This window comes from Malus domestica, chromosome 02 (assembly GCF_042453785.1).
Source record: "Malus domestica chromosome 02, GDT2T_hap1".
In the NCBI taxonomy this organism is placed as follows: Eukaryota; Viridiplantae; Streptophyta; class Magnoliopsida; order Rosales; family Rosaceae; genus Malus; species Malus domestica.
In genome coordinates, this window is record NC_091662.1 from 26,126,634 (window position 1) to 26,263,716 (window position 137,083).

The following is a 137,083-nucleotide window of genomic DNA, read 5'->3' on the forward strand; positions in this document are numbered from 1 at the left end:
CATGATAGTTGAACAGGTACGTGTGATGTCACATATCGATCCTCAATGTATCGCAAGATTAGAGTGTGACAACTTTTAGTGGTATCAGAGCTTAGGTATTAGATTTTAAACAAAAATTATTTCAATAATCCCTTTTGAAGATAACCTTCCTTGAGCCAGTTATACTACAATAATCTTATTCTCTTGCAAGTATTTTATGTGATTTAACCATAGTTTTGCAGGTAATAAAAATCCTATCAAACATATTATCTGCGCAAAATTCAATTAGCAATTACTTTGCAAATCCTTTCCATGCCAATAATAGCCATTATTTGAACTTACTGTAGATTTCTGTACATAAAGCATGAATATGAACAATGTACATTTCTATGATCACACTAATGGTACGTAAATTGAATATATTATAGAAATGCTTATATTTCACCAATAATCACAAACGAAGACACACACATGAATGATAATACAAATCAAACAATATGTGTCAACCGGATGGGTATAAAGTGAAAGGGAAGGAGAATTTGTTTTGCAAGTTGAAGATATCACTTTATGATTTGAAGTAATCTCCAAGACAATGGTTTTTTAGGTTTGATAAATTTATGAGGGGCCAAAACTATTCTAGAAGTCAATATGATCACTCTGTGTGCTTCAAGAAGTTGCAAGATGGGTCTTTCATTTATTTGTTGATATATGTTGATGATATGTTATTGCCTCAAAGAATGTCGAAGAGATTGAGAAATTGAAGAAGCAAATGAAGAATGAGTTCGAGATGAAGGATCTTGGTGAAGAGAAGATCATTGGCATGGAGATCACTAGAGATAGAGAAAAAAGTTTAATGTGCTTTAATCAAAAGCAATACCTTGAGAAGTTGATCCGAAAATTTGGAGTTCATGATTCAACCAAACCAATTAGTACCCTTTTGACTCCTTATTTTAAATTGAGTTCTCTACAATGTCCTAAAATTGATAAAGAGAAGCTGCAAATGAAAAGTATACCATATGCAAATTTGGTTGGTAGTTTGATGTACGTAATGGTATGCTCTAGACCGGTTGTTGCTTCTGCAGTTGGTATTGTGAGTCGATATATTCAATCCTGGTAAAGAGCATTGACATGCAGCTAAGTGGATATTGAGGTATCTCTATAGTACTTGAGATATTGGTTTATGTTTTGAGTGGGATGACTTTGGTATTGGTAACTTTGCAGTTGGTTATGTTGATTCCAATTATGCAAGTGACTTGGATAAAAGAAAGTATACTACAGGTTATGTGTTTACTATGGCTAAATGGCCAGTTTGTTGGAGTCCATTTTGCATGCATTTGTTGCCTTGTCTTCTTCAGAGGTTGAATATATGGCAGTTGTTGAAGCTATAAAAGAGGTCATTTGGATGCATGGACTTATCATAGATTTGGGGGTTGATTAGAAGCAGGTGGAGGTGCATTATGATAGTCAGAGTGCCATTTATTTGGCAAAGTATCATATTCACCATGCGAGGACAAAGCACATAGATTTGTGTTATCACTTTGTGCGTGAAGTTGTTGATGAAGGGGAGATCATTCTCCAGAAGATTCTAACTAAAGACAATCTCACTAATATGTTGACTAAGGTTGTTGGTGTAGCCAAGTTTTTTCATTGCTTGAACTTGACTCACATTTTGCCTATATAAAGAAGGTGTTGAGAAGTAGGAGTTTTGGAGCATTTTGGCTCGACATGAGTTATTCTCTTGCTACTTTTGGGAGTGGTTTTATGTTGGTTTGACTCGTCATGGAGCTTTTGGAATTTGACCAGGGTGCAAGAATAGTGATTATTAAGGGCGGTGGATTAGGGGCGGATATAAGAATTTGTCCCTATTAATATTTATTAGGAGCATAAATATAGACTCTATTAATTGTAATAAAGGCGAAACAATAGCTACCGCTATTAATGTTACTACTTTTAAGGGCGAAAAGACCACATCTACAAAATTTAGTTATTAGTAACTTATTCAGTTTTTTTTTTTAATTTAATTGTTTACATTAGAAGCATTTATCTTCTTATATTTATTTATTTATTTTAATTATTAATCAAAATAAATAATACAGTTAGCAAAACCCTAATTCTAGGATAACCAACATGCACATTACCCATATTTCTCTCTTGATCTTCTTTACGGCACATGACACACCCCGACCCAGAAAGTCCACTTGGACTCTAAATTGAATTGTGCTGGCCGACACCAAGAGGGTGATGAAGCCATAAAGTATAGTGATGTGGGAAAAATGTGAATAAATTTAAATCTAAAAGTTTCTAAATACGAGAGTGTGCTGTGAGCGGAAATGAACTCATTTCACACATGATGTTAGAGCATAAGTAAAGTACAGTAGAGTGGATTGAGAATCATAACATTAAAGGTAATCTCCAATACCAAAATTTGCTCCGAATCCTCATCGATAAGAAAGCTCAGCTAAAAAAACCTGGAAGGTGAAAATAAAGCAAGGGTGAGTGGCCTTGGAAATAAAATTTTAATAAAAACATTCTAAATTGTTATAACCCTTCGCTGTAACACTTGTATAGTTTAAAAAATCATACCACGTATCAATGTAAAATCAAAAGTATATCAACAGTAAATCCATAAATATACCATGACACAACATCTCATGAGCAATATAACTAATCATGTGCTCAATAAATCAATGCTAGCACATAAGTCGAAGTCACCTAAAGTGACCTGTACGACTCATCCATATCTCATCAATCAATGCTAGCACATAAGTCGGAGTCACCTATAGTGACCTGAACGACTCATCCATATCTCATCAATCAATGCTAGCTCATAAGTCGGAGTCACCTATAGTGGCCTGTAAGACTCATCCACATCTCATCAATCAATGCTAGCACATAAGTCGGAGTCACTTATAGTGACCTATACGACTCATCTATATCTCATCAATCAATGCTAGCACATAAGTTGGAGTCCCCTATAATGACATGTACGACTCATCCATATCGCATCAATCAATGCTAGCAAATAAGTCGAAGTCACCTATAGTAACCTGTACGACTCATCCGTATCTCATCAATCAATGCTAGCACATAAGTCGGAATCACCTATAGTGACCTTTACGACTCATCCATATCTCATCAATCAATAGTACTGTATTAGCCGGAGTCACCTAACATGACCTGTACAGCGTACTGTGTCAGCCGGAGTCACCTGACGTGACCTGTACGGCTGACCCTCATCCATCAATAGTACCATGTCAGCCGAAGTCATCTAACGTGACCTGTACGGCTAACCCTCATCACAACTATACTCACTGCAATTTCTATCATCAATAAGTACTCACCTGAAGCTTACCTGGGCGTCCGCAACATTATTTGGCATAACCACTTTAACGTCCCAACATTCTTAATTAGAACTAAACCCAGTGATAGACCAGAATAAAATCATGGTTAATCTCTACGCTGTTAACCATCATAACTTCTTTCCTTAAACAAACCAAGTACCCTATTAAATTTGGATGGTTTTATGGCTGCATCTAACTGTCTTGTTAGACTGCCTACGTACCCTCAAACGGGATCAATTCATTCATAGTTCAACTTAGTATTTCAAAGCATTCACAGTAATTATATGCCAATAATATGCATATAGATATACCATAATGCAATCTAGAACTCAACCATACCAAAGTATTTTAACATACATACATGTATATGTGTGTGGGTGTGTGTGTGCATATATATATATATATATATATATATATATATCATGACATAAAATGCATAGAACAATCACTTCTCAAAGTTCTCATCTATAAAACTCGTAACTTACATAAAACATATCCCCAAGGACGTTCTAGAATGATTTGGGACTCATTGACCAAAAGTCAATTGTCAGTCAAAGATCGACGGTAGGGTCCACAACCCTACGTAACTCAATCCAGAAGATCTGCATCCCATATTTCTGATCCGTAACTTCCAAAGATTCACATTGTGCTTCTAAAACATCATACTAAAGTTTCATTACGATCCAACGGTTGGATCTCCTCCAATTGCCAATTCAAGTGGTGGTCAACGTTTTATTTTACGAATTTACAATTCCAATTTGGGAAGATCCGTACGTCAGATTCCCAAACCATAAGTTTCTAATATCCTCAAATATTACGTACTATAATGTATTAAAATTTAATGACGATCCAACGGTTGGATCGTCAGGTGCTGTAATAATCAAGTGGCGGACCATAATGGGACTAAGTTCAAACGACAGAATTTCTTCAATCAGACTTCACAAACGGAACCCAGGTATTCAAATTTAGCCTAGGAATGTCAGGGGACCCCTCGGCCCACGCGCTGCTGCAGGTGGCAGTTGGTCGCCCCGACTTGCCAGAAAATTCAACTATTTCTAAAAATTACCAAAATTCACAAAATTGAAGATCTCAAAGAGAGGAACAACTTTCATACCTTCCATGAAGTCCAAAAGTGGACGGAAGATAGTCAATTTTTCCCACAAAGCCCGCGTTGCCTAAACTTCCCTACGTTAATTCGTCGTCTACGGTGGTCCAATAGGGTCAAGGTTGGTTGTGATTTTCTCCTGGGATGATGGGCTACAAAGCCTAAGTGGTGGCATCGGCCAATGCTTTGCCGATTCGCCAGAAAATTGAAAATGGTGGTCGGATCACCGTGAGAACCGTTGACTTTTGTGGTCTCAAACATCCTCATATAGTGGTTAATCAAGGTGGTTCTTGCTTGGCTTTTGTAGAGGGGAGTGAGAGCTTTAAGATGGTGGTGGTGGTGTCATTAAACTCCAATGGAGTTGGCCGGAATAGGCATCGCAATATAGGGGGTCGTGGAGGTCAAAATGGGTGATTTTCTGGGCTGTCTTGGGCCCTTTCTTTCTTTTTCCCTCATTTTCTGATTGGTCCTTGCCTTCTTTTATTTTATTGGTCACTATCTGACCTTCTAATTGGTTCCCTTACCTTTCCTTTGTGATTGGGCCGAATTCCCACATGGTGGGAATTCATTTAATTAAAGGATTAAGGTAAAAATAAGGAAAAACAACTTTGAACGGTCATAACTATACTGTTATAATCCGGACTCGCAAATGGCTTTCGCCTATGCGTTCATACCAATGAGTACTACTCAAATACGCTTAAAGAATAAGTCATGTGTTTCTGTAGACAATGGTCAACATAAGCCAAAGTCCTTGCCTCTAGGGCATTTTTGTCAATTCCCTCGATTAAAATAAATAAAAACGTAAATTTAGGGACGGGTTGTCACAGCACAAACTCCTCATCTCCATTTTCGTTGTTCCTTCATATTCTTCTCCTCATCTCCATTTTCTTGTTGATTCATACCTCTCCATTTTATTTTATTTTTGTTTCTTCATATTCTTCTTTTCATCTCCATTTTTCTTGCTCCTTCATATTCTTCTCATCTCCATTTTTCTTGGTCCTTCATAAAGATAGAGAAAGAGCGATTTAAAAATGTTTGTAGCAGAGAAAAAAATTTATTTAGTTTGATTGAATTTTTTGTTTTTCTCCCGAATTGTTTTTTTTTTTGTAAGTAAATTGGATGGTGGGGTGTGAAAAATTTGAAGTGAAATTTGTTAGGTTTGTTCTTCATACATTTTTTTCTGTTTTATTTTTGTATAATATTAGGTGTGTTATCCAAATGACGAATTACATGATAAACCCCGATTGACTTAGTTTAGGTTTGATTTTTTTTTTTGTCTATTTTGCAAGTTTTGTTTAGTTTAGGTTTGATTTTTTTGTCTATTTTGCAAGTTTTGTTTTCTCAATGTTTTGTTAAGGATTTGTACATAATTTGATTGTTTTACGTAATTTGTTCATTTCTTTTCATGGTTGTGAGTTCTACATAATATGATTGTTTTGTTTCTTATGTCTTTAAAAATAGTGTTACTCTAATTTGCTTTTACCTTCCGTGGTGTATCATGGAAGACACATGCTTTTAACTTCGCATCATTTCGGTGTTTGGGATGCAAAAGATTGATTAGACATATAAATTTTTTTTTAGACTACCATTTGTATCTACGGTTTAAACTTCTTCATGTTACTTGTACCAGTTGCATATAATCAATTGAAGTATGAATCATTTTAATATTAATTTTTCTCTTAACAGTTTATTTTTTCATCTAGGGTGGTGGTGGAAAATAAAAATAATCGTAAATATATTGACCCCAAAATATGAGAATACAATCAAATAATTCATGGGAGATTGAAAATCTTGTTCAATTAATACAATTCCCAAAATGCAATAATAATAAATATAAATGTATTAAATATATATAATAAAGCAGGGGACTTAATAATCGCCCCTAATACTTTAAACACCCGCCCTTAATATTGTTTGCACGTCAGACTTGCCTACGTGGCAGCAAAACTATTAGGGGCGGATATAAGTGCTTATTTGCCCCTATTTATAAATAGTAACGCTCTTTTTAGGTGCAATTCAATTATCCACCACTCCTAACCATTAGGTGCGGAAATCCTCAATGTTTGCCCCTATTTCTAAGGGAACTTTAACGAAAAGCTCCCGGTACTGTTCACTTTAACAAAAAATCACATTTTTACACTAAAAAGTCAATCCTGGTTGTGGATGCAAATTTCTGCCTTCTTCTTCTTGGACAAAATTGCACCTACCAAATAATTAACACCTTAGGGTCAAGGCCAAGAGCCTCACGCCCCCACGATGAATGGGGGGGGCTTTGGCTGAAGAACCTCTGATGCCAAAGTTAAAATTTAGAGAGAAAAAGTGTTTAGAGAGTTTTTGGAGTTTTGCAAGAGTGTGAACCTCCCTTTTTGGAGAAAATGGGGTAACTTATATAGAGTACAGCCACTCCGCTTTGGGGAAAAGGTGGCCGGCCTTTTGGATGTTTTTTGGGTGTTATTTGGTTTTTTAATTAGTAATTAATATATTGATTAGGAATAAATATATTAATTGGCTAATTAACATAATAAAAGGAATGTTTTTGGGAGGTTATGGAATGAATAAAATAAATAGCTAATTGATTAGCTAAAAAAGGGAAAGTGAGGTAAAAAATATATGGAATGAAATAGGTTTTGGGAGTTACCTTGTAGAAGGGATTTGATGAGATAGGTTTTGAATTGTTACCTACTTTGGGCACTTTTGATTTAGTTGAAGGATGATTGCCCGCTGCTCAAGCGTAGAAATCCCGTTGTACCTTAAAGGTATTTTTGTCCTCTTTTATCCAAAAATCCACGTGTCGCCTTGTAATTATTTTTGGCTCCACAAATGCCCCACACCTATTGGGCTGCTCCTAGGAAAGAGCAGCAGGTGTAGAGATCTTCTTGCTTTAGGAAACATAGGGCTGCTTCCTTTTTTGATGTAGATTCCCTCTTTAATAGGAAATTAGATCCTTTTAGGAAAGAGAAATAAATTTCTCTCAAAATCTATTTAAGTCCACCTTAAGTGGGTTATTAAATCAACTTTGGAGAGCGATTTACTCTACCCTACAAGAGAGAGAGCTTAGAGGATATTTGTTCCCCCTCCTCTAGCAATCTTCTACATCTTACCAGTGCAAAGGACCGTCTTTCGTTAATTTCTTCGTCTTCTTCGTGCCGCACCAATGTAAGAAAAAATTAATTTTTCTTATCTTCTTCTTGGATAGTGATGTTGTGGGGCAGCCGTCGTGGTGGTACAACACGTCGGCTGGTAGGAGGAGTCAGCTCGGCATGGGGCTGAGGAGGTGTTATGGTAGGGACCACTGCTTTAGGCTACTCAACTTGGCTAAAGCCATAGACAGCTTGTACGGTTGGGACCGCAGATTGAAGCGCTGAAATGTAATGTTAGGTGAGCCGCATGGTTCATGTCTTTTAGGCTCTTAGACCTGACGCAGTCCAGGCTAACAATTGAAAGAAATGAAAAGGTCGCAGGCCTCATGAGCTGCTGAAATGTTGGGCATACAGGCCTCTTGCCTACTGGAATGCTAGGTTGAGCTCCCCTGCTGAGTACCGTGAATGGTGTTGGCTGCTTAATTCTCTTCACCGGGAGAAATGTGGACTGCTCCTGAAAGATGAGGTAAAGAAGATCAAGGTGGATGCATTGGCTCATCTGATCGCTATCTTGAAGCCTACTATAAATGAAGGTGGAAAGAAGAGATCTTCCCCACCTGCTCAAGATATGCATGCCTATTGAGAAAAACTGAAGACTTCCTCCGCTGCTTATGAGGGTTTGCTTGCTGCCGAGATGCTTGTGATTGACATAACTTCTTCCAATGGGAAAAAAAATGAGGCTTCTAGATCTGAGCCTGTGGCACCTGCCATGTCGAGAATGGCTAGTACGATTGCTGACAGGACTGCTCAGCGTAAGGTCCTGTCATTCCCTAAATGCCGAAGTCTGTACCAAGATGTTTGTTGGGAACTAAGTCTGATTCACCTTTGGAGAGGCTTGCTACTATGAATAGTGATAAGGTGGACTCTGCTGCTAAAGTGGCGCCAAGGCCTACTCTTTTTGCTGCTGAGACTGATTCGCCTGTTAAGAATGAGGAGACTGTTCGCGTGGGTAGCTGTGAGAAATCTACTAAGCCTGCTTCTGGGGAGGTTGCTGAGATCTGTGTGCTTTTGAATCTGGATCTCCTTGAAAACATGAATGTTTGTGCCAAGTTTGTTGATGGCGGTAGAAAGGTTGTTTGCCCAAGTTCCTTTGCGAAGCATATGACCCAATATAGAATGATTGCTCTGCTCGCTATGATGCATATATAGCAAGGCTGCCAAGGTGGTGGCGAAGACTATGGCAGCTGAAGCTTATTCCTCAGCCGAGGAAATCAAGAGTTGGATTCTGAGCTTGTTGCTTTGAAGGGGTCTAATATTTCTACCCCCACTTCTCTACAGCTTGAGATCACTCCCCATGAGATCGTTGACTTGAAGACTAAGCTTGATGCGATCCAAGTTAAGTATGAAAGTGCAGAGAATGAGATTGGATGTTACATACCTCAGATTCAAGATCTTCAGTTTGTAGTTTCTGAGCTACGTTTCGTTGCTTATGCAAAGGATGAAGAGTTGATAGCTGCTTATAATCAAGTGATCCACTTCAAGAGAATCGTCGATAGGCTTAAACCCCAAGTGTTGGAACTTCAAGGTGTACTGAAGATCAACGAAAGTTTGAAGAAGGAAGTGGATGAGCTACAACGAGTCCATGTTGGTCTGCTTGAGAAGAATGAGTAGCTGAAAGGTAAGAATGATAGGCTTGAGGTTTCAAGACCTTCTCTATTTCTCTGAAATAATTGCTTGCTTTTACTTTTGAGGCTTCCATTGGTGAAGTAGTTGGAGAAGTTAATGCCCAGGCTGGGGTAGCCAGGGGTGAAGCGTCACATGATGCCGTTGCTAAGAGCATCGCGGCTACTGAAGGTGTGACGACTGAGTAGTCGTAGGATGTCCAAGCTACTGTAATCTTCTAGGTAGCTTTTAGGATTTTATTTGTTTTTCCTTGTAGCTCTTGTTTTATTTGAACTCCTTCGGCCTTTGCTAATTGTTTATAAACATGCTTCCTTCGCTTTTTCTCATCTTCGCTTCTTTTGCTCATGCCCTAACCTTTAGACTTGATAGACCAGTGGCAGGCATGCTACTTTTTTATAAGTAGACAAGCTCGCGTAGCCTATGCAGCCGTAGGTGTTGGTGTAGAACTTTGCAAAGTTGTTAGCCATAGGGTAGGCAGCCAGATGCCTTACTTACAAAATCAGACAAGTCCGCGTAACCACTTGGCTATTAACCTTGGCTTTCTCCAATTTCGTAGGTTGCGTAGCAAGTATCACAACACTTTAGGACTTGGTGTAGGTTGTTCTACGCTTGGCAAAGGTGAAGCTTATCGACTACATAGCATGTCGGCAGTGGATAAAGTTTCATATATGCAGGCTAGCTTGTTTAACCTTTCATAAGAATATGCGGTTGTATAAGTCTAGTGCGGCTTTACTGCTTGAAGGGCTAGCCGTAGGCAGTCTTCTAGAAACTGTAGGCTACCTTTAGGGTTTCAGAGCTGCCGTCTATAGAGCGTACTGCGTAATGTGCCCCCTCCGTCTCTAGGGCCTGGTTCCTTATGGATTAGGCCAAGAGACCCAAAATCCTTTAATTAGCTAAGCCTTGAAAAAGACCATTGTGGCTACTTCTAAGAATCTCGACGTAAGCCATTGTGCATCTAGTTATACTAGGGCAGCCAAGCTCATCCACGTCTGGATATTCAGAGTGTAAAGTTTATCCTCTCATCTTGGAGATATAACCCATATGGGTGTCGGGGAATTGGTTTACCCACTCACACTGAGAGCAATTAGTTTACCCTCTCGCACTAGAGAGCATGGTTGGTCCATCGGGGGGCGCAATTTTTGCGATGAGTCCCTAAGAATGGTGCAGTCTACTTTTGAAGTGCAAGAATGATCAGTTGTTGTAAGCATGCAACCAAGCCAAGTTGTGATTACTTCTGAATTCCTAATTGAAAAACAAATGAAACGAACGAGAATTTACCTGTAAGGTAGGAACTGCATGACAACTGGATAGTCCTCGTCTTGTGAGGTGGTGCCCGTCGAGCTTCTTGAGTCTTCGTACTTTGATGTAGCGGGAGGTCACACATGGTACTTCTTCATATTGTAGGCGCTTCACTGCTTCTCGATCTTTTTATTGTTTCATGGTGGCGAGGGTGTAATTACTTTTGCCGCCTACTCTGCTGATCTTGTACGGACCTTCCCAGATGGGATCCATCTTTTTGGAGCCTTCTCAGCGGGTAGTGATAAAGGCTTTTCTTAGGACTAGATCTTCGAACTGGAACTGCTGGATCTTGGCCTTTTTGTTGTAGTTAGAAATGAGTTATTGCTGGTAGGCTGCGATGCAAATGATGGTCTGCTCGCACTTGTCCTCTACCAGATCTAAGCTTGTGATCATCTCCTTACTATTATGCTCAATGCTTCGTAATAGTGCGGTGATACTTGGCTTGATGACATTGGGATGAATGATTGCTTCTAAGCCAAATGCCAAAGAGAAAGGAGTCTCACTGGTTGCTCATCTTTTGGTGGTGCGATATGCCCATAGACATCCAAGGAGTTCATTTGGCCATTTTCCCTTCTTGTTGGTGAGGGATTTCTTGAGGCAGTTGAGGATCACCTTGTTGGATGCTTCGGCCCGCCACCGCCTTGAGGATATCTTAGCATGGACATGTGCTGCTTGATGTTATACTTTTGGAAGAACTTCACCACATCTTGGCCCAAGAATTGCGGGCCGTTGTCGGTGACGATTGATTGAGGGATGCCATGAACTTTCGCCTCAGGATTTGTTGATTCTATTTCTCCAGTTGCAACAACTTGTCCATTTCAGAGCCAATTTAGTAACTTGCATGAAGACCCTCGTAAAATACCAACAGGTTGTAACTAGCATAAAGAATAAGAACATCAATTTTAAATGATTAAGTTATCAAACTATTTAACAATTATTATCAAGCGTGTGTTTACTACCTGAGAAGTGGCTTTAGAAACTTCTTTTCTCTTAATGTTGTCTCTTTCTATGTTTGGACTACTTCTCTGTGACAACCAAACATGGAAGACACAAAATTCGATCAGTTTATATCAAAATCTCATAAGTTTCATAAGCTAACTATTTAGTACTTGTTCTCGTATACCTGGGAACTAGCTTTGGAAGCTTGTCTAGAAGCATCGTCAGCTTCGTGTGCACTTCTTCTATCACATTGTATCTAATAAAAAAACAAAAACAATCTAATTATCAACATCTGCTATGTCTTATTATATTTCCACTGTGCTATACTTGGGATCATATATGTACCTGAGAACTAGCTTTTGAAGTGTGTCTAGAACCATCGTTAGCCTCTGGTGCACTTTTCTTATTACATTGTAACTGATAAAAAGATAAATGCAAATAATCAAAATCAAATGAAACAACTGATAACAAGATAGATGCAAAGAAACTATTAGCTGCATAGACTAACTAAGCCTGAAAGTGAACATGTTCACTATTTTCAGTTTCATACCTGGGGAGATGATCTGGAAACCTGGTAACTGGAATTGGGAACCTGTTTTACACCATTCTTAGTTCTTTGGAGATCTATACATCCTCCATGCGACTAGTGAATACGTAAGAAATAGAAGTTGATCAATTTCAGATTCAACAAAATACCAATATTTACTAATGACACATTTTTACCTGAGGCCTATTTGTGGAGACTTGAATTGCATCATTGGTATTAGTTTCTTTACCATTTCCCTGCAGCGATATGATTAGAAGTTAGAATATATTTTTTAGACCGATATTGTTTTATTTGTACTCACTAAAAAACCAATCCAATGAGTCTTTTGTAACAAATATCTCCCTTTCCGATAAAAGATGTGGTTGCTAGGGTAAAGTTGGATGTATCAAGTATTGCTGACAAATATTCATCCAGTGTTGGTGGGTATTTATGGTGGAACCATTGGCTTCCCTCAAGTAAGCTCTAACTACATACAAATTGATCATGCCGTAAATCTTTTATCATTTTTATAAATATATACAAAGTTGCATATATAATTACCTCATTTTGTTGTTTAGCCAACACAAGATCAAACACTTCCCGCAATTTTCCTTCGACATTTTGTAGCCGGTCTCTAAGCTCTCGATTACTCATGCTAGCATATGTTTGGGCATCACATCTAGAAGGTGTAACCCCATAACCACCTCCACGAAGTCGACCTCAATGTTCAAGTCCAAGTGCTTGTGATAAGGCATCATCTTTTATAGAACCATTGTCTGTTGTTGGCATTTCATTAGCCAACTTAATGTCATCCTATACATTTAAAAATCATTTACAAGATTAAAAGAAAAATGAACAAAAAATAACACAAGGATAATTTCAAACTGAAGCTTCGTACCATTTTCTTTGACACTATCTCATTTACCGGTTGACCATTTTTTCTTGTACGAGCAGCTATCCAAAGACTAACTCTATTTAAATCCTCCTCAGGTGTACCTTTGTTTCTCTATTAATTCATCCATAATTTAAACTCCATATAAGTGTGTTGTCACTGAAATGAAATTAAAATATATACAAAGGTTCATACCAGCTCGTCCTCCAAGCGTGCATATCCTTTACGACTCATCACATGAGGGAGAGTATGGAATGATTTCAACTTTTTGAACTTCTCACTAATTGCCTAGCAAAGAAAAACAGATAACAAGGAACTTCATTTAACCAACATCCATGCATAGAAAACCTAATCATTAATTTAAAATTTAATACAAACAAGCTTACATCAAACTCAGGAGAGCATTGATGTTTAACAAATTTGTCCCAATCAGCTTGTTTCTCAACATTAGCAGGCTTCAAGAGTTGCATTTGTTCCATTGCATCAGGACCATCATCAAGGAATCTTATTTGTTTTGTCAACGTGGCTTTGTATGTACGCCAACACCTAGACATTTGTGTTAATAATATCTTCTTACGACAGGGTGCTAAATCGTATTTTTGCTGCATTAACCATGAATCTTTTTTAACATCAAAAAGATAATTGATTTTTTATATGTATTATAGAAGAACAAAATAGTTAGGAAATAAGAGCACAGCTTCAGTTATAAATTTTACCTTCACAGCAGCCTATAATTTATCTTTCAAAATTGTAGTAACTTCATCCCAACTTGCGTAAGTTACTGGTATTAGTTGTCTTGCAAGGATCCCTGCCGACGAACTCAAACTCGCTGATCTAGCACCAAAATGTTGTCATTTGTCATTGAATTGAACACCAATTTGTTTGGCCTTTGACAGAGCATTATAATCCAACATTGTTGGACCTCTTCCCTTTCTCTTTTTTGCTTCATTCACATCATCACTTGAGTGAATCTCGTCACCGTCTGGCAAACCATCAAAATCCATAGACACCTAAAAATTGAAACCAAATTCATAGAGAGATTAATAAAGGAATGTTTTCGGTCCTAGAAGAAAAAACCAAGTTAGAGAGAAAGATTTCGCAGGGTAACCAAATGCAACTACAAGACCACTCAATTCATACCAAATTTATAGAGAGAGATCAGTGAATAATGTTTGCGTCCTAGTAAAAAAGAACGATGTGAAGAGAAGGATTGAGGGGATAGCCAAATATAACTGCAAGCGACTGGGGGAACTTTGAACGGCAGTTTCTTCGCTTCGTGGGTTTTTAATTAAGTTTTGTTTCCAATAAAAAATATATCAACTTTTTTATGTTAATTGTTTTACAATTATATCATCATTGGGACTCTCTTATAGCCATAAAATTAAAACTTTATTGGGACTCTGATACTAGGGGTGGGCACAGGTTGCAACTCTCTTATACATCATTTTTATAAATTAAGGCTGCAGCCGCTGCACTGCAATGCACAACAGCACTGCAGCAGCACATATTACACTCACATGAGCTGTCTTTAAGAATTGAGGATGCAATGCAGCAGCACATATTAGAGGAGTATTGAAGCACAGATTGTGCCCAGCAATACATATTAATATTATTATCCAAATCCAAATTCCAAATCCAAAATAACATCCAAATCCAATCCAAATTAACATCTCCAAGACATCCAATGCAAGGTCCAAATCCAAAAATAACCCAAAAGAGAAATTAGTGAATAGACCCTTTGAAAACTTAAAGAACATTGCGGTAATCTATCCATGGTTCCTAACCGAGGTGCAAATTATATAGCAATTGGTACTTAACATACAGTAAAAATTGTTTAGGGTATGATACTTATAGACATTTGAATTACCTAGTGGCTTCGAAATGGATTGGTCAGAACTCAGGAGTCAGGAGACTCATGACCATGAGGTGGTGGTCGAAGTTGAGATGAGCAGATAGTGGTGGTCGGAGACTCGGAGTCAACTTTAGAGAAGCTGAGGGAGGGAGCTCAGGTATCATGAATCGAGAGGGATGAGAGTAATGGTTACTCTCCATCGATGAGAACCGTATTGAAGGTTTTGTGGATTTTGCAATCTGGGCTAAAAAAATTGATAACCATAAAAATAGGACCTCCAGCCAAGAGAAGAAGGAAGGCTGCGTTTTGGGGAAGAAGGAAGGCTGCATTTGAGGATCATCCTTTTTAGATAAAGAAATCGTTGAAGATAGGGTTTGAGGATGAAAGAAAGCTGGGTTCGAGGAAGAAGGAAGGTAGGGTTTTGGGAAGAAGGAATGGCTTGGGGTTTGGGGAAGAAGGTGGGCTGGGTTTTGGGGGAGAAAGGAATGGCTGGGAAGACGTCCGAGGGAGGGGTTGGGTCGGACGGGGAAGGAGACCGTCCATCTCCTCTGTTCTTTTGTTCTTTTCTTTTTTTTTAAAAAAATTTTAAAAGGTCAAAATGATAATAAAATTCCAGCTCTGTAAAAATAAGGACAGATTGTAAGATTTGAATGAAAGCATCACGGCTGACGTAATACTATTGTACTACTCTATAATTTCTCGACACCGGGAGAGAGAGATAAAGAGGGAGCAGAGGGAGGACCGAGGTTAGCAGATTCCATCGAATTGTAATTATCATTTTTTATTTGTTTTGGTCAAATCACAAAACAAACATTCAAAGGTCAAATAAAGAGAAAATTTTTTTTGAAGGTTATCAACGAAACATCACGATTTAACGGTTATTTTAACTCCGATTTTGATGATTTTTTACAGCTACACTTCTTGACCCTATATGAATACAATGAATGAACTCGATCTTCAATTTCAATTTAAAATATTTACATTAATGGATATCACAAAATCTTATGTTATACTTAATGAAAGTATGAATACACTCTTAAGTGTTAGCGAATCTATCATTTTGATGGGATACGCATTCTACGAAACTAATTTCGACGATCCAACCGTCAAATTTGTTTGTATATACTTCAAGATTGCATATGCTAAAAATGGCAAAAAAACAAACATTTAGAGATCAAGTAACGAGACAAAACCTTTCGACGGTTATCAACAAAAAATCACGATTTAACGGTTATTTTAACTCCGATTTTGATGATTTTTTAAAGCTACACTTCTTGACCCTATATGAATACAATGAATGAACTCGATCTTCAATTTAAAATATTTACATTAATGGATATCACAAAATCTTATGTTATACTTAATGAAAGTATGAATAAACTCTTAAATGTTAGTGAATCTATCATTTTGATGGGATACGCATTCTACGAAACTAATTTCGACGATCCAACCGTCAAATTTGTTTGTATATACTTCAAGATCGCATATGCTAAAAATGGCAACAAAAAAAAACATTTAGAGATCAAGTAACGAGACAAAACATTTCGACGGTTATCAACAAAAAATCACGATTTAACGGTTATTTTAACTCCGATTTTGATGCTTTTTTACAGCTACACTTCTTGACCCTATATGAATACAATGAATGAACTCGATCTTCAATTTAAAATATTTACATTAATGGATATCACAAAATCTTATGTTATACTTAATGAAAATATGAATAAACTCTTAAATGTTAGCAAATCTATCATTTTGATGGGATACGCATTCTACGAAACTAGTTTCAACGATCCAACCGTCAAACTTGTTTGTATATACTTCGAGATCGCATACGCCAAAAATTGCAAAAAACAAACATTTAGAGATCAAGTAACGAGACAAAAAATTTCGACGGTTATCAACGAAACATCACGATTTAACAGTTATTTTAACTCTGATTTTGATGATTTTTTACAGCTACACTTCTTGACCCTATATGAATACAATGAATGAACTCGATCTTCAATTTAAAATATTTACATTAATGGATATCACAAAATCTTATGTTATACTTAATGAAAGTATGAATAAACTCTTAAGTGTTAGCGAATCTATCATTTTGATGGGATATGCATTTGACGAAACTAGTTTCAACGATCCAACCGTCAAACTTGTTTGTATATACTTCGAGATCGCATATGCCAAAAATTGCAAAAAACAAACATTCAAAGGTCAAATAAAGAGAAAAAAAATTTCGACGGTTATCAACGAAAAATCACTATTTAACGGTTATTTTAACTCCGATTTTGATGATTTTTTACAGCTACACTCCTTTACCCTATATGAATACAATGAATGAATTCGATCTTCAATTTAAAATATTTACAGTGAAAAACGCCGGAAGAGAAATTTACGAGCTGTAAGCCACAAGAATGCATACACATCTCCAAGTTCGATGATCAATGATAATTTAAATGCTTATTCAGAACAAGAAAACACAATCAAAAGATATAGGATAAAAGAAACCTGAGTGATGCAGAGAGGTTGCCGCTGATTGAGGGAGAGATGACCGAAGAGACGACCAAACTGAGATCGGCCGGAGACGGAAGAGATGGAGACAAAGGATTGACGTTTTCTTTTTAGGGTTTCACAGTTTCACGCAAGGGGGAAATAATTGGGATTTTAGATTTTAATATCCTCCAAAATATTTTAAAAAAAAACAAAAAAAAAAACATCCACCACGGGCCGATGGTGTGGTGAATTTTCAAAAGGCGGTGTGGTTGTTTGAAGTAACCACAATGAGCATATCGCGTGGTGGTTTTGATATTCCATCATGGAATTAAAAATCGTTGTAGATTATTCACTTTTAACAACGGGCCAAAATTTGACCGTGGTGAATTAATATTATCTACCACGAGCTACATTTAATCGTGGTAATTAAATAGTTCTACCGCGAGCTGTTGATGTCCGTGATGGAATTGATGTGGTAAATATGTTGTTATGTACCAGTGCGTTATTCCTCAATAACTCAATGGTAGAGTAGTTGACTATTAATTGATTGGTTGTGTGTTCAAATCCATCTGATACAGATACAGCATGTTCTTTTTTACTGAGATTGTTCGGCAGACATGATCCAATCCCGATATTTGTTAACAGAGTAATTTCAAAACTAGACAGAAGATCTTTGCTGTACCTTGGATATTATCTACATATACAAAAGTTAGCCTTTATTTTAGCATGAGACCAATTTACAATCAAGAAGAAGAAACTATATACACATTGTAAAACATTTATACCACATACTTTGATTAAGCTACTCAAATCACAACCAAGTAATAAACAAAACTCGAACCAATAAAAACTTGCTGCATACTGACCTGAAGAACTTGCACCAGATGAAGCCATGAATGCAGAAAACTGAAACTTGCAAACTTTGATTCTTCTCCTCTCTGTCGGATTGCCATTTGCTCAAAACTAAGAATAGGGCTTAGTTCTAATAATGAGCGATAATCTATGAGAGCAAAGATCAACATATATATATATATATATATATAACCCTTCTTATGTTATAATAAGGATTCCCTATTAGAATCCATATAGGAAACTGCTTGTATTTCCTACATCAATTCTAACATGAAACTAACTCCTTCATTAACAAGGAGTAGTTCATCAATTCTTTTAAGGTTTTCTTGTACCAATTGGACTCCAATACCAATGCCAAAACACCTTGTCTCATGTTCATATTCTTACATTCTCCCACTTGAACATGAGACCTATAGACCTATTTCAGACATGATATCACCAATCTTAAGAAGTGATCACATAACCTTAATCAAGAATTAACCATCATGACCAATGTTCCTCTGCATTTCAAAATACTGAAACCAAGAATTATAATCCACACAACAAAATGGCAGTATTAATTCAAAGCTCACATGTACCCAATCTGTAAATATAACTCATGATCAAACACTAAATTGCTCCCACTTTTCAAAAGATCCATGTATCACAAAAGAGAGCAAATTAGCCAATGCTAATTAAAAGAACAATTCATAATGATCTGCTTTAAATAGACAAACTGTTTACAAAGCAACAAAAGAATCCAATCTTAAGATTCAAACTATCATTCGAAATTGCAAAACTTCACAAATGAAGTATTGAGCTCCAACACAAATATATTTATTGAAACACAAAACAAAACTACCAAGGCTAGCTAAAACCAAAAAATAATTTAACCTCAACACCATCAGAATTGCATCAGCCGTTCCAGAACTTTTAATCCTTGCATCAGCAATTCTCAGCTCTTGATAAGATTAGTGACTACTCACACTGATCAAAACTTTCAAGCACCCCCATTCGAGCAACATGTAACTTAAACTCTCCAATAGGTAAAGCTTTAGTTAGAGGATTAGCCAGCATCAGAGTTGTACTAATATGTTGTACCTCGATCACTCTCTTCTTAACCTGTTCTCGGACTTTGAGAAATTTTACATCCATGAGCCTAGAAGCTGAAGTTCTTCTATTATTCTTTGCAAAGAACATAGCTAAGTTGTTATCACAATACATTCTCACAGGTCTTTGTACTGAATTTATGATCTTTAAGTCTGACATAAAATTTCTCAACTAAGCAGCTTGCTTTATTCCTTCAAAACAGGCCACAAACTCAGCCTCCATAGTTGAAGTGGCAATAACAATTTGCTTTGCACTCTTCCAAGGAACTGCACCACCATTTAGCATGAAGATATAACCACCTGTTGACTTCCTATCATCCACATCACCATCCAAATCTAAATCTGTATACCCTTCAAGTTCCAAAGAATCACATTTGCCATAAACCAACATGAAACCTTTAGTCCTTTGCAAATATCTCAGAACTTTCTTTGCAACTATCCAATATGCATCTCCTGGATTTGCTTGAAACCTTCCCATCATGCCTACAATATAAGCAATATTTGGTCGTGTACAAATTGTTGCATACATAAGGCTTCCCACCAGAGAAGCATAAGGTTTAGATTGCATTTTCTTAGTCTCCAAATCAATCTTCAGACATTGATTCCTTGAAAACTTATCTCACTTATTGACTGGAACATGACCATAATTACAACTTTCCAATTTTAAATCGAAGCAACACTCTGTCAATGTAACCCTTTTGTGATAAACTAAGCAATCTCCTCTATCTATCACGAATGGTTTCAATTCCCAACACATAGTGTGCCTCTCCTAGATCCTTCATATCAAAACTCTCACTGAGCATCTTTTTAGTACTTTGTAACAACTCAGGACGAACTTGCTAAAAGGATATCATCAACATAAAGCACCAAAAGGATAAACTATGAACCAGAAAACTTAATGCAAATGCAATCATCCAATTTGTTTTCTTCAAATCCCTGAGAAGAAACAATTTGATTAAATTTCAAATACCACTATATAGAAGCTTGCTTCAACCCATACATGGACTTATTGAGCTTGCAAACCATATTTTCATTCCCCATTTCAACAAATCCAGTTGGTTGTTTCATGTAAATACACTCTTCTAAGTCTCCATTAAGAAAAGCATTTTTCACTTCCATTTGATGCAACTCCAAGTCAAAATAAGCAACCAAAGACATGACAACTCTCATTGAATCTTTAGAGGACACTGGAGAAAAAGTATCATTATAATCAATACCTTCTCTCTAAGTAAAGCCCTTTGCAACTAACCGGGCTTTATATCTCTCAATTCAACCAAGAGCATCTCTTTTGGTTTTATACACCCACTTGCAACCTATAGGCTTAATTTGAGAACTAGACTCCACAAGTGTCCAAGCATTGTTTTTGAACATTGAATCTAGCTCATCCTTCATTGCATCCTACCATAAAATCGATTGAGAACTTTCCATGGCCTGAGTTTATGAAAGGGGATCATCTACATCACCAATATCAAATTTTGTTTCTTGTAAATAAACATAATCACTGGCAGCTGTTGATTTTCGAACCCTTGTTGATTTTCTTGGCTGAAACTGACGTAATACTTCATTCAGCACTTGTGTTTCTATAACATTATTTGAAGGTGTTGCAGAGGGATCAATTTCCATAATGTTGCTAGTATCAAAATCTAAATCTGTAGCCAAATCGTCTATTTTGGTTGACATACAGGCCTAATGCATCTTGATCTTCCAAGAAGAATGCAGGGTGGCCCTAAGGAATGTAGAATCTATACCTTTTTTATTTGTCAGGATAACCAATGAAATAACAAGATTGTTCTTGGATCCAGCTTTCTCTCATTAGGATTGTAAAATCTAGCTTCAGCTTTGCACCTTCAAACATGAAAATACCCAAAACTAGGTGCTATTCTCAGGATATAATTTGCAGTTTTTAATGCTTCCCCCCAAAGAAAACTTCGTAATTTGGATCTTGTCATCATGCTTCTAACCATGCCAATGAGGTTCTATTCCTCCTTTCTGAGACTTCATTTTGTTGACGTGTTCCAGGTGTTGTATATTGAGCTATAATGCCATTTTTCTCCAGATAGAGTGCAAATGGTCCCTTTTGTTGCCCAGATTCAGTGTACCTGCCAAAGTATTCTCCTCCCTTATCGGATCTAACAATTTTAATAACCTTAACTAGTTGTTTTTCAACCTCAATTTTATAAATCATAAAGCACTTAAGGATATCAACTTTGTCACTAATAAGAAAAGTGTATCCAAGTCTAGAGAAATCATCTATAAAGTTGATAAATTACTTGTTTCCACGTACTATTTTGATTGGAAAAGGACCACAAATGTTCGTGTGTATGATTTCAAGTAAACCCTGACTCCTTTTAACATCCAATTTCCTAAAATTGGTCATTTTACCCGTTAAACAATCAACACATTCAGTTGTAGCAGTGAGGTCTAATTTTGGAATCAAATCAACTTTTGAAAGTTTAATTATCCCCTCTTTTGAAATGTATCTTAGTCTTTTGTGCCAGAGAATGTAAGATGTGTCTTGCTTCAGCATTCTTTTAGAACAAATATTTAAAAATGAGTGATTTAACATTTCAACTGTGCATTCTAGACGCCACAAATTATCAAACAAGAAAGCAGTTCCTAAAACAATATCAAAACAGTTTTTCTTAAAAAAAATTAAGCTAATATCATCTGCAAGAAAAGAAAGACCATCTTTTACAATTTTAGAAGCAGAAATAAGGTTTCTTCTCATCTTAGGGACATATAACACATCTTTCAACTCCAAAACAAAACCAGAAGTCAATTTTAATTTTACTATCCCAATTGAATCTACTACAACTTTAGTCTCTTCGCCAACAAAAACATTGTACAAAGCATTTCCAATTTCCTTTTGTTTTTGAAAACCATCCAAAGAGTTAGTTATATGTACTGAGCAGCCAGTATTAAACCACCAAGAATCAACAGGTACTTCACAAAGATTAGTTTCAACATAAACAAGTACCTATTCTTTTTCCTTGCTCTTTCAGTAATCTTTAAAAATCTCACAATCGACTTTTAGATGCCCCTTAGTTTACACCAAAAACATTTAAGTTTAGAACATCATTAGGTTTAGCCTTAAATTTGATAGTTTTCTAGAGGAGTCATTCACTTTAGCAGATGCATTAAACCGATTAGAATTCTTACCAGGAGCAGAAGAAGCCCTATTGTTGAATGTTCTCTTCTCTTTTCTAGGTTGCACAAAGTTTATTTCATCAATCTCTTTGCCTTTCTCCTACTTTTTCCGAGTTTCATCTTGCACACATTGTGCAATAAGTTCATCTATGTCCCAACTTTTATCTTGTGTGTTGTAGGAGACTTTTAACTTACTACGCTTTGTGGGAAAGGCTTGAAGAATCATATACACAAGTTGTTTCTCACCGATATAACATCCATGGAGTTCAATTTCTCAGCAGCATCTGTCATCTTCATTATGTGATCCCTTATGTAACCAGTGCTCTCAATCTTGTATGTAGTCAGTAAGGACATGTATTGGCTTACTTCTGCTTTCTCAGACTCCTTAATCTTCTTCTCAATTGCTTTTAAGTAATAGTTCTGGTCTTTTGATTCCACCTTTGATTGTATCAGTCATTCCATTTTCTAAGATAGAAAGTGCTACTTTGTTAGCCCTTGTCCATCTTTCATGAACTGACTTCTCAGCCTTAGTGCTTTGATCATTAACCAAAGGTTTGGTATTATCAATTGCTATATCAAACTCATTAAGAGTCAACAGCAAATTGATATCCCTTCTCCATTTTTTGTAGTTGCTGCCACTAGTGAAGATTGGGATGTTTGCCAAATTTAAAGTCTTCATTGATATTACAGACACTGAAGAATTAAGAAAATCACAATATGAACTTTTAGAGTCTTGATTTCTTTTCTCAATCTATTGCACATCATAACATCATAACTATTATTCATATACATAATCTCAACAACTAATCAGTTGGTAAGCACATATAGGATGATTGGTTTTACCAGAAAACTGAATATCATGTAATCATGAACAATCATCTTATTCGAAAGAAAATATTTGTTACATACAAAACAGTCATTTAATTTAAGAACCCAAGATTTGAATTTTGCCTTTTCCAGTTAATCAATATGCATGTTTATCAGATTTCAAATTAACAATCATACTTTTGCTATTTTAATCCATCTTATCAAATAGGGAGATTCAAATAGAATTGAATTTGAATTTCATGCTTCTTCTCTGAGTTTCAAAATACATACCATGAATGATGAATATCCATATTGTGTAGCAGAAGCTTAAATTAATATGGATTTGTTTCTTAATTCCCAGATCCTTTCTCCAAACACACAATCGAAGACAAGAGAGAGAACAATCGAAAAGGTTCTCTTTCCCATAAAAGCCCCAAAACAAATTCTGAAGAATTCTTAACGGTCGAAAAATTCAAATATTCATCTTTTACTGAAACGCAGCGGTTTGGATAATTCAAATTTTAATCCTACTAACTAAAACCAGTTTCGAAACCTGACAACCGAAACCTTCTCCTAATTTAATTATTAGTTTCTTTTGTTCTCGTTGATTGAATTTAAGAACTAAACCTATGGATGGCTCTGATACTACATGTAAAACATTTATACCACATACTTTGATTAAGCTACTCAAATCACAACCAATCAATAAACAAAACTCGAACCAATAAAAACTTGATGCATACTGACCTGAAGAACTTGTACCAGATGAAGCCATGAATGCCGAAACTTGCAAACTGTGATTCTTCTCCTCTATCAGATTGTTGTTTGCTCAAAACTAAGAATAGGGCTTAGTTCTAATAATGAGCGATAATCTATGAGAGCAGAGATCAACATATACATACATACATATATATATATATGTATATATATATACATACATATATATATATACATACATATATATATATATATACATACATATACATATACATATATATATATACATAGATATATATATATATATATATATATATATATATATATACATATATATATATATAACCCTTCTTATGTTATAATAAGGATTCCCTATTAGAATCCATATAGGAAATTGCTTGTATTTCCTATATCAGTTTTAACATGAAACTAACTCCTTCATTAACAAGGAGTAGTTCATCAATTCTGTTAAGGTTTTCTTATACCAATTGTACTCCAATACCAATGCCAAAACACCATGTCTCATGTTCATATTCTTACATACATATAAACTACTGTAAAGGTATCTTTCTTTTTTTCTTTTGAACTACACTAAGGGCATGAGGGAGTGAGCTAAACCTTACAATAGGTTTGCCATAATAAAGTGGTTCAACTTCGCATTTGACGAGAATCGAATCTAAAACTTCTAATTTACAAGTGAAGAGAAATATTACTAGACCATAGTATTAAGTGGCTGTAAAAGCATATCTTATTTATTTATTCTTTTGCCAGCATTCCATGCAAAGCATCTCTTATTTATTTATTCTTTTGCCAGCATTCCATGCATTGAGTTAGTGTAAAACATGCGTTAGAAAATGAATTGGAAATGAGCCGATTGAATTAGCGTAATACTATAAAATTTGAAAATGTTATAGTTAATCCTCTGAAATATATATATATATATATATATATATATATATATATATATATATATATATATGTATGTATGTATCTATGTATTTATGTATTTTCTTAATAATTTTGTTCCACACGTACAAATTTGCATGCATCATCACTATAATATGACAATGTTATACAATCCAACTTTTCTTTTCCCATAACGTTTTACCTGGTTTTTAGTATTTGGACTCTGCAGCATTTTTATTTTAGCATTGATGCAGTACCGCATAAGTTTATATTTGGAAACTTTAACGAAAAACTTCCGGTACTATTCGTTTTAACGAAAAACTACATTTTTATACTAAAATGTCAATCATGGTAATATTCACTTTATCTTTTATTTTGTCCTTATCGTTAAAACTTAAAATTTTCAAGTCGTTTTCATTATTTTTCCTTTTATATTTTCCTTCATTTCGTGCGACTACTTTAAAGTCGATATAGGGGAGAGAAAATGTTTAAACCTGAGACATTGGATTGAGGAGAAATAAATGCCATATCAACTAAAACAACCCACCACTTATAAGGACCGTGTAAGATTGTGGGATTATTATTATTATTATTTTTATTTAAACAAACAATATTATCTATACTAAGTAGGGAGGGGTGGACTTAGCCTCACAATGAGCTAGCAACCAAGACCTCTCATTTACAAGTGAAGATGAATACTACTAGACCGTAATAAAGATTAATTTCTGTAGGAAAGACATATCGTATTGGCTAGGCTAGGTGACTTTGTGAAATTTTAAATAGGTAGTAGAACAGTTACTATAATGAAAATATAAACATAGAATGAAGATGTCAAGGCATATATCACATTTGCATATGATTAAGCATAATCTTTATTCGGCCATATCGCTATAACCATTTATATATTCATACCTCAAAGCTATATATACTGGATTGAACGTTTCCAAAACTTGCCCGTCTACAGATTTTGACGTTTTGTTTTGCTTTGCTGCTATTTGATTAACAGACAACAATCCCATGCCAATCTCGTGACTTTTTTTTACTAACTATCAACATATTTTTCAATTATCTGACCCGTTTGGATTGTTTTTGTGGCAATGGCAAACTTTAATTATAAGAGCGGTTGTCAAATTTGTTCACCAAATAATATAATAGCGTTTCAAATTATTCCTATACTAAAACCCTAACATGAGTGCACTGTTCATGAATAGTGCGCGGACTAAAATGCCCTTCAAATGTTTTACCCTGAGCGTTTTCTTCCAGCTTTTCTACAGTGCAAGGACGATTCTACCCTTGGTGACCACGCGTCTGTCATCGGTTCTTCCGCTCCATTTCTTCTCTGCCTTTCGTTTGGGTTCGCTTCTCTCTCTCTCACTCTCCATTTTCAACTTTTGCTTATTTTGGAGCCTAGGTTTGTTTCCTCTCTCACGCCTTCGTTGTTCTCTCTTTCTCGCTCCATTTATTTGTGATTTGTTGTTTCGTGCTTGACAATATGTCCCAAGTTTTAGTTTGGACGTTTTTGTGATTTTGGTTGCTCAGGTTTGTTTTGGTGTTTCTGAAAATATGATATGATGTTTTGATTCATTGAAATAATTGAAAGATAAAAGAAGAGTGCAGAATTATTGTGAAGAGTGGTCACCAGAAAAAGGAAAAAAAAAAAAGGGGGATGAATCTATATATATAAAGTGAGAGCCTCAGTTTGGTGAAACATTCCAAAATACCAAGAATATCTTTATGTTTTCTTCACAATCAAACCCAAAAAAAATCAGAAAATAAGGACAAACTGGTAAAAAAAACCAAATTCATCATCCCAAAGGGTAGTTTGATAACAGTTCTCACTCTTTCACAACTACTACAACACGTTCCCACTGTTTCACAACTGCCCGTGCCAGTTTGCATCAAACTCCGCTCCTCCTTCTTAACCTTTGGCCAGCGTAAAACTCCATTCAATTTCTTCCTCCATTAGTTGATCTTCAATCATCTCACGTATTCAAATATTATTTTTGTTTCTTTTCTTTTTTTTTTTTTGTTTATGCAGTTTTAATTTATTTGGGAACTTTTTTAGTCCCCTAGATTCTTCTATTGCTACTCAATTCCGAGATTTGATCGTGCTTTTTTGAATTGCAGCATAAAGAGGTGATGAGGCTTTCAACCCATTTATAAAGGATATATCCCAATGCCATTGGGTGTTTGAGTGGTATTTTCGTTTCTATTGTCTCTGTCTTTTTTATCATATCAATTCACAGTCAACAATCGAGTCCTCTCTCCCAAATCGTCCTAATTGGTCCCTTTATAAACTCCTTTTATTTGGTTTTTACAACAATCTCATTATTTATTTAGCCTATATAAAAGGAGTATTTACACATGCTCATTGTTCACAGCCGTTTGGTAATTGTTCCACTGGTAATTTTGATGTGAATCTCTCATATGCATAACATGTTAATAGCACATGGCATGGCCGTTAACATCTATTGTATTTTTTTTATTTCAGTTTTACAGAGGTGCAGCCGCTGAGTCCCGACCACGACGCGGACGAAGTTGTAACGACAGTCTAAAAAGGTATTTCTGCAAAATTTCAGAGGATTCTTAACCTCACACCTCTCTTTCATCCTATTCATGTATGAGATATTTTTCAATTTGATTCTTTCATTGTTTGGGTTGTTTAGTTTAGTTCTTGATTGATTGAGAATGGCTGGATATTAGTTACCTCCATTATTGCGTTACAACTCCTTTGTTATTTTCTTATATTATTGGATATTTCAATTTCTGATTGAAAGAATCTTGCAATCGACTTTAATTTGTAGAAATGTGCCGATGCATTCTTTTCATTCTCTTTGTTTCTTTGCAGATTTACGAAGAAGGATTTGACTTTGAAAAATCACTTCAAGCTCTGGAAAATTTATCTTCCATTGAGAGGTTTTCAAAATATTGGATGACAACAGTTGAATCATTTATTCTCAAATGGTAGTTTATTGACTTACTAATTAGTATAGTACATTGACAACATTAGTTAGTTAGATTCAATGAATTTTATATCAACTCGGAGTGTGCATGATTCCTTTGTTCACATCACCCATGCTAAAAGCTCTACTTCACAGCAGGCTACGTGAGACGTGAAGAAGAGCTTGCAATATCTTTTTAGTTCTTAATTAGGTCATCGAGTAAAGCCTCCAAATCCATTTCTTAATTCATATCTATTTTCTTATGGGTTGTGCCGTACAAAGTTATCTATTTTTCAAATCAATTTTTATTTTGAATTTTTGTGTTTGTGCTTAATCGAGTCTGCAGTAGAAATGAAGTCAGATGACGTTGTAAACTTCCACCCCCGTTTCTTCAAAAGGTGTGTGAATTCTTCATTACACCAATTGCAGGTTTTCATACTATTTCCAATTTTCGGTATCGCACATAAGAAAGGATGCAGTTCTTGATTTTTCATATGCCTTAATATGTTGAATGTGATCTGAATTTAGTTGTAGTTAATTTGTCGAAGTTATTTGTCGTAACTTTTTGGAATGGAAGTCTTAGTATTTGCCCAGCAATTTTTGTGAATTCCAAACTTTGCTTATAATTTTAGTCACGTATAAACTTCCAATTGGATTTGTTCCCCGACCATACTAATATAATAGCTGTTCTTTTGCTTTTATGTAGAAGTAAGAAGATTGTTTTGCCCTTACGTATCCTGCTTCTTTCTGTTCACGAAATTGCCAAGAAAAAAGTACTTTGTAATCATTTTCTTTTCTTCTTTTATAGTATAGTGATGTGTGGATAAAATTTGTCTTTTTTTTCTTTGTATCAGCAACCTATTACCCATCCTTAAGCATGTTCTGTTAAGAAACTTTTGATTTTTCTTTTGTTTAATTTCTCATCCGATAGGTTCAATATTAATAGAGTCTACTTGACATCCACATTGGAACGACAGTCTACAAATGCAATGACATTCTTCTAATTCCATCCTCATTAATTGTCTTAGTAACAATCGAGAATTTGAATGACATGCTTCTGATTGTTTTGTTTCTGTTACAGTTACAGATATTCAATGATGACCAAAGCTTTTCTTCACTTTTCTTTGGAGAAACATATGCATGCAGATAAAAGATGCGATTGCCTAGAACCTTTGTTCCAGTTGAAGCATGTCATGAAAGAGAGTAGTCAATTAATTGTTGCCGATTGATATTAATTAGGTCTGGAAAATAATTTTAGCTTTTAGGTTTTTTAATAAGTTAAATTTTTTTACAGAGTTTTATTTTATGTAAAATTGGTGAAGTGTGTGTGTGTATATATATATATATTGTAATAATGTTTGTATGGTTCCATATACCAAATGAAAGGATGCGTTAGAAATGTGTAATACAAGGCTACTACATGACATATGTGGTTTTGACATACATGAAAGATCGTAGGGCCAGTGATAAAAAAAAATGCCTCTCGCATGCACAGAAGCACAAACATATAGACTGGCAATGAAAATCTAAAGCATCAATCATGAAGAAATGGGTAGAAATTGTAGCATTGATGTCAATATGTAAACTTTCTTTTCAAAAGAAACAGTGACATATAGACTTTATGGGTATCGTGAATAATGTACATATTGCGACGTAGGTTTTATATTTTGACATTTAAGTTGTTTTGTATTTTGCTACGAGTACTTAATGTTTTCATCTACTTTTTTTTTTATTTACATCTACTTACTATTGTTCATGGACTTTAGGTAGGAACTTGCATCCAAAATCCCATGTTGTTTGACAATTGCATGAATAGCATTTAAATCATTACTTTACGCAAAGTGAAAACAAAAAACATGACAACTTTTTAAGACGTGCATGGTAAGGAAAAAGTTCCTCTTTGCACAATACATTTAAAATATATCATCAAACACACAGATTGCATTGAGCAAAAATATCATCAAGATTTCTCCATTTCAGAGGTGTGTGGTCATAAGCCTCTGAAAGCTTTGCAGATTCAGGAGTGCAACTTTCTTGTTCTTATGTATGGAAAGGAGAACTAGGGCTGAGAGAACTTTCTTCAATCACACTCATCTCATATGAATTCACACCAACTACATTTTCAGGTTGATCCTGAATGTAGGTTGCAGCAGCTGAACTTTGTGAATTTTCTTTCCAATTCCAGGTCATAGATTCATCAAAGACTACATCTCTTGACAAGATTAATTTGTTAGTACATGGATCAAATATTCTGTATCCCTTCTCACATGTAGCATAACCCACAAATACACCTTTAACACTCTTAGCATCTAGCTTATGTCTTGTCTCAGTAGGTACATGTACATAGCACAGGGAACCAAAAATCTTGAGATGTGCTATGCCTGGTTTTCTGCCACTATAAGCTTCAAAAGGAGTTGTATTTCCAAGTGCCTTTGTAGGACACCTATTTAGAATATATACAGCTGTGTGTACAGCTTCAGCCCAAAGAACATATGGCATACCTCTATCATGAAGCATAGTTTTTGCCATTTCAACCACTGTTCGATTTTTCCTTTCCACTACTCCATTCTGTTGAGGAGTATAAGCCATGGTGAGTTGCCTTTGAATACCTTCAATTTCACAGAACTTAGTGAACTCAGAAGATAAGAATTCTCCACCTCTGTCACTCCTTAGACTTTTAACTTTGAAACCACTCTGCAGCTCCACCATTGACTTGAACCTTTTGAAATAATTGAATGCATCAGATTTGTATCTGAGAAAATACACCCAAATCATTCTTGTACAATCATCGATGAGTAACATGAAATATTTGTTTCCAGCCAAGGATGCATTCTGCATAGGACCACACAAATCAACATGAATAAGTTCCAGGGGACAGTTTGCTCTCCAGGATTGTTTCTTTGGAAACCAGTCTCTATGTTGCTTTCCAAATTGACATCCTTGACATACATCTTTGATTTCTTCTAGGTATGGAAGACCATGCACCATATTTTTCTCACTGAGTTGCTGCAACCCCCTGAAGTTCAAATGACCTAGTCTTCTGTGCCAAGTCCGAGTAGAGTGATCTATGCTCGCTTTCAGAACCAATTGGTTGTCATGCAACAGAGAAAGAGGATAGCAACGATTTTCCTTCTTCTTGACCTTGATGACAAGATTGTCAAGTGAAGGTCCATCAAATACACTACACAAACCTCCTCCAAACACTAGATAATATCCATGCTCATCCATTTGACCTACACTCAACAAATTTTCCTTCAATCCTGGCAAATGCATGACCTCTCTAATGTACTTCTTCCCTTTATTAGTATCAATTTCCAATGAGCCCATTCCAGCAACATTTACTAACACCCCAGTAGGCATTTGCACCTTTCCAGCAACATTTTTTCTTATATCTACAAGGAGATCAGCATTCCCTGTCATGTGGTTACTACAACCACTGTCAATGTACCAATTTCCATTGACATTTTTCTCTGAAATTGCACTATTAGCATAGAACAGATTCCCTGTCACTTCCACCTGATTTGCAGAATTTGCCTTTTGCACAATCTTCCCTATAGTGCATTCTCTAGCCCAATGACCAAACTTATCACAGTTATAACATTTGGGCTTCCCTTTATATCTACATTCACCAAAATGGAACTTAGAGCACACTCTACACTGTGGTTTGGTACTCTCTTGACCCATTGACTGTGTCTGGTATGAATTGGATGCAGGGCTATTGAGAGGTCTCTGTTGAAATCGAAACTTTGGATCCCATTTCTTTCCCTTGGGATTCCAATTCTTCTGAAATTTTGATGAACCAGATTGAGCTCCATTCCTATTCTGCCCTTGTGGACTCACTGAGAATGATGCAAATGCCTTCTCAGTGGTATCAACATTATGTAGATCAAACCGTTGTTCTTGACTCTTCAAGATTGCAACAACTTCCTGCAATTCTACAGTCTCTAGACACTTTGTATTTTCTATAACCAAACAGATCGAATCATAAGGTTTACTTAGGCTTATTAGAACCTTCTGCACAAGTCTCTCATTAGAAAGAGATTCACCAAATGTTCTCATCTGATTAATTAAGTCATTCAGCCTTGTGAGATAACTAGATAAGGATTCATCATCTCGCATTCTAGCATACTCAAATTCTCTTCTAAGATTTTGAAGTTTTACAGATCTAACCTGATCACCACCATGGTATTCACCATACAGTAGATCCTATGCCATCTTGGCTGAGTCAGCGTTTGCAATCCGAGGAAATATCTGATCAGAGACTGCGTTTTGTATAATTCCCAGAGCCTTTGCATCTCTCATTAGCACTGCCATCATTTCTTCATCACGATCGTCTTCCGATGACCCTTCAGCTTCCTTCTTCTTCTTCTTTGAATCGGGTGTTGGCAATCCCTTTTCTACCAGATTCCATAACCCAATGGATTTGAAGATTGTTACCATTTTAATTCTCCAGAACTCATAGTTCTCACCGGAGAAGATTGGAGTTCTCACCTCCGAGCCTCCAGATCCAGACATCTTGCAATCCTTTCGTGAGCTTCGATTGAGCTCAGTGACCTCACAGATTTACATCCAGATTTTAAATGGCGCAACCTGGCTCTGAGGCCATGTTAGTGTTTTTGACAATGGAAGAAGGAGGAATGCACTAAGAATGTAAATGGCTGCTATTCTCTCTGCAAGTCGCAGAGGAACCTTTTGTATATATGTTGTTCTCTCTCTTTTTCACACACACACATGAAAAGGAAATAAAACAGTTAACAAAGCTTGGCTGGATCTTTCCTTCTAGTTAAAATGATCACAGCCACTCATCTAGCAATAGCTAGGATCATCACACATGGCACTCATGACCTTACATATTTTGATCTTACACTTGGCAATTTCTAAGCACAAGTGGATACACAAATAAAGACAAGATTATTCTCAAATACTAATCAGCTCATGGCTTATAGTTCAACAAGTGATGCATTCCTCTTTGAGACTAAATGTGTAGTAAAAGTTTTTCATATCTCCTCTCTTGCCAGTTCTCATTCCTTATTATATTTTTAGGCACTAAGAGAATCTCATCGGTATGCAAGAACTATTTTAATGTTACTATATGTCGGATATTGAAGCTGGTCTTGGTTTGAAGAGGAACCGCTTGATTGTTCTCTCTCTTTTTGGCTGAAAATGACCACGATTTAAGTGGGGTTCAAGGCGTTGGGCTTCATACAGCTCCTTGTTTTGCCCAAACGTTTACTGAAGATGAGATATTAAACAGGTATGATACTAACTGGTTTTATACATGGTTTCTTTTTTGCTTAAAATTTTTTTTTGAAAAAAAAAAAAATTAAAGATTCAATTTCATAGGTAATGACAATGGTGATGCTTCTCTCTTTCAATGTGGTATGAAATTTGTGGATAATAGTGTACCCAACTTGGATGAAAGCCCATCAAAGACAATTTTCTCATTGATTTTTTTGTGGGCATCCCTGCAGCAAAAGAGCTCTTTTGAAGTCTTCCTGTGAATTCTTTAGCAACGGAGTTGGTGAGGGCTGCATGAAAAAGCCAAAGAGGGTTTCAAATGCAGTTGCTCTTACTGTGATATGGTACATTGATCAAATCACTGAAATCTCCTTATTTTATATTTAGTAGTTGTTGCAGCACTGATATTATATTCAATTTTTTGTGTTATCTGCTACCTTTTTTAATCTCAATATCCCTTTTTTTAATCTTTCTTTTGTTTGTAACCCTTTTTTGCTGAATTATTGTTTTTCGAATTGTTTTGAGGAGTTGAAATTTGGTAATTTAGTGAGCTTTTATGTGCATTTTTAGTTTGGTTCTTATTTGAACTGAATTGAATTTGTAAGAAGTATTTTGGCATAACACAAATTTTATATGAATCCAAGTTTATCAAGAATAGTAAAGGACAGAAAAGAGTCTGTTGTGTTTGGTGTAAAGTTAATTTGTTTGTATTCAAATATGAAGTACAACTTTTTTCTTACGTATGAGACCGAATTGGTTTCAGCATGATTCAAGTCTCAGTACAGCTGGATATTTGTTTGCTCACACAGATTTTGTGCATACCTTGATGCGGTTTTATATAAAAATTACTGGATTTTATTCATCCTGAATTCACTTTTGTATAATTCCACCTACATGCCATGTTTAAATGATTAGTCAATGGATTTTGTTAAAAGTGTTGCATGTAAAGTTCAGACATGCAAGATTGTGTGATCAGACCTCAAGAAGAGAGCTTGAGCAGGGATTTAGACCAAGGGGACCAAGGCATAGTCTTGAGAGCTCCAGAGGATTAACTTGAGGAATGCGTCGATACAAACTTTTGTGTATAACAATCTACCAAATGTTTTCAATGTAAATAGTATTATTGTTTTGCATCACAATCTTTTATATCTTGCACACATTATTTTTCATATAGTTTTCAATCCCGCAGCAACGCGAGTACAAATTTCTAGTTTGAACTAAATTCGAGTGTAGTTTTGTTTTTTTTTTTTTTTTATCAACTGAGATTTTCAATATAACAGCCAAAAAAGCAAAATAAAAAAAACAACATAGCAATGCTTCGTTACACAGCAGGCTCCCTCACGAGTTATGCAACACCAAAGCATCACTAATCTAGACACAAAGACACCAAAAGAAAGGTAGACGGAGTACTTACGCTCTGACTAACCTTGATTTACATTACTTCGACTGTAGTTTGTTTCTAATGAAATACACATTATTTGCTAGGGAATCTAGCATATTGTTTATATTAGTTAACCAAAGATACTGATCACATGATGCAATCTTAAATGCAACCCACAATCCCAAATCAAATTCACCCAATTGCATGTGAATCACAACACATGCAAGGATGCAAGATCTCTTAGAAAATGGGACCCCGGGCCATTTTACAATCACAATTTCCCCACATGTAGTCACATGATGGGTATGGCATGCCATCACAATTGTCACACCAAATAGCCGGAAAAATCCCATATTTATTTGTAGAAAAAGACACTATTAATCCACCATTAATCAAATCTTTCTTCCCTCTCTAAATGGTTTGAAATGTAAAGGTTAAAAAAAAGGAAGAAAAATCATTACCCAACTCAAAATTCAGTACCTTTGGGTTTGAAAAATACTAGACAAGTCACAATCCCACTAAACAAAATACACTGTTTAACCACCATGGGGTGACTCAATGGTTGATGACGAATTTCAGACCCGTATTCCACATGGCACACTTTGGATTTGATTCATGTCGCTGGTGAATCACGAGTGTGGCCAAGAAGAGACTGAAATGCCTCTATGAGTCTTCTCGACCCCCAAAATGATGGATTGTCTGGTTCCCCTTTAAAAAAAGAGAGACGCACCTTTAACTCAAAATTCAGTCATATATAATTCAATTTTTTGAGGCCATTTTGGTGTAAAAGGGTACATTCTCATTAAACGGATTTTTAGTTTGGAGTCTAAAATTTTTGGGGACCAAAATGAAACTACAGTAAAAGTTTTGAGTTCAATTCTAAATCTTATACATTAAGAAAAATGAGACAAGTCACATATTTACCAAACAAATGAGGACATATAAAGTTATGAATAATAATTGTGTTCCACTAATGGGAGAATCTATTTCTCTCACATTGTTTATGATTAACGTATCTTCATTATACAAACCTCATAATCGGAACCATTTATAATCGTAATTCAAATGGTTGCCGGACATTTTGGTATGCAAGGAAAGGATACCGGTTGTATATCCTCTAGAAAGAAAAAAAAAAAAAAAAAAAAAAAAGGGCTTAACCAAATGTTTTTGTTTTCTGTTTTTTTAGTTCAAATAAGAGAAAAATGGGAGAACAAAAGAAAATTAATAGAGTTACATGAAAAACTAAAAAAACAGGTTTTGACTATTGTTTAGTTGTATGCATGTATATTCACCCTCCTTTCTTTTTGACCTCTATCATCTCTCATGTTCCCTCCTTTCTTTAACCAAAAAACTTAAACAAAAAACAAAAGTAAAACAGTGATTCCCAACTACCCTTATATATACACACACACACACACACACACCAACACAAGCAAGCACCAACAAAAATTCAAACACTTAAGAACCAAAACTTGCTCATCATCTCTTTCAAAAAAGAAAAAAGCTTGGTCATCATCTCAATGGCAGAGCTAGAGAGCCCAAGAGTGATGACAAAGATCATAACTTTTCTCTCTTCTCTGGTTCAAAGAGTGGCGGAATCGAATGACCTCAACAGCCATTTCCAACACCAGAAAATCTCAGTCTTCCATGGTCTAACTAGACCCACCATTTCAATACAGAACTACCTAGAGAGGATTTTCAAGTATGCCAATTGCAGCCCGTCTTGCTTAATTGTTGCGTACGTTTATCTGGATCGGTTTTCGCAGAGGCAACCCTCGTTGCCTATCAACTCATTCAACGTTCATCGGTTGCTGATTACGAGTGTCATGGTGGCTGCAAAGTTCATGGATGACATGTAAGTCCTGAAGTTGAATTTTACTAGCTCATGAGCACAATTATTTGACAAAAAATAAAAAAATAAATAATCTGTTCTAAAGGTATTCAAAAAGATTTTGCAATTGTTTTGGTGGCCATACATTCACTTGCATCCTGTCCATCAAATTATGCAACTTTTAGATATTATATATGCTTCATGCATGAATGTAGATGAAAAAAAGAAAATGAATTTCACTGTGTTTTTCTTCGATGGGTTTTACCTTGTTAAGCGTTCTGTGTCTGTGGTATAGAATTCTCGGTACTGTTTTCTAATCCGGATTTTTGCTTTTCATAATTTCAAAAAAAAAAAAAAAAAAAACCTTTTAATTACTTGGAAAAAAAATATTAGAGGCAGTTACCTCATAGACAGAATTTGATCCCTCATTTTAATTAAATGGAAAATTTTCAGAACAAAAATGCATAACCTTGTGGTTTGGGTTGTAAAGTTTCCAACAATGTTCTAAAATCCAGCCATGTGATACCCTGGTTTTTCCTATATAAATGGAGTGTCCACCTAGCTGTGCACATGGCGACCTAATATAAGTTTTGGTCGATTATATAAAGTCAATAACATAATATGGGGAAAAAAATCGGGCGTCCCTGACGGATTATGTTCATACGAGTGTGATCATGTGATGACTAAGATACTTCACATGGAGATATATCCTTGGTAATTAGGAAATATGTCTTCTTTATATGCATATCATAAGCCAGGTAGTCAAAATTTCTCTAATGTTTTTGTAATGATAATAACTTTTTTTTATGTTGAAGAATTAACTAATATCTATTATATTTATCTGGTGTGCAATTTCAGGTACTACAACAACGCATATTATGCAAAAGTTGGAGGAATAAGCACAATAGAGATGAATTTTCTTGAAGTGGATTTCCTGTTTGGTTTGAGCTTCAACTTAAACGTGACTCCCTCAACCTTCACCATCTACTGTTCATATCTCCAGAGAGAGATGCTTCTGTTGCAACCACCTCTAGAGTCTGCAGATTCTTCTCTTACTTTAGGCAAATCACCAAAGCTCCACTTGTGCTTTGATGAGGATGAAACCTCCCATCAGCAACAACAACAACAGCAGCAGCTAGCTGTTTGACATTAAACCCTTAAAAAGGTGTCCAAAAAGTAGTTGTTGAGGTAGTGATTTTTGTAATTTTCTTATATTGTTGGCCTGGCAAAATGAACATTAGATTTTTGTGTACTTCTTCTCTTCTCTTTTCTTTATGATTGTTTAGACCATATTTGGGTGTAAGACAATCCCTTTTACTTTTTACATGACGACGTAACAATATGTACTGAAGTGGTGCTATCCACATACTTCTTTTTATCTTTTATACATCCTCTCAATTTTCGATTGTCGGATCGAACGAATTGAAGAGTATCATAAAAATAAAATTAACAACGGTGTATAGAAGGTAAAAAGGGTGAGTGAATAGCACCACCTTAATTATTTACTATACAAACATCGTAACCGGAACTACTCTTTCTCTTATCATCATCATCCTCATCATCCAAAGATAATTTGTTATAAAATTTAATTTAATTTAGAAACCATTTAGTCTTTCATTTGTACCAAACAAATCGACAATTGTGGTATTCTTACGATGAGATTTATATGGATGATTAATTCATCTCCAAATCAAATGAATTTTTAAAGAAATGTTCTTAAGATATTCACAAAGAGAATGAAGGAATCTGATTACAACATTTATATATTAAAATAACAGTATATTGTCCTTTAAATATGTAAAGATGTAAAGAGGCTGTCATATTTTTTAGTTTTGTAGTTGAGATTTTTTAGAATGTTGAGATGAATCTTTGAATTTACAGTCCGGAAAGCAATGCCTCTAAATTGGCTTTAATGGCTGATATATACTCGTTTCGTTCTTATCCATGAATGTTTAGGATTCTTGTTTTAACTTAGGGTTTGCCACCAGAAGATCCATAGCTGGCCATGCAATGCAAGGCAATTTGCTGATATTTACTTGGTCACGATTTGGAAGGAGGATGAGTGGTGAATTTTAAACCTAATTTGGTGACATGGGTAGGTCCGGCTCACCATAAAAATAATAGTGTGCAAAAGAGTACTGTTTTATTTTTATTGTAGTTATATTTAGTGTTGACAGTTGTAATTGTTGGACAGTTGTATTGATCTTGAGATAGGAACAATGAACATGTGCAACCCCTGGGCCACTGTTCGGAGAGAGAGAGAGATCCCACTAACCAAAACAAATAACAAAATTGGTACTGAGCTGTACAATTTGTCATCAAACATTATGTTATTTTTTAAGACTATTAATCTGAACGATAAACATTCAATTGAGTTGTAAACGTTTGACGAGTTAACTTAGAGAATGTAAGTTTGTTGTCGAAATAATTTTTTTTACATTAATTAATTTACTATTTTAAGTTGTTAGACTGTTAATTTAAGGGGCAATATGAATTCATTTATCAAGAGAACAAATTGATAGTCTAAGTTATGCATTATGACTACAAAACTATGTCTCTAAACGACAACTTGTTGGCATGTGCAGGGAAAGAGGATAGAAACAGTCATTTCTTGTCATCTTAGTTATTTGTCTATAAATTGAGATACGAATGATGCTCGGCCTTTGGCCAGCTACTTGTAGTCACTGGAAAGTTATCTTGAATTTGTTCTGTAAAACACAATAAATTCTGAGCTGAGATGTATTGTAATTTGTAATTCCAACCTCATTCGTTACTTATGGATCACTGTACTATGGGAAAAACTTTCCTAAAACGGTTTCATATTACTTTCTTTGCTCCGGCTTTAATGCTATATAGCATTTGATGTTACGAGTTTTTTAACCATCATATTCGATTTCCAGAACTATTAAATCTTCTATTCTCAATTTCAGCTATTCATTCCATATCATTCAATATTCCTTCTACTTCTCTTTTCACATAACTTATATATATGAGTAGAGAGATGAAGACAAGTCACGTGATGTGAGAGACATGAAGAGAAGTGATATGAAACCAGAATACCTAAGCTTTTAAACACTTCCCCCCCCTACTAGCACTACACAAATTGCACATGCTCTAAAAAATGAAAACACAAAAAGATCACGACATGGATCTCTCATAGTTTTTAATCGACAATTATTGACCATCCACCTAAAAAATACGAAATTGTTGTGAACATTATTAGCATGTGTGTGATTGTGTAAATCCTAAGTCAAGATAGATTAGGAACCCTTCGGGATCTAGAAGATCTTTCCTATTATACTTGTATTACTTGGAGAGTAAGTTATTCTCTCTTCCTTATTACTATAAATAAATGCACAAAGCATGAGGAATAGCACACAAAATATTATTGGCGCATTTGCACTACATTAGTAAAAAAAGTGGTTAAGTGAGATTGCCCGGCCAGACGTAAATTTGGTTAGAATCTAGCGGCAAGTGTTGGCATATATGAATTCCTCGTGGCTATAACGTGAGTCCCCTTTTCTCACCTTAGTGTAGTGATTTTTGTTTTCGATTCTCTACTTTACCGCTAGCCTTAGCTATGGCCAAGGTCGGTGGCAATCCTTGGTTTTCGTTATGTTTTCCTTTTTCCATTTTTCTAACTATTTTTTACCAGAAGCCCGAGCCCGCTCCTATCCCCATACCATCCTAGCCTTCAAGCTCTCATCGTCCTACTACTTTTTTTGCCTCTAGTTTCACCATCTTGACCCCTACATCCCTATCACCTGTTTCTTCCATCTCATTCGATCTTTTCCTCTCTAACATCTTCAACAATAGGCTCTGTTATTTTTCCACAAATCCTCACTTCAATTCGGCCTCCTTTTACTGCGACTTATCCCATTTCTACGGGAGGGTTGTAGAGCTTTGACTCAGGTGTTCACGCTTGTTGGTTTTTTACGATGTTTGCCCTTGTTGGTGCTGTCGCTCGTGGGATCTTTCTTCCCGCGAGCTTCATTTGTTCCACGGCGATCGTCATTTTGGTGGTTTGTGGAGGATGGTGTGGCTCAAGCTTGGGATTCATGATGGTGAGATGACAGGTGCTAGTGCTGGGTGATGGCTATAGTTCGCTCTGTGGAATTTTGACGATGGGTGGAGTAGCTACAATAGCTGCAGTTGCTTAGGTTTTTCTATTTTATGGTTTGTGTCTACTGTGCTACTTTGTTTACTTTGGGGTTTGTTAGGTGTGTATTGCCTTTGTTGTGAGTGTTTATGGGGTCCACTATGTATTTTGTGCTTAGTTGTTTTGGGCCTCTTTGTTTGTAATGTTTATTTATTGGTAATATATTTACCCTTTCACCAAAAACAAAAAGAGTCGTGGATTGAATATATTTTTCAAAAATGACTTAATTAACATTTTTCTATAGTATTTATTTTGAATGAAAATCTAGTCAAATGTTGTTAGATTAGTAGCAACACTATTTCTCTTCTCTTTTTCTTGAATAAAAGCAATGCTATTTTGATTGGAATAAATATGTGTCTTTTTATTATTTACTAGCCTCTTGCCACTGATAGGAGCATATTTATGCGACTTAGTTAGCTTGTTTTCTTGCATTTTCATAGCTAGTTTCTACTTATTATAGTGTTTTAAGTTATTTTCGTGTGTTTGTAGGTCCAAATGACAAAGTTGGCAAGAATGTGCATTTTGGAGCATTTTAGAGCAGTTTTTGGCTGGAATGGATAGCTTACATATGGAGCACAAGGAATGGATGAATTTGAAGTTCAAGAGAGGCTAGGAATGTGCTAAAGAGTTGAACAAATTAATTCAAGACATTGAAGATAAGGAATCAGCTCAAAAGAAGGAGATATTATCCAAACTGCCTTATCTTATCCAAAACCTTATCCAACCTTATCTCCTCCAAACTAACCTTATCTTATCTTATCCTATCCTACCTTAATTCCAGTTGCAAGGGGGACTCCTTATCACATTAGAATACCTAATATCTGATTCTAGAAGCCCTGAAACAATGCAAATAACCTGATCCTTTTTCCCCTAGAAATCTAACGAATTTAATCCCTTTATAGAAGCTTTGTGCTGAATTTTGTGCTGAATTTCCTAGTCTTATTCCTCTAGGATTGTGTACTCTTTCTCCTCCACTACTTTGCGCAAAACCTTAGCCTATAAATACATATTTTCTGCCACAATTCAAACCACCACCCTCTACCATCAGATCACCACACCATCCACCACAAATTCATCCCATTGTGCTGCAACTGTGAAAGGAAGGAGAAGAAGGAGCCACTTGGAGCCATGCTTGCCATTTAAGACGTTGGATTGTTGGAGCGCCCTTAGGTGTTTTCTATCTTTTATTTTCAATGTCTAATTTAAGTTATCTTTGTTTAATTGCGAACATGAGGAACTAATTTCTTTTTAGTTAGAGGTGAATTCGAAGCCATGATTATATGCTTTATATGAATTGATTACATCAATTATTGTTTCTTGAGTCTTGAATGTGATTTGCTTATCTGATCTATTAAACTTGTTTATGTATGTTGATTGAGGATGCATACTTAGTTTGCATGCATAAACTTGATGCTAGAGTATAAAGGAGTTTCACCTAATCATTATGAACTTATATTCACAAGTAGTGGAAGTCACTAGTCATGATTGTGTTAAGTAAATCCTTGGCAGGAGTATCATGCTTTTCATAGTTACGAATGTCTCGTCAATGCTTATGGTTTTCAAGGAACTTAATAACCTTTGATATGTCTCTCTCTCATGCTTTTCATTGTTAGGGAACTTGATAAAGATAATTTGGTTGTGATGCATATCCCGTCCAATTCAATGATTTAAGGAAAATCTGATGGTTAATTTGTATTGTCATGGTTAACTTGGGGTGTTGTCATTCATAGTCTAAGGGAACAATACTGGAAATTGGTTTGTATGCATATATCATGTGTGGAGAAGGATCCTCTAACTAGCCTTTCACCCTTTTCAATTCACCAAATTCGTTTTCTTAAAGTGTTTTATGCAAAGTTTCTGTTTTAAGTTTTAAATTCGTCAAAAACAATCCCCCATTCATTAAGTCTTATTAGTTGAGTCATAATCTGTTTTCTTTTAGTCTTTTGAGTCTTACTAGTCTTAAATTCGTCCAAATAGTCCCTAGAGTCTGTTTTAAGTCTTTTTAACTTAGTTTTGCTGTTTTGAGTAGTTTGAGTCAGTTTTAAGTCTTAAGTGTTAGTTTTGTTTTTTCTTTAGTCTAGTTGAGTGTTTCTATGTCTAGTTTGGTATTTTTGAGTCATATTTGTGTAGATTAGCAGCCCTAGTTAATCCCCGGTCTAGAACGATCCCTACTTACATCTTTGCTACAATTGTCAACAATAGAGTTTAATTTGTGTGTCAAGTAATTTTCACATCAAATTTTGGCGCCGTTGTCGGGGATTAACAAAATTGCTAATCTCCCTTTGTTTATGTTCGTGTCTTTTACTTTTGATATTTGATTTACTTTTATTTCATTGATTTCAGGTACTAGAGAAGTAAGACATGGCAATTGCTAATCTTCAAGCTCAAATAACGAATCTTACTTCTCAGTTAACGCAATATATCAAAAGGACCACAAGGCAAAGTGTCCCTACATTTGGTGCGTCTTATAGGCAAGAATATCAAGCAAATCAACATCCACAAAGAGGTTGGGAGAATGTCAATACATGGGGTTATCAAGATCATAATCAATCAAGGAACAATTTGTTTTCCAACATGTACAATTCAAATTGGAGTGATCATTCAAACTCTATGTGGTGGGAATCTCAACAAGTTCAACACGAAGGATATTGGCAGCCATATGAGGAGTTTTATTCAAGACCTGCGCAGCCACCATAACCTCATATACAATATGCCCAACCAAACTCAGGTTCGTTAATAGATTGTGATCAAATTCTTGATGAATTAATTTCTTTGGCGCAAGGCTCACAAAATCAAGCCAATGAGGCTTAACAAGAAGAATATTGGCAGCCATATGAGGAGTTCTATACAACGCCTATGCAGCCATCACAGCCTGCCCCGCAACAATTCCAATCGAATTCAGGTTCCTCAATAGATTGTGCCCAAATTCTTGATGTATTAACTTCTTTGACGCAAGAATCACAAAATCAAGCCCAAGTGATGAGCAAATTGAAGAATTAAATGGGAGAGATCGTGGAATTCATGGGGCAAATGCAAGAACAAAGTGAACTATCTGACTTAACTGTTGAAATTGTTGAAGCTATCACCTTGGAAAGTGGCATGGAGGTTGGAGATGAACCCAAGACGTCCAAACCAAGCCAAAACATGGATAAACAGCTGCTACTCGAAGAAGAGGAGGATAACAAGGCCACGGCAAGGGAAGAACCACCCTTGCCGCAGCCCCAAATGCCCTCTATGTCGTCCACTACAACCAAGGTAAGCCCAAATTCAATTCGTCCTAACCCCGTTCCACCAAATGTCCTTATTCCTTGCAAGATCATGCAATCCAAGGAAGAAGAGGGTAAGAAAGGCATATTCGAAACCTTTCCAAAGAATCAAGAGCAAGAAGTGGATGGGAAATGTCTAGAATTCATCAAAGATGATATACTTGAGACAACAATTCCCAAAGAAGTTGGATTTTATGACACGAGACAAGTCATAACTCTTAAAATACCAAATCTGGCTGAATTTTCTAGTCCTACAACTTTCGAATGGGTGTTTATTCTTGAGTTCATGTTAGAGCACACAGGCAAGCCATCTCCTCGAATTTCAATTTTGTTTTATACTAATATGTTGTTAATGATTCAGGCACCCACTATAGAATTTAAACCATTACCGGATCATTTCAAGTATCATCTCCCATTCAAAGATCAATTCCATGCCATGAGCCCTAATGAAGATTAAAAGGAGGTATCATCCGGCTTGAAGACGTTAAAGCAAGCGCTTCTTGGGAGGCAACCCATGCAAATAAAGAAGAACTAGGAAGCTCTGGCATCATAACCAGATTTGCGTTCTTAAACTCTACTCTTTCTTGCTTTTACTTTGCCATGTTTGTCATGTTTGTTTGTTGTGTGGTTTGCTTGCTTTTGTGTGAGTCTATGTTTGAAACATTGAGGACAATGTTTGGTTTAAGTGTGGGGGGGGGGTAAACAAGTGTTTTTCTTGAAAAGTCGTGGGTTTTTATCATCTATCCCCTCTAGAGTTGTTTTCATTGTTTTGAAGTGTTTTTAGTGTGTTTTGAAGTGTTTTAGTGTGTCTTTAGCAGAAAATACAAAAATTTGAAAGAAAAAAAACGTTTTGAAAAAATAAAAAAGAGTCGTTTTAGAGTCGTTTTTGTGTGTTTGTGTCTTAAGGTACCTTCCAACACAATGATGAGGATTTGGTTTTTAATTGCATGACTGTTAAAGAAAGTTACAAACATGGATGAAAGTTTGATATGCTCTTTGGTTAATGCTTGGTTGTAGTTGTCATTAATGAATTCACATGTAATCACAAAGGAAAAAAAATCAGTTTTTGTAACATGCTTGAAGGAAGGAACTCAAATTAACGCTACAACCCTAAGAGACTTGAGCCTAAACGTTATTTGGAGAGTTATTAATATGTGATTTCTTGTTTTCTAAAGTCGTTGCGTGATCTCATTATTCTTTGCTTGGTTGCTAATTAGAATGCGTTTTATCACTTTAGTTCCAAATATTAGAACTCATGCCCGTTTCATTCAAAGCTTAAAAATTGAGTGCATAACATATAACAAGCTGAAATTGTTTAGTAGTTACCACCAGAGCCAAAAAGCCTTCATCCCATGCATTTGTTTTGTAGGTTTAACCCCTTTGAGCCTTATTGAGCCTATTTTCTTTGTTAACCACATTATCCCTACCTAGCCTAGAATAGGACTATCCATACCCTTGTTCTTGAAGTATAGTGGAGCATGACTTAGAGGGAATTCCTTTTGATCAAACATATTACAGAAATCAAGTGTGGGGGAAGGTTATGTACACGAGTAGAAAGAAAAAAAAAGAAAAAAAAACATGAAAAAGAAGAAAAAGTGGAAAAAGAAAGAAAAAAGTTGTGAAAAAAGTGAGAAAGAGCTCACAAGTATTGGTTGTTGAAGAAATGGTCCAAAAAGTTTGAATATGACCCTAAGTGTTTGAATATGACCCTAAGTATGTACGAAATCCCTTTAGTGTTTCAAGTTATTTGCTGCATTCAAAAGTGAATTCTAAGTTGATTTCATTACTTTGCTTACTATTGCTTTAAGAACCTTTGTTTATCCTTAACCTTTCATTGTTAGCCAATACCCTTAGCACTGTTACAACCCTTAGACTTTAATCTTGGTTCTTGTGTGTTTCAATATGTGGAGTTTGGGATTGGTATGAGTATATGGTATCCCTGGTTCTCGCGTCTAAGTAGTGGCATTACATTCATGAGATCATATATATACATGTATTAATAATTCCAGAAAGTGCCTTCTTTGATTATAACATATGTGAGTGCTAGTCTACAAGTTTACATCAATATTCTCACATAAACCTAGTATAAGGAGTGTAGTCAGAAAAACTGTGTGAAAATAAAGAGTATATCCGGTGAGGAATTGTGGGAATTCTCTAAGGCATGTTACTACATTCAAAACATTGTTTTAATTGACATTGTTTTAATTGATTAAATGCGAGCTAGTGAGTAGTCATTGCGATTAAGTATGCGCTCGAGGGTAAGGAACTAAAATCTGTGGGAGTAGTGATTTTTAACATGTCATGTTTCATTGGAAATCTCTGAGATGAATGTTGGAAGGTCTAGGTTATGTTTTGTTTTGCTCGAGAACTAGCAAAAGCTAAGTGTGGGGAAATTTGATAGGACCATATTTATGCGACTTAGTTAGCTTGTTTTCTTGCATTTTCATAGCTAGTTTCTACTTATTATAGTGTTTTAAGTTATTTTCGTGTGCTTGTAGGTCCAAATGACAAAGTTGGCAAGAAAGTGCATTTTGGAGCATTTTAGAGCAGTTTTGGGCTGGAATGGATAGCTTACATATGGAGCACAAGGAATGGATGGATTTGAAGTTCAAGAGAGGCTAGGAATGTGCTAAAGAGTTGAACAAATTAATTCAAGACATTGAAGATAAGGAATCAGCTCAAAAGAAGGAGATATTATCCAAACTGCCTTTGTTGTGAGTGTTTATGGGGTCCACTATCTCTTTTGTGCTTAGTTGTTTTGGGCCTCTTTGTTTGTTATGTTTATTTATTGGTAATACAGGCCCTTTATGCAAAGGGATCCCCATTTTTTGAAAAAAAAATGGGGATTAGGTGTGGGGCTCACTTCACATCGAACTTTAACGATCCGAGCCGTCTATTTTGTAAGTCTCGATTCATAGATCATTCTTGCAAAAATTCAATTTAATCCGAAACCATTTGCCTATTTAATTATCAAGATAAAATTTCATTGTTTCTTATATAACAAAGTATTCGTTTATTTCTTTGAACCCAATTAGATGTCTTAAACATTTCCGATTTGGCTAATATTTTGTAAAGATAATCTATGAGGTGTAACTTGAAAAATAGACGGTTCGGATCGTTAAAGTTCGATGTAATGTGGACCCCGCAACTAATCCCCATTTTTATAAAAAAATGGGGATCCCTTTCCTTAAAGATTTCCATTGGTAATATATTTACCCTTTCACCAAAAACAAAAAGAGTCGTGGATTGAATATATTTTTCAAAAATGACTTAATTAACATTTTTCTATAGTATTAATTTTGAATGAAAATCTAGTCAAATGTTGTTAGATTAGGAGCAACACTATTTCTCTTCTTTTTTTCTTGAATAAAAGCAATGCTATTTTGATTGGAATAAATATGTGTCTTTTTATTATTTACTAGCCTCTTGCCACACACATACATGTGTCATGTGTGGCAATTGGCCTTTTTATATTAGATTATATCTTTTAAATAACTATTTTATTTTTATTAAAAAACTATTAAAAATTTGAAGCAAAATCATGAAACTTCCCGCTAATATAGGAGTTTTTTTTTTTTTTTGGAAATTCATTCAAAATTAAAATGTGGTGAATTACTTTAAATCATTTTGGTTCAATGTAATTTTTTAAATTCTTTCAGGACAATTTTTGGTCTTTTGAATGTTTCACCTTTTTATCATTCTCACTTTATATATTAGATATAGATATAGATATTTGTGTGAGTATAAACACATATGGTATACGTATCATTCTCTCCCTTATTTTTGTGATTCAAATTCTTCCCAATTTGTGGTATTCATTTGGATATTTTCATGAATTTTTATTCATAAAAACACTTAATTGTTTGTTAACTTTTTTTAAAAGGTACAATTTTGTCACTGTATCTAAAACTAGTGACCACAGTTTTTAGAACTAGTGTCACTCTCTAAAATGGTGACTACTAAAAATATTGTCACTGTTCCTAGAAATTTATTATTTGAAAACAAATAATATTTATTATTAATAAAATTTTATTAAGTGTGTTAAAAATTTGTTAATAATAAGGTTGTTGAATTTTGGTCTATGATGAATAATTCATATTATTATGTCTTAAAAAATATGACTAGTTTTTAAATATCACAAAAAAAAAATGAAAGAGGGGAGGAAGGAGTGACATATGAGAGAGAGAGAGAGAGAGAGAGAGAGATGATGGTAAAGGGTGAAAGAGGAGAGAGAGAGATGATAGTGATTGGTGAAGAGAGAGGGGCAACAGTGAGGGGATAAAATTTTCATTGTGCTCAGAACACGGGTGGTACACGTGTTATTATATAAGTGATGAAAATTTTATTTTTTAAATTGTTAATTTTTTTTAGTACAATAATTTACACTAAAGGGAGAAGGAGTTCAGTTAGGCTACATAATGGATAACCTAATTTGATATCGAATTCGTCATCCACTAGATTCGAACTTATGACCTAACTTACAAGTGAAGATGAATTTCATCATACCGTAATATGGAGTGGCTTAAATTGTTAATTTTTTAACACAAGTATCTTTCCACTTGTATGGATGTATCACCTTGTGTTCACACTGAAATATCTCTCCAGTGAGGGAGTGTGGAAGAGAGGAAGGTGGAGCTTTTCAGGTTGTTTTAATTTTTTTATAATATTAAATTTTTGTCTTTGTCACTAAAATTCAAATGCTTTTTATTAAATAAAGTCTTTAAATTGTTTTTTTGTTAACAAAAAGTTTCGAGAAGCCAACTACTTTTGAAATATGGGAACTTTAACGAAAAGCACCCGGTACTGTTCACTTTAACGAAAAACCACATTTTTACACTACAAAGTCAATCCTGGTACTATTCACTTTACCCTTTATTTTGTCCTTATCATTAAAATTCAAAGTTTTCAAGCCATTTTCATTAGTTTTCCTTTGAAATATTCCACGCATAAGAGGTTATATATATATATTTTTATTATTATTATTTTTTTTTTTTTGTAATGGGTTTAAGATTTAGTAAAACATCAAGGTAGAGGTTTGATTTTCGATTATGACTGATTTATTTCCTATTGTGGGCATGGATGAAGCTACACTAGAGCAAATAGTAGAGGTGGGCACGGTTTGGTTTGGTGCAGTTTGGGTGAAACCGAAACTATTTTTTTTTTGTAGTGCGGTTTGGTGTGATTTTGAAGCTCAAACAAAATAACCACTTGGTTGTGATTCAGTTCGATTTCAAACAGTTTTGGCTTCGGTTATAAACAATTTGCTAACTAAATGTTTAAAAAACTACTCATAATCACCATACTAAAATATTTATATTTTGTGCACAAGTCTAAATTAGTAATCAAATATTTGTGGGCTTAAAAGTAATCCCGATTTCAAAGGCATACACATTTTCTTGGTTTTTTTGTTCAATCCATTAGTACATAATAGCTGCTTAGGCCATATCCAACTGATCCAGTCATAGGGCTATAGGGCTAAAAATAGCCTGAAATGACATGAAAATCGTCTCCAACCGATGGCTAGGCGAAAGGGCTCATGGTCCCCACAGGGCCAAAAATACCAAATCAGGGCAATTGGCTAGCCCAAATGAGCCAGCTAGCCATCCCTAGGGCAGCACAAAGTTTGAATTGCAATGGCTACCTGGCGTCTACATGACATCATGCAAATGAGATCATGTAGACGCCAGGTAGCTGTTGGATTTGATTTTTTTTTTCGGGACAATTTTTTCAAAAAATTTAAAAAAAATTCTAAATTTTTCCTATAACTACCTAAGCTATTAAACAATATTAAACAATATTAAACAACATTAAACTTAAACAACATTAAACAACTTGAAATCCATTTCGAAAAATTATTGAGAATACATACCGACAAGAAATCTAGAGAGTTACTCACTTTAGCAACATGTGTCACTCGAAATCCTATCCGAAAAATTATTGAGATTACATCTTGAAAAATTATTGAGGTAGTTTAATTTAAGTAACCATAGTAATTCAATTAAAATAATAAATTATGTTTGGCCTATGATCCTTTGGCCCTCTCGGTTGAAGATGGTTTTTTGTCACAGGGCTATATTTGGCCTATAGTCCTTTTGGCCCTCGGTTGGAGATGGTAAGAAACATGGCTTGGCATTGTTCATTAAAATATTAATTTCTTTGAGGGCTATATAGGGCTAAAGGGAGCCCTCTGACCCTCATTTGGTTGGAATATTGTCCACTTTGCGTTGGCCCTTCTATATATATCCCATTTTCAATTACACATTAGTTCTCTCATGTCTCATGTTTCTTCTTAACACCACTCACATTGTCTTTGAACTTTTTTTCTCCAAACTTTTCAAGACATACACGGTTCAGTTTTCCTGTGTTTATATGCTGCAAGTGCAAGACTTCTAAGATTTCAGTCCTTCAAACAAATAGGACCAACTAACTAATCAGAACCAACACCAAATATTGGTATGAAATTAAAAATAAGAACCAAATAACTAATTAGAACCTAAACCTAATATTGATATTAAATTAAATATTTAATTTTTGTGTAGTTTGGTTTCGGTGCGGTTTCAAATGTTCAAAACCGAAACCAAACCACTTTTTCCACATTGCGGTTCGATTTCATTGTTTCAAAAGTGCAAAACCGAACCGTTCGGTGCGGTTTGATTTGATTCATGTTTAGGTTTCGGTTTTCAGTTTCAAGTGCCCACCCCTAGCAAAAAGGGACAAGGATTCTCTCCCATCTTTTTTTCTCTCCCCTTCTCTCTCATCCAGTTTGAACGTTCAGGATTTCATCTTGTGGAGAGAGACAAAAGAAAAAAGTTGAGAGAGAAAGAAGGATAAAAACTACGAGATGAGGGGATGGAGGCGAAGGAAAAAGGGAGGGGAGAGAATCCCCATGCAGCAAAAAGGGGAGGTCGCCCCCCCAGTCGTCAGAAATCCCCATGAAAATCAAGAATTCGCCTCTCCAAACTTGTACTGAAAATGTTCAATAAAATGCTTGAATGAAGACTATTATCGGTGGTATTGCACTGTGCGCGCCATACACATTATTCAGTCCAGTTATTTTAAATCTTTAGGCCACATGTTTGACATAGTTATTCCTCATAAAATTCACTATAAATAAATACGAGTTTCAAAAAACATTCTTGTTTGGGCCCAAAATAACACTTTGGGCCGAGCCTAGAATTGTTCTTGGTCCAATAAGGAATATCGGGAATATTCTTTACCATAGTCCGAGTCCAGTAGAGTTCGGTTGAGTTCTATCAGAAGATGGTTTTGACTAGAAAAGGGTAAAGTGGTTGAATCCTGATGCAATAAGGATTCTTCAAAAGTTGAGGATGCTTCGACTTAGAGAAGATGCCGAGAATCAAGGGATTGAATCTGAGTGATTAAAGAGCTTGGTTCAAAATCTTATGGGAGTTAGGATTGGTCAAAACCTAATTAGATTGGGTCGAGGAATTCTAGTCCGAGTGAAATTTTGTCTCGGCTATTAGGGAATTTACTACTATAAATAAAAAAAGGAGTGCATCATTCAAGCCTCTCCAATTCAACACACAACTGCCCTGTGCAAACTTCTCAAACACATTGAGATTTTTATTTTCTTTTTTCCTGCCAACACATCTTCAATTTGGATAAACAACTATGGAGGCAATCGGCAACATCTTCAGTTTGGATAAACAGCATTGTAGCCGTAGAATCAGCTGATCAAGAAACACCTTTAGTTTGGATAGACAGCACTTCTTCGAGACCGACTGGTTATTTATCCAAGTCTTGGTCAGCAAGGATTTTCGAGTCTTTGTTGGAAGAGGTTATCTCATTAGCCTTCTTGACGAAGTGAGGTATTACCATGTTACTACATTCGACACATTGAAAGCCGAATTTGATATTGAACTTCGCAGAACTAGCAACCTTGTCTTCATGCTCTAGAACCCGAAGGCCGAGACATGTTCTTTCCTCAGCCCCAGTCTCGAGATCAAGAAGTCAGCAGCGTGTCCAACACCACATCAACATATTTTACTCCTTGACCAAACTCGGTCAATGAGTTTGCACACCCCGCATTCAACCAAATGACGTAGTTAGCTTATTAATTACTCAATCTGCGTGCCACGTGGGCTAAGTAGTTTTTAGGGTCAACAATTCCATAAAGTACTACAAGCTCATAATCACTTGAACTTTCATCCATACTATCATAGTCATCAAAATATTAAGGAAAGTCTAATCAATTTTTATATATTATATGTTAGAACATTGCGTCTTTTAAAACTTTGCTCATTATACAATCACCTAATGAAACTATACTACAAGTTAGTTTGCAATTTTGTTTACAAATTTAGTCTCCCTAGCATTACCTCTAACCGGAATATTCAAATGAGGATTTGGACTACTCGAAATATTCAAAGGAGGATTTGGACTAGCCGGAATATTTGAAGGATGTTATCAGCACCATTTCTTGTAGGGATAATGCTAGGAAGACTAAATTTGTAGACAAATTTGAAAACTGAATGATATGTCACCAATAGGAAATGAGCACGTTTATTAACGATTAAGTTATTCAATCATCAACTTCCATGTAATTTAGTTTACAAATTTTATCTATAAAGTTAGTCTCTTTAACATTACTCTTGCGGTTAGTAAAAATCCTTATTGGAATATTCTTGATAGTTTTCAATAAAGTGAAATCACTTAGTTGAATGAAATATTGTCTAATCTTCTTGCGTACCATGACTTTGACCTTCAATGATTGTCTATATTTTTCTAGGATATTTTACCCTCTTAAATTCTGCCTCTATCTCTCTGACAATTCCGGACATCGCGACTAATTGTGGGGCTACGGTTTCTCCCTCTCCAAGAAGGACTCCTAATTCTACTTTGATTTCCTTTGTGGATTAGGAGTTCTTCTCTGTATGTACGTAGTTGCAGTATATATATATATATTTCTGCAGGGGAAGAATGACAGGAAACAACAGTAGCCAGAGAAAGCTTCCGGCCACTCTTCCACCTCCACCACCAGGAAAAAAGGAATCTATTTTAGGAATATCGGAACAGACATCATTAATAAGTTTCTTTTCAAAATTATTAATGGTTTCTAACAAAGACTTATTTGTTAGTTGTTCTTCAATTCTTTTCTAGGGTTTGTTTTCTGTCAATATGGTTAGGGATGCTGAAGAGGTATTCCATTGGATTTTTCTTGACATAGGGGGATGTTTTAACAAAGTTAGGTGTTCTGGGTGTTGAAGGTGATGGCATTGAAGAATATGGATCATATGGGCTGGGTAAAGCCTTTTGGTAATTTGGTCGGGTATGTCCTACAGTGGATCCTAAGGGAGTAAATCTGTTGGTGATGGCTAAGGCCGATGAGGAATCGGGAATAGATTCCCTTTTTACTGGTGGTGGAGGTGGAAGAGTGGCTGGAAGCCTTCTCTGGCTATTGCTGTTTCCTGTCATTCTTCCCCTGCAGATATTCTCTTGTTAAAAAATCTGGAATGCAATTGTGGCTACCCTTAATGTATTCAATATCAAAATAAAAAATGCTTAATATGGCTTGCTACCGTGCAAAAATTTGTTTTGATGCAATATTTTAAACATCTTTTTGTAAAGGGAACTTTAACGAAAAGCTCCCGGTACTGTTCACTTTAACGAAAAACCACATTATTACATTAAAAAGTCAATCCTGGTACTATTCACCTTACCCTTTATTTTGTCCTTATCGTTAAAACTTACAGTTTTCAAACCCTTTTCATTAGTTTTCCTTTTTGTAAAACATGTTTTGCAGATTTGCAATCGACTCGGACTAAAAAAAAATTATTTAATAAATCATCTTGAAATTTGCTAATGCATAATACAATAGATAATATCTTTTTTTTAATAGTACTATAATTACTTTGTGCAGGATAAGTAAACAAAGATAAATCTATTGCTAAGTATGAATTAGGAACGTTCTGTGAACAATATGGACTATCTCCAGACTACAGTCATTATGGTGATTGGGTGTGCAGATATCACACCAGATGTTATAAGCAGATATGAAAAAGATTTTCAGCCAAAGTCGTTAATTAGGGAAACGCCCCTAGTTAACTTTCCATAATCTTCTTCAACGGCAGTGGCTTTAAAATCCATTTCCACAAGTAAAAAAATTGACCAAATGTTATTAGAACTAAAAAAAAAGGAAAAAACAGTTCATGTCATAAATCACCCTGATGAATCTCAATAAAAAATATCTCCTACATCCTCTGAATCAGAAACTGATTCAGATTCCATAAGAAAAGTGGAACAAGCTTTTCAAAATCTTGAACTCAAAAGGTTGCCAACAAACATGTTAATCCAACATCTCTCACAAAAAACTGGTATCTCAGACCTACTCCTTCTGATATTCATTTGAAGAAAGGAATATCCACAATCAATTATTTGTCTCTTCTGATAAACTCTATGAATGGAATATAGATGGTTTATCAGAACAAGAACTCTTAAACAAACTCCAACATATTTCCATGGTAGCTAATAACTATATCACAAGTCATAATCTTAGCCAAACACAAGTAGTCGACCTTTTGGTCACTGGATTTACTGGAATGCTTCATTCCTGGTGGGAGAAACATCTCACTGAACAATCCATAAATGAAATAAAACATGCAGTCAAAAGAGATGAAAAAGGAATACCCATCCTCGATGAATAAGTAGGACAAGGCGTCCTTGACGCAGTCAACACATTACTCTTCACTATTATAGAACATTTTATAGGAACACCTAGTAATGTCACCACTATGATTCACGACCAACTAAGTAACTTAAGATGTCCAACCTTAAGTGACTTTAGATGGTATAAAGACGTATTCATGTCTAGAGTCATGCTCAGAGAAGATAGTAATCAACATTTTTGGAAAGAAAAATTTATAAATGGATTACCAAACCTTTTTGCTCATAAAATTAGAAATGTTTTAGTAAATGAAGAAGGTATCATACCATATCATACCCTTACTTATGGAAATATAATTAATATTATCCAGAATGAATGCTTGAAAATGTGTATAGATATGAAATTTTCAAAACCAATTGTCTTTGGTTATTACCTTTAGTTTTTTATCAGACTCGTAGTACTTCTCAATATAATCGAAGAAAAATACTTCAGATTTGTGGGTTTCCATAAAACCTCATTTGTTTTAATCAAAATCATTTCAGACCCAATCATATTAGGTCTCCATTTCATAGCCCTTATATATCCTTTTAAGGTTCATCATAATCGGATTACCACATATGTATATGTACATATATATATATATATGTGTGTGTGTGTGTGTGTGTGTACGCGAGATGCACGACTCACTCAATTTCATTGAGTTGAGATTCAAACATTATATATGTGCGTGTGTGTGTGTGTGTACATGAGATGCATGACTCACCCAGTTTTATTGAGTTGAGATTCAAACATTATTCTTCTATCTTTCACCACGTACCGAAGATTTTAACCAAAGCCTTCTGACTAAAGTCTTTTGATCCCTTTAATTTATGTTCTCACCGAAATTTTTCTACTTATTTTTCCGATGGACACTACTTTCACAACTGCTTCTATCGACTCTTGTGTTCTTATTGATGTCTCTCACGGCATCAACGTCAAACTCGACTTCAACAATTACCCTGTTTAAGTTGGTCCAAACTATTCCCATGCTTAAAGAGTCTGAAACTCATGTCTTTTGTTGATGGTTATTCTCCCTGTCCACCTCAGGTTTCTCTTCGACGATGCCAGAAACGAAACCAACACACCTCAACCCAGATTTTGAAGATTGGGTCCAAAACGACCCAACTTGCTCTCTCCTTGATTAGTGGCTCCTTAAGCCCCTATCGAGTTGGCTTCATTGCTCATCCCTACTGCTTTAGAGGGTAGAACAAGCGACCATTTTCTTTTGCAAATGAGAAGGGTGTTTTTTTTTTTTTTTTTTTAACAAATGATATTATTATTATTTTTTTTTTTTAACAAATGATATTATCTAGGGAAGGGGATGAATTAAGCTTCATAATGGGTTAATGATAATCACTGGCGAATGCATCAAGGGTAGACCTGACATTCGTCTCGTGTTTTATGTGTTCTTGTCGTTTTCGTGTCATACCCGATATCTTAACGGGTCGTGTTATGTAATACCTGTTAAAATAAACGGGGTAAAATGATCCATCCCGAATCGACCCGATAATATTAACAGATAATATGATCCGACTCATTACCCGTTAAGGAAAATATATTTTAAACCAATAAATAATCAAATGAAAAACATAAAACTAAATAAGTATATATAGATCATATTGTCACATCCAAAACATAAAAACGCATTTTTCTTTTAAGTATATTTCACTTACCTAAAGTCTTTAATAGTTTTTTAATTAATGTAGAAGTGTAAAAAAATATAGAAAAATATATATAAACGCTCGTAATGACAAACTTTACAACTTTCATGAAGAGCTTAACTTCGAAATTCGCCACTATAATCATATAAATTATAGATCAAAATTTAATCGTTGATTGTTGTTTACATTTACGCTTCATTGTTCTCATCAAATTTTGTTTTTTCAGATTTTGTTTTTTGAAAACTTGATCTATTAGAAGATGCAGGAAGATGAACGGTTTGGATCGTTGATATTATATTCAGAGTTTTATGGTTAGTGAAAATATTGCTTGATGTTTATAAAGTTTCTACAAACTATATGACATCAACTCATATTTCAGTTAACCGTAAATATCAAAACGTGATATCAAAGATCAAAGAAAATTTTAAAAATGAAATTTAGTAAGAAGAATAAAGCGTAAATGGCAATCGACGGTTAAATATAAATTTAAGGTTTATGAATTATAGTGTTGGATTTCGAAGCTGACCCCTTCATGAAAGTTGTAAAGTTTGTCACTATGAGTGATTGTATATTTTTTTTTTTACATTTTTTACACTTCTACAATAATTATTATTAATTTTATTAATTTTTCCCTCAAAAAAAAAATTATTCGTGAAGGTTTGGAGGATTTTAAAAATCTAAACGATAATGTAAGTGTAACCATTATCTACTCATGGAGGAATAATAATGAATCACGAGTGTTTATATATTCTTTCACATTTTTCATACTTGTATGTATGTCTTTTTAGTTCTTACAGATACAAATACTATATTAGTTTATTTTAATTTTGGACAACAACATGTTAAGTAAAATTTATCCTAGTAATGATAATAAGGAACTCTCATAATAAAAATAAATAATGACTAAAACTTTTTTTAAAAAAAACTTATATAGAATAATAATACAAAACTATATATTTAATATAGAATATATTGTATATATTAATATGTTTATTGTATTTTATAATAAATCTTTTAGTAATTAAACTTTAAAATTATCAAAATAAATTTTTTCTTAACGGGTCGAAACGGGTTACCCATGTGTTACTCGTGTGTATACCCGTTAATAACGGGTTCTTAACGGGTCACCCGATAATGACCCGATAAGTTATCTTGTTGACCCGAAACTCGTTATTTTCGTGTCGTGTCAGAAACTGCCGGGTCTAATCAAGGGACAGGGGGGACAGCTGACCTCCCAAACTTCAGTAAATATCCAAGGATAACTTGAGTGCTGATCCTTCAAACTTCGGTAAATGTCCATGGATGACTTAGGTGCTGCCCCTTTAAAGGTTGGAGTTGCCCTTAATATATGCCCTTCAACTGCTTGATAAAATGCATTAGAGAGGTATTGCCCCTTTACAGTCTAGTCCTAAAATTATTTACCTCTGACTTGTTTGTTGGTTGTGATTACAATTGTAGGCAGAAAAAAAAGAACCAAGTAAAAAAGTATCCAAAAATGCAAAGTAAATGAAATGGTGATCTCAGAGAATAACAAAGCATCATCATTCTTGGAAAAACATATTAATGGGATGCAATGATATCAAACATTGTTAGTGTGTTCAAGATAAGTGTGTTTCTTTGTTAAGTATTCATATGGGATCAGCCTTGGAACATGTTAGTTATCCACGCAAATGAGGCATTAACAGTTGTGCAGTATGCCTTTCCAAATGAATTCAGACCTTCCAAGACTCGATGAAATGACGATATGCATGTTATTTCTGTTAAAAAAAAAATTGCGCGTTGCGCGGGCTATTCTTACTGACCCCTCTAATATTATTTCCTGGATCCGCCACTGATGATACTATGGTTCAAATTCACATTTATTGGGAATCAAACCTAAGATCTCTTACTTACAAGTGAAGAGTAATACCACTATACTGTATTATTAAATGGTGAGAGTGGTGTTTTTCTAAATGAGAAGGGTGTTTTTTTTTTAAACAAATGATATTATCTAGGGAAGGGGATGAATTAAGCTTCATAATGGGTTAATGATAATCACTGGCGGATGCATCAAAGGACAGGGGGGTCAACTGACCTCCTAAACTTCAGTAAATATCCAAGGATAACTTGAGTGCTGATCGTTCGAACTCCGGTAAATGTCCATGGATGACTTAGGTGCTGCCCCTTTAAAGGTTGGAGTTGCCCTTAATATATGCCCTTCAACTGCTTGATAAAATGCATTAGAAAGGTATTGCCCCTTTACAGTCTAGTCCTAAAATTATTTACCTCTGGCTTGTTTGTTGGTTGTGATTACAATTGTAGGCAGAAAAAAAGAACCAAGTAAAAAAGTATCCAAAAATGCAAAGTAAATGAAATGGTGATCTCAGAGAATAACAAAGCATCATCATTCTTGAACAAACATATTAATGGGATGCAATGATATCAAACATTGTCAGTGTGTTCAAGATAAGTGTGTTTCTTTGTTAAGTATTCATATGGGAGCAGCCTTGGACCATGTTAATGAGGCATTAATAGGTGTGCAGCATGCCTTTCCAAATGAATTCAGGCATTCCAAGACTCGATGAAATGACAATATGCATGTTGTTTTTGTTAAAAAAAAAAATTGCGCGTTGCGCGCACTATTCTTACTGATTCCCCTAATATTATTTCCTGGATCCGCCACTGATGATAATATGGTTCAAATTCACATTTGTTAGGAATCAAACCTAAGATCTCTCACTTACAAGTGAAGAGTAAGACCACTGCACTGTAATATTAAATGGTGAGAGGTGTTTTTCTAAAAGTGATTAAATTGTTGGATGTCAATAGTAATTTCACTTTTTTGGGGCAACAATAGTATTTCCACTTTCAATGTGATTCTATTTTCATGATTAATCACAAGTTTGCCCCCTTTATTTTTGGACCACATGTGTTATTAAACAAGTCCCCTTCCGTTCCAATTTGTTGAAGCACCAACCAAAGTCCCCACAAAATGCTCTCTCACATCCCCCATTAGTCTTCCCCCTCTCATGCCCTAATCCTAATGCTATTTACCACCACCTCTTGTCCCCCCCCACCTCCCTCCCCCTCACGCTCCCCCACCGCCCCAAAAACCCACAAAGGCCGCAACCCAAAAGCCCACTATACAAAAATGTCCACCCACCCAGCTCCCCCACCCCACCCACCGTCACACAAACACCACCACTATTTTCCCATTTACAAATATCAAATGATGACGATGATCGAAGAATGGACAAGATAATGGGCAAAGTCAGACAGACAGGAGGTGGACCTGCCCCCACCTCCCCCCTCTCTCTATTGGGTGGTGCGCGTAGGTTAACTTAACCCAACCCCCACCCTAGCCCCCCCCGGCGCACGTTAGCCACCTCACCCCACACCTAAGCGGTGGCCTCATCCACCGCTCATCTCACACGCCCACCTTTAGATCTCAAAATCAGCCGCACACCCCTCCACCCACCCCCTACCCACCCTCTTTAACACCCTACCCACAACCACAATCATGCTATCATACACCACTTTCTCCTCCTCCTCCTCCCCCTTCCCTTTTCCTCCTTCCCCTCCTCCCTCCCTAGAAAACCCATCCTCCACCGCATACCCTGCAACCCAACATGGCTTCTCCTCCGTCCTCCCCCCAAGACGACTCCATCATCCCTCTCCAATCGGAACCACCGCAGGGCGTGCCTCTCGCTCTCCCGGCCCCACCGCTATCCCAATCTCAGCAAACCCAGCCGAACCCAACCCCGCCTTCCTCCCGCCGCCTCCCTCCTCCCTGCTGGTCCCACGATGAGACCGTCGCCCTCATCGACTCCTACCGCGAAAAGTGGTACTCCCTCCGCCGCGGAAACCTCAAGGCCACCCACTGGCAAGACGTGGCCGACGCCATCGCTCGGATATGCCCGGCTGCTTCTCCGGCGAAGACTGCCGTCCAGTGCCGTCACAAGATGGAGAAGCTCCGGAAGCGGTACCGGACTGAGATCCAGCGAGCCAGGTCGATGCCGTTGTCCAGATTCACGTCGTCGTGGGTCCACTTCAAGCGGATGGACGCCATGGAGAAGGGGCCGGCAGCTGGGAAGAGGGAAAACTCGGAAAGTCCCGGCGAAGAGGAAGACAACGAGGAGAACGAAGAGGAGGAGGATCCGGATCAGGAGCTCTACGAGGAGCTGAGATACGGGTCGAATATGAAGAGTATGAGTAAGTTGTATAGGAATGGAGCTGGGGTTGGGGGTGGAAGTGGAGGAAGTGGTGGCGGTGGCGGTCCCGGAAGTGGGTTTAGGATTAGGATTCCAACTGGGGTTAGCATAGCTCAGCCTGGGACCAAGGTTTATCCAAAGATGGATCAGAAATTCGGGATGAATTCGAATCCTGGGTCGAATCCTGGGTCGGGTTATGGTAGCGCAAAGGTGATGAGAGAGAGTGGGAATTCGGGGAGGCCAGGATTGGGGAAGAGAGAGAGAGATGGGAGGGAGAGGGAGAGAGACCCCGTGGCGGAGATGGTGTCGGCGATTAAGCTTTTGGGAGATGGGTTTGTGAGAATGGAGCAGATGAAGATGGAGATGGCGAGGGAGATTGAGACGATGCGGATGGACATGGAGATGAAGCGGACGGAGATGATTTTGGAGTCCCAGCAAAGAATTGTGGAGGCTTTTGCGAAGGCGGTTTCGGAGAAGAAGAAGAAGGCGGCCAAGAGAATGCCATCCCCTGAGGCTTAGATGGTGGGTGGGGTTGCATTGGATGATAGCTGCGGGTGCTTTTGGATCTCAGAGGCGCTAAGTTATGTGAGTTTAATTAGTCGTAAGTTCGTGTTTAACTCTCGCTTTCGAGCCACTTTTTACAATTTTCTTTTGTTCTTAAAGTGTTGAGGGAATGTGGAACTTGATCACGTTAGCTTGGTTCGAGTCCTTTGAGACGATTGTAGCTCTATCTTTGTAGCTTGTAATCTCGTGTAGTGGAAACTATGTAGATTAATTGTTCTCACTCGCTCTCTTTCGGTTGATTGCGTAGCAACTTTAGCCATATCTTTCTTGTTTTGCAGTAAATGGTAACAATTCTTACTTTTTCGAGAATGGATTTGGAAGAAGATTATTGTTGTTGTGTGTATTCGGGTTTGTTTTGGTGTTTGATGCAGCTTTTCAAATAAAGCTTTTAAGTCGGACAAGGGTGAGTTTTTTGACGGAAAAATGTTTTCTCACATGCATTGTATGATTGACAGACTTGCTGCTTATGGTGCGCCGGAGTGGATCTGGAAAACTGAGTAGCGTTCTTACCTACTTGGTATGGTAACATAAGATGCTTATATATGTGTGACTGTCTGCATTGTTGTTTGCTTGGTAGAGTATCAGTATCAGTATCAGTATCAGTATCAGTATCACAGTGTTGGTATCAATCTCCACGTTTAGGCTATCAAATATCAATCACTTGTACGGTGTCAGCTGCTTTCTCTCTTTGTCCATTTTATTGGATGATGCAAAAGAAACAATGGAAGCGATGTAAGACCGACAGAAAATCATCAGCTTTCTGTTCTCGCTTGGACTATCATTTGGTGGTTTGCGTTTGATTTTTCCGGTTCACATGCGCTAACTAAATTGCTTAGCACTCATTAGTTTCAAGAACAAAATGAGATCCAAGAAGGATATCGAAAAGGCTCAAACGAGGACTGCAGAATGCACGATAGATTAGCGAACACGCTTACGTGAAAAAATGTTGTTCGGCCTGAGGAGGGCCCTTAATTGCAAATTTTCCTTGATGCATAATTCCGACATAACTGTTATGCTTAAATTTATTGGATCTATTTCTGGGTGTTCTTCGTTTATCTACGCATTTAATAGGCAACAAATCCACCTAGCAAGGACGAACAACTATAGAACTGGATTTTCTTGCCAACTTACACAGCAGGCAAGAGATTCCAGGTCAACCTCCTTTCAAATTTCGTGCCCCAAATTCTCAAACACCGGAATGATGTAACTGCGGTCTGGACAAGACTCGTGCACAATCCGTTCAAGTATGCCTGTTTATCGTTCCAAGAGACGGTACGTTTCACCGGGAGGACCTGCACTAGTCCTTTTCTAAGAATCCAACGGATACTCTTGCCTGCTGTGTAAGTTGGCAAGAAAATCCTTTCCTGCACTAGTCCTTTCCTGAACGGATACTCCGACGGATGCGACATAGGGTTTTGGCTCAGGAAAAATGATTTACACGATTCTTCTTCCGGCCGATGGAAAAATAGCATGGGCATTCGGCTTTAGAGTAAATGGTTTCAACTGAGTTCCGAATTGTTTCCTGTCATTATCTATAGTTTTTATTCTTCCAATTCAGTTTAATTGTTTTGTATTTCATTTGAAACGAATTTATGGTTTTCACAGCCGATGCATATAACTAGAATACTTAATACTCGTTTGAAGAAAAAAAAACACATCCAACCATTCTTCCGAGAGAGTTGAACTCAAACTTTTATTGTGTCCTGCAAATTTTATACCAAGTACAATACATTGCCAATTAAAAACGAGGACTCTGTCCAGACTTCACCAAACAAACAATAAGGTTGTCGTATTTCACAAGTGAAAGAAACAATTCTAAGTATATATGCCGAAAAGTATATATATATGCACCTGAAATCCAATCCAGCATTCAGTTGCATCCCAATCCCAACAGAACACTGGCATCTATATTGAAAGCATATCAAAACGAAACCTTTCAATTGAAACAGCTTCCAACCAGCAACTAGTCCTTGGATACACTTGAGCAATCAAAACGACTTGATCGAGAGTGATTTGAAAAGAACTAACATGTCAAGTCCTTAAATAAGCCCTATGAGCAATACAAGGACAAGAAGGAATCAGGTACTAGTTAGTTACCTCAAAGATTCAGTAGCTTTTAATCCGCAAGAACTGCTTGTAACGGAGTTTTTACCCAAAACTTTAGACTCCCTTAGACATGCCCAAGTGATCCCCCCCCCCCCCCCCCCAAAAAAAAAAAAACATAATAGGGTGCTTCTACAAAATGGAATACTTACCAGCTGAACTAAAGAATGATACTATTAACAGAGATACTAGCAACCGATGTAAAATTATTTTACCACTAAAGCAAATACTCCTTGGGAAGTGAAAAAGAATATGAACCTGTCTTCCCACTCATCCTCCTTCCTAATTTCCCAATATGTTTCCTTAAATATCAACAAATATGTCGACGTTGCAAGTTTAACTCACATGGTAACTACAACTTACACACCAGGCCAGAGATTCCAGGTCAAGCTCCTTGGACCCCAATCTCGAACAATTCCAAGCAAGCTAAATCTTTCCTTATAGCCTTCAGTTCCGAGTTACCCACTGAGGTTTTTTGAATGATATGGAACTGAAATGATTAAGTGATCTAAATGGCCAAAATGCTTTTATTATTCAAACCTTTCCAAATGACTCAGCATAAAAAATATCCAAAATACCTTATAATCACATTAAGAAAATCCTCATTCTCTCGTTATAATCTTATCTATTCAATAGAACAAAGGAAGGATGCACCAGGACTCCAAATTTTCAGTCAGGTGGAGTTCTTCTACAAGATAAGTAGAAGGCACGTCATAAACTAAGCAATTGAATGTCTCATCTTTGAATAACTTGAATTTCCTTGCAGCAAAATAACTACAGCCTGGCACATTTAACCGATCTCTGGTAATCTAAGAAGGCTTGAACCACTACAACCTTATTGTATGCAATGAAGGATCCTCTCACACACATAAGGTTCTTAGGGAAACTCTCTCTGTCCATAACTCTAAGCAACGAAATGGAAAAGCTTCACACAGTCCACATTCTACAGCATCCTCTTCGTCATGTCAGATCTGTTCCTTAGACAAATTCACTTGTAACCATATATTGCTCTGTTTTCACCAATGAACTCTTAGAGCAAAAGAAGAGATGATGTGCCTTCGGAAGAAAATATATCTCCAGCGGGAAAATAGTAATAATGACTCATGTGCATCGCTTTCATAATTATGCACACATCAGACTTTATAAAACATAAAAATAAAAAATAAAAAAAATAAAAAATTCCGAATTACCTCAGTAGTATGAGCCAGAAACGCCTGAACCCATATAACTGCTTCCACCCACACAACGGCCAGAGTACATTGATGAGTAAGAGCTACCTCCAACCTACAATAGAGAATCAAGAAATAATGGTACATAAGACAGCTAAACACAACTATTCTTGTCCTTGAACCAAATCAGATTAGGTGCATACATCACTGCCATAGCTTGAAGAGTACATTCCACCACCACCATTGCCACCATAAGAACCTGAAAAAGAAAGTTAAAAACTTCGACCTTTAATTCTATGATATCAACAATAGCACTATAGCTATCAGATAACCGGAGATTGCAAAGCACCTCCTCCATAGTCTATGCCCTGACGACTGCTGTTGCTGTATGGTCCATGAGAATCCTGACTTGTTCTGCTGCTTCCATATCCCATACTAGATCTGCCAAGTCTATCATACACAACAAAGGTACGTTGCATCCACACATGTGATAACAAAAAGTTAAAAATGTTACAATTTAAAGAACAAACCTGTCACTATAGCCATCCCCATATTGAGATGAACCGCTTCCGTACTCATAGTCTAACCGTGCCCTGGATTGGTGGATGGCCGCATCAGCATAATGGGGAGGAACATCATCCTAGAACACAAAACATGTGGAAGAAGACTTTAAGCCTATTTCATATCCTAGCAGAGAAGACCAAGTGAATTGCATAAATGTCGTCATCAACACTAACCAGTGCAGCGTAGGGACGTTTTGAACCAGAAATAGTCATATTCACGTGCACGCCCTTCACGGTAACTTGGAGGAGGAGGGGGAGGATGCCTTTCATATCGCTGTCCGTAACCTTCATCAACATAAGCTCTCCTTCCTGCTGTATGAGAGATACTTCTCGGTGGATCAGAGTAGGCAGGACCACGCGGAGTGTAGTCATCTAGGTACGATTGGTGTCTTTCTTGAACAGCCCTTGATCCATAATCAGAGGCTGCTCTACTCCTTGGAGGAGGAAGGTCCTCGCGCCTACTATATTCCCTCTTGAAGCTACTCTTTGGGTAAGCTGGAACTGTTTAAAAAATGTATAGAAAATATATAATTATTCATGTGATAAAAGTTGCAACACAAACAATTAGCCATTATAAATTAAAATATTGCATACCAGGTGGTCTCCTGTCATAGGACCTAGCTGGAGGAGGCAAAGGCCTGCCTCTTGGTGGATAAGACGACATCATAGGGCGTCTATCTCTTAGCTCAACAGGCCTCTTTACACTGGCTGGTGGAATTCGACTTCCAACTCCCCTTAACCCGCGCGATGCTGGGTGACCCCATGAACCCCTAACAACTCGTCCAACCCCCCTTGAAGATCGATAATCTTCGCGTCCAACATGTCTTCCTTTACCCCTCTGAAGTGGTCTTGATAACCTCGCCCTGACTTTCGCCTAAGAATGACCATAATTATCCATAAATTCATGTCCAACAAATGCCAATACATAAAGGCTTCCATCAGTAATGTCTAATTGAATTAACTGTCATCAGTCAACACACCTTGCTATCTCCTTCACCTAGCTCTGCATTGTTAATGCTTTTAGCACATGTAACTGCAGCCTCATCAGTGTCAAATGTAACAAAACCAAAATCTTTCCTCTTAGCAGAGGGCATGTTACGCGCAAGCTCAATCTTTTCAACATTCCCATATTCCTTAACAAAATCTCGAACATGATCCTCATCCCATGAAGCATGTAGGCCATCCACAAACACAGTTTTCACCTGCATCTCAAGATATTTGATCAGCAGCTCCAACAATCACCTATACTCCTCTAAAACACTATATCAAAGAAACAAACTCACAACCGCTTTCCCATACATGATTAACTTTATTATTGTCAATTGAGGATAAGATTAACAAGATTGCTAGAAAACAAGTAACACAGAAATAAGATAATGTTACCTGAAAAACCAACTCCAAAGAATCTAATCTAACGTTTTATAGAGGCTACGGTAATTTGTCGAACAAAACTAGAAAAATTACTTGTACAAGAAATATCAATGGGCATATTGTAACTCTATCATCTCCCATAACATAAAAATTGATCACACAGACAATTTATCCAGGACTACATAAACTCATGGAAAAAATAGATGTTATGAGTTCATAAACCAACACAAAAGAAATGATTATGAGAAAGATAAACCATCCAGAAATCCTATCGTTCGTATAATACTGCAGAAAATTTAAGTTACCTGTGCCATGATTTCATCACCAGGATCAATGAAGGAATCTGCAAAAGAAACTTTTGCAGGCCTATCAACTCCAAACACAATATCTATTTTCTGAAGTCGCTTAAAAGCATCCATGGCATCTGAACAAGGTGAAAATTCCAAAAAAGCAAAGCCCCGATTCATTCCCTCATTGTTAGTATCTTCAACCACTGTCAAATCCTCAACACTATCTACTCCATAATGTTTCAACTTCTCTCTCAACTGGAACCACAGCCATCAAAAGAAGTTAGAAACTTTTAAGCAACTCCTCATAAGTCAGAGAATTTTGAAATGATGCAAGGCAATATACTTACAGCATTCTTTGTCCATGTCTGCATATGTTACCCAGAAAAAGAGTATCACTGTCTTGACTTGGGAGTAACACCACACTGTTTTCCATTAATCTGGAATTGCAATCATTCAAAGAATTTCAAAATGCGAAGAAACCCGTTTCCACTCAAACTACGAAAGGATCGAAAATTACCACTGGATGTTTAAGCTCTGTAACTGCTCATCTTGCTTGTTCCACAGTTGCAAAACGCAAGAATGCAAATCCCTTGTTCTTCTTAGTCTGAGGGTTCATCATCACCCTGACCTCAGTAACTTCACCAACACCAGCAAAAGCTTTCCTAAGATCAGCCTCACTTGCATCCTTGTCCAGACCAACAACAAATACTTCAAACTCCTTGCACTTCCGTCTCTCCTTTACAAGTTCATGGTGCTCCTCTTCCTCATCAACCATCTCTGCATGCTCATGCCCCTCACCCTCTTCACCCTCGAGTTCTTCGTGAACATCTTCCAACTCCTCCTCAGCCATGTCACCTTCTTCTTCACCTACAATCTCCTCAGGTTCTTCATCTCCTTCATCCCCAACCTCCGGGACATCCCCTTGTTCCATTTCCTTCTCATCATAATCAACCCCACCATCTTCTTCAGGTTCATACTCAGCTTCATTATCCTCTAGCTCTAATCATTCATCTTTTTCATAATCATCTATAGACTCCCTAACCTTATCTTGTTCTGCGATAAAATTCTATATTATGATCAAGCAAAGTTCATAATTTAATAAGGTCCTTGTCCATCTCAGATAAACACGGTATGAAAATTACCATGTTTATATTAACACATAACAGATCCCATAAAAGAAGCATGATCTACATTTAGTTTACAATGCCTGAAGTGTCATTCTATGCTTATTGCTTCCATATGAAGTTTTATTTTCCCAGAATGTGTCCTAATTTTTGGCCTAATTCTTCTTCTGATGATCGATTAAAAATGTCTAAAAGCAAAAATGATCCAAAACAGTCACAATCCACACTTAGAAGGCTTAAACGTCCAGTCTATGCTCATCGCATAAACCGTTGTTTACTAGACAGCCGAGCTAAAAACAAAGTGGAAAGTGTATGACCATGTTTACACTGCTTACACTGTCAACCTTGATCCATACATAAACCAAACTTTTTGATACATATCCAAACTGAATTCTAAGCTCCACCCAAGAATTAATTACTCTTGAAAGAACAAGTTGGCTACTTCTAATAAAAGCCATCTAAGTACATGGAAAAGCAAGCATTAGCAGATTCATAAAAATAAATTCCTCAATGTCTGTGTAGACATTTACGAATGTGTAATTAAAATATTCAAATTCAAACAAAATTTTCCTTTGGAATCTTTCTAAATCATTGCCCTTAGTTGATTTACTCATTCTCTACCATTTTCTGAACAAAAAATTAAGCTTGTTCCAATCAAGTTCTCACCAAATTCAACAATCCGGAAAACAAAATCTCAATCCAAAACCACATTTTATAAACATACATAAAATCATGCAAAAACATAGAGCACGGGAAAATCGAGAGCAAATTACTTAATCCAATCAAGTTCTAACCAAATTCAATAATCCGGAAAACAAAAAACTTACTTTTTAATCCATTCTGCTCTGCTTTCGCTTGGACTTCCATCTCTGAAGGCCCTGGCTGATCAACAACGGAAGCTTTTTCATCAACAACTGATTTCTCCACGACAACCATCGGATTATACGCCGCAATTGGCTTCTCCTTAATCTCTTCAACATTGAGATCCTCTTTAGTTTCCATCATCGGCACCGCATCCTCGACTTCAGCCTTGGCCGACTCGTCAGGAGCCTCATGCTGGACCTGGTTCTGGGCCTTGTTCGTCCCCCTTGTGACTCTGGTCGTCCTCTTCGCTCCCGCCGCTGCACCTCTCTTCACCGTCCTCTGAGGCATGGTTTTCGCAGTCGAACTGCCCAAAACTCCACAAATTCCCCAAATCAAACCCAAACAAAAAACCCCTTTTCACGAATTGAACAGGGAACGATTCAGAAAACCGTAACTTCACGATCACAGTTGCGGAATAGAAGAAATCAGATTCTATTAGGACACGAACTGAAAGATGAAAATTATCAATGCGTACTATTTATAGAGAGAATAATTGCAACGAAACCCCTAGATTGCAGTTGCGATTCGAACAAAACCCTAGAAACACAGAGTGAGAAGACGAAGACCAAAACAAAACCCTAATTAAAGAAAGGTGGAGATAGATTTGGAACCTTGCGGGTTAAGGTCGAGGAATCTGTGTGCATATATATATGCGAAAGAAAAGGCTGTCAGTGCGAGCGATTACTTGACACGTGGGAATTAGATATTGGTTGGACAATGTGGGACATGGGACATTTTGCATGAAAATTTGCACGATAGTTTTAACTTTAATGGGTGTATTCAATTAAAATTTAGAAGTGTTGGATTTTTTTGTTTTTGATGAATTTAGGATTTTAATTAGGGTTTTAAATGATACTCTAGAATTCAATCTGTATTCAATCAAGATTTTAAGATGATTTATCAAAATTCTTAGAAATTCTTATTCAATTAGGATTTTATACAAGTTCAAAACATTTTAGGCGTATTCAATTAACGACTTGTTTTATACAAGTTCAAAACATTTTAGGCGTATTCAATTAATGACCTTTTGGGTATAAATGTTGAAAAGACATATATGGTAATTGTCCTATGTATGAAATATCTATTTCAGGTCTCCTTTTGTTTAACATTATAAGACCTTTTTGCATATATCTAAAGTTGAACGAATACTTATATGTATGTATAGAATATTGAAGGGATGAAATTGTATTTTTTATTTACCATATACATATATCTATGTATGCATATACAAAGGAACTTACTTATATCCCTGGAAATATATATGCATCAACTGTTAAGGCTTTTATATACAGGTACATCTATATTTATAAAAAAAGTATCTTCACTTATTTTCTATAAGTGTTTTCATTTAAATGTTACATTTATTTTGATCATGCTAATTCAAGTTAAACCAAAATAGTACTTGGATCTCATAGTGTGAATTAGTAGTTCCAAGTAATCTAATTAAGACTAGAGTCGAAAATGATGTATTTAGTAATTGCATATACTTGAGAATAGGAGTTGATCGAGGTGGTGGGTTCTTGTAGTAATAATTCAAAACAATGCTTTGGAACCTAGATGGGAAATACATAAGGGTGCGTTTGGTACGCAGACGGGACGGGACGGGACGGAACGAAGGTGTAATTTTTGAAAAAGACATGGGGTATATTTGTCTTAAAATGGTAAAACATTGTGTTCCACAGACGTGGAACAAACCCGTTCCAGGGGGGGCAGGTGGGACGCAAAAACACCCAAAATCTGTCCCGTGGAACAGCCCGTTCCACCCATTTTTGGCGCACCAAACGCGGGACGGAACGCCTCGTCCCGTTCCGTCCCGTCCCGTCCCGTCCCACGTACCAAACGCACCCTAAATGGATAATGTATATACTCATGTTGTAAATCATAGGTGTGGAGGTAGGAAATATGGTGTGTTAGTCTAATTGCACCATGTAGCGGTGGTACATGGATGGTCTTGCTTGGTATATCCGCGTTGGGGGACCATACATATTTCAGGGGTGATCATGCTTGGTACATCCGCATTGGGTGATCACTACTTGCACGATGAGATTATGCTATGGTTCTGCTTGGTATATTTGCGTTGGGGGACCATACGCATTCTAGGAGTGATTATGCTTGGTTGATTAAACCCTCTTATTGACAATTGTGGTAAAGATGTAAGTAGGGATCCTTATAGGCCAGGGATTAGGAGGGATTGCTAATCTACTTAAAACTAACTCAAAAACACAAAACTAGGCTTGAAAACACTAACTAGACTCAAAGAACTCGAAACAAACTAAAACAGCACAAAATAATCAAATAGACTCAAACTAGACACTAAAGGGTGATTTGAACAAAAATTGATTTTAACTTGACTCAAAACACTTAAAAAAACAAGTTTGGACAAATTCTAACTAATTTGACACAACAAAGTAAAGGGGATTGGGTTTTTGAAGAATTTAAAGTAAAGACAAGTAGATTAAAGACTTAAACAAGTTTGGCACGAAATTGGGGGAAATTATGGGTGAGTGGCTAACTAGAGGGTCCTTCTCCACACATGACACACTTGTATACAAAACGATTTCCAGTTGCTTTTCCAATAAACCATGAACCTCAACGCCCCAGATTAACCGTGAACAGCACTAATTAACCCTCAGATTTTCCTTAAGTCATTGAATTGGATGGATAATGCATCGGCAACCAAATTATTCTTCAATAGTTCCCTACATGAGCAGCATAATAGAGATACAATCAAATATCATTAAACTTTGTGAAAATCATAAGCATTGACAAGACATTCGTAACTATGAACAACATGATACTCCTGCCAGGAATTTACCTAACACGATTGTGACTAGCAACCTCCAATACTTATGAATATAAGTTCATAACAATTAGGTGAAACTCCCTTATATTCTAGCATCAAATTCATGCATGCAAACTAAGTATGCATCCTTAATCAACAAACAAGAATAAGTTTTGAATCAAACAGTTAAGTAAATTGCATTCACGATTTATGAAATCACAACTGGAAGTAATAAATTCATATTGCAAATATGTTCATGGCTTTGAATTTTCCTCTAGGTAAAACGAGTTTAGCTCCTCATATTCACAATTAAACAAAGATAACTTAAATTAAACATTGGAAACAAAAGATAGATTACACCTAAAAACGTTCCAGCAATCCAACAATCTTGAATGACAGGCACGGCTCCAAGCTATCCTCTTCTTCCTTGTAAAATTGCGGCACAAGGGTGTATGGTTCTAAAAATAGGCTTTTATGTATGGTGAATGGGTGATGGATCCCCCTTAGGTGAGGCAAGGCATATAATATATAGGAAAAGAGAGTGAAAACCCTAATTAATTTTGGAGACAGATTTGTAAACCAAATCCTCAAAGAAAAAGGGTAATTCAATGTCAAAATCCAAGAGGAAAATGGTAAGAAGGGTGCGGCAGTCCTTTAGGAAAAGGGGAAAAAGATATGCGGCAAGGGGAAAGGGAAAAGAGGAAAGGTGCGGAACCTTATAGGAATGGGTTTAGGTCTTCTAGAATCATTATTTAAGTGTCCTAGAATAATTAAGGATCCTCTTTGCAGATGGAAATTAGGTGGTGTAGGATTAGGACAAAATATGGTAACCTGGTTAACATTCATTCTTTCTTGCGGGATTCCTTGATTTCTTTTGTCTTGAATTTATTTTCTTCATTTCTTTGCTCATACCTAGCCTCATTTGAACTTCAAATTCGTCCATCCACCTTGCTCCAAGCATGTGCTATCCATTCCAAGCCCAAAACTGCTCTAAAATGCACCAAATTGCACTTTCTTGCTACTTTAGCCTGTTGGAACTACAAACACACGAAAATAGCTTAAAATGCTAAAATAACTAGGAACTGAAAACAAGCTAACTAGGTCGCATAAATATGCTCCTATCAGGTATATCCGCGTTGGGTGATCACTACCTAGAGCTATATGATATAGTCATGCTTGGTATATCCATGTTAGGGGACTGCTAGCAGTGATCATGCTTGGTATATCCGCGTTGAGTGATCATTGCCTATGTTATAGATTATGCATATGGTTCTGCTTGGTATATCCGCGTTGGAGAACCATACGCATTCTAGGAGTGATCATGCTTGGTATATCCATGTTGGGTGATCACTACCTAGAGTTAGGATGTGGTCCTGCTTGGTATATCTGCATTGGGGGACTATACGTATTCAGGGGTTATCATACTTGGTATATCCGCATTGGGTGATCATTGCCTTCACGATGAGATTATGCCTATGGTTCTGCTTGGTATATCTGTGATGAGGTTCTAGAGGTGATGAGAATTAACTGTACTTGGTACATTTTGATAAATGATCATATTTTGGTTGGATTCTGTTGAGTGGTCCGGAATCCCTACTCTTACTCATTTTCATAAATTAGACTAGAACCCTGTGAAGGAAATTTTGCGAAAAACATGTTCATTTGAGCAACATCTATGACATGCAATTAACAATTAAAGGTGGAATCATGCTTGTATGCACTAAAAAACAAAACATTACCCATGAAATTCAAAGCCTAGTAGAAAGGTGAACCAAGACTCAACTCAAGAACAAAGTGAGTTGAGAAATCTTATACCTTTGTTGATTCCTCTTTGCATAAGCAAAGGCTAATCACCCAAGGATAGGGCCTTCATTCCTTGCTTCTTAGCTCAATGGATTTCTTGGATGAGGATGGTTGAAAGGATTCTCCAAGTTCACAAAGTTGAGAACCTCTAATTTTTCCACACCAAGGAGAGACTTGAAGAAGAGATGAGTGACCTTGGAGGAGGGAAGATTGCTAGCTAATCTCCTCCAAGGGGGCCGGCCTCCTAGAGAGAAAGGGAGAGACATCGTGTTCTCATCTTTTCTCCAAAAGAAACCCTAATGAAGAAAAGGCTATAAAGTCACATTTATACCTACCTTCATTGGAGTGGCAAACTTATAATAAGTCCAAAACCCACTCCTTTATCAATATGGCCGGCCATAGGGTTTTATTGGGCTGTTTGGGCCTTTGTGAATTATTATTCATTAAGTTGTCATACAACTTAAGTCAATGGGCTTGAAGTTCGAAGCCCATTGGGCCTTGAGGCCCAAAACTAACTTTATTCGTTTGATTAATTAACATATTAATTAATCATTGCCATAAATAATTGAACCATTTAATTATCCTTACTCATCTCTGTTGTTTCTTCAATCTCTACCTTACACGGTGTACGATCCATTAGGTTCCTTTTAGCGAGGCAGTGGGCGATTAGAACTCTTTCAAATTGATTGTGAATTGAAACTTACTTTCAATTCTCCCTTTAGTGATTATACATGTTTACGGCTTCCACAAACGATGAGTGACACCTAGCAGTATGTCATGGTTACCCAAGCTAATCAGAAGAGGTGGAGAACCTATTCAGTTTAGGATTACAACGCAATACGATTTTTCTCTAATACAATACTCTTGACCACATTGTTTGGTTTGATAGTTTATTCATGTCTACTATCCAATGTGATTCTCTTACTTATATGATTACCTTGAATGTGATTTGGAACGATTTCCTAAATCTTATTCATACTCTGGCCAGAGATTCTTAATCATATCATAGAGTATTCTCCCTCAAACGGTTCAAAGGTTAGAGATCCCTTGTTGCGCATTCACTTGCCTCCATGGCTATGTGGCTTAACCCCAACTATGCCGTGGACAACCTTTGATGGACTGACTTTGACATAGTCAAAGATCAAGGACCTAACCACAAGACAACTATGATGCCTCAGGTCAAAGGGCTAATTTGCATTATCCTAACCATGAGTTCTCATGTGACATGAGTATGAGAACTCCTTGTTGATTGTGTTCAGTGGACTCATTCTCTATTGAGCACCTACATGCTTGTCTTGGTGTCAGTCACACTAATGACTCGAGACCAGTCACTCTCTCTAAGAGAAGACATAGCATGTACTAATCTTAATAGACTGTTAATGCCCAATTGGCAATCCTATGATCAGGAACGTTTAGGATATGTATACGAAAGAGAATGGTCTCATGAATCTAACTTCTTTAGATCGCATTCTCCCTATTACATATTCCTTGGACTTATCGTTTAAGCGTATAACATTTATATGAGACAGCTTCAAACAATAATCTTTGCCCTTTATATTAAACTATATTAGTTTAACATGCGAAATGTCTGTAAAGTATCATCATATGATTGGTTTTAGGGCACATTTCCAACACCCTGGATTCGAGTGAATGAGAATTACCCACAATAGACATTGTGAATATAAATTAGAATTATCATGTTATTACTTGGAATCTAGGTAGGGAATTATGTAGACTTCCTTTATTAAGCTTCGTGTATTGAAATGCGATATTACTGATTGATTAATGTAGTTAAATGTTAATATAGTGCATCTTTGATTCTTAGGAGTGATTAATTGGAGTGATTGTGGAATGAGGTTGGATATGATTGTTGATATTATGATTAGACTCGTTGACCAATGTGGTTAGTGAATAACATTGTGCTTCGTTGACTGTTCTTTGAGATGTTGCATACTATGAATTGTAGTATTATGTAAAACATATTGATTTATACGGTGGATGAAATAGAAACCTTGATTGTCATGTGGGTTCGTTATATAGCTTGAATCGAATAATTCATGCTTGTCAAGTCCAAATGATTGATTGAGGAATGATATGTCTATCGGCTTGAACGGATTGTGATATATGTCGAATTGTAGTGAATGACGAACTACAAATGGCTTGATCCCTATTTAAGGTACGTAGGCAGCCTAACGAGGATATTAGATGCAGCCATAAAGTATAAGAAAAATTATTACGCAGTTGGATCTCGAGTTATGCTTTGCCCATATCTCGAAGGCGGGTTATGTTAAAGATACAAGTATTTGATGACGTCACGTGTCAATCTTGGACGTATGTTGGGATCGGGGCGTGACACAATTGCTATTCACTAAGGCGTAATTGCCTTTACCCAATTGCATGGGCAGTAATTGCATGCCTTAGTATGGTGAACTTGCTTTAAAAGGGTTAAATCATAGCCTTACATGACTGGAGATGCAAAAATTGAGCCTTGTATTTTTGTCTAAAAATTATTTTGGCCACAATATAACACAAGTTATATTGAAGCCTGCATGGCTGTATAAGGGAGAATTGGGGTAGATCTCACAATGGGCCGACCGCTAATTAGCTATTGAACTTAACACAAATACAATACGTCATCGCCATCCGTGTAATTGAACTCGAGACCTCTTACTTACAAGTGAAAATTAATAACATTAGACAACAATATCATTTGTCATTGTTCATGATTTTGAATATTAATTAGGGTAATTATCACTTTACTATCTTGAAGTATCGTGGTTTTCAAACTTTCATGCATCAAGTTTTTTTTATCCCAGTCTCATACTAGATTGAGGATTGTGGGACACTTTCATCTTTTGTTAAGCATTCCGTCAAAATCTATGTTAAGGTGGCCCACGTGGATAATGACTAGGCGCCACGTGGACATTGAACAAAAATTTTAAAACATAAGAAATTAAAAAACTAAACTAGAAAACTCTTCTTCACTTTGCCACCCTCTTTAGAAACCCTAATTCTTTGAGGGTTCAACTGAGCACAAAAAACAGAATAAAAGAACTGGAAGGGAAAAATGGGCAATTGCAGAAGGGGCGGATAGCCAGAGGATAAAAGGTGTGATATTGGGATCGAAGATGGTGAAAATTACAATCGAGACCAAGAGGGAAGAGGCGAAGACGTTCAAGCGACGGTCTTTGAGCAACCACCAATCCCAATCCTACCTCAGTGACCAAGTTTAGCTTCTTCTCCACCACTACCAATCCCACATCAATTAGTGACCAAGGATCTTCAATGCCTTTATAGCTCCAGCTTCCTGGCCCACAACGATGACATTTCACAGCTACATTGCCTCAACTGGACCCAAACATAGAGCTCCTCTGCCAACAACTTTGCCAACAACTCTAACTACAAAATCTCTACTCGTAATCATCCCGTGAAGCAGGTTGCATGGCCCTACCTCCAACCCATGTTCAATCGATTGGGTCCAAACTTCTCCCACTCTACTTTAAGCTTTCCCTCTATCTCTCTATTGGAAGATATAAGTTGCTAGGGAGTGACTGATAGACTTACCTAAGCTGTCATCCTCTAATTGTCAACGCCAACTTTTCTCTAGGATTTATCATTAAGCCTGATCCCTCAAATTAAGGACTAGTTGACTTGTTGATATGTGTTTTAGTAGCTTAATGCAATCCCTTAATTTAAGGAAGATTGATAGCTTTAGGTTTTACTTGGTTTTTAGAGTTTACTTAAGGGAAGGTTGTTTGTAATTGATTCCCCTATTTTCTCTTCTTATACAGCCTTGTACATTCATACATTTTGTGAAAGATACATTCAAACCAACTTAAATTTCCACATGGTATCAGAGCAGTGTCATCCTTGACTTATCTCTGCCCATTTTATTCTGTTGTCATTCATCTTTAATCTTTCTCTATGGTTGAAGAATGCTTGGTGCATATGGATGGTGAAAGCTCACATGTTTCCCATCAAATTTATCAAAAGCTGAAGTTAAAACAAATTTGGTCTTTATTCAGTTTTATTGAATGAGTTCAACTATTTACCCTGGTCTAGTTCAGTTTCTCTTGGTCTGGGAGGCAAAGGCAAAATAGGGTTTATCAATGGAAGCAACGAAGCACTAGTTACTTTGCCTTCAACATATGAGGCTTGGTTATGCAAGGACCAACAGGTTATGTCGATGCTTCTTAACTCAATGGAGAAACATGTTGCTAAATCTTCAGCTATTCAGAGTCCTCACACGATTTGTGGAAATCTGTGAAGGACATGTATGGGAATCAAAACAATTATGCACGAGTTTTGCAACTAAAGAGAGACATTGCCAGCCTTCAACAAGATGGAAAATCCTTTGTGCAACACTTGGGAAATCTCAAGGCTATGTGGAATAAGTTAGATGTTTATCTACCTCATACCAATGACGTTGTTGTTTTTATGAAAAGGGCTGAAAAAGACAAGATGTATCAGTTGCTTGCTAGCTTGAACTAGAATTATGATGATCTCAGCAGCCACATACTGATGAGTGTTGAACTTCCTGTGTTCAAAACTATGTGTGCTATAGTTCAACGTGAAAAGCTCGAATAATGGTGATGAACCTCGTATAGTTAAAGCCTTTCAAGTTGATTCAATCTCTCCTAAGGACCAACAAATCTGGCACCAAAGATTAGCCTATCCATCAGAGTCCATTTTGTTTAACCTTTTTCCCAAAATATACCAATCACCTATAATGTGTGATACATGTTAGTTCTCCAAGTTTACTAGACTTCCTTTTGGTTCCTCAATGTCTAAGGCTAGCAAACCTATTGAACCTGTACACTCTGATGTTTGGGGTCTAACTAATGAATCTTTTGATGGATATAAATATTTTGTTATGTTTGTGGATGACTTTACTAGAACTACATGGCTATATCTCTTGAAATCCAAAAATAAGGTCTTCGCTATGTTTAAAGATTTTCATCAACTTATCATAACTCAATTCCATTTAACTATTAAGAACCTAAGAACCGATAATGGCATTGAGTTCTTATCCAACAATATGAATCAATATTTGAGCTCTTATGGTATTATTCACCAGACAAGTTGTGTGGGAACCCCGCAAGATAATGGGATATCTGAAAGGAAGAACAAAGACTTACTTGAGAAGACTCGTGCATTGATGTTGCACATGAACATTCCAAAGAGATTTTGGTCACAAGCCATACTTGCTGCAACTTATTTAATCAATTGAATGCCTAGTCGTGTTTTAGAGTTTGTCTCCTTATGAAACTCTTAATGGAAGGCCTATAACTCTATCACGCTTGAGGGTATTTGGCTACACTTGCTTTGTACATGTTCAAGCATCTCACTGTGACAAATTGGATGATAGGGCTGTAAAGTGTGTCTTCATGGGATATTAGTCAACACAAAAAGGTTACAAATGTTTTCATCCTATCCCTAACAAAATTGTTATGTCTAGGGATGTTAAATTTGAGGAAAATATTCCATATTTCTCCAAGAAAGCTGCTTACTCATGAGAGGGGGAGTTGATGTGTGACTTATTCCCTTTGCCTACATACATTGATCACTTAGTGTTTTGGGTCATGAAGCCACTAGCAATCATGGACAAGAAGAAAGTGTGAGTGATACTACGTATGCACCCTCACAACCTAGAGGGATGATGATGAGTCTACTCAAGATGTAAGTCAAGAGAAGGTTCCCATTTTGCATTCCACAAGGTGTATCCCAGTTCGTGTTTGACAACCTCCACCAAGGCTCATAGACTATGTTACTTTTGCCTCCAAACACCCCATCACTAAGGTGAATTATAGTCGGATCTCCCTTACTTATGCTATTTTCCTTGCTAAAATTTCCCAACACATTGAGCCGCAAACCTTTCAAGAAGCTAAACTAACCCCTGAATGGAGAAATGCTATGAAAGATGAACTTCGTGCCTTGGATGACAACCAAACATGGAGCATTGTGAAGTTACCTTTGGAAAGAAAGCTATTGGGAGTAGGTGGATTTATAAGACAAAGTTTAAGGCTGATGAATCAATTGAATGTCAGAAGGCCAAATTGGTTGCACGTGGTTTTACTTGGACATTTGGAGTAGACTACAATGAGATATTTGCTCTAGTAGCCAAAATGAATATTGTTAAAGTTCTTCTTTCAGTGACCGTGAATTGTGACTGATTGTTGTATCAAATGGATGTCAAAAATGCGTTCCTCTATGAGGATTTACAAGAGGAAGTATATATGCAACTTCCACCAGGTTCTTCTCAAGCAAATGATGGTATGGTTTGTAGGCTGCACAAAGCAATTTACAGGTTAAAACAGTATCCACGTGCATGGTATGCAAAGTTGAGTTATATGTTGGAAGCTACTAGTTTTATTCGAAGTAATATAGACTCACCTTTGTTTATTCGTAAAGGATTAGATGGTCTATTGGTGGTTCTCATCTATGTAGATGATATCATTATCACCGGTGAAAATGAAATTGAAATTGAAGCTCTCAAGCAATCTCTTAATCACATTTTTGCCATTAAAGACCTGGGGAGATTAAAATATTTTCTTTACATTGAAATGGCAACATCTCAAAAGGGTTTGTTTATAAACCAGCGCAAGTATGTTATGGATCTTCTTATTGAGGCTGAATTACTTAATTGCAAGCTAGCTGCCATCCCTCTTGATAGCAAGCTAAAACTTGATATAGATGGAGAATTTATCAACAATCTGAGTCACTACCAAAGGTTAGTTGGAAAACTTATATACCTTACAATAACTCAACTTGATATTACCTATGTTATGAGCTTGGTTAGCCAGTTTATGCATGCACCATCTGTGAAACATCTTCTCATTGCCAAAAGAATCCTAAGCTACCTTAAAGGCTCCATTGCTAGAGGTATTCTCATGAAGAACAACCACTTCACTCAAATTAATGGTTACATGGATTCAGATTGGGCGGGGAATCTTATTGATAGGAAATCTACCACTGGATACTTTACATTTGTTGGAGGAAATCTCGTCACATGGAAAAGCAAAAAAACAGCAAGTTATTGTACAGAGGCTGAGTATTGTGCAATGACATTGACGACAAGTGAATTAATTTGTCTTAAAGGGTTACTTTCAGACTTGGGACTCTTTAGCATTACTTCAATGTCAATGATGTGTGACAATCAAGCAGCCATGCATATCGTTGTCAATCCAGTGTTCCACGAAAGAACTAAATAATTGAGGTGGACTGTCACTACATTAGGACACAAGTTCAATCCCAAGTTATTCAAACCATTTTCACTCGTAGTTATGATCAACTGGCGGATGTTTTCACCAAAGCCCTGCCTTCAGAACACTTTTAGCGTGTCCTTAACAAGCTTGGCTCAATCAATCTCCTTGATCCAGCTTGAGGGGAAGTATTGGAAGATATAGGTTGATATGGAGTAACTGATGGACTTACCTAAGCTATCATCCTCTAATTGTCAATGCCAGCTTTTCCCTAGGATTCATCTTTAAGCCTGATTCCTTAAATTAAGGACTAGTTGACTTGTTGATATATGTTTTAGCAGTTTGATGCAATCCCTCAATTTAAGGAAGATTGATAGCTTTAGGTTTTACCTGGTTATTAGAGTTTGTTTAGGGGAAGGTTGCTTGTAGCTGATTTCCCTATTTTCTCTTCTTATATTGCCTTGTACATTCATACAATATATGAAAAATACATTCAAACCAACTTAAATTTCCACACTCTACTTTTTCACCCACCACGTCGTCTTCTTCCTCTCAGATCCCGAACCCTCCGCCGCACACTCCTCAGTCGGCACTGCCACCTGACAGTCTGCCTTTTTTATCATTTGTATATATTTTGACTCAAAAGAAAATAAAAGTGAATGAAAGAATTTAAATTCAGAATTCGATGTATAAAATCAATCGACTTCTATTTTTGGAATTTGTACAATTTCTGTTTTTCATTTTTCTTATTTTTGTGTTTACAAACTCCGCCGTGTAAGTTTATCTTACATTGCCGGTCCCAAGCCTGGATAAAGGAGGAGGGGGAGGGCGTCAGGTAGTCAACAGCCGGCACTCCATGATCACGTCGAATCTTTATGAAAATGAATCCAGAACGAAATCGCGCTAAAGCTAGGGCGTCACCCGTAAGTGGCACGCTGTGTGGCCCGAGCACAGTGATAAGTGAGCAAAGGTCGCTGTATCTCCATCGGCACCCGGATGCAGTGTTAAATGAGCAAGGGGGCTATAGAAACTTCTTTTCGAACGACTCCACTCAAAGTTGTTTGGGAGCATATGCTCCTATCAACTTTACACGGGACACACAAAAGAAGTACTTTGATCCTATTAGACGGGGAAGGGTGAAGAAGCTAGGACAGAAGGGTAGAGTTCAAGAGAGCAAAATGCGTTTAGGAACGTGGAATATAGGAACCTTGACGGGAAAATCTATGGAAGTAGTAGAAGTTATGGTGAGGAGAAGGATAAATATTATGTGCCTACAAGAAACTAAGTGGGTTGGTCGTAAGGCAAATGATCTAGAAAACTCAGGGTTTAAACTATGGTATTCGGGCACAAATAGAACGAGAAACGGTGTTGGCATCATCGTGGACAAGACCTTGACACAAGATGTTGTAGATGTCAAGAGGGTAGGAGATAGAATCATGGCAATCAAGATTGTAATAGGACAAGAACTTATCAATGTGATTAGTGCGTACGCACCTCAAGTAGGGTTGGATACGAGTTCGAAGGAGAAATTTTGGGAAGACCTTGGAGACTTGGTGCAAGGAATTGCTCAGACGGAGAAGTTATTTATAGGAGGAGATTTAAATGGACACGTGGGCAGGGAGACAGGCAACTATGGAGGTTTTCATGGTGGCCATGGTTTTGGGGAGAGAAACGAGGATGGGGAAGCTATCTTGGATTTTGCAATGGCATATGATCTCTTCTTAGCCAATACATTCTTTAAGAAGAGAGAAGAACATGTGATCACCTACAAGAGTGGGTCGTCAAAAACACAAATAGATTTTCTTCTAATGAGGAAAGGGGATCGTATAACTTGTAAGGATTGCAAAGTTATACCAGGAGAGAGTGTGGCTAATCAACATCGCTTGTTGGTGATGGATGTACATATCAAAAGAGTGAGAAAAAAGAACAAGACTTGGAAGTGCCCAAGGACTAGATGGTGGAATCTAAAAGAAGAAAAACAAGCCATTTTCAAAGAGAAAGTAATCACCCAGTGTGTGTGGGATAGAGAGGGGGAAGCTAACCAAATGTGGGATTCCATGGCTAGTTGTATCCGAAAAGTAGCAAAAGAGGTATTAGGAGAGTCCAAGGGCTTTGCCCCACACCAAAAGGAATCTTGGTGGTGGAATGAGGAGGTACAAACAAAGGTGAAGGCTAAGAAGGAATGTTGTAAAACCTTATACAAGGATAGGACCGATGAAAATGGTGAAAGGTATAGAAAAGCGAAGCAAGAGGCGAAGAAAGCTGTGAGAGAAGCTAAGTTAGCGGCTTATGACGATATGTATAAGCGACTAGATACCAAAGAAGGAGAGTTGGATATCTATAAACTAGCTAGAGCAAGGGAAAAGAAGACAAGGGACCTAAACCAAGTGAGGTGCATCAAGGATGAGGATGGAAAGGTTCTTGCTACAGAGAACGCGGTTAAAGACAGATGGAAATGTTATTTTTATAATCTTTTCAATGAAGGACATGAAATGAGTGCTTCTTTAGGGGAGTTGAGTAACTCAGAAGAGTGTATAAACTACTCTTTTTATCGTAGAATTCGGAAGGAAGAAGGGGTTGTAGCTTTGAAGAAGATGAAGCATAGAAAAGCAGTAGGCCCAGACGATATACCAATCGAAGTGTGGAAAGTTTTGGGAGAGACAGGTATAACATGGCTCACTGACCTTTTCAATGGGATTCTGAAAACGAAGAAGATGCCAAATGAGTGGCGAACGAGCACTTTGGTGCCTATCTACAAGAATAAGGGCGATGTACAAAATTGCATGAACTATAGGGGTATTAAGCTAATGAGTCATACAATGAAGCTCTGGGAGAGAGTCATTGAGCATAGATTGAGGCAAGAGACACGGGTTTCGGACAACCAATTCGGGTTCATGCCAGGGCGCTCAACCATGGAGGCAATCTATCTCTTACGAAGATTGATGGAAAGATATAGAGATGGGAAAAAGGATTTACACATGGTCTTTATAGATTTGGAAAAAGCGTATGATAGGGTCCCAAGAGACATTCTTTGGAGGATTTTAGAGAAGAAATGAGTACGAGTAGCATATATCCAAGCTATACAGGATATGTATGAAGGAGCAAAGACTGCTGTAAGAACTCATGAAGGACAAACCGAAAGCTTTCCCATAACTGTAGGATTACATCAAGGTTCATCCTTAAGTCCTTACCTTTTTGCGTTGGTAATGGATGAGTTAACAGGACATATTCAAGATGATATTCCTTGGTGTATGCTTTTCGCAGACGATATAGTGTTGATAGATGAAACTCAGGAAGGGGTAAATGCAAAGCTTAACCTTTGGAGAGAAGTGTTGGAATCTAAAGGTCTTCGCCTAAGCCGATCAAAGACAGAATATATGGAGTGCAAGTTCAGTGCAAATGGAGGTCAAAACGAGTTAGGGGTGAGGATCGGAGATCAAGAAATAACAAAGAGCGACCGTTTTCGTTACCTAGGATCTATCTTGCAAAAGAACGGAGAATTAGATGGAGATCTCAACCATAGAATACAAGCTGGATGGATGAAGTGGAAGAGTGCATCAGGCATGTTGTGTGACCGCCGTATGCCACTAAAGCTCAAGGGAAAATTCTATAGGACGGCAATAAGGCCGACGATGCTGTATGGCACAGAATGTTGGGCGGTGAAGCATCAACACGTACACAAAATGGGTGTAGCGGAGATGAGGATGCTTCGTTGGATGTGTGGGCACACGAGAAAGGATAAGATTAGGAATGAGGATATCCGGGGTAAAGTAGGAGTAGCCGAAATTGAAGGAATGATGAGAGAAAATCGGTTACGGTGGTTTGGACATGTGCAAAGAAGGCCTACTGACGCTCCGATTAAAAGATGCGACTATGGGACAGAGGTTCAGGGCCGAAGGGGTAGAGGAAGACCTAGGAAAACTTTGGAAGAGACCCTAAGAAAAGACTTAGAGTACTTGGATCTAACGGAGGACATGACACAGGACAGAACACAATGGCGTTCTAAGATTCATATAGCCGATCCCACTTAGTGACTTGGATTTTCCAAGTCTCCAACCGAGAAGTTTTCCTCACTCGGGAAATTAAGGGAACACTACCTCAACCTACATGCTCCACTCACAAAGCTTCAACATACAAGCTTCAATAAAAGAAAATTCAAAGAACTTAGCGAAGAAGGCTTTGGTATATTTAACACAATACGTTGAAATGAAGGAAAGCTTATTTATTGATATCCCCGATAAGTTACAAATATGTACATATACTTGAGTCAAAATAAACAAACAAGAGGGAGCCTTCACAAAGGTTGCTTAGGAGAAGTCTCAGCAGTCGGTAGAGCCCCAGAAAGAGAAGGCACCAGAGGGGGATCATTCGGAGCCTCAGTATTGGACAAAACCCTAGAAGGAGGAGGCATAAGAGGTTGATCATTTGGAGCTTCATTAAGCGGTACAGCCCCAGAAGACGAAGGCAATAAATGCCTTTGGAACAAACCCACAAATCTCTGATGATCAAGTAAAACCTGACCATCAGATTCCTTCATCTGGTCAAGCTTCCTCTTCATGTTTGTAGCATAGTCATGTGCGAGCCGGTGCAACTGTTTATTCTCATGCTTGAGCCCTCTAATCTCCTGTTTGAGACTCATCACTTCAGCCGCCAATGATTCAACTTGGCGGGTTCGAGCAAATAGGCGTTGGGCCATATTAGACACAGAACCTGCACACTGAACACTGAGAGCCAGAGAATCCTTAACAGCCAACTCATCAGACCGTTTGGAAAGTAGTCTGTTATCTTTGGGAGTGAGAAGGTTCCTGGCCACTACCGCAGCGGTCATATCATTCTTCATCACGGAATCCCCAACGGTAAGAGGACCAGTAGGGGAGACGAAGGATGGGCGCCATATGTTGTCTGGAGAAGGCGAGGCTGCCTCTTCAACAAGGTTCAAGTCAAAACGACGGTCGGAGGGGCCAGACATTTTCAAAGGTCTTGAAGAGAGAAGAGGTCGGACAAATCAAGATCTTAGAAGTGCAAGAATGGAGCTTCTACTGGTGGATATTCAAGTGTGCTTTGGAACTTAATGTCAGCCCCTATAAAAATCTGCACTCGACGAAGCTTCAGAAATCGAAGAGGCGCCTGCTCAGAAATCGAAGAGGCGTTTGCTTTCTCAAAAGCTGGGCTGCTCAGAGACCACGAGGGTCGATCTCAGAAATCGAAGAGGCGTTTGCTCTCTCAAAAGCTGGGCTGCTCAAAGACCACGAAGGCCGATCTCAGAAATCGAAGAGGCGTTTGCTCTCTCAAAAGCTGGGCTGCTCAAAGACCACGAAGGCCGATCTCAGAAATCGAAGAGGCTTGCTTTCTCAAAAGCTGGGCTGCTCAGAGACCACGAGGGCCAATCTCAAAAATCGAAGAGGCAGCTACTTTTCCAGCCTTGTCAGCACCTGTCACACGCACACTCAGCTTTGCGGAAATTATGGGCATTCTGTCGAAGATTTCTGGCGAAGTAGAAAGCACATGAATCGTACTGTTCAATCACCCACTTCCCACACGCAACAGTAGCTCATGGGTACCACAGATAACTTTGCCAAAGTTCTCTGACAAAGTTGAGACATGTGAAGCTTGCAGTTCCCACTACATCGCTCTGACCAAGAAGGGTAAAAGAATAGCAAAGAAACAACACTAACAAAGTTTAGACACATAAATTTTGAAGGTCTAGCTACCATATTATTACCCAAAAGGGTAAAGGAATAGTACCACTGCTGGATAATTGGAAAGTCCCGGTGTGTCAACCTCTAGCAAACATGCCCAACCTTTACTCACATTCGAGAAAACACTCCCAACAAGATTGCTTGCTCCAAAATCGAAGAGGCACCGCCCTTCGAATCTCGAGAGCCAGACTCCCAACATGATTACTTTCTAAAAAATCGAAGAGAGGGTAAAGGAACAGTACCACTGCTGGATAATTGGAAAGTCCCTGTGTGTCAACCTCTGTGCTTCGTGGCAAGGTAGACTAGCAAACATGCCCAACCTTTACTTACATTCGAGAAAACACTCCCAACAAGATTGCTTGCTCCAAAATCGAAGAGGCACCGCCCTCCGAATCTCGAGAGCCAGACTCCCAACATGATTACTTTCTCAAAAATCGAAGAGACACCGCTCTCTGAATCTCGAGAGCCAGACCCCCAGCAAGATTGCTTTCTCAAAAATCGAAGAGGCATCGTTCTCCGAATCTCGAGAGCTAGATCCCCGACAGGATTGCTTGTTCAAAAACCGAAGAAGCACCACTTTCCCAACTTCAAGAGCTGGATCTCCTTGGATAAAGTTTGTCTGTAATCTTCACACGCAACATCAACTTTTGAGATACTACAGAGCACTTTTTCAAAGTGCTCTTACAGAGTTAAAACATGTGAAGCTGGTAGCTCCCACTACCGTGCTATGACCAAGCAGGGTAAAGGAATAGCATTATTACTTGATGTTAGGGAGACTCCTATATATGTCGACCTCCATCCCCAATGGACAGGCAGACCTGCAAAAATGCTCAACCCTTCCTCTTATCTGAGAGGGCACTCCCAACGAAGCCTTTCAAAATATTCAGCTTTCTTTCCCCCCGATAACACCTCTGTAAACAAGCTATACTAGAGCAAGAATATCTCATATCATCAGGGTTAAAAGCAAGAGTATCCCATATCATGCTTTTTCCCTATCTTTTCCTTTGGCCTTGTTCTTACCTGTAAGACAAGGAGAATGAGAGCAATCAGTCAGCACTTGGAATCAAGCTTCCAGCCAGGAACTGACTGCCTGGAACCCCTTACCCGATTACTTATCTGTCATTGCTCTCGAGTACTCATCTTCAACATCTTATGCTTCCAGGGAAGATACCGCATCTGCCTGAGGAACAGATAGGGCAAGTGAGAAGGATACAAGGAAGCATGTGGAGACAAGCGTAACAGCACACGTGCCGATACATCCACTACTCTGTCAAAAGCAAAAGTATCCCATATCAGCAGGGTCGAACGTACTCTAGATTTGATGGACTTGTTTTGACCCTCAAATTCTTCAGTCGGCCTTATACTCTGGAGGAAACCAGAAAACCCTCCAGCCCAGTTCAAGAATAAGCCTGTGGAAAGTTACTTCTTCAAAAGCAAAAGTATCCCATATCATCTCTTCTCATTTTTCTTCTCTTTATCCTTTATGCTGCCTGTAAGATAGGGAGAATGTGAACAATCAGCCAGAGCTCTGATTACTTACCTTGTCTGTCACCTCTTTCAGCAGATCCCCTAGCTCGGCGACTTGGGGGACTCCTACTACATGGTTTGTATCGCGCTTGACCAAGCCTGAAACTACAAGTAAACTTCAAGTGAAACTGATACATTACCTTGTGCATCTCCACCAGTTACAGATACCACCCCTGGATGGAGGAAGAGTACTTCCAGAGAAGATGCCACATCTACCTATGAGACAGATAAGGCAAGTCAAGACGATACCACACTCCGGTACTTAGAAGTTTCGTGGTTACGAGATCATTCTCCCACAATATTTCCTAATGTCATTTGTACTAAATCATTCACTTGTACTCACTAAAGGAGAGCTTGAACCTATGTACTTGTGTAAACCCTTCACAATTAATGAGAACTCATCTATTCCGTGGACGTAGCCAATCTGGGTGAACCACGTACATCTTGTGTTTGCTTTCCTATCTCTATCCATTTATATACTTATCCACACTAATGACCGGAGCAATCTAGCGAAGATCACAAAAAGTGACCGTTTTCGCTACCTAGGATCTATCTTGCAAGAGAACGGAGACTTAGATGAAGATCTCAACCATAGAATACAAGCTGGATGGATGAAGTGTAAGAGTGCATCCGGCGTGTTTGTGTGACCGTCGTAGGCCACTGAAGCTCAAGGGAAAATTTTATAGGACGGCAATAAGGCCGCGATGTTGTATGGCACAGAATGTTGGGCGGTGAAGCATCAACACGTACACAAAATGGGTGTAGCGGAGATGAGGATGCTTCGTGGGAGGTATGGGCACACGAGAAAGGATAAGATTAAGAATGAGGATATCCGAGGTAAAGTAGGAGTAGCCAAAATTGAAGGAAATATGAGAGAAAATCGGTTCCGGTGGTTTGGACATGTGCAATGAAGGCCTACTGACGCTCCGGTTCGAAAATGTGACTACGGGACAGAGGTTCAGGGCCGAAGGGGTAGAGGAAGACCTAGGAAAACTTTGGAATAGACCCTAGGAAAAGACTTGAGTACTTGGATCTAACGGAGGACATGACACAAAACCGAGCGCAATGGCGTCCTAGGATTCATATAGCCGACCCCACTTAGTGGGAAAAGGCTTTGTTGTTGTTGTTGTTGTTGTTATTTTTGTGTTTACAATCTAATCTCTCTCACTTGATTGTCTTGGAATGCCTGAACATTGTCAACCTGCCCACCATCTTCTTGATGTCGAGGATGAACCACCTTGGGGGACCTCGGACGCTTAGACACGACGTGGTTGACTATGGTGGAATCGAGGGCACAACTGATTTCGCCTTCTCGAGCTGTTGGAAGATCTGGATCTAGAGACGTGAGTGTAGAGGAAGAACCCAACTTTGGATGGAGAAGGTTTGGAGAATGAGGTAGTTCTTGTTAGAGAAGGGAGTGGGCTAAAACAACATTTTAATTTTTTTAGGGTAAAGTACAAAAAACTACCTCAACTATTAGTGTCACGACACTTTCATACCTTATCTTTTAAAATTGACAATGTCATACCTCATCTTACGAATTTGTGTCAATGTCAGACCTGCATCAATTTTTCTGTTAATTTTTCTATTAAATGCTGACGTGGCTTAAGATGAGCTTCACTCCTTGGTCCAACTGGATTAAAAAATAATTAAATAATTAAATAATAAAATAATATTTCTATTTAATATTTTTATCCCCTACAAATATGTCACCCTCATCAAATTTAAATTTGTAACCAAACAGCCCTACAATCCTCCTCTTCCGCCATCGCCACAACCCCAAACTCTTTCTTTGTACAGTTACACCACATCGACGCCATGGCGCTTAAAAAAACCCCCACCCAACTCTTCCACCTCCGCCTCAAGCATGACGCCTTTAGTGTCAAAATCCTTACCTCACTCGCAGCCGCTGCGACATCCCCAAATAGAACAAGTAGAGGTGGCGGTCACATCCCCAAACAAAACAACTAGAGGCATCTTCTCCATCTCCAGACACTTCTCTGTTTTCTTTCTCATCTCCATTCTACACCATCGTCGTCCCCCATCGCCGTCCCCCATGGCCTTTCTTCCCCTTTTTGACTTTTCTGCCACTGATCCGCTGCTTCGACCTCCCCCACTGCTCACGTCTTCTCTACACCGATCACTACCACCACTCAAAACCCATCATCCAAAACCAATTGACACCTAAAACCCATTTTTGAAATCGAATTAAATTAAAGAATTTCTGGATACCCATCAATCGAAATCATCAGAAATCCAAAACCCATATCCTGAAATATTTCAAAAAGCTATGAAAAGTTAGGAAAATATGTACTTGAAATCAAAGCTTGAATTTTTTTTTTCTAGGGGAAACAAAAATGAACCATCATTCAATAGGAACATGCAGAGAGGAAGCTCGTGCTTGAAGGCATCGATCTTCCTCATGGGATCTGGGTTTGGGGTGTTTGGGTTAAGGAAGACGAGAAGGGGAAGGTTCGGGGATGGGTGGGAAGGGTTGCCCAAAGAAAGAGGAGAGAGAGAGAGAGAGGCAAGAGTGAGAGAGAGATGAGAGAAAGAGATGAGAGAAAGAGGGTGGTGGAGGAAGGTTGGGGGGATGGGTGGGAAGGGTATCTGGGATTTTGGGGATGGGTCGAAAGGTGAGTGGCGGGGGAGGTCGAAGGGAGAGTGGCGAGGGAGGTTGAAGTGGCGGGGGAGGTCAAATGGAGAGTGGCGGGAGTGATCGACGCAGAAAAGATGGGAGCAGGTTAGGATTTGGGTTTGGGGAAGACGAGAGGGGGAAGGTTGGGGGATGGGAGGGAAGGGTTGCCCAGAGAGAGAGAAGAGAGAGAGGCAAGAAAGAGACGTGGATCCCACAATTTAATATAAAAATAATAATTTTATTTTTAATTTTTAATATTCAATTATTAAAAATATATTTAATTATTTTTTAATCCAATTGGACTAAGGAATGGAGCCCATCTGAAGCCACATCAGCATTTAACAAAAAAATTAACAGAAAAACTGAAAGAGGTCTGACATTGACACAAATTCGTAAGATGAGGTATGACATTGTCAATTTTAAAAGATGAAGTATGAAAATGTCGTGACACCAATAGTTGAAGTAGTTTTTTGTACTTTACCCATTTTTTTAACATTCCATATGATCACGTGGGACTTACAGTGTCTCCTTTTTTCACAATCATCGTTTAAAAGTGCCATGTCTTCGGTTAACTGAGTTTTTGACTTGAAGGTTAACGAAAATATGAAAGTGTCATAAAATTCAAACTTTATGTATGAAAGTGGGATGAAAAAATATTTGACGTATGAAAGTTAGAATTTCACAATACTTGAGAGTAGTAAAATGAAAATTACCCTATTAATTATTTTTATGCTTCTAGGTTCTGGTGTTGGTTGTTTGAGGTTTGACAATGTTAGTTTAGAATGTAAAATAGGGGTTTTCAAAATTAACAAATAAGTTTTTTAAGGAGGATTTAAGGTTTTAGAATGAACATTTTTTAGTTGTGGTGAAGCTTATGACTCAAGTTTTGGAATCTGCCCGCAATCTGAGAGCTAAATTCTAAGCCATAAGTGTTTAACTTAACATAGGATGAAGTAAAAAATGAGAAAAAATAATTAAAATAGCCAATATGACACAGCCCGACCCGGAATGTCCACTGTAGTCCGAATCGAGTTGTGCTAGCCAACACCAGAAGGGTAACGAAGCCATAAAGTGTAGTGATGTGGAAAATATGAATAAATTTAAGCCTAAAAGTGCCTAAATAGAAGAGTGCGCTTGTGAGCGGGAATGAATCCATTTCACACATGATGTCAAAGTATAAGTAAAGTACAATAAGGTAGGATGAGAATCATACCATTGAAGATAAACACCTATACTAAGATTTGCCAAGAATCCTCATCGACACGAAAACTTAACACTAAAACCTAGAGGGGTGAAAAACAAGGGTGAGTGGGCCTAAAAATAAAGTTTTATAAAAGCCTTTTTGAAAACATTATAACCCCTTACCGTAAAACAAGTATAGTTTCCAAATATACGTATAGTATGAAAACACTTACCGTAACCTGCAATATATCAAGAATTCAATATGTCACAAAATGCGTAAATAGGCATATAACTACCAATAATCACAATATCTTGCAGAAATGAACATATCACATTGATTGCTCATCGACATATGCTGACACACGAGTTCATGTCGAGGTATTCTGACATGAGCAGGACTGGGTGTAATAATGATTTAAGCTTTAGTCTTACAATCACATGAAGACTGGCGCTATAAGCATCACATACGAGTCCTAGTTGCCTATAGCAATCTAGAACAGGCCTGGCACCTACAATGAATCCAAAGTGAGTGTACGATGTAATGTGAACATACATGTGAAAAACTGACCCTGGCCTGGGTGAGTACTAACACTGGTGCAGCAACGATGAGCAGATAACGTAAATAAAATCATACAGCGGTAAATCAATAATTTATGTCAACATTTTACTATTCAATAAAATTTAATCATGGCCATAATTAAAATCCCACAAAAGTACGTATACCTATGCATCCCGTAGGATTTAGGATAATTTTGTAAATTTCGTCATTTTGCTAATTTTTATAAACATTACACTAATCTAGGCATACATAAGAAATTCTTTTTCAAATATATAAATGGAAACTAAATAAATATATTTAAAAGCAAAGACCCACACACAGTTATTTGCGAGATTGCAGCCGTTCGAACTAGGAAAACCGGAGTCTCCAATAGTAATCGCACCTAACCACAATATTGGGACCTATTAGTAAAACTCTACCGAAACAAATAAATTTGAAGAAACAGACAGCGGATTCGGAATTAGCAAGTCGAAATATGCCAAGAAGGGTCCCGGGCAAATTTTGTAAAAAGTTAATGAAAAGTCAACAATCAACCCTAAAAAGTCAACCGAGCCGCCCTGACAGTTAACATAAGGAATATTCCAGAGAATATCCCAAGAATATTCTGAGCCCATTTTGGAATTGGGTCTAGTTGGAACAATAGCCTAAAGGTTTGTGTCGGGTTGGCCAAAAGGTTTAGGCTTAGGCCCCATTTTATTTATTTATTTATTTATTTTCCTGTTTTTGTACCCAGTCGGGTTGACCCATTTGGACTCACAGGTTGCCGGATCCAACGTAGAAGAAGGTTGGAAGTTCTCGGCTCCGATCAACCATAAAACTTTACTCAACCTAGTCATCCAATATATCAAAATGAAGCCCAAGAAACAAGGAGTTGAAATATACCATTGGGGTCCTCGACCGTGGTCGGAGGTGGCTGGAAAAGGGCTCGAAAGTCGTCGAAAAATCTGGGAAGTCTTCCCTGCAGCAGTTTTGTACCAAAACCCTCATCAAAACCCTTAAGAAAGCTAGAACATATATTAAAACATGATCCAAGAATTTTTTAGGTTGTTTTCATAGCTTATCCTTGTTGGAAGTTTGTGAACTAGCCGAAAAACATGGTGGCGTTCCCCGCTACATTTATGTGCAATGTGCATGGAGTCCAGAGAGGGAAAAATCTGAATGAGTGAATGGAGTAGTTGTTTTGTGGTTGAAACGATGATGGTGGTGGCTCGGTGTTTACCACTGCACCATCTAGGTGCATCCCAAAGAGACGGGAGAGTAAAAAAGTTTGAGGGGGATGAGAGAAAGACTAAGGGAAAAGGGGATGAGAGAGAAAACCCAAGTGGCGGTTTGGTGGAGTTTGCTGGAGGAGATGGCGAGTTGGTGGACGCCGGTGTCGCCAAAGGGTGAGACACGAGAGAAAGGTGATGGAGAAGTGAGAGTAATAGATAGGGGTGGGAAAAAATACTGAAAATTCCAAACCAAAAAAATCCCAAACCGAAAATCCAGAAAATTTCGGTACCCAATCCCAAATCGATCCTGAAATTTCGGTACGGGAATCGATTTTACATTTTCATTCTTTGGTAATCCCGAACCGAACCGAAAAATATATATATATATATATATATTATTTAATTTAAATATATATTTAGAATTGTAACAGCCATGGATTTGGTTGAGATTTAATCTTAATCATTGAATTCAAATAAAACCCTCACTCAATCACACTCTCTCTCGACCTCACATCACCTTGCTTTCTCATCCTCGCCGTTTTCTTTCGATCTCTCACCTCCTCCTTATTTACCATCTATCCTGCCACATCACACAAGTGACTCGCCTCTCTCTCGACTTACCTCTCTGATCTCTCTCTCTCTCTCTCTCTCTCTCTTGACTTCTTATCCCTCACTATGGAGGCTTGCTTCCTTACACAAAGGACAGAGCCACGACCCTTGCTCTCTCTCGCGATTCTCTCTATCAGACACTCAAAGTCTGAGAGTCTTCTTCATCCAATGCACTATGCACTGATTTTATCCCAAACAAGTAAATTTTGGAATTAATTTAGGGTTTGAAATTTAATTTAGGGTATGGTCTTTAGAGTGGAAGATCTCTGTGTTTAAATCCCCGCAACACTCTTCGTATTTATGTTCAATTTCATAATTAGAGAGCCCAAGGTTAAGCAAGAGTGTTAAATCATAGATCAGTGGTCCATATCTTCACAGTCCAGATCACCCATTGGCTAAAGCATCTGAAATGCGGTGCATCCACTGAGAGCTTTTGCCAAAAAGTTGCTAAAGTTTGGCTGTCAGGAATTGTGTCGTTTATAACCAACAACATTAAAGAAAGATTTGAAATTTTTTTTTTTTTTTTTATAGTTGTACTATTAGTGTCGGTTATAACCGACACTAATAGTTTGAAGTTTTTTTTAATATAACGGCTAGCTGTTGCAACTAGCCGTTGGGTTTTTTTTTATTTTTTTATTTTAAACATTTCTTTTCTTCTATAAATATGGTGAAGTTCTTTCAATTCTTCACTTCATTTGCAATATTTCCTTCTTCAATAATTTTCAATATTTCCTTCAATATATTTCTCAATATTTCCTTCAATATATTTTCCAATATTTCCTTCATCTATAATATTTGTTTCAATTTTTCAATAATTTCCTTCAATATTTTTTCAATAATCTCCTTCATCTATAATATTTGTTTCAATTTTTCAATATTTCCTTCATCTATAATATTTCTTCACTTCATTTGCAATATTTCCTTCATCTATAATATTTGTTTCAATTTTTCAATAATTTCCTTCAATATTTCCTTCATTTTTTTCAAAAAAAAAAATGGCCTCATCTGCAATGAAAGGTAGGGCTTGGACCCGAAAAGAAGATGAAGCTCTTTGCAAGGCTTATAGATGGGTCTCAGAAGATAGTGTGAGGGGGATTTCTCAAACAAGTGAAGGTGTTTGGACTCTTGTGTCCAAAAAATACTTAGAGTTCTACGAAGGCACCATTCCACCGAATACCCGAAACCACGAAAGTTGTTCTTCAAGATGGAAGAAACATCTTCATCCAAGTTTGAATAAATGGCATCAAGCACTATTAGCAGCCGCAAGTAGACATGAAAGCGACGCCAATTACTATAACTAAGTTAGTGTTTTCACAATTTATTTTAAATGTTTAATTATATTACATTTAATTTTTGTAATTATATGTCATTATATTACATTTAATTTCATGAATTAATTTCCTAAAATTTTTGTAATTATATTTTCTAGGTACGCCAAGCGGAGGAATTGTATATGGAGGGTAGCTCAAAACCCTTTCAGTTTCACGGTTGTTGGGAAATTTGTAAAGGGTGGGTGTTATTTGAAGATCCACCTCAACATAGAGTGGATCCTTTGGGAGCTGCATCCCCATCTGTAGATATGAATGAAGATAGATCTCCTACCATTCAACAAACAAGGGTAGAAAATCTGACTCCGTCCGAAAGTTCTTTACCTAGGGCTATGGGACGAAACAAGGCCCGAAGGTTGAGGGAAAAGGGCAAGGGAAATGCTGATTACGCCGCTCAACATGAAGTGGCGGCCTCATTGCAATTACTGGCGGAGCAAAATGCCCTTGAGGCAGAAGAAAGGAAGTGTAGACATGAAGAACGGGCCAAACAAATACAAGAAGAGATGGATGATAAGAATATGGAAAGGAACACTTCGAATTACACTCCAATGAGTAAGGCCTATTTTAATAGGAAAAAAAAGGGAATTATGTCTCGGCGGCAATTGTTTACCTCTGACTATACTCCTACAATGGCGGATGATGAAGATGATGTTGATTATGGATATTAAATTTAAGTCGTTGTAATTTTTAAATTTAAGTTAATGTTGTTTTTAATTTAATTTGTAGTTTTTAAATATAAGTTGTTTTTAAATTTAAGTTGTTGTAGTTTTTAAATTTAAATAATAAATTATGTTTGGCCCTATGGCCCTTTGACCCTCGGTTGGAGACGGTTTTTTGTGACAGCCCTTTGGCCCTCGGTTGGAGACGAAGGCAAATATGGCCCTGTACTGTTCATTAAAATATTAATATCTTGGGGAATCTTGGAGGGCCAGAGGGCTAAAACGAGCCCTCTGGCCAACCCTCGGTTAGAGATGGCCTTATATGCCCAAGATTCCTGAGATTGCCAAGTGTCCAGAACAATTGATGCCCTTGAAACAGTGGGAGGATGCATTTCTTGCGGAATTTTCAGAGCTAAGGCTGGTATGTTCGCCTCCTGATTTTTCTTCGCCCACTTCCCATACGAGAACTAATTATTGGCATAGTAAACATGAAAATTGATTAAAAGTTGGTCAGCTCTACTTACTTTAGTTCACTAATATTCATGTGGAATGTTGAATTTAAATAGTTTGATAGTAAAATATATTTGAAGAACAATTTATAATTTTATATTTCAATTGGGGATTCCCGATTTGTCCCAAAATTTGGGATTCCCAACAATTTGATTTGGGATTGGTCTTCAAATTCCCGTCCCAAAAAGTTTTGGTTTCGAATTCAGGTTACTAGTTTCGGTTCGGTATCTAGTACCAAGCCAATCCTAGTAACAAAGAGAGAAGGTAGAGAGAAGAAAGAGGCATCTAAGAGTGGTGGAAAAGAGGAAACGTGGCAAGAAGAGAGTGGAGAGTTTGTGTGGGTGTGGGCCCCGCAGGCCAGAAAAATTATAAAATATTTAAAATATCCACTCAGAAAATATTAAAATAATAAAATACCTAAAATTCAAATTCATAAAACACTCTCAAGTTTCGTAGTTCCGTAAAAATTTTATCGTAACTCCAAATTCGATTTCATTTGCTCCTACGTGTTCGTATCGTCAAGTACTTCAAGATTACGGTAAAATAATAGCTCATACGCGTCCCAAAATGACGGCCAACGAAAGTCAATAATCTCGCCTCTAAGTGCATTTTCATCCATTCACTCTTTTAAAATTAATAAAATCGTAAAATTAGGGACATGTTGTCACAATCTACCCACCTTAAAAAATTTCATCTCCGAAATTTGAAATAAGTTGCTAAACAAAAAAATACTCAAAATAGAAAGAAAATATATAAAGAAGAAATCAAGCTAGAGAGGTTGCATAAAAGAGAATGTCATTCTGTTGCGATCGGATTACAATGATTCCTTTTTAATGCCTCCAATCTCATATCTTCCTTCTCCTTTAGTACAATACTATAATATAATACTTTTTATAAAAACATAAATTCAAAAATATTTATATATGTATAATAACATCACGTCAAAATACATATATATAATAATGTAAAGTTACAATAATTGTACAGAAATTAGAACTAAACATAAAATATTTTTCACCTACACACACGTTGCATTACATACTCTGAAGATAAGTGTGTAGTATCTTTGGGTAAAGCCCAAACAATAAATGACTAATTAAATAAACAATACAAATGCTAACGTAGACGACCTATTTGTCCACTTGCTTAACGAATCCAACATATAAGTTATTAATATTACATTCTGCAACCCGTAATACTAACAACACATTGTTGTCTTGATAAGCAAGTAATAAATTCCCGAGGGTGCAATATTACCATCATGCCCCCATTCGGAAATACATATACATCGTCTGATCAAAGCCTCGTTCGTGCTCATGCACTACCCTTTCGAGAAACATCATCAATATTATACAATTTTCTATATCGTAATCTCAATCATTCGAATACTTGTTCGAAAACAATACGAAGTCCAGTAAGGTAGAAATGTACTCAAGGTTGACTGGAATGCCTTCAGACACAAGGAGGTGACTATGGAATCACAGTCAAAGTAGGTGTCAGTCGAAATGCCAGAAAAAACGATAAATTCAAAAATGAGAAATTTCACCAAGTGGCCTAAAATGTAGTCCCTTTGGACCAACGAGAAGTGAGTTAGCTTGTCAAGTTGGTCGATAATCACCGAAACATCACCATAATCTCCACATGTACCAGGAGTCTACGTTGATTTTCCCCATCTTTATATGAATACAAGAAGTGATTATAACCACTTAAACAATTCTTGATGATTTGTAAGTAACGTCATATCAATACTCATGAATTCCAATTGAAATGAGGTAGGACAAGCTAAAAATGTTTAAGGGTAGATATGTCTTTTGCTGCGGTAATTAGTAATTATGTTTGCACAATCTGGATAACACATGATGGTGCAATCGTAGACATTGATTTGGTTTTTCCATTGCCATAGTCAGAAATCTAGTTCCTTTCAAATGAAGATGTATTTGAGAGGTCTAAGGTTAGTAAAGATTTTGAACACTTTTCTCCACAGAGAAATGTCATCCAGTTTTCAAATGAAGATGATAACTATTGTCTCTAGGTCATGAATAAGATGGTTCATTTCGAATGGTTCTAACCGTTCGGAAAGATAAGTGGTACTTTGTCATGTTGCATCTACACAACCAAAACATCCAAAAGAAAACGTCATCGTGGATTTCAAAATGATCAATGTCATCAAAAGGTGTAAAACAAAGGTGAGGTGAGACAACAGTTCGATTGTTAGAAACTTTATTCATAATCAACATCACAACTAAACTAACTTTCCTCAGTTGACATGTGAAGAAAAACGCCATAGCTGAAAAATCGCTAACAAACGACCGATAAAATCGACAAAACCAAGGATATCATGTATTTCACAACACTTTGTGAGGATTTCAACCTTCTTCCACTAAATCCTTTTTGGGAAAAAGAAAAGAATATAGTCTGCTGAGATCACGTATCCCAAGAAAAGTACCAATTTAAACAAAAATAACATTTGAGAAATTTGGTATAAAGCTGACTATCGGTGCTTAGAAAATTTGATCTCGTTGCTGAAGTAGGTGGGAAAGTCGCCTGTAAGACTACAATGAATTCGTTAGGCTATGGAAGAAAACTCAGGTTCCAAAAGTTGGTTAGAGAGACCATCAACTTAAAGTAGGGGTTAACAGTTTTTAATCGTCGCTCGATTATGTTGCTAAAATCTAGGTACGATCCTAAGGTTTGGCCTTTGGCCTTCGCAGATAAGTTTGAGATTCCCTAGATAAGGTGTTTGGATGGATAAATTCCTAATCGATAAGCTTTAATAACTAATTTCTCGAAATGATGTAGGACTTATTTGAAAAAAAAGCAAGAAAAACTGGTGTAGTATGAGAAAGTGGATTGATGGTGTCCTTCACTTCACCATTTGGTGATATCCCAGGTAAAATTTTGAGAAATGACGCCAAAGGTATATGTCCTCGAAACATATAATACTACTTCCTTTCTCTACGACTTGTGTTACAATTCTAATGTTTGCTTGTGGAAGTGATAAGAAATGTGACTGGTCGAGAATGTTCTGGTTACCTAGATGGGTAAAATGGTTAACACAATTGCGAGTTCACGATCTTCCTACAAGGCTTGCTTCTAATTTCCACGATTTTATTTCTTTGGCTCAGGTAATCACTATTAATCAGTCTGACCATCATGCCGCTAATTAACGCATTCATGCTATTTTTGATATTGCTCGTTACCCATCGTTCTGGCATAAAGGTATCATTCCCAGATACTAGCATGTGTCCAATATCAAAAATCATATTGTCTGAATACTGGTTGAAAGTTCCTAGATATCGGATAATATCGTCAATTAGTAGCGCCACCGTAGGCTGATTCCAGGTTAGAGCCCGCTCGGGTAAATGGTTTCAGATGATTGGTAAGGAACTAGTCTTGTGAGGTGGTTTCATTAATTCTAGGGAAAATGCTTACTACTTCGAAGATTTCTACTGACTGTAGGTATAACAACTTGTACACCTGTGCCTATGCTCATTGAAATCACGAGTACAGCACCAAAAGAAACTCTGAAAACTAGTATTGGTTGGAATGTCCTAAGGCCGAAAAAAGGAATTTGCTAATAATCTACTTTAGAACGAACTTAAACAGAAGTCAATCTTCCTCCTGAAGATCCGGAACAATCATTTGTACGTTTGAAAACATTCCCAGATGTTATTCCGTCGAGTGCTACCACTTTAGCACCAGGTTGTCGCTCAAGACATTTTTGGAATCTCAACGAAAGTAAACTTCGTAGGAATTCTGATAGATGGTATACTAACGGATACTGCCAAAGAATCAAAACTATTCTTGGTTTCCTAATTTGAAAGGGTTGGTAAAGAGGACGAGATAATAGTAGTGGAATTAATGAGTAAAGCCTTCGGTGGTACATAATTACCGACACAATAGCCCTACTTTAGGGCCACAAACTCATCTCCGAATCGGGATTTTCATTGGTAGGAAGGTTCTTTGTTTAAAGTCTAGAGGTGGTCCCCAAAATGTTCTTATAGAACGTCGATAAGTCGTCTAAAATCCCCAAAACTTAGGGAAAAGCTAACACGTTTTTCATATTCGACGAGGTGGCAAGATTTAACACTTAGGTTCAAGAACCAAGAATGCTTACATCATGCGTGTGATGAACGAAATACAACCCAAACTTATGCTCTGATATCAAACTGACACACCTCGAGTCGAAATGTCCACTGGACTCCAAATCGAGCTGTGCTGGCCAACATCAGAATGGTGACGAAGCCATAAGTGTAGTGATGTGGAAAATATGAATAAATTTATACCTAAAGTGCCTAAATATAAGAGTGCACTAGTGAGCGAGAATGAACCCATTTCACATGTGATGTCAGAGCATAAGTAAAGTACAGTTATGTAGGTTGAGAATCATACCATCGAAGGTAACCACTTATACCAAGATTTGCCAAGAAATCTTGTCGACACGAAAGCTCAGCACTAAAACCTAGACGAGCGAAAAACAAGGGTGAGTGGGCCTAAAAATAAAGTTTTCTAAAAATCTTTTTGAAAACATTATAACCTTTCACCGTAAAACCAGTATAGTTTCCAAATATACATACTACGTAAAGTATGAAAACACTTACCGTAGCCTGTAATATCTCAAGAATTCAATACATCACAAAATACGTAAATAGGCATATAACTACCAGTAATCACAATATCTCGCAGAAATGAACATATCACATCGAGTGCTTATCGACATATGCTGACACACGAGTTCATGCATAGGTATTCTGACATGAACATGATTGGGTGTAATAATGATTTATGCTCTAGTACTACAATCACGTGAAGATTGGAGCAATGCACATCACATATGAGTCCTAATTGCCTATAGCAATCTAGGACAGGACTGGCACCTACAATGGATCCAAAGTGAGTGTACGATACGTTGTGAACATACACGTGGAAGATTAGCCCTGGCCTGGGCGAGTACTAATATCGGTGCAACAACGATGAGCAGATAACGTAAATAAAATCATACAGCGGTAAATCACTAATTTACGTCGACATAATACTATTCAATAAAATTTAATCATGGCCATAATTAAAATCCCACAAAAGTATGCATACCTGTGCATCTCGTAGGATTTAGGATAATTTCGTAAATTCCGTCATTTCGCTAATTTTTATAAACATTAGACTAATCTAGGCATACGTAAGAAATTCTTTTTCAAATATATAAATGGAAACTATATAAATAATACTATTTAAAAGCAAAGACCCACTCACAGATAGTTACAAGGTCTTAGCCGTTCAAACTAGGAAAGTTGGAGTCTTCGATAGTAATCGCACTTAACCATAGTATTGGGATATGTTAGTAAAACTCTACTGAAACAATTAAATTTGAAGAAATTGACGACGGATTCAGAATCAGCGTGTAGAAATACGCTAAGAAGGGTCCCGGGCAAATTTTGTAAAAAGTTAACAAAAAGTCAAAATTAGCCTAAGAGGGTTTTTGAGAAAATTTAAAAAAAAGTGAACACAAGGAATATTCCAAAGAATATACTCAGCCCATTTCAGAATTGGGTTAGGTTGGCCAAAGGTTTGGACTCACAAGTCGCCGAACCCAACGAAAAAGAAGGCCAGAAGTACCCAGCTCCGATCAACCACAAAACTTTACTAAACCTAGTCATCCAATATATCACAATGAAGCCCAAGAAACATGGAGTTGAAATATACCATTGGGTTCCTCGGCCGTGGCTGGCGGTGGCTGAAAAAGGGCTCTAAAGTCACCGACAAATCTGGGAAGTCTTCCCACAGTGGTTATGTACCAAAACCCTCATCAAAACCCTTAAGAAAGCTAGAACACGTACTAAAACATGATCCAAGAATTTTTTAGGTTGTTTTCATAGCTTACCCTTGTCGGAAGTTTGCAAACTCGCCGGAAAACATGGCGACATTCCTCGTTACGTTTATGTGAAGTGTGCACAGAGTCTAGAGAGTGAAAAATCTAAAGGAGAAAATGGAGTGAGTTGTTTTGTGGTTGAAACTTGTTGAAACGACGATGGTGGTGGTTCGGTGTTTGCCATTGCACCATCTCAGTGCATCCCAAAGAGACAGGAGAGTAAGAGAGTTTGAGAGGGACGAGAGAAAGATTGCAGGAAGATGGAAGAGAAAGAAAACCCAGTGGTGGTTTGGTGGAGTTTGCCAGAGGAGATGGCCAGTTGGTGGACACTGATATCGCCATTGTGGTTGCAGGGTGAAACACAAGAGAAAGGTGAGGCATAATGAGAGTAACAGAGAGAGAAGGTAGAGAGAAGAGAAAGGAGTCTAAGAATGGTGGAAAAGAGGAAACATGACAAGAAGATAGTGGAGAGTTTGTGTGGGTGTGGGCCCCACGGGCTAGAAAAATTATAAAATATTTAAAATATTCACTCAAAAAATAATAAAATAATAAAAGACTCAAAATTCAAATTTCATAAAACACTCTCAAGTTTCGTAGTTTCGTAAAATCTTTACCGTTGATCCAAATTCGATTTCGCTTGTGCCTACGCGTTCATTTCGTCAAGTACTTCGAGGTTACGGTAAAATAATAGCTCATACGCGTTCCAAAATGATGGTTAACCAAAGTCAACAATCTTTCCTCTAGGCGTATTTTTGTCCATTCACTCTTTTAAAATTAATAAAATCGTAAAATTAGGAACGGGTTGTCACACAATACTCATATTAAAATCTAACATAAAATGACATTAATTTGAGTACAATGAAACAGAAACTATGAATCCCTAGGAAAAGGATCCGGCAACAATCCTTTTCCATAATTTTTGTTTAGTTTTGGTGCATCGTGTACAACAAAAGTCCATAAACCTCTTCATTAAGATAAAACATGATTGATATATTATTATAGGTTTTTGATTGGTTTAAAATCAAAGATCCATATAAAAAGAAACCGAGAGCTTTAGAGAGTTTAAGGAAGGTATATAACTTGAAGTAAAACAAAGTTCGTTGAGTGTTATCATAAGTGGTATTTTCAACTTTTGTAGTACGCAATACAAAATAAAAAGAAAAATGTGAGCACCTTTTGGTTTTGAAGTAATACATGGTTAACAATGAACACTAGTTGTAGTACTCATGTGTAGAACAACATTTACTATTACTTATTCGATAAGAATCACACTATTGTTAGTAATATGACTTCTAAATTCTTATATACACTACTTTAATTTTTTGACGCACATTTGAATCGTATACAGACTTATTTTGATCATCTTAAAAGAAATAAAAAAGGAGAAAAAAAGAACGAGACCTAAATTTGAATTTATCAAACTACTTCCTGGGGCTTATAACTCTAGTGGTAGTGCATTTATCCTCAAATTTTAAACGACAGTGTTCAATTATTCCCTTCTTTCACCTGAACCTAATAAAATAGAAAACGATTTCCTTTCCGAATGATTAACCTTTCTCTTAACATTACTCAAGTCTTCTTATAAATAAAAAAAAATACATTATTCTTGTCTTATGAGTTGCTACCAGAGTTATTAGGAACAGCCCATGAATTCAAACATCCAAAATGCCCAGTCCATTGGAAACTCCTCGTACTTGTTCCAGAACTCCTTTTGTGGGACATGAACTTCTTGAACCGCTTCCAATCCCCGAGGACGGCCTTCAAGTCCTTAACCTTGGCGACAATACTCCGGCAACAATTGGCGTGGACCGTGCTCACTTGCCCGAAATCCTTGCTATCTTGGCAAAAACCACTAAAATATAGGGTGTCTAAGAACCTTACCCTAAGTCCCAACTCGTCAACAATACCCCCTCGGATTAGGTTCAATAGGACATCCTGCTCCTTTAGTCCCGTGGCATTGTCCTTGGAGGTGTACCATCTATCAAACAGTGCAATGGTCTTATTATTGGATCTGATGTAGTAGAAGCCAGTGTTGATTAACTGACTGACGTTCCATGGATCCCCAAAGAACATATCCGTACTTATTTGTAAATCTTCTGTTTCGTTTTTGCTTAGTTTTGTGAAGGGGTCCCTTAGCCACAACACATCAGTATCCTGTTACAAATGAGAAGCCCAAAGGAAAAAATTAAGTGATTTAAACAAAGTCTTCTGTTTCGTATGTTCATTATTAACGGACGGATTGACGATAGCATATCAATAAGCTATCGATAACATTGATCAATTAATATCAGTATGTCAACGTATTTTCAATACACTATCTACATGATCGATATAAGTACTTACACTATATACAAAAAATCCTTTCTCCGACCGGTGTCTTACACACAGAAATTTTACTCCCTTAAATATTTAATGGCACACTAAAATCTGATAAAACAGCACCATACACACTTTGATAGAAAATATCTCTTGCAGTAGCACATAAAGTTTCCATTAACTTTGTCTGGCAACTGGCAAGAAGAAATCGATGTCAACTCGAGCATGTGGTGCAAGAGTCTTATCCCATGACAAGAATAACAGTTGTACCCCAAGAGATACTGATAGACAAAAGAAAGATGCAAAGAAATCAAGAAACATATGCAACAATTGGAGAAGGGGAAAGAGGAAAATGGGGTCCTATTGAAACTGACCGGGTAAGAGCATGCTTGAGTCTACTTGGGTCTATGTTGGAAGGCTGCTTAAGGCACATCACAACTCATCAAAGTTCAAGTTGCAACTGCGACTCTAGCCCTCATTCTCGGGTAGAGTTGCAGCTGCTACTAAATCGTCATTTTTTTGTTGCCAACTATCCCTTAATTCTAGGGTTTATGTCTTCTAGTATTTCAGCTCTAGATTTCTTGTAACTTGCAACTAGGGCTAGCCTTTTTATCTTTTGGTATCTTCCTTGTAGCTATTTTGTAATTGTTCAATGGGTTCTTTGCCTGGCTCGGTCTCACTATAAGAGCCCTAACTTGTAATACCAATATATGATGAAAATATACAAACAGTTTTGTTAAACTGAATTTCAATATGGTATCAGAGCAGGAACCATAGGGTCCTGTCTCTGCAGTCCGATTCATTCAAAAAAAAAAACTTTGTTTCTTATGTTCTTCATTCACCGTAATGGCAGAAGATCAGGCTTCAAGCCAAGAGGCTACAAGCTCTTTAAACACTCCGTCTCCCAGTATAATTCATGGTGAGATCAATCCAAATCTGCGTCTATGCTCCGTGTTACTAAATGAGTTCAATTACTTACCGTGGTCACGTGCCATTTCTCTTGCCCTAGGTGGAAGATTGAAGCTAGGGTATGTCAATGGAAGTATTGAAGCACCTCAACCATCCTCTACATCGTATGGTGCATGGCATGCAAATGATCAACTTGTTATGTCTTGGATACTTAATTCCATGGAACCTAAGTTATCTGAGCTCTTCAGCTACTCAGAGTTCTCTCGTATTTTGTGGGAATCTATCAAAGAGATGTATGGCAGCCAAAAATAATGTTGCTCGTATATTTCAACTCAAGAAGGACCTTGTTGGGCTAAGGCAAGGTGACCAATCTTTCGTGCAACATCTTGGAAGCATGAAATCCATGTGGAATGAACTCGACATGTACCGACCACATACAACTGATTCTGCTGCGCTCCTTAAAAGAGCTAATGAAGACAAAGTGTTTTAACTCCTGGCAAGTCTAAGAGCTGAATATGAAGATCTTCGAAGTCATTTGTTGATGACCCTCGATCTGCCCTTATTTAATAGTGTTTGTCAAGTTGTTCAAAGGGATGAAACTCGAAGAAAAGTCATGCACATTAAGCCTAAGTCTAACTCTGAGGCTAGGACTTTCATAGCAATCATAAACACACTGGTGAAAAAATTTTCACTGGAAAGAAGGTAGATTGGAAATGTACTTACTGCAACATGAAAGGGCATCTAAGGGAAATATGCTGGATCTTGCACCCGAAGTTAAAACCAAGGTTTGATAAAGAAGGGAAAGGAACCACTCCAAAGGCTCTCTATTCAACTAGTTCTTCGATAGGTGGAATTGCAAACTTCACTGCAAATCCAATATATTTGATAAATGAATTTGCCAGTTTTCTTCAAAGAAGAGGATGCACCACTGAAGATGAGGAAGACTAAGACCACAACTCAAGACAATGTTTCAGGTATCATCACTGCCCTCTCCAATGCACCCAATGAAATTACACATGATTGTTGGATTATAGACTCAGGTGCCACTGATCATATAACAAACAAGTCTTCTTGCTTAGATAAGTTTCAAAATATGCCTAAATCTACACATGTGTCTGTAGCAAATGGGAAAGGAGAACCTATTCTAGGAAAAGGAAAACTTAAATTGTTAAGTGATGAGATCGAGTCAACAACTTTGTATGTACCCTCATTTCCCTTCCAGCTTTTGTCCATAGGAAAAATCACAACCACTCTAGATTGCCTTGCCATATTCTCTCATCACAATGTTGTATTTCAGGATCGAGTTACTCGAAAGAAGATTGGTGAAGGGTTTCTCTCAAATGGACTCTATTATCTTTCCAAGAAGTTTAAGCCTATTAAAAACCCTATTGCCAGCCTAAGTCTCCTTTAAGAATACCAACTTCGGCATCTTCGACTGGCCCATCCCTCAGAACCTGTGATGACCAAACTCTTTCCTAATTTTTGTAAACCTCCGCATGAGTGTGAGATATGTCAAATGTCAAAAGCAACTAGACTTCCTTTTGTTTCTTCCAAGTCTAGAACTAGTAAAATGTTTGAGGTTGTTCACTCAGGTATCTGGGGTCCTTCTCGTGTAAAATCATTTGATGGATATAAATACTATGTCACTTTTATTGATGATTACTCTTGGGTCACCTGGGTTTATCTCTTAAATTTCAAGAGTGAATTTTTTTATGCTTTCAAAGACTTTCATAAACTGATCACAAACCAATTCTCATCTAAGTTAAACATCTTACAATCGGACAATGGCACTGAGTACACATCCAATAACATGTCTAATTATTTGAGCAATCATGGGATTTTACATCAAACTAGCTGTGTTGGTACACCACAACAAAATGGTGTAGCTGAGAGAAAGAATCGTGACTTATTGGAGAAAACAAGGTCTCTTATGTTTCAAATGCATGTTCCAAAAAGGTTTTGGTCTCAGACCCTTCTCACTGCAGCTTACATCATCAACAGATTACCTACTCGTGTTTTGAATTCAAAATCACCCGTTGAAGTAATGAAGGGAAGAAATATTGATATCTCACACCTCAAAACCTTTAGGTGCACCTGTTATGTACATGTTCAAGTTGCACATCGAGATAAGCTCGAACCTAGAGCTGTCAAAAGTGTGTTTATGGGATATTCAAGCTCTCAAAAAGGATATAAATACTACAATCCTCATAATGGAAAGATTAGAGTCTCAAGAGATGTTCGATTTGATAAGCATACTCCATTTTTTCACAGAGGTTGCAGTGAAGAACCTCAGGGGGAGAGTCTTATGGACATATTTCCTTTGCCTACCCCAGCACATCTACATGAATGCAATCCTCAAAATATTCATCTCAAACATCTCTCAGAGCAACGTAAGGGTGAGGAAACAACTCATGATCAAGAAAACTCAGTCACTGAACCACTACCTATCTTGGCACCACAAAGAAATCCTACTCAAGACAGGCATCCTCTATTAAGGCTGCAATAGTACATTACGTACAATGCAAGACATCTCATCTCCAAAGCTTTAACCTATCAAAAACTGTCAACATCATATGCAGCATTTCTCAATCAGTTGTCCACTAATGTTGAACCAAGGAACTTTAATGAAGCTTCTCACTTTCAAGTATGGCAGGAAGTAATGGAAGAAGAGCTCAAAGCACTAAATGACAACCAAACATGGAGTGTGGTTGATCTTCCAAAGGGAAAAATGGCAGTAGTGAGTAGGTGGATATACAAGACAAAGTTCCATTCAAATGGCAGTATTGAAAGACACAAGGCTCGATTAGTAGCACGTGGCTTCACACAAACTTATGGCATTGACTACAAGGAGACATTTGCTCCTGTAGCCAAAATAAACACGGTACGAATGATGTTGTCTGTCGCAGTTAATCATGACTGGTCTCTATTTCAAATGGATGTGAAAAATGCATTCCTCCATGATGAACTTAAAGAGGAGGTATACATGAAGCTTCCTCCCGGACATCCACAAGAGCATGAAACTAACAAAGTTTGCAAACTTCACAAGGCTATAATGGACTCAAGCAATCCCCCCGAGCCTGGTACTCGAAGTTAAGCTCAGTTCTTGAAGCTGCAGGGTTCTAGATGAGTCATGCCGATTCTTCATTGTTTGTTCACAATGGTACAAATGGAAAGCTCATTGTCCTTATATACGTTGATGACCTTATTATAACGGGCAACAACATAAAAGAAATCAATGCTCTCAAATCCTCTCTTCATCAACAATTTGCTCTTAAGGATTAGGGAATCTTAAAGTACTTTCTTGGCATTGAAATGGCCACATCCTCCAAGGGATTGTTTCTAAATCAAAGAAGATATGTACTTAATCTATTGGATGAAGCTCACATGTTGGATTGCAAGTCAACACGTACCCCTCTTATGAGCAAACTTCAATTAGATGTCCAAAGTGAACCATTTTCAAACCCTAATGTCTATCAACGTATGGTAGGAAAGCTAATCTACCTCACAATGACACGACCTGACATTGCTTATTCAGTAAGCCTTGGCAGCCAATTTATGCATTCACCCACACCGATTCACTGGGAGATTGTCAAAGGGATACTTAGATACTTGAAGGGGTCAATTGGCAAAAGCTTGCTCATGAAGAAACATCGCTTAAATCACATTATGGCATACACTGATGCTGACTGGGCAGGTAATGCCCTTGATCGCAAGTCTACCATTGGTTTTTGTACATTTATTGGTGGTAATCTTGTGACATAGAAGAGTAAAAAACAAACGGTGATTGTGTGATCAAGTGTTGAGGTCGAGTATAGAGCCATGGCATCCACGGCTTATGAATTAATCTGGTTAAAAAGTCTCCTAGCTGACCTTGGCAACATCGACACGGAACCTATGTCTTTATTTTGTGACAACCAAGTTGCCATGCATATAGCTTCGAATCCAGTTTTTCACGAGAGACAAAGCATATTGAGGTTGATTGTCATTACATCCGTGCCCAAGTCCAATCCAAAGTCATTAACACAATGTATACTCGAAGTTCCGATCAACTTGCTAACTTGTTCACAAAAGCTCTCGACTCTACTCATTTCCAAAGATTGTTGAGCAAGTTTGGATCAATTAATCCTCTTGATCCAGCTTGAAGGGGAGTATTGAAACTGACCGGGTATGAGCATGCTTGAGTCTACTTGGGTCTATGTTGGAAGGTTGCACAAGGCACATCACAACTCATCAAAGTTCAAGTTGCAACTGCAACTGTAGCCCTCATTCTCAGGTAGAGATGCAACTGCTACTAAACCATCATTTTTTGTTACTAACTATCCCTTAATTCTAGGGTTTCTGTCTTCTAGTATTTCAACTCTAGATTTCTTGTAACTTGCAACTAGGGCTAGCCTTTTTATCTTTGGTCTTTTCCTTGTAGCTGTTTTGTAATTGTTCAATGGGTTCTTTGCCTGGCTCGGTCTCTCTTATAATAACAATATATGATGAAAATATACAAACAGTTTTGTTAAACTGAATTTCAATAGTCCTATACAACTAATTTTCAAAGCAAAAAGTTGAACTGTCCTCATCATATTGGGTTCAATTTTCATGCTACGTAGCACTAAATACTCCGAGTATTGTTTGGCTAGATTCACGGGACCACAATAAAAACAATAATCAGAATCAAGATAGGCCATCCAATGCTCGTAGCTCTATTATTGGAGAAAGACTTACATGAAAAAAGTTCACAGTCATGTGGCGTTCTCCAATAACGTATTATCATGTGTAATTTTTCTCCACATAATAATGTATTAGACGTCATGGTAGCACCCACGAACCTATTTCATATAAGTTGTTATCCTATTATTGGGGAGCATTTGATTAATTTGCATCAATGTTTTAAATACTCGCCTCAAAGCTCCCCTAGGTGGCCTCTGAGGCTAGGCAGGTGGCTTGCCGCCACTGGTTTGTGGGAGTCGGCAAAACACTCGCCTAGCTTTGTCAGGGCACACCTGGACGGCTGAGGCACGCTCAAGGCATTTCAATGGGAAACGATTTGTATAAAAGTTGTCGAAATCTGAAAAAAAAAGTTTGGTTCAAATCTAGGTTTTGTTTTCAGTTGCAAAGCAATTTGAAGAAGATAAAGAAGACACAAACTTGGTGGCTGATTTTTCTTTTCTTTTTCCTTTTTATGAATTTGTTTCACTTTCCTAACAGCTGTTACATCATATTCTTTTTTTTACATTTTTGTTTTTTATATTATTTTATAAATATTAAAAAACACTAAACGATAAGCAGAAAGAAAATGTTTTCATATTTTTATACGTTTTGATGTGTGTGTGTGTGTGTGTGTTAATAAAGGAGGACAACTGGTAGCAAGGCATGATTATAATATACCTAAAAATACTCAAAAGACATCTATACTTTTTAACGTTATATTACCCTTTTTTTCTTTTTCTTTTTAAGACTCCACATATCCCATTTAAATAGTATACATATATATATTAAAAAATTTAGGTTTCGTGAGACTTCGCCTCACGCCTCAAGGCTTTCGCCTAGATGGAGCTATCCATGAAACGCCTCACCACGCCTCTGCCTTTTAATACATTGATTTGCATATAGCAGTAGAAAATTCTTAGTAGTAGCAGCCGCAAAATTAAGGGCACTCAAAGACGACACCTCCAACAATAGAGTTCCCTGCAAGACTTTAAGTTCTAGGGCTGCTATTTCTCCTTCCTCTGCTTAATTTCTAATTGTATTGACCATTCTAGAAAATTTAATACGATCAGGGCCGCAGAACTAGGATCCCCATGAAATAACGTTAGATCTACTGTTACATGTAATAAGTCGCACACGTTCTAGGGTTTAGGGTTTTATCCTGGTATAGCACTCATCAGTTATCTCATCACTCCAAAGCATGTAAGTTTCTCTACAACATGCATATTGGTCGTATCATACTATTTACATATATGTCAAAACATATTTATTTTATAATGCCTATGACACAATTAAGGAAATCACTCTAGGGAAACCTAGATTAGTTGAACTAGATTAACCTCTTTTTATGATCAAAATTGACTAATTAATTTTATTAGATTAGTTAAACTACCACCTCAATAATCAATCTCAGGTGATCATTTTTTTTTCGTAGGAAAATGACATGCATGGTGACTGACTGGTGAGGGCTTTATTCTTTTCAGCTCTTCCCAAAAGTGTAAAATACAAGCAGAAAGAAAGATGAAAAAGATCTCATAAGATAATTGGTTCAAGGAATGTCGGCAATAAAACATGTACATATGCTCACATTTTCAATAGAAAGTTGTATACAAACGTGGTAATGTCTTCAGATCTAATCCTCACATTATGTTTTAATCTATATTACTTTAATGTTGGACTTTTGTTTCTCGTTAATTATTATAACAATTAACAAGAATACATAAGCGAAAAAAAAAGAAATTAATATAATAATTATATCAAATCATCATGGCAATGTTGACTAGTTAAAAAACAAAATATAATTCAAAGTGAAAAAGATGCAAAACTGGATGGCGTCTTTTCAATAAAGGCAAAACCAACACATATATATATTAGTGTTGTTTCACATTTAGGTAAGGTAGGCTACACAAAGGCAAAATCAAATCTACCTATTTAGACTAACATTTTTCTTTTTTCATTTTAAACCACACCGACTAGGGGTGGGCAAACGGGTACAGGAATCGCGGGTCGGGACGGGTAATCATGGTTCGGGGTGGATACGGGCTGGTTCTTAATATTTTAGAAAACAAACGGGGCGGGTCCTTTTCATTTACGAGGCGGGCCGGGTTCAAATACTTAGAAAAACGGGTACCCGGACCGACCCATTTCAAATTATAATAGACGGCTAAGATTGAATGATAACCTGTCATTCAATCTCAACCATTAGTTTCTACCTATGTCTACCCAAGTCCAAGCCAAGTTCCAGAATCATCACTCTCTCAAGTCTCAGCTGCCTCTCTAATCTCTATCCCTCTCTCTCGCTCCTCTCTTTCCCTCTCACTCCATCTCTTTCCCTTTCGACTCCGTCACAGTGTCACTAGAATGGAGGCCCCGATTGCCTCGTATGGAAACTCGTTGTTGGACTCAGACTCCGAGTCGCCGACTTCACCTCCATCGCCACCTCTGAAGCTCAACAACCCTCAAGAATATACCCCTGCACTGCCTGTAGTACAAATAACGTTGTCAAGTGTTTCCTCTTCCTCCTTCACTTCACTCTCTCGAATCGTCGACTCAAGTTCGAATTGAATCGAAACCGAAAACTCGGATCTTTATTGCTAAATGGGTACAATCACTATCCACCAACTCGATCTTTTATTTTTATTTATTTTTCTTGATCGGAGCTTTTTATTTGTTTATTTTTTGGTTTTTTGTTTTAATTTTTGATGTTTTGGGGTGGTTTCAGCAGCAACGAATTCGTTTTAGAAGATACTGACGGCGCTGGAGAAGCTGAACGGCGGCGAATTCGGCTAATACTACAGCTTGCCGACTCTCAACGATCCCATAATCGGTTTGTTTGTTTCTTTTATTGGTTTTATATCTTCTGTTTGGTTGCCGAGAAAGTGTGGGAAATGAGTAGAAAGTTTGAATCTTTGTGGTTTGTGTTTGTGGAAAGTAGTTGCTTTTGGATTACTGCAAGGAAACAGAGTGTTAATTTTGTTTATTTCACTTGAAAGTGTGAAAATTTGTGGTGAAATTTACTATGGTATTGGTGTTATACGTTGCAGAGAACCTGCCATTCTCGATTAAGATCCTTCTCGAATCCGCTATTCGTAACTGTGATGAGTTTCAAGTAGATGTTGCAAGAGACAAATATGGAACTTGAGTTCCAGCGAAACAAAGAACGGTTTGGTTTTCTGAAATGAGGATCAAATGCATTCCATAACATGCAGATCGGTGCCATTCCAAAACCCAAAAAAAAAAAAAAAAAAAAAAAGTGATCGGACCCGTGGACCCTTCCCGAACTAGCCCGTTTGAAACAGTTCGGGTTAGGTCTTGTTCCTAAAATCAAAATCCTTCTACCTGGCCCGTGCCCAGCCCTAACACCGACTAACTTAATTTAAATTGTTTTAATTTCTTGATAAAACAGACATATGAATGATCTTTATAAATCATGTGGTGCTAATTATGAACAATTATGCATAAGCACATCAAAATGTTTGTAAATTGTTCAATGTATCATGTGGTGCTGATTATGAACAATTATACAAAAGCACATTAAAATGTTTGTAAAATTTTCAGTGTATTTTTTTTTTTCATGTTTTCATAAGAGAGGTTGCAGTCAGTACGCTAAATCCGAATTTTCTTCCTATAATTCCAGTTTGATTAGAATATGAGCTTTAATAAATAAATAAATAAAAAATCATCTCCTATAAAATAGAAATTTTAAGTGTAAATATTTTTTTTTAACAAATGACATTATCCTAACAATAATGTGGTTTAAGTTCGTTTTTGGTGATAATCAAATCTAAAGTCTCTCACTTACAGTAATATCACTAGATTATATCATAATACTATATGACAAGTGAAAATAGTTATATCTTATAGGGCTACACCAGAAAAAAGTGCATAGTCCATAAGTCAATCCATAAAACAAATGCCCTCGGTGTTACTAACTTACTATCATGTCTAAAAGTGGTGACTGCCAATGGTCAACTAAAATAGTTTCCAAACTTTTGGCACAGAGCAAAGTACGACCGGTGAAACCGATATTTAGTGGTGGTTGTAACTATGGTCTAAAATATCTATAATATTCCGATATTTTCATCGAAATTTTCGTATTTCTGAACTACTAATATTTTTTTGAACTACCGATATTTTAGACCTTGCTAAGTCACTCATATATCTTACCATGCAATGTATAAAGTGTAAAATATTGTACTAATTCATTATATATAAATAATTATGGTGTGTTTAAACTTCTTTCATTAATTACTACATATTTTCTACACTCACAATGTTTGTCAGCTCGCTATATAATCAACTTAAATAAGTTATATCTATCATGCAATGCATTTCCTTCCAATTTTTTGTGATAAACTAATAGATAATTGACTAAATAAACATCCTGCAAAGTTTCAATAAAAATTTCCAAGTTTTTCTTACAATTTCCGTGGTTTTTATTTAATTTTTATCGATATCGATAATATCCCGATATTTCAATCGAAATTTCGGTGTTTTTGGACTACCGATATTTCCGATATCATCGATATTTTATACCTTGGTTGTATCAATGATAAAGATAATTGTAATGTGTTCTAACGCTACATTATTTATTTATTAGATATTTGTTATATATCGTGATTTTGAAGCATCGATATAGAAAGGAAGGTGAAACAATTTCTACACCTCTTATCGATAAAATAATCTAAATACCGGCGAAAATTTCACAAAACTCACATACCTTGAAGACGAAAATGAATTTAAATCATATTATTACTAGCGTAAAACTAAATCCACCCCCTCCGCATTATTTACCAACAATATCTTATTTTTCTTGGTTCTTGTATACAAAGTCAATCATAAAAGTAATCAAACCCCTAAGTATCGCTGTCTAAGGCACCATCCCATCCAGCTTGTACTCTACTGGATACCCACCAACCCATCACATTCATTAAATGTGCATCACCAAAAGCTTAATCGTGCATGAATTCACTTTTATTTTGCTTACATTACAGGATATTGAACTCTAAATTCGCCCTAATTTTTTTCTTGTCACTTATAAAACATTTTAAACAGATGTTGATAAATATAACCGGCACATATAAACGTATACTTTTAATTCAGCGAATCGGTATTCATACTCTCATAACACGCTCTTATGCTTTCATGTTTGTTTTTCGTTTTAAATTTTCCCAGTTTGTTGTTTAAATGAACTAAATAGAATTTGCCCACATTGGGAAAAAAAAAAAAAAAAAAAAAAAAAAACCCCATTGTCAATCGCTTTCACTTCTAAATATTCCAAAAAATAAATAGTGTTGGTATTCCCACCAGTTTCTTATCTCCCTACCCACCTTTTAATAAAAATTTTAATTACAAGTTTGCTCATTTGTAAAATGATCGATAATGACCTTAAAAGATAGGCCTCTGTTTACAAACACTTTATCTACCGTTAAACCCTAACTCATCCGATAAAATCCCAATGCGACTCAGCTTGAAATCGGTCTGGTTCCATACTATTTTCTACATTTTCTGCAAATTAATTCTCATAAAAATCTTGAAGACAAAGACAAACACAATAACCAGCAGGCAACCAAAGTTTGCTTACTGCTTTCTCCGGCCACTCTCCGGTTCAAATTTAATGTTTTTGTTTTGGCTGGATGTTTTAATTGAAATTATTTCTCCATTGGTGCAATAATTCTAGAGACAAGCTCGGAGTGGAGTGAGAGTGCTAATGAGGATATTTTAGGAATAAAAGTGGGTGGGAAAATTGAATTTTAATTTTTCCAATTTTTTATGGTGGTGAGATTATAACATGAGGAGAGAAATAAGATAATGGGATGGGTCTAGTAGCTCTCTAAATAAAAATGGAGAAAAAGAAAGAGAGGCAAAAATCTTACGGCAAGATCCATCTAAAACTAACAGTGCAACTTAGGTTGGGTTTAAACTCTAACCTAACCCAAACCCAAATTATAAAAGTTGGATTAAGGTTGATTGACCATCCATCCTGTCCAACCCGCCGCACCCCTATCTAAAACCGTATACATTTTATTCAGTGCTGTTTCCTTTCCATTTATGTATATGCCATAACCGACACCATTAGTGTGGCTGCGTGGTGGTTTAAACTATTGATTAAAGAAATAATAAAACAAAGATTAGAAGTTACCGTGAACACGAAGCTGTAGCCACGCTTGAGAACCTCCAACAGCAACCAAGTTCTTCTCCACATCATCTTGATAAAGTCTTCAGACATGTAAATCTTCTCTCCCCCAAAATCCACACCGTCCGTCTCTAACCGGTAGCAATTGAGCCGCAGAAACATGCAGCGGTCGTAGGCGATTTGATCAACCGCCACAAGGACAAGGTGGTCGACCAACGTCCTCGTCCCCTCCCCTTGCCAGAAACTCTCAATGAAAAGGTCAAGCATGGTGGTGTCTGCCTTCACATCTTGGACTGCATATGCCTTGTTGATAACGGCAATGATCACGCTTTTGTTATCCATGGAGGCCTTGGCTAAGACGGTCTCAAGCTCGTCTTCCACCACATTAAATTCCGTAGTGGTGGTCACGGCTGCGATCTGCGAAAAAAACTAAAATTCAGAAAATTGAACATACTGGTGATCGGAAATCTCGCTTGTGGCTCAGATGATTAAAAGCATTGAATTCATTACTTACCGGGATTTGCGCAGTGCAGTCGACGTCATGTTTCTGAAAGGGAAAGAGAGGGTTTATGAGAGAGGACGAAGACAACCATATGCAAAGATAAACAACGCAAGCCAAGAGTAAAGAGAGGAAGGTAAGATGTAATCCGAGAGAGGAGTGTTTTGGGTGATCCATTGGAGTGTGTGTATTTGTGTACATCCGATGGTGGTTTTTGGTTTTGGGGTTCCAAAAATAGAGTGTTGGGTTTTCGGTCATATGGATGAACTCTAAGCCCCTGATCGAGGAGAGAAGAATGTGGCGGGTGGATGAGTAGGTTAGGTAGAAAGGTCATGCAATGCGTCTGAGACCTTCGGTGTCATCAATTTTTTCAAGGCTTATATAGACAGCGGTTTTTTTTTTTTTTTTTTTGAGTAATTTTTAAGGAAAACTAACGAAAAATCTAAAAAAAACTTTTCTTTTAACGAAAAACTATTTTTAAAGGTATAATAAATTGTGCCAGTTAAATGTAAAAATATGATTTTTCGTTAAAAATAAGCAGTACCGGAAGTGTTTTTGTTAAAACTCCCTAATTTCTATGGCTTTGGGTCTTTGTGTTGGTGGTCTAAAGTCCATACATTTTTGTGGGACAATACTTAGGTCCTTGCCAGTCGGGACCCAGTATACTGAACTTATTATGTGGCACAATTAAGGAATGACACCTGTCCTTGTGAATCTGCAAACACATAACCCTCGGTGAGTGAAAGGTTCGAGGGAGGTATTTTGGTAGTGGAATTCATGGAAAAGAAAGGATATTGTTATTTGTTTTATATAGGGTGTGATGATGAAGAGCCATAGCAGAGGGGAGGAAGAGGATGGTTTCGCTGGATAAGATTGGGGTTACGGTCGCTGGGAAGAGGGAATGGAGTCGATGGAAAATAGAAGGATTGGGTTAAAAAATAGCTATTTGAGAGATTTTAGATATGAAATGTGGACTATTTTTATTGGGCCACTTCACGTGTCGAGTATCCCTTTTTGTGTGGAAAAGATATATATGAGTATTTTATGTTTTATTTTGGGTTGATACCATACATAATTAAGTCTATTGTAGTTTTTATTTTTTTATTTTTTATTTTTTTGGATCAAATGATAAATATGTTAGATTAGGGAGCCATTCAAAGATGAGAATATTCATTGGGAAATTGGTTGTTCTAACGACCACAACAACCGGGTGTTGAACTAACCAAGGCAGTAGACGTAGTGGAGATGGTGATGGTAAGGTGGTGGCTGAAAATATTGACGAGAGCTTTGCAATTGGAAGAGGAGCTTGTGGGACCGTGTACAAAGCAGTCTTACCGACGGGTCATACAGTTGCTGTTAAGAAGGTAGTATCCAACAGGGAGGGGAACAACGTGGATAACAGTTTTCATGCTGAAATTCTAACTTTAGGAAAAATCAGGCGTCACTGTTGGAGGGAAGCAATTTAAATTGATTTGTGGATGTGGTCCTAACTTCTAACTGAATTTTAAATTTGAGGTCTTGGTTGGGTATACTCATATTACTCAATTTTTCTATTTGGAGTCCAATTGGACTGTTTTTTTGGCATTAATAAAAACAAATATGTGCATGTTTGACACCCATTGGAATATAAGCAAGTACGAGGTTCGAGCGATAACTTGCATCTCCATTTTTTATTTTTCATTTTTCATTTTTCATTTTATTTTTGTTCTTAAACGACATGTTGTTCATCTACTATCTTCAGGTATCTCATTTTCCAAGTTCTCTCCGGCTCTCTCCACCACCCTCAGTCGGCTGCTCTCGACCCCAGGAAGAGAAACCTGGGTCTGATTGCCCATTGGAATAGCCATGGTAGCAGGCGAAGCTTTACCATTCTAGTAATCCGGGACTTTGACGGTGACGTTCAACGTCCTCTTCAAATTTTCGCTTAGAAACAAACTCAAACTCCTGCGTATAAATAAACAGTGATTTTTCATATCATAAGTCCACCAAAACCGATATCCGTTCAGAAACAATACATGCATCTAAATTGAAACTACAATTTATGGGGATTTATGTAACAAACTCAAAGTCCTTCGTATAAACAAACAGTGATTTTTCATATCATAAGTCCATTGAAACCGATATCCGTTCAGAAACAATACATGTGTCTAAATTGAAACTACAATTTATGGGGATTTATGTACTCACCATTGACCAGGATGACGATGTAAATACTCCCACGCGTGTGTGATATCCCTTCTTCGCCTTCCCTTTAGTTCTTTTAACATTACTTGTATTTGACTTTTTTTAATACTTTTTTAGGGAGTTTAACGAGGGTTTGAATCCACTTCATGATGGAATGACAACACTCTTCACCACTATGGTAAAGAGCCACTTGCGAGTTTATTGTAGTTAATCCACCATTATATATGTCAATTTTAATGAGTTTTTCTTTTATGAGACAATTTTAATGAATTTTTTTTATGAGACAATTTTAATGAGTTGACGATTCCTATTTGTTTAGGTTAGACATCTCGCCTAATAGTGTTCATTACATAATAAAGAGTTTTTAAGCTAAATCATTCATTTACTAATTTGTAGGTATGTCTATTTTTATAAGGTACTTATACTTTTTTGAAAGGAATACTAGTGAGTAGACATGACATTTGTGTCGTATTTTCCGTGTTCTTGTCATTTTCGTGTCATATCAGATATCTTAATGAATCGTGTCATGTAACACCCATTAAAATAAACAGGTAAAATGACCCGACCCGATAATATTAACAGGAAATATGACTCGATCCATTACCAATTAAGGAAAATATATTTTAAACCAATAAATAATCAAATGAAAAACATAATACTAAATAAGTATATGCATACCATATTGTCACATCCAAAACATAAAAACGCAATTTTCTTTTAAGTATATTTTCGCTTACCTAAATTGATTGCTCTAGCCTTTTTCTTTGCAAGACTCGTATTTGTATTATCTATACTTTCGCTTTCAAGATCTCGTTATGTTCCCATTATAATCTCCACGGACTCCTCATCACTAAGGTTTACTGAATCTGAATTTCTAGCATCCATTGCTTCTGAAACAAAATGGGTATAAATTAATTAATTAAGTAAAGTCTTTAATAGTTTTTTAATTAATGTAGAAGTGTAAAAAATATAGAAAAAAATATATAAACGCTCGTAATAACAAGCTTTACAACTTTCATGAAGAGCTTAACTTCGAAATTCGCCATTATAATCATATAAATCATAGATCAAAATTTAACCGTTGATTGTTGTTTACATTTACGCTTTATTGTTCTCATAAATTTTGTTTTTTTTTTCTTTCAGATTTTCTTTTTTGAAAACATGATCTATTAGAGGAAGCAGGAAGATGAACAATTTGGATCATTGATATTATATTCAGAGTTTTACGGTTAGTGAAAATATTGCTTGATATTTATAAAGTTTCTACAAACTATATGACATCGACTTATATTTTAGTGTAAATATCGAAACGTGATATCAAAGATTTGAATCGTTCATCTTCTTACATCTGCTAGATGATCATGTTTTCAAAAAAGAAAATTTTAAAAATGAAATTCAGTAAGAAGAATAAAGCGTAAATGACAATCGACGGTTAAATATAAATTTAAGGTTTATGGATTATAGTGTTATAGTGTTGGATTTCAAAGCTGACCCTTTCATGAAAGTTGTAAAGTTTGTCACTATGAGTGATTATATATATTTTACATTTTTTTACACGTCTACAATAATTATTATTAATTTTATTAATTTTTCCCTCAAATAAAAAGCATTATTCATGAAGGTTTGGAGGATTTTAAAAATCTAAACGATAATGTAAGTGTAACCATTATCTACTCGTGGATGAATAATGATGAATCAGGAGTGTTTATATATTCTTTCACGTTTTTTCGTACTTGTATGTATGTCTTCTTAGTTCTTGCCTATACAAATACTATACTAGTTTATTTTAATTTTGGACAACAACATGTTGAGTAAAATTTATCCTAGTAATGATAATAAGGAACTCCCATAATAAAAATAAATAATAACTAAAACTTTTTTTTTAAAACTTATATAGAATAATAATACAAAACTATATATTTAATATATAATATATTGTATATATTAATATGGCTATTTTATTTTATAATAAATCTTTTGATAATTAAACTTTAAAATTATCAAAATAATTTTTTTCTTAAAGGGTCAAAACGGGTTATCCACGTGTTACCAGCATGTATACATGTAAAGAACCCGTTATTAACGGGCCACCCGATAATGACTTGATTAATTATCGTGTTGACCCGAAACCCATTATTTTCGTGTTGTTTTTGTGTCGTGTCAAAAATTGCCGTGTGACAACCCGTCCCTAAAATTTCATTTTTTATTTATTTTAATCGAGGGAATTGACGAAAATGCCTAGAGGCAAGGATTTTGATTTCTGTTGACCATCGTCTAGAGGAACGTATGACTTATTCTTTTGGCGTATTTAAGTAGTACTCGTTGGTACGAACACATAGGCGAAAGCCATTTGCGAGTCCGGATTATAATGGTATAGTTATGAACGTTTGAAGTTGGTTATTTAAAGTTAATTAATTGGTTAAGGATGACCAATTAGAAAAAAAGTAGAAAAAGGGCAGCTGCCCAATCAGAAATCAGAAAAGAAAAAAAAAAAAAAAGGAGAAAGCTCCCAACTTTCCTGTGCATGCCACCACCGCGACCACCCAACTTCCAAGGCCGATTCCAGCCAACTACAGTGGAATTTTTCGACGGCACCACCGTCATCTTGAAGCTCTCATTCCCCTCTACAAAACCCACCCAAGACCACCTTGATTAACCACGGTATGTGGTGGTTTGAGGCCACGAAAGTCGACGAAAATCAATAATGCTCTGGCCACCCTTTTCAATTTTCGGCAAATTGGCAAAGCGATGGCCGATGCCACCACTTGGGCTTTGTAGCCCATCATCCCAGGAGTAAAACCCAACCAACCTTGACCCCGTTGGACCACCATAGACGACGAATCGACACCAGGAAGCTTTAGGCACCCGCCAGCTTTGTGGGCAAAATTGACCATCTTCCGTCCACTTTTGGACTTGTGGCAGGTATGAAGGTGTTCCCCTCTTTGCGATCTTCATTCCTGTAAATTTTGATAATTTTTGAAAATAGTTGGATTTTCCGGAGAGTCGGGGCGGCCGATCGCCACCCGCGGCGGCGCGTGGCCATGAGGCCCTCGATGTTATTCTTAGGCTAAATAAAATGAGTTTAGTTTTGGTAATTGTATGACGTAGGTTGATTGTTAGAATCTAAATTCTCTAAGTTATGTTAATAGGTCATTATATGAATCGACTATCCGACCGTTTGATCGTCACCAAACTTTAATATGTTATAGTACGTAATATTTGAGAACCATAGAAACTTACGGATTGGGAATCCGATCTACGAATCTTCCCGAATTTGATTTGTAAATTCATAAAATAAAATGTTGACCGCCACTTGATGTTGGGCAATTGGAAAAGATCCGACCGTTGGATCATAATGAAACCTTAGGATGTTGTTCTAGAAGTATAATGTGAATCTTTGGAAGCAACGGATTGGAAATCTATGATGTAGATCTTCCAAATTGAATTACGTAGGGATGCGTTTTATGTAAATTATGTATTTTATCGGTCAGAACTCTAAGATGTGATTTGATAATTGGTCATAGGCGACAATGGTTCATGATGTCTTGACATGCGTGCTAGGAAGTCGTGGCACGGACCTCAGGTGAGTGGGTCTTTTCCATTCCATCGTGTATGTATATATATATATATATACGATTGACAATTCCATAAATGTTTATAAATCAATTATTGTTTATGATTAATCTGAATGCTTTGAAATACTATTGTGAACTACGAATAACTTGATCCCTGTTTAAGGTACGTAGGCAATCTAACGAGACGTTAGATGCAGCCATATAATATTTGAATCAAAAACTTTGTTTGTGAATTGAGCAATGTGAAGGAAATCGGTGAAAATATGAGATTTAACCTTATGTTTTTAGTGATTGGATGTTGGTCATAAATCAACGTGGAAGGAATCAAGAAACTGAAATAAGGAAACGTAAGTAATGATAGTTAATTAAACTAGTGTTTGGTTGGACTTATCTCCGATAATTATTTTCGAAAATAAATAATTCGGTAGTAGGGCATTATAAATTGTGCATTTTACACCACATTATATATATATATATATATATGTATATATGTATATATGTATATATGTATATATGTATATATTGGAAAAATACTATGATATGGTTGAGTTTTAGATTTGCATTATGGCATATCCATGTGTATACTACCTGCACAAAATTATTATGAATGCTTTGAAGTGCGAAGATGAACGCGGAACACGCAGGTAAGTTCAAGTGAGTTATGGTATTAGTTGAAATGATTGAGTTATGGCATGATCACATTATGTTTTAGGCAACTCCGACATTGTCGTACAAGTTGCCTATGAGTTGTATATGTCACATAAGATGCATTTAGAGCTCATAAACCTGCACCCCGATGTTAGTGCTCCCGCTCGTGGCCAAGGCACAGTCATTCACTTGATGTTCACCTCCCGCACCTTACACTCACCTTGGATCCAAGGTAGGTGCACAGGCCTGTCGTACAGACCACTATAGGTGGTTCCGACTCGTAGGTGACCCGCGATTATTCGCACAGTCTTCACGTCATCGTAGCACTTGAGCGTATTTATTTACACCTAATCTTGTCGTACAGACCACCTTAGGTGGTTTCGACTCATGTGCATGTATACTTATGAGATATGGATAAGTCATATAGGTCATTATAGGTGACTCCCGACTTATGAGCTAGCATATGTGATGAGATATGGATAAGTCGTACAAGTCACTAAAGGTGACTCCCGACTTATAAGCTATCATATGTGATGAGATATGGATAAGTCGTACAGGTCACTATAGATAACTCCCGACTTATGAGCTAGCATATGTGATGAGATATGGATAAGTCGTATAGGTCACTAGAGGTGACTCCCAACTTATAAGCTAACATATGTGATGAGATATGGATAAGTCGTACAGGTCACTATAGGTGACTCCTGACTTATGAGCTAGCATATGTGATGAGATATGGATAAGTCTTACAGTCACTAGAGGTGACTCCCGACTTATGAGCTAACATATGTGATGAGATATAGATAAGTCGTACAAGTTACTAGAGGTCACTCCCAACTTATGAGCTAGCATATGTGATGAGATATGGATGAGTCGTACAAGTCACTACAGGTGACTCCGACTTATGAGTTAGCATTGATTGATAATATATGGGTGCAGTCGTACAGGTCACCATAGTTGACTCCAACTTGCGTGCTAGTATAGGTTATTAATCACATGATTATTGATATTGCTGATGAGATGTTGTGTTGTGGTATATTTATGGTTTACTGTTGATATACTTTTGATTTCACATTGATACGTGGTATGATTTTCTGGAAACTATACAGGTGTGGCAGCAAGAGGTTATAATGCTTTAGATGGTTTCTATTAAAATTTCATTTCTAGGGCCACTCACCCTTGTTTTGTTTTCACCCTCCAGGTTTTATTAGCTGAGCCTTCTTATAGTCGAAGATTCGTGGCGATTCTTAGTATTGGAGATTCCTTCGAGGGTACGATTCTTAATCCACTCTACTGTACTTACTTATGCTCTAACGTCACGTGTGAAGAGGGTTCCTTCCCGCTCACCAGCACACTCTGGTATGTAGGCACTTTTAGGTTTAAATTTATTCACATGTTTCCACATCTTCACACTTTATGGCTTCGTCACCTTCTAGGTGTCGGCCAGCGCAGCTCAATTTGGAGTCCTAGTGGACATTCCGGGTCGGAGTGTGTCAGTTACCAGGTCTACTGGTGAGCTAGTTCTAACAACTTTGTCAATCAAACCTAAAACTTTATTTGGAAGAATTTTCAGGTTTGTTTGACATTATATGATGTGAGCATAACATATATGCAGTGAGTTTGATAATTGTGGACGACCTATTATGTTGTCGTAACTTGTAATCTTGATTTACTTGCCTAATTGTTGCCTTTTTCTTTTCTTTTGTCAAACTTCATATAATCATTCTTTGTGAGAAAAATGTCGTTAAAGCCAAAAGTGAAACATGCATCAAATAACGTATTGATCGCACCAGTACATTAATTACCATTTTTGCCTTCTAGCTTTATGTATACAGATAAACCAATTATTTATTTATTTATTTTTGTGAAAATTATCATGGATATTATTTGATTGCTCAATATTACAATCTCTAGAATGAGAAGAAAACCCAGTAAACCCAACCACTAAACCATTTTTTTTATTACTACTACCAACCCAATTCTCGTACCAGAAAATTAACAAAATTAAGGGCCCCTTTAATCATACTTCTGAGATGATGTACCTTTGTCCTTTTCTAATTAATTTGTTAAATCTATAGCACTTCGGAGTAAAACTTTCTAACTAATGATGAGCAATAATTGAAAGACCCATAAAATCATTAACCGAAAGCTTAATCTTTTATATCTGTTAGAGAATATAGCGGCGAACTTTATAGCTAGGTACAATGGAGCAGAGATGAGCGATTCCGTATGGTCGTGAGACCCCCATCTTTGTTAGTGAGAATCTTGAACAAAGATGCCTTGCCATGTCCTTCTAAGTTGGCGCTGAAGTGGGATGGGGAAGGCGTATTAGCCTGTGTTGGCAGCGTCTCTTTTGTACTCCCTTCTCTCGCTAGTCTGTGTTTGTTAGTTTGGTTCCTTTTGACTTTCTTTGTATTTGGTGGTTGTTGCCTTCGTTATGAAACTTCCCATTTTCCAAAAAAGAAGAAGAGAATATCAGGTAGGCAGTTTCCTCAGCATACTCCAAGATTCCCATAAAAAATTATAAATTTTAACAGAAAAAATATTAACCTCAATTAATCAACTTGGGAGAAATATTGCTAAAACAATTAATTTGCGAATAATATTTGGCTACTAAAAAATAGTAAGAATCCCTACAAAAAGAATCTTCATGGCTGATTCATATAACATGGTGCTTATGGGGAACCAGTCATATAATAAATCCATCTATAAAAATTATTTCTACAAAAAAACTAATTAAAATTAAGATTGCGTAGTCAATCAAATGTAGCAAATGGAGGATTTGTTTAGTCAATTAACTACAACATTACGAAACATTTATCTGTTTACTAATTAAATATACTTAATTTTAATTAAATTTTTTCAAAGATAAATCTTTACAAAATAATTTATAATATAACCGATTCCGTTCATAAGCACGAAGTGGGCACAAAAGTTTTTTGTGTAAGAAATCTTACTCATTTTTTAGTATATATCCAAGTATTATTTTTAATATATCCAGACTATATACATAGGAGACTCTGATGGCTTAAATTTCAGAATTAAAATTCAAATTTGCCCGAGTTGTTGGTGGTCGGTCATCAAAGAATTATGGTTCAACGAACAACTTATATTGAACTTTTCTCGGTAAAGGAATTTATATGAATTTGTATAGTTTAGGTATTTTAGCATTTGGAATTGGTCTTCCTTTTATGATGGTCATTTACTTGTTGATCGCTTTGTTGCTCCACCAAGAAGCAGAAATATTGGATCTTGTTGGGAGTGCACTCCATGTGCTGCAAACTTTGATGTTTCAAACAGCCGAGGTGAATTTTTGAGAAATGGAGTATTTATAGTTATTGCTTTCGTGGTACATTTCTCCATTGATAATGCTTGTGTCTCTTCATGGGAAGACTTATTTGTTCCTCCCCTTACCATAACTAGTGGCGAAGCGGGGAGGGGGCCTCAAGCCGTTGGATGCATGAGGTCAATTTTCTTCCCCTCAATATTAGTATTTGACCCCAATTATGTGTTTTTCCAGGTAATTAACGATATGTTCTTTATTTCCGTTAAAAAAGTACGTACCTAAGATATGTATTAGATATGGAATATGTGTATTTAGGGTCAAAATAATATAAGATAATACTTGCATCCTCCATGTGGATGCATGTATATCTCTCATTTAACGTATCTTGACCGAATAAAATCAACGAACATAACCATTCAATTTATTAATCTGCATTTGAAGTTTACTCCTACAAAAAAATCATTAAAATTAAAGATCATTTCATCATTCAAACGAATTAAATAAATGGATGGTTCATCATGGATATGTTACTTGGTACCTATACCTCGATTTGTTTAATACACTTGAATGACTAAATGATCTCTAATTGAAATGATGTTTTGTAGGGGTGATCTTCAAAATGAAAGATTAAGAAATTGAACGGTTCCGATTATGAAATTTTTAGGTCAACATAAATTATTCGCAAGGGAAAAATTAGCTTACTCCACAAAGAGGGAATACAAGTATTATCCAATAATTTATGAGGTGCATAATTTGCTTAGATAGGTGAAGTACTAATTGTGGAGCAAAAAATAATCTCAAAAATCTTGGAGGCAACACGTGGATTTTTGCTTAAGAAATACAAGATTGCTTTCATTAAATGGATAGTGCACACTTATATTCCCACTCGCAGCTTAGCATCCCTAGAAGTGCAAGCAACAAACTATGGTTGCCCAAAGCTCCCCTGCTCGGGGCATGAAAAAATCAAAGGCTTAGGGTAGGATTAATTACTAAATCATATGTTTAATACATTCTCAATTGAAGATCAACTCTATCAAGTAAGTAATATGTATTTCAATCAATTATGGATACTTCCACCATTATCCCAAGATATTGTCTCCTAATTAATATCTTGGGAATATTCTTTCCTCATTCACCCAACGGATGACATACCTTGGCCAATAGGATGCCGCAATGTGTAGGTGCAAAACCCTAACACCTAGGCCGGCCACACCCTCCTATGAATACCTCCATCTCCAAAAAAAAATGGTAAGCTTTTATTACGTACGCAAGCCCTAAAAGCTCACTCTTTTCAGAGAAACTAACTTAGGCATTGGAGATCCATTGGCCAAACCACACAACCCCCCTTCACCCCTCATGGGTACGTAAAGCTTTGGTCTTTGATCAAAGGTGTTGATTGTTTTGTAGGTACTTTTTTGTTAAGACTGAAGACGGTGGAAATTTGCTACCGCACTAACAACATCTACTTAGAATCCATTAGCCTCACATTGTATATAGGAAAAGTGAATATAAAAAACATATATGCACAAGTATGATAATCTGACAATATTTTGTGGATGAAATTATTTGTACTCAAGATTTGAATATTTCTTAATTTTGCCCCTATTACAATAAAGTTCTAGCTCTGCCACTGCGATTAACGAACTTTTACTCTCCAAACTATAATAGGAACCGTTCATTCTCTTTATCATCATCTAAAACTCTCCAAATTGAATGATTCTTTTGCATATATGATATGTAGATGATGATAAATAGAATGAACAGTTCCAATTAGTATATTAAGATGGTAAAAGTTTGTTAATCGTATGTTGGGTGGTGGTTCCCCGGGGGGGGGGGGGGGGGGCAACAAGCATTATCATTTCTTCATTTAGGTTGAAGAAGTCTCAACTCTAAAATCTTCTTTTTCCCAATAAACAAAATGGTTTAGGATCTAAGCCCACAACAGGACAGTTTGTCTTGAGAATGAATGTCAAATTCGAGAATATTTAAGAGACCTTACATGTGCTGATAAGAAATTTTGTTATTTTGCATTAAGGCATATTGGATTTATGACTTAAATTCAACTTTCTTCCGGTAAAGCATTAAGGCATATTGGATTTATGACTTAAATTCAACTTCCTTCCGGTAAAGCATGTTGGACCACGTGTGAAAGTTCAATACTCACACATGCTTCACGTCATCTAATGTATGTGGTCCATGCGTTAGACTTGAAAATTAGGTACATTTGAGAGGGCATGTTGAGAGTTTATCCTAAAAAAGATAGTTAAGGGACATTAATTGCATGTCTTTACAAGGAGTTGGGCTATTTATGCTAATTTTGCAACACTAATCAACTAATGTAAAAAAAAAAACTACTAATCTTAATTGGAGGAATTTGTGCATGAATATGTGATTTTAATTGACAGGGGGATAATGTACCATATCATATGGTATACTAGTAAAGTTTAAACACCAACTACAAAAACTAATCTACAAACTACGAGTAATCTTACATTTCTATTAACAAGTAACCTTATATAAACACAAAAACTTACTCATACACACTCGACAAGATCAACGTCTTTATATTTATATTAACGATATGTAATCAATATTTGATAAACAAGTGAGTTAGTGGAGATATCGTCAAGAGGAGAGATAATCAAATACAGTACAAATATAATGTCAATATCATCCATATCGAAGACATTGTTGTTGTACCATATAATGAGCCCCAATATTTGGATTTTACCATTTAGCCCATGATGTAAGCAAGAGGTGAAGGAAACTCTTTTTCTATAAAAGAGATCCTTCACCCCTACTTTGGGAGGATAGTAAAGAGAGCAAACCCTAGCCTCAATAGCCTCCACGTACATTGTAGCCCTCAATTTACATAGTGAAACCGGATCGACACCAGTGTGGACATAGCCTCAACTTGGGGTGAACCACGATATATCTTTATGTTCTTGTGTGTGTGATTTACAATGGGATTTACGTTGGTCCAAGATCGACCTGATTTTGTACATCAACAAATGTAAATATTAAGGGCTTACTTGTGTTTTTATAGATAAGGGCTTTCATGTCTTCGTGGTTTTCATTTTGTTTTGGTCAGATGAATGTGCAAAAGCTTGAGATCTTTTATTGGATGACAATATTTATTTCTTTCATGGTTTTCCATCACAGTCAGGAGAGTGAGGGAAGAACTTTATTAGAATGACAAAATGTAAATTATCCAAACAAAAAGTGCAACAGAGCAGTTAAGAAAACTCGAAGAATTTCACCATAACTTATGTACTTAAATCTCATTTAATGGGATGGGCTGGTGGGCTAGTAGTTTGTGTAAATTTGCTTGTACGGAAGGATGAGATTAATATATGAAGGAACAATGGTGTTTCCAACGCAACAGTCCACATCTAGTTTTCAGTAGGACGTTTCGTGGTTTGACATTTCCCTTTACTCTTGTAAAAGAACAAAATGTAGAGGATGAGCAGATAAACGCTCTTGACTTCTTTAGATAACTCATTCTCTGATACAGGTAAATTTTACAAATTATACGTGTCTCGCTTGTATTTAAGAGTTTGTTAGCAAATATGTGAGTTTTGTTTGTCAAGCTATCAACAAATATGATACATTTTCTTATAGAGGTAGGCTTGGTGGGTCACATTCGCTCCATGCCTTTGAGCATTCGTAAGCCAAAGGATAGATTGATCAGGCGTTTCAACTTGAAGGGACTTTTGACTGTTAAGAGTGCCTTTTTATGTTGCTTTGAGCTGGATTTGAGTGAAAAAAAAGTTGGGGTTTCATTATAAAATTAATTGGCAATATGGAGAGTAACTCAACTACTTATAAGCATATGCAAGGTCCTTCCTCTCATCCATAAAACCAATATTTATTAGAATGACAACATATAAATTATCCAAACAAAGAGTGCAACAGAGCAGTTAAGAAAAGTCGAAGAATTTCACATGTACTTAAGTCTCATTCAATGGGATGGCTGATGGCCTTCTAGTTTGTGTAAATTTACTTGTAAGGAAGGACTCTACTACAAATAACACTTTGCGCAATGAAATATTATTTGTCGCCTAAAGTCCAAATTCATCGCACAAGGTTTTGTGCAACGAAATATTCGTCGCACACTGTTGATCGTGCAAGGCTCATAAAGAAAAGTTTTGCTCGACAAAATTTATAATTCGTTGCGCAATGTTACTTTACGCGATGAAATATTTCGTAGCTCAAAGTATTTATTTGTTTAATTTAATTATTTTTATATAATTTACGCGACAAAATATTTCGTCATGCAAAGTGTTTATTTTTATATATTCTTTATTTAATTTAATTGGAGTAATTCATTTTTTTTTTAAATTTAATTTGGCAATTTTAAACATACTGAGGAAGGCCATCTCAATCACCATCTCTAATTACCAGTACATTTTTTCTTAAATTTAAAAGTTAAAAACATGGGTAAATTACACTTTCATACCTCATGTTTGGGATCTATTTCAATACCTTACAACATCTTCAAAACATTTTACTTTGATACCTTAAGTACTATTTTATTTCAAAATAATACATCCGTTACATTTTTCATCCATTCATCTGATAAATGCTGACGTGGCTGCCACATATATGCCACGTGGCTGCCAAATGTCTGCCACGAGGTAAATAAAATAATTTTTTAATTTTTTTTTTTAAAAACCTGAATTTTCTCAAAATAAAATAAAATAAAATAAAATGAAACCCACTATCCCTCCCCCCCCAATGACCCACATCCCTATCCCTAACCAGAACCCAAAAAACCAACAGTAGCAGCAACGAGAAGAAGAAAAAAAGGGGAAGAAGAGGGAGGAAGAATAAGGAAAAAAAAAACATGCAGCAGGAAGAAGAAGAAGAAGAAGAAAAAAAAAACCCCAAACCCAGTTCCCCCCCCCCCCCGGCGCCTCGCGACCCACCTCCCTCCCCCCCCCCCACCCCGGCGAGGTGCGACCTTCCCCCCTTTCCCGCCCTCTGCAGGTCAGGATCTCTTGATTTTCAGTATGGGTGGGTTTTGAAAATACTGTGATGGGGGATGGGAGAAAGGGGTGGCTTGGGTGGGAAGAACTGGGGTTATTTTTTTATTTTTTTTTTTTCTTTTTTTCTCCCTCTTCTTGTAGGTTTTTGGGTTCTAGGGGGGGGGGGGAGAGACACTGGTTTCTTTTTTTTTTTTTGAGAAAATTCAGGTTTTTTAAAAAAAATTAAAAATTTATTTTATTTGCCATGTGGCAACATTTGGCAGCCACGTCAACATTTAACAGATCAATGGATGAAAAATGTAACGGAGATATTATTTTGAAATAAAATAGTACTTAAGGTAAGAAAGTAAAATGTTTTGAAGATGTTGTAAGGAATTAAAATAGACCCCAAATCTGAGGTATGAAATTGTAATTTATCCTAAAAACATTCAAATTTTAATTAGAAACAATAACAATATCATATATTGCAAATGAATTTACATTGTATCCCACACTAGACAATAATATAAAACATGAAAGAAGATCACTAAAATGACTTGTGGGCATGTGTTCATAATATTCCTCACTCAATCATCATTTCTTGAGCTCTTCCATAATCAAACGCGATTGCATTCCTTGAGCTGTACAAAGAGAGCATCCCAAAAGCAATAAACTATAAGTGTAGGGAGAATTCGTATATTTTCTGCATCTAGCGTGAAAAGGTAATATCAATAAGAATCCCTGTAACAACTATAACAATCCGACGAATGTATAGCAAGAAATGGATTCACATATGAGAAGCGATTGGAACTTGGAGAAAAGAGGGTGACTTACCAAAAGGGGCTCATACCACGTTTTCTGTCACTCTAATTTTCTGATAAAAAAGCTAGCTAATTAATGGAAGAAGTAGATGAATAATTGACAAACAAAGAGCATGTAATCAAGAATTTATTAAAGTCCATAACAAACAATATAATCTTAAGTAGCATTTGTAAAACTCCAAGTACCTGGACGAAAATAATCAAGCAATAGGCTACCATTTTCTTATATCAAGCAACAGGTTATCTGTTTTCAAATATCAAGTTCAAGATAGATCAAGTACCTAGATAAATAAGGACGTGAAGCCTGAGATTCTAATTTGCGAAATCAATGTAAGACAAAAGCATTGGCTATTGCGATATGGTATACAAACAATTCAAAACATATCATACAAATTCGAAAAAGATTTCTTTACAATCTCTTGTTCATCTGCTTAATTAATCATTCTTTATGACACCAAAAAATTTCTCCATCGTTATCAAGGTTATTCTCAATAAAATGAAAATCAGTAAATAGAACTCACAAAACATCCTTTCCATCACATAAAACCATTAAACCCCCAAAATTATTTGACATACTTACCTTTGTGGACAAAGAGAGTGGGGAGTGAAGCAGAAACATCAACATGTTATAGCCCACTGCAAACCAAGGTCAAAGTTATGCAGAAAAATCAAATACAATGAAACAAAAAAACCTTAACTTCAGAATGGGAAATTCTAACATTTTATACAAAGTACAAACATAACAGTCCAAAAGTAATCTACCATGAAAAGGTAACATCAATCTCTGGCTTGTATTCCTTCTCGTAACATGAGAGCACCCTTACTTGGAGCAGATTAATGATAACCTTCATTGCACCTTTGAACCATATGCTCTTATTCCTTTAAAAGAAACTATATTTTCTACTCTACAAATAGATAAGTTCAATCATCCTAAGATTAAAAGACCATATGTTCATCGAAATGAGCCACTGTAATCTAGTTGTAACTTGTAAATTTGATTACTGCTGCAGCAAAAGGCAATTGGAAATCATAGAATTGATCACCATTAGTCCATAAAAGCTTCATCTTTAGAATTTGGCATTGGGATAGTCTTCATATGCGTCAGCCCAGCTATGCAGATGCTAAATATGTAAATGTCGTAAAATTAAAATAAATGCTTCTTAGCTACACCTAAAACTTACACTCTGTTTGGATGAGAAAATTTAAGATTACTAAGAAATTTTAAAATGACAAAAATTGATATGACGGAATTTTATTTTCTAAAATTTGTGAATTTTCTTGTTTAGTTAACCTAAAAGAACAATGCAATTTGAATACAAAATTTGTTATATTTAAACTCTCACTCATAAAAATTGAACAATGACACCTATTTACATAGAATTTAAACTTTGGAATTGGAGGTCCTCAATTTCAAATTTTTTTCCACGCGAGAATTCTAAAGTTCTATGTTTATGAATCGAAACGAGGGAATCAATGCATATCAATTTATAAATCTGAAGTTTGTCCAAATTCCAAGTTTATTTCCCTCTTCCAAACATAATGTTAAAGTAAATGCTACTCAAGATTCTTTACAACCATGTTCAAACATTGATATAGAAATTCACTTAACAGTAATAAGCAACGGTTCCTAAATTCCAGATTTCTAACCCTAAAATTGATTTCCCTGAAATCCCCAATTTATGAAGTTCCTGACCCTAAATTAAACCTGAAATTATGGAATATTATAGCTTAATTCACTTAACAGAGGAAGGACTTTGTGCAACGAATGGCTATTGCTCCTCGCGCCAAGTTGCTTTTCTATTTTTATTTTTCTTTTTCAAGGACTTTGAGCCACCAGTCGTGCAAGCAGTCTTTTGCGCGATAATTATCGCGCAAAATTTATATTTTTTTAATTTGATCTTTTAACTTTGCGTGAAGACTTATAAATTTTCATTGCCCAAAGTGTCTTTGCGTGATGATTTTGATTTCGTCGCACTAACAGATTTTTCTACTAATGGGATGAGATTAGTATGAAGGAACAACGGTATTTCCAACACAATAGTCAACATCTAGCTTTCAGTAGGACGTTTCGTGGTTTGATTTTTCCTCTTACTCTTGTAAAAGAACAAAATGTAGAGGATGAGCAAGATAAACGCTCTTGACTTCTTAGATCACTCATTCTCTGATAGAGGTAGGTTTTACTATTATACGTGTCTCATTTGTATCTTAGAGTTTGTCAGCAAATATATGAGTTTTGTTTGTCAAGCCATCCACAAATATGACACATTTTCTAGTAGAGGTAGGCTTGGTGGGTTACATTCGCTTTATGCCTTTGAGCATTCGTAAGCCAAAGGATGGATTGATCAGGCATTTCAACTTGAAGGGACTTTTGACAGCTAAGAGTGCTTTTTATGTTGCTTTGAGTTGAATATAAGTGAAGAAAGTTGGGGTTTCACCATAAAATCAATTGGCAATATGGGGAGTAATCTAACTACTTATAAGCAAATGCAAGGTCCCTCATCTCATAAATGTGGGATTCATTCTCAACACACCCCCTTATGTGTGGTGGATTTTCAAGTCTAACATGCAGTGTTGTGTCTCTTGGATTGAAGAAGCACAACTAAGGGATATGTCCCTTGATTAATTAATCAGAAGGTTATGCCTTTTTGATAAAAGGCACATGTATGAAAAGACGTCAAACTTGCATCCATTCAGTGGAAATGAAAGAATGTTGGAAAGATCTATTTGATCTTCACACACTTTCAGTTGAAGGATGTGACTTTTCTATACACACTTTGAAATAAGTTCAACAGATACAATATAATCTATATATAGCCCACGTTGAAAGAAGCAATGACTTTGGAGAGATGCTGCTTTTTGGAAAGAAGCTGTAGATGATGAGATGAACTCATTGTTATCAAACCAAACATGGACTTTGGTTGACTTACCATATGGATCTATACCAATTGGTTGTAAGTGGGTGTTTAGAAAGAAATATAATACTGATGGTTCTCTGCAAACCTTCAAAGCCAAATTGGTACCCAAAGGTTTTAAATAGAAAAAGGAAGTTGACTACTTTGACACCTATGCACCAGTTGCAAGAATCACCTCCATTAGAGTGTTGTTTGCTTTGGCATCCGTATATAAATGTACATCAAATGGACATGAAAACAGCCTTTTTAAATGGAGATTTGAATGAAGAGGTATGTATGGAGCATCCGGAAGGATTTGTTCTTCTTGGTAATGAAAATAAGGTTTGTAAATTAGTGAAATCACTATATGGTCTAAAACAAGCGCTAAAACAATGGCATGAAAAATTTAACTTCGTCATGTTGTCAAATGGTTTTAGACACAACAATGCCAATAAATGTATGTATTCTAAATTCATTGATGAATACGATGTTGTCATATGCTTATATGTAGATGATTTACTAATATTTGGGACCAACATGAAAGCTATATCCGAAACTAAGAAGTATCTAAATTCAAATTTCAAAATGAAAGATTTAAATGAAGTGGATATCTTAGGGATCAAAGTAAAGAGACATGATAGGGGTTTTGCATTGTGCCAGTCACACTATATTGAAAAAATATTGCAGAAGCATAATCATTTGCAAATAAAAAAAGCACCAACCCCTTATGACTCTAAGATCAACATGCTAGTAAATTCTGGCAAATCAGTTGCACAACTTGAGTATGCTAGTGCAATTGGGGGATTGATGTATGCTTCATATAGCATAAGGCCAGATATAGCATTTGTTGTTTGTAAACTTTCAAGATACACTAGCAACCCTAGCACTTTATGTTGGAAAGAAATTTGTAGAGTTTTTTGTTATCTTAAAAAGACTACTAATTTGGGTCTATTTTATTCAAGATTCCAGCAGTACTAGAAGGGTACTCAAATGCTAGTTGGATTTCTAGCGCAAGCAATAATAAATCTACAACATGATGGATATTCACTATTGGGGGAGATGTTGTTTCTTGGGTGTCAAAGAAACAAATTGTTATATCACACTCCACTATGGAATTTGAGTTTATAGCATTAGCAGCCGCATGCAAAGAAGTAGAATGGTTGAGAGATTTATTGTTTGACATAGAGTTGTGGCCACAACCAATGCCATCTATTTCTTTGTATTGTGATAGTGAAGTTACATTGTCTAGAGCTTACAGCAAAGTATATAATGGCAAATCTAGACATTTAAGCTTTAGTTATGAATTTGTCAAACGGTTAATAACATAAGAAGTTGTTTACATAACTTATGTAAGGTCAAATAAAAATTTGGCAGATCCTTTTACTAAGGGCCTCTTGAGAGATATGGTACAAAGTACATCTATTGGAATGGGGTTGAAACCCTTTACTATAAATCACCAATAATGGTAACCCAACCTTGCCTAGAATGTCACTAGACCAAAGTTCAATGGGTAATAACAAGTTATTGATAAGTGGTTTGAATAAGCACTGAATAATTTATATAGCCTATTCCAGAATGTCAGTGCATATTGCTATGATAGAGAGGATGAAATTTAAATTCTTAATGAGGCATAATAATATAAGATGTTCAAATAGCAAGAACATATACAAGTAACCTCACCTATATAAACATAAAGAGTGGTGCCGCTTCTACCAAGAGTTTTTCTTGGTTCTCTTGTAAATGTTTATGAAACCAGGATATAGCACATGGCCATAATAGTGCTAACCATATACAAAGTTTTCTCCAAGGAAGCAATAATATGATCATGTGTGTAATATTTTCCTGTTTTGACTGATATATACATAGTTTAAGGTATGGAAAGGCCACTATTGTATTTGTAAGAACCTTGAGATACTTACACTAATTGAAGGTTAAAATCAAAAGATACCTTTTGTATGCATGAACATATGTGTATGATTAAAGTTAATGACAGAAAGATTGATTCATTATAATATTTCTAGTTTTATATATTTTGAGATAGAGGAGAATTGTTAGATGTTTCAAAGTCATTTTTTCTGTCAAATTCTCAACCTTATCCTACCAATGAAGAAAGTTGAGATTCCACCATATATAAAACTAATTGACGATATGGGGAGTAACCCAACTACTTATAAGCACATGCAAGGTCCCTCCTCTCATCAATGTGGAATTCATTCTCAACAATGAGGGGCTCATGATGTAGCTTCTTCTTCTATCAATCCAAACCCTTTTGGAGTTCTGTGCAGAAAGCTATCTATGGGCAGCAAGCGCTCCCCATAAAGTGAAGATGTGCGCACGGAATCTATCGAGATATCATCCTACTAGGGAGAATTTGGTGAAAAGACATGTTGGGACGGATCGCTCGTGTACTCTGTGCTTTTCAAGGAGAAACAACGCTTCACCTTGTGAGGGATTGTCCCTCTGCTATTTGTGGATGGCTTTCGACACCACTGA

General features: G+C 36.8%; 4 protein-coding genes, 3 long non-coding RNA genes and 1 pseudogene across 8 annotated transcripts; 5 read left to right on the forward strand and 3 right to left on the reverse strand.

Moving 5' to 3' along the window:
- Positions 1–11,303: 11,303 nt before the first annotated feature.
- On the reverse strand, positions 11,304–12,114 carry LOC114823772 (uncharacterized). The gene is made up of 5 exons (XR_003771720.2): positions 11,977–12,114; positions 11,772–11,843; positions 11,611–11,682; positions 11,447–11,512; positions 11,304–11,362 (listed from the first exon to the last, which is right to left on the reverse strand). It is a non-coding gene; the product is annotated as an uncharacterized lncRNA (long non-coding RNA).
- A 20,487-nt stretch (positions 12,115–32,601) lies between these two features.
- Positions 32,602–34,025, forward strand: LOC108174638 (uncharacterized). Its single transcript, XR_003771721.2, has 2 exons — positions 32,602–32,902; positions 33,120–34,025. It is a non-coding gene; the product is annotated as an uncharacterized lncRNA (long non-coding RNA).
- Positions 34,026–35,680: 1,655 nt separating this feature from the next.
- On the forward strand, positions 35,681–37,350 carry LOC103406539 (cyclin-U4-1). The gene is made up of 2 exons (XM_008345530.4): positions 35,681–36,122; positions 36,957–37,350. The coding sequence occupies exons 1-2, from the start codon at positions 35,788–35,790 to the stop codon at positions 37,243–37,245; spliced, it is 624 nt and encodes a 207-aa protein (XP_008343752.2). The 5' UTR covers positions 35,681–35,787; the 3' UTR covers positions 37,246–37,350.
- A 21,402-nt stretch (positions 37,351–58,752) lies between these two features.
- On the forward strand, positions 58,753–60,821 carry LOC103406550 (trihelix transcription factor ASIL2-like). The gene has a single exon (XM_008345540.3). It carries the CDS (start codon positions 59,456–59,458, stop codon positions 60,554–60,556), a length of 1,101 nt encoding a protein of 366 aa, XP_008343762.1. The 5' UTR covers positions 58,753–59,455; the 3' UTR covers positions 60,557–60,821.
- A 212-nt stretch (positions 60,822–61,033) lies between these two features.
- LOC139193717 (uncharacterized) lies at positions 61,034–61,633 on the forward strand. Its single transcript, XR_011578164.1, has 2 exons — positions 61,034–61,269; positions 61,499–61,633. It is a non-coding gene; the product is annotated as an uncharacterized lncRNA (long non-coding RNA).
- Positions 61,634–63,217: 1,584 nt separating this feature from the next.
- Positions 63,218–68,745, reverse strand: LOC103406561 (uncharacterized; annotated as a pseudogene). Its single transcript, XR_001786762.3, has 12 exons — positions 68,049–68,745; positions 66,615–67,150; positions 66,445–66,534; positions 66,113–66,352; positions 65,417–65,638; positions 65,031–65,310; positions 64,611–64,937; positions 64,404–64,513; positions 64,223–64,323; positions 64,077–64,132; positions 63,895–63,988; positions 63,218–63,817 (listed from the first exon to the last, which is right to left on the reverse strand). The product of XR_001786762.3 is annotated as an uncharacterized protein (transcript).
- Positions 68,746–78,855: 10,110 nt separating this feature from the next.
- LOC139191564 (uncharacterized mitochondrial protein AtMg00810-like) lies at positions 78,856–79,881 on the forward strand. The gene has a single exon (XM_070812470.1). The coding sequence runs from the start codon at positions 78,856–78,858 to the stop codon at positions 79,879–79,881; it is 1,026 nt and encodes a 341-aa protein (XP_070668571.1).
- A 23,310-nt stretch (positions 79,882–103,191) lies between these two features.
- On the reverse strand, positions 103,192–116,582 carry LOC103406572 (uncharacterized protein At1g28695-like). Its single transcript, XM_029093368.2, has 3 exons — positions 116,234–116,582; positions 115,726–116,136; positions 103,192–103,814 (listed from the first exon to the last, which is right to left on the reverse strand). The coding sequence occupies exons 1-3, from the start codon at positions 116,474–116,476 to the stop codon at positions 103,272–103,274; spliced, it is 1,197 nt and encodes a 398-aa protein (XP_028949201.1). The 5' UTR covers positions 116,477–116,582; the 3' UTR covers positions 103,192–103,271.
- Positions 116,583–137,083: the final 20,501 nt, after the last annotated feature.

Bases quoted from the DNA above. Each gene is read 5' to 3' on its own strand.
- LOC139191564 (XM_070812470.1), top strand. From the start codon at position 78,856: ATGGATGTCAAAAATGCGTTCCTCTATGAGGATTTACAAGAGGAAGTA.
- LOC103406572 (XM_029093368.2), bottom strand. From the start codon at position 116,476: ATGACCGAAAACCCAACACTCTATTTTTGGAACCCCAAAACCAAAAAC. The intron at 116,137-116,233 runs GTAAGTAATGAA...TTTTTTTCGCAG, and splicing joins ACTGCACTGCGCAAATCCCG to ATCGCAGCCGTGACCACCAC. The intron at 103,815-115,725 runs GTAACTTCTAAT...CATTTGTAACAG, and splicing joins GCTACAGCTTCGTGTTCACG to GATACTGATGTGTTGTGGCT.
- LOC103406550 (XM_008345540.3), top strand. From the start codon at position 59,456: ATGGCTTCTCCTCCGTCCTCCCCCCAAGACGACTCCATCATCCCTCTC.
- LOC103406539 (XM_008345530.4), top strand. From the start codon at position 35,788: ATGGCAGAGCTAGAGAGCCCAAGAGTGATGACAAAGATCATAACTTTT. The intron at 36,123-36,956 runs GTAAGTCCTGAA...GTGCAATTTCAG, and splicing joins GCAAAGTTCATGGATGACAT to GTACTACAACAACGCATATT.